Raw genomic sequence first — 144,179 nt, 5'->3', positions numbered from 1 at the left:
AGGAAATGTTATGTGTTTACAGAAGCCATGCTTAGCTGACACAAATCCATCATCAAATTCTTGAGAAGGCAACTAGAAGATGCCATGGGGAAGAAGCAAGACAAAGCAATTGAAAAATCCATGAAAGAGCGGAAAGAGCTACATATGAAGAGATAATAGGCTAAGTTTAAAGAGTCATAAGCTAAAGCCTAAGAAGAAGCTGAAGTAGCCAAAAAGGAAGCCACACAAGTAAGGGAGAGAGCTTAGCTTCAAAATAAAAAGAGCTAAGAATCAAACAAATGAATTAGTAGTTATAACAAGGTGCTTACAAGATAACATTTACAACAATGAGGTGCTTACAACAAGTTGCTTACAAGATAACTATTACAACAAGGTGCTTTCCTTGAATTTTTCTTCTATTCCCACTAAATCTCATGTGGCCTTGTAAAGCATTAGGACTTAGATAGATTTGAAGGTGGGGGAAGGTGAATTCTATGCCTTTAGAGGAGATGCTATACGACCATAACAATAACCTCCATATGAAACTTCTACACCAAGTAGCTTAAAGCCCACTGTGAAGGTTTCCAAGGAGGAAACCTCCTTTGAGAAGGGGGCATATTAATGCCATTTTGTGTTCCCCAATTTTGTAATACTATCCATCATTATACAATTTTGATGTAATAAGCCATTAATAGTTATCAAGAGTTTATTGTGTTAGTCCATGGAGTCCATGTAAAGGCACATGATAAATCCATATGCTTTTTTAATTGTTTTTAGTGGATGTTCATGGAGTCCATGTAAAGGTAAATGTTATGAAACCATTTACTTTTTAAAGGTTTTTAGTGGATGTTCAGCCAAGTGTGAATACATTAGCATAGTACATATGTAACTTTTTACCACTTATCATACACTCTTACACATAATAGAGAAAGCCATTGGAAACCCATGTTAGAGAGAGGGAGCAAGCTTTAGAGAGCATTCCATTATGTGATATGTCTTTTGTTATCTTTCATATATGTGTAGAGAGCATTCCACTGTGTGTTGTGTCTTTTGTTATCTTACATATGTGTGTGAAAGAGTGAGAGTGAGAGTGAGATAGTGAGCCATTTTTCTCCGCATAGTTTTTGAACATTTTAACTATACACATAGTTTGGAGTTATTGAGCAAAGTAAGCTGGCTATTTAGCCACACTTAGGCACACTTAGGCCTAACTTAGGAAACAAATAGTGACAAATTGTCTCAAATTCAAATCGTATGTATTCTTAATAACTTGTGCTTTGTGCATCTTTGAGACCTAAATTGGATTGGCTAAACATCTACACTTCACTTAAGAGGCTATTTGCATGTAAATTAGTCTCTCTTATTTTACTGAATCCAACACCCAAAAATAAAGAACCTCCAAAAATCCAAACACATTAAAAAACCCCAAAAATCCAAACAAATTACACAATTCCAAGCAAATAAAAAAATATAGAACCCAAAAATATTGTCTACTTGAGAATTGTGTACCAGCTCAGGAGCATTCTTAATGTAACCATGGCCAACTCTAGGGTATTAAATGTGCCACTGATAGCATTGAATTGTATCCATCATATCACTTTAAGATTGTCACTAAGATTTGCACCTTTGGTGACTTCTATTCCCCCAACCATAAATAACGAGTCCCAATGTCTTGTAGATTCTTGCAGCCCGCTAGATGCCCAAACTTTAGCAATACTAAACAATCTAGGAAGGGGGTTTACACAAGGAGTGAACAATGCCCTAACCTCATGAGGCGTTTCACATGACCCAAGTGAGTCATCAAGAATTGTGGCCATAGAGATTAAGGAGTGAATAATGCTCTAAACTTAAGAGGAGTTACACACAACCCAACCGAGTCATTGAGCATTATGTCCACAAAAATTTCTAAGCTCATGGGAAAATATAATGGATCTACCGATTATGTTCAATTCATGCAATTGTTTGAGAAGCAATGTGAAGCTTTTGGAAATCCAAATCACCCCACCGAGGAACATACATGACCTATGTGGTAGTGAGAAAGGTGAAGTGATGGTTCATCACTTTGATACCTTGTGTATCTTTAATTCTTTTGGGTTTGGGAGCATGTGAGTCATTTTAAGGTTTTCCATTTTAGTGCATTCTCCTCCATCCCATTTATGTAGAGTCATTTATTGTAGGCTTTTTGGCCTTTTCTCACACCTTAGTTTGCAAGTAGGTGAGTGGAGAATGTGAATGGAGACACTGTGATATAGTATGACCAAAAAATTTATAATAATTGTAGTATAGATATACTATCTTAAGGTATGGACACTATGAGTTGTTGGGGTGTACTGCTACCAATGTACACATCACATTTGGTCCACAAGTGAAAGAGGTTTCAAGGATTATGTTGCTCACCCCCTTTTTAGAGTTTCTTACCAAAGTCTTCAATCAAGGTGGCATATAATTCTATGATGGACATTTTAGAGATTAATTTCTCTTTATAGAATTTTATGATGGACATTTCAGAGATCGATTTCTCTTTATAGAATTTTATAATGGGCATTTCAAAGATCAATTTCTCTTTATACCTTGCCTCTATTGGTTTGGATTGCACAATATCCTCCATCATGTTGTCATCTAAATGGATTACGTCTTTGCAACATTGATCAAAAGAATCTAGATTTAAGACTATGATCATGTTATAAAAAGTGTTTATATTTAATCCCATGAGGATGAAACATCACTTCATTAGTGTGTCGCCTAGTTCTAACATTATGAGTTCAGGGTTTTCATGTGCAAGATGTAATTTCTTATGGTTTCCTTAGGGTTTTGGCTCTACCATGTAGAGCTTTGTGGGCTAAACTCCACCTAGGGCACTACCTAGAGAATCCTTAGATGAAGGATGTCTTCAAAGTTCTAACCTTTACCTTTATCATAAACTAACAAGGTTGAGGCACCTCATGGTGAGATAAGGGAAAGAGGCATGTAAAAGACCTAGCTCCAAAAGAGGTAAAGGCTACATAAAGGTACGACCTAACAAGGTTGAGGCACCTCATGGTGAGATAAGGGAAAGAGGCATGTAAAAGACCTAGCTCCAAAAGAGGTAAAGGCTACATAAAGGTACGACCTAGATCCAAAAAGAGGTAAAGTCATGTAAAAGACCTAGGTAAAGTCAAGTAAAAGAACTAGCTCTAAAAGTTTGTTCAAAAGAAAGTTTGTTCTCGTCACATGGGTAAGAACAATGAGAACTTGGTGATCCAAGTAGAACAATGTTCAACACCTTACTTTAGTGCCCCTAAAAATCTAATCTAGGCATTAAAACCAAACCCATCACCCCAAGTTGAGAACACATTCTTACAACACGTGAGGAACACAATAAGAAAGCTCAAGAAAGCATGATTATAATTTTTGAATGTCTGATTAGATCACTTGTTGTAATTGAACCACATAATGTCAAATCCAAAAAAGTAATCTAAACATAAAAATGAGGAGTACGAATTTCTCTTTCAAGATGAAGAGGTACTATTTACCGACCCCAATCCATAAAAAGAAGAGGAGTACCAATTTCCCTTTCAAGATGAAGAGGTACTATTTACCGACCCCAATCCATAAAAAGAAGAGGAGTACCAATTTCCCTTTCAAGATGAAGAGGTACTATTTACCAAAACCAATCCTTTAAGACATGAAAAAGAGTTAGAGAGGAAGAATCTACATATGATATTATAGGCCAATCCTCAAGTAAGAGGTAAAGATGAGGATTTCTATAGATCCATTGAAGATCTAGAAAGTTGGTGACTAAAGGTGTTGTTACACCTCATTATAGAGCCACATTAGGAGCAACACCCTTACAAGATAAGGGTGTTTCTACACCTCATTATAGAGAGTCACATTAGAAGCAGCACCCTTATCTTGTAAAGATGATGATGTAGCTTCCATCTTTGCATCCCTACACTTCTCAGAATTTATGTAGGCCTAAAAGACTGTATGGAAGGGCATTCTAATGCCTAAGGTTATTTTTAAGCAATTTACTAGCGTTTACACAAATCTTAGTAAGGATGGTTAGAGGACCTATGATACCATTGTACACATTGAAAAATCTTGACAATGTTGAGAGTCATGAATGAAGAACGTAACACAATGGACTAATTCCTTGGAAATGCACATGAAACTCCAAATTCAATACTTCCTCTTGAAACACCTCTCAAGGTATGGCTAGACATTCTAGTGAGTAAGAATTTAAATGGAGAAGAGCTTTGGTTAGCCTTGACACTAGTCATAGTATCATATCCTATGAAACTTGGACATCCTTGGGCCAACCAACAATCATCCCTAGAGATACTGTGCTATGCTATATACTAGTGGAGAACCTATTAAACTATTGGGCCATTTTAAACAAAACATATTCACAATGATTAGTACCATGGTACACGAGTTCTATGTAACTGCTCCATTGCAAACAAAACATACTCATAGTGATTGAAACCATGGCACATAAGTTCTATGTGACCACGAGTATGTTTTCTTTGAAATGGAGTAGTCACAGAGAATTGACATAACTTTGACACTACAATTGACATGACCTTGACACTGTAATTGACAAAGGTAAATCCATTGACATGACTTGACATAGGAAACCTAGCCTCATCATTAATGATATGCCCAAACCTCTCTATTTTTTAAGACCCTAGCCTCATCATTAATGATATGCCTAAACCCACAAATAGCAATGCTTCCTTGTAAGGTACCAAACCTTCATCACTCATAATTAATGATAGGCCCAAACCCACAAATAGAAATGCTTCCTTGTAAGTTACCAAACCTTCATCACTTCTAAAGAAAATAAATCCACCACATCAATCAATTTTAAGGTTCAAAAAATGTGCCTACTCTGTGCTCAAGGGTATCATGAAGGTAAATCTTTCATATGGTGCCTAAAGAAATAATAATAATAAAAAAACCTCACCACCACCATAGTGACAAGTGCACCGAAGTGGAGGCTAAAGCAACAAAAATAAGTAGTCCACAGAAATGGAGGAGCCACAAGAACCTACTTGGAAACCAATAGGTAAACATGCCTACTCCCCATAACTCCAAGCTTTAATGTCCTCACCTATTCCATTCCCCCATAATGGAGTTGACCGAGCATATAATGTACATCAATCCACTTTTAAAGAGGACACCATTATGTTGTAGAAGCTTAGCAACAACAGAAACAAGAAACCCTTCTCTAAAAAATGAGGGTAGCCACAAGAACCCCTTCTCTAAAACAATGAGGGTAGCCATAAGAACACAAGACCCCTTCTCTAAAACAATGAGGGTAGCCATAAGAACACAAGAACCCTTCTCTAAAAAAATGAGCGTAGCCATAAGAAGACATCAAAGTGTCTATGGTACTTTGATACATTGGATGGAAGAGGACTTGAAATGTACAAAGTTTGAATTATTGGATAATCTACACCAATATCTTTTCTTCAATTTAAGAAGGACATTTAGTTATCATTGTGTATATCCATCAAAGGTAGATCCAACTCTTAAGGTCAACATTTTCACCACTGTGAAAATATTCATGGCTATGAAAATCATCATAAGGGGGAGATAAAGCTGATGGACATCTGCAAATCATACTTACCTCTCTCGAGCCTCATCATCAACTTAAATCTACCTAAAGTGACCTTCATGCGATTTTCATGCCCTGAAAAACTAAACTGGTCTTTCATGCCAAAAAAACACAAAAATGGTGATTAACAAAAATTGATGTGTTAGGGGGTAATTACAAATCTCATTAACCATTTCCCTAAGAATTTAGCACCATGAAAAACTCTAGTTTTTCATGTCAACCAAATTGGTTTTCATGTCAACACGCCATGGAAGAAACACCAAAAACATTGATCTTCGACTTTTATGAATTACTAATAAATATTAAAACCAATCAAAAATCAAAAGCCTAGTTTTTAATGTTGTACTTAAGCTTGATATTTATCATCTACACACAGATCTATAATCACTAATGTGTCATACTAACATGGGATCATGAAAAGTGTTTCATGCACTCACTTACTTCTTTCGCTATGTTGGGGGGATTATCCATTGGTTGAGCTTGAGCGGTGCTCAAAGAGCTCCACCTCATGCCTAGTGTGGGTAGTCACTTACATCGCTCTTCTCTTGCGTCCATTGTCACACTGTCACGTTCTCCTATGCATATTCTTCCCTAGTTTTACCTCACACACTCTATCTCACTCTCACACTCGAGTCTACATGCAAAACCTGCGGGCTAGTTAGTGATGTAACAATGATTCATGCCTGAACCTAGAAGGAAAAGCGCATCAATGGTTCCGAACCCTCAACAAACCCGAGGATAAGGCTAATTTCACACGGCTCAAGAATGTGTTTGTGCCCAGCTTTGCCAAAAGTGGCGACAGATGGAGTCCTGTGGCCTAGCTGCACAACATCAAACAAAAAGAAATGGATTCGATACGAGACTATGTGTCTCGGCTAAAGCACTTAAATTCAAGGTGCAAACTATGGGAAAGGCTAACTAATGAGAATCAGTTAATTACCTTGCTTCCGAAGAGACCACAAGATGCATGATTATCTGGTATTAACCCGCTTGGCTACTCTGGATGCACGTTGTAAACTAGAAATTGAGTATGAAGATAATATGTTGGAATTGCCACAACCTGAAGATGTCAGAATATCTTCGGCAACAACGACGTCGCGTGTTTCGAGTCACCAAGAGATTGGAACTTGGAGAAACCAAGTCAGAAACATGATTGTGGATGCATTCAGTAATGCAACACTAGAAAAATTAAAGTTAAAGAAGGGAAGATAAACATCTAGGCATGGGCATACCCATCTTTACCCCTGTAGAGAATTGGTGTGGTGCTCTATGTGTAGATTGAATCACACCACCACCGAATGCCCACAGTTAAGATCAAGGCCACTACTCTATTGTGTACACTGTGTAAAATTAGGGAATCATGACACCTCCATGTGCAGATATCCAAGGTTCCAAATAGTAGCACAACTGCTGGCACCTAGAGCTCCATTGACCTTATGAGCACCACCTGTGTAAATCACTGCAGCCTGCAAGATAGCCAAACTCTTCCTATTTACCTAGGGGGATATTTCGGGTACATGACACTTCACCTCTACCGCCACATGTTCTACCACCACAATTGCCACATGCTAAAATCAACTAAGTATTGATTGAAGATCCATCAGAAGATATGGATATGGTGCGTGAAGTAGAACTCAGTGGAGAGTACTATGAGAAAGCTGCATAGATTACACCAGAATAACACGCCGGTACTTGTGTTTTAAACCATGGTACAGTGAAGGGTAAGGACATAAACTCAAACATGAGGAGAGGACCGCTACAATGTTTTGGTTGTGGTGGACCGCATTAAATCGTTGAATGTGCAGACAAGAATGTGGTTCATACGCACCAACCCCAACAATTGACTGCTCCACCCAATGACATGCTAGTACTTACTTGTACTAAATGTGGGATTGATCATTTGATTAAGGATTGTCCATACCGCATAAGTGGTTCGACTTCCACGTCTAACCAGACCACTGTCCGAACCATTAGTGTGCCGCCTACTACGGGCTAGTCTCAGTGATGTAACAATGATTCATGCTTTCTCACTGACCCTAGAAGGAAAAGCGCATCAATGCTTCCAAACCGTCAAACCCGAGGATAAGGTTAATTTCACACGGCTCAAGAATGTGTTTGTGCCTAGCTTTGCCGCAAGTGGCGATAGATCCGGTCTTGTGGCATAGCTGCACAACATCAAACAAAAAGAAATGGATTCGATATGCGAGACTATGTGTCTCGGCTAAAGCACTTAAATTCAAGGTGCAAAATACGAGAAAGGCTAACTGATAATCAGTTATTGCCTTGCTTCCAGAGAGGAGTTAGAGACCACAAGATGCATGATTATCCGGTATTAGCCCGATCGGATACTCTGGATGCACGTTGTAAACTGGTAATTGAATATGAAGATAATATGCTAAAATTGCCACAACTGAAAGATGTCAGAATATCTTTGGCAGCAACAACTTCGCATGTTTCGAGTCACTAACAGATTGGAACTCGGAGCAAGCAAGTAAGAAACATGACTGTGGATGAACTCAGTAATGCAATACTAGAAAAACTGAAGCTAAAGGAGGGAAGAGAAACATCTGGGCATGGGCATACCCATCTTTACCCCCATAGAGAATTGGTGTGGTGCTCTATGTGTAGATTGAGTCACACTACCACCACCGAATGCCCATAGTTAAGATCAAGGCCACTACTCTCTATTGTGTACACTTGGTAAAATTCGAGAATCATGACACCTCCACGTGCAGATATCTAAGGTTCCAAACAGTAGCACAACTGCTGGCATCTAGAGCTCCATTGGCCTTATGAGCATCGCCTGTGCTGCAAATCACTGCCAGCTCTGCAGGACAACCAAACTCTTCCTATTTACCTAGGGGGATATTTCGGGTACACGACACTTCACCTGTGCAAATCACTGCTAGCTGCAAGACAACCAAACTCTTCCTATTTACCTAGGGGGATATTTCGGGTACACGACACTTCACCTGTGCAAATCACTGCCAGCTTCTGTAGGACAACCAAACTCTTCCTATTTACCTAGGGGGATATTTCGGGTACACGACACTTCACCTTTGCCGCCACATGTTCTACCACCACAACTGCCACCACAGGCTAAAATCAACCAAGTATTGATTGAAGATCCATCAGAAGATATGGATATGGTGCGTAAAGTAGAACTCAGTGGAGAGTACTATGAGGAAGCTATGGAGATTACACCAGAATTCTATGTCCTCCTACAGAATAACACGCCAGTACTTGTGCTTCAAACCACGGTACAATGGAAGGGTAAGGACATAAACTCAAACATGAGGAGAGGACCGCTACAATGTTTTGGTTGCGGTGGACCGCATTGAATCGTTGAATGTCCAGACAAGAATGTGGTTCATACGCACCAACCCCAACAATTGACTGCTCCACCCAATGACATGCTGGTACTTACTTGTACCAAATGTGGGATTGATCATTTGATCAAGGCTTGTCCATAGCGCGTAAGTGGTTTGACTTCCACTTCTAACCAGGCCACCATCCAGACCATTAGTGTGCAACCTGGTAATATCACACCACTCAATGTCTTGAAACGAGCCTAGGGCCAATTGGGGGACAAAGGGAAGAACTGAGGAGATGCACTTCCAAAACTGGCTGGAAGAGGAGAGTGAAAAAAGTGAGTAAGGGTGACACCAGGGTCACAATTTAAGATGGATCTGAAGAAGATATGATCGACACCAGATCCACCCAATCAAGAGAAGAAGGGGATCAAGCAGTCAAACAAAAAGAGCCTGACCTAGAGATGCAAGGGGAAAGACCATCAACCCCTAAAAAAGTCGGTGAATACCCAAATGCCATAAGGAAGCTCGAAGAAGCCAAGGCCCTAGTAGAAGAGTGCCAATCACTTTATGAAGTCAAGTTAAGGGCTAACTGGGTCAGGGATATAATGTATCCAAGAAACAAACCAACAAGGGAAAGAGAATTGGGCGTACCTACTCCAATTCCAAAAGAGACGGAAGAGGGATCTCAAGGAAACACGATGTCAAGAATGTTTGAGGAAGATGCACAGAATGACTCCATCCATTCATTCCCTAGGGATGGATACAAGAGACACACATGGAAGGAACCCTCAATTTCCAGAGAACCCAAAGACATAGGCAGCCTTGCGGCTGTACTGTCCACTTCTGTGCAAATGCCATTGGGACAATTGCTACATAGTTCACAAACATTATGGGCAGACATAAAGGAATGGGTAGAAGGCAGACTAAGGCCAACCGACACTACATAGGATGTTCTATCACCTCTGGCAAAAAGAACCTTAAAACACACAAGGGAAAGAACAACTAGAGTCATCAAGATATTGATTAATCAATTGGGGCGTTATTACAAAAGTGACGACACTAATGCTACAATCCCAATTCATCATAATAGGTAACAAAACTTGGCTATCCTAGATGGTGGGGTGGGAGTTAGCATCACAAAACGGTGTTGGAAAAACTGGGGAAAACCCGATCTAAAAAGAGCAAATCTTATCGTTAAAATGGCAGATGGAACATTTTCAAGGCCCATTAGGCTTTTAGAGAATGTGAGACTCAAACTTTATATGTTTTGCTACCATCATACATTTGTAGTAATGGACTTTCTACGCCGCCAACCAGACTGATATGACATAATATTGGGGAGACCTTTCATGAGGGAATCCAAATTGGTGTATGATTGGGTAATAGATCATGTGTATGTGCGTAGGGATTCACAAATTTTAAAGATAGATCTGAGAATGTGGAGAGAAAATCCCATGGAAGGGAAATTGTTCTCAGTAATGATTCGGTAAACAACTAAGCGGACCACATCCGTACAAATATGCCATCCCATGGTGGAAAATTTCAAAGAGGAAGAGAAAACGGAAATGTATGCATCACTTCCTCCTTCGGATTTCAGTGAGAATTGGATGCATGTGCTAGCTAGTATAGATGTGATGCAACCTCGAGGAACCCAATATGTGGAATCTAGAACTGTTCCCACTACCTCTGTCTGTATGGTCAATTGGCAAACCATTGATGAGGAATCAGAAGAGGATGTCTCTAGCATAGAAGGGACTGGATCACAAGGCCGTACCAACACCCAAAACCTTAGTAGATGGCGAAAGAAGAAACGATATATTGCTCGACAAAATGCCCTACTATGAAGAAAACCCACGGATGCCCAGTGCTGAGATACCTTGAAGCCACTAAGGTAAACAACAAGTTTTCTAAGGATTGGGGTGAGGAATTGAGTAAGATATCACTTGCAGGGAAACATAAGGAGGAAGTCATCTTTCAAGAACCAGAAACGCCTAAGCTTATGAAAGCTAGGCATCGAAACTTAACAATGCTTTGGCAGAAGCTGAGCGAGAGGTCAGGAAAGTTATGGCTAAAACAAAAAGTAAGAATGAGGATAAACCAAACTTGCTTTTAGTACCATACCATTTCAAAACCTACACAGTTGACCAACAAAAGTGGTCCGACTGATGCAATTGAAGTCAAGGAAGTTGATATTATGAGACCAAGGGAGTAAGCCAAACGTGTTTATATCACTAAGGACTTGACTTCGGTTGAAGAAAATGAACTCGTTACGCTCCTTAAGGAGTTTAAGGATTGTTTTTCTTGGAACTACAAGGAGATGAAGGGTGTACCACTTGAGGTGGTGCAACATATGATCCCAATCATGAAGGATCAAGAACAACCAGGCAAAAACCATACTAGATGAATCCTAAATATGCAACAATTGTAAAGGAGGAAATCGATAAACTCATTACTACAGATTTCATCTATGAGATAGAACATACAGATTGGTTGTCCCCAATCTTAATAGTGCCAAAAAATAATGGGAAACTTAGGGTATGTGTCGATCTTAAAAAGGTCAATGCAGCTACTAGGAAAGACCATTATCCATTGCCCTACACAGAACGCATTTTGGAGAGAGTAGTTGCTGGGTGAAGAAGCTTATAGCTTCTTGGATGCATTTTCAGGCTACAATCAGGTGTTTATAGCACCAGAAGACCAACATAAAACAACTTTCAATACAATGTGGGGGATGTTTGCTTACAAAGTCATGCCTTTTGGTCTCATCAATGCCCCAGCAACATTCCAACAGTCTTCAAAGACTACTTGCAGAAGTGGTTGGAGGTATTCATTGATGATCTCTGTGCACACTCTCGATGGACAAACCATCTGGCTTGCTTAAGGAAGGTGTTTGAGCGATATCGATTATATCGTATATCCCTAAACCCTTTAAAGTGTCAATTTTGGGTCAAACACGGTGTGATATTGAGACACATTGTCTCTAAGAACAGTATATCCACAGATGACAACAAGGTCAAGTTGATCTTGGAATTGCCACCACCCACTAATTACAAAGATGTGCAAAGATTTATGGACCACGTTGGGTATTACCGCCGCTTCATAATCTTCTATCCTGAAATCGCCAGGCCATTATACAAGCTACTCATTGTCTTTGAATGGACTGAGGAATGCTAGGAAGTGTATAATTGATTGAAGCAGGCATTGGCTAGCACGCCAATTCTAAAACCACCTACTTGGGACCTTATATTTCATGTGCATGTTAATGCATTTAACTTTGCTATTAGATACGTATTAGCATAGCCTGGTGAGTTCAAATTGGACTACCCAGTCTGCTTCGCTAGTCATTAATTGAATGATGCAGAGGTGAATTACACTACCACAGAGCAAGAAGGGTTGGCCATGGTTTATGCAGTCAAGAAGTATCGACATTACCTATTGGCCAATAAATTCATGTTCTTCATGGACCATCAGGCCCTATTATATTTGGTGAACAAGCCTTGCACCATGGGGAGAATCACACGTTGGTTGCTATTACTATTGGAATTTGACTTTACAGTTACGGTGAGAAAGGGGACACAACATGTGTTGCAAATAACCTCTCAACTTGAATCTAAACTACTTCTAGCATGCATTAGAAGTTAAAAACATAACAAAACATAATCTAGAAGCGAATATTACGAGAAAACAAGAAAAAATTACACTCTTTTTGCACATAAAACAGAGAGTAAAAAACCATTAAATTTACACAAATGTCATACCATTCTCCTTCAAATCCAACTCTCAATCATGGGTGACAAACCACAATTAGAGAGTGGGTGATGAATATTTGCATAGAAAATAGAGAAAGGCTAAGAAGAAGCCAAGGTATTGATCCCCAATAGTAATGCCAACCTAGAAAGTGATTCGTGCACTTACTCACCTCTTTTTCTATGTCATGGGGATTATCCGTTGGGGCTGAGCTTGAGCAATGCTCCGAGAGCTCCACCTCTTGGTGTGGGAAGCTACTTCTATAGCTCTTCTCTCGCGTATGTTGTCAAACTGTCGCGTTCTCCTCCTCGTGCTCTTTCCTCCTCTTGCCTCACACACACTCTCTCTCACTCTCATACTCCCTAAAATGCAATTAAGAAGAGATTAGAAAAAGAGTTAACACAAGTGCAAAACTTAATTGTGCTATTGGGAGAGTGTCATATTATGAGAGGATATTGATTTATATACAAATTTGGTGTGTCCACACTTAGAGTAAGTGTGTCTACCCTAGAGTTCCCAAAATAAAGATTCAAGCTCTACACTCTAGTAACTCTCCTCCTTGAATAATGAAGCACATAGTGGATAACTTTATAAATTTGGCTCAACTTACAAATAATAAGAGATGGAAAAAATTACAAAGTAGCTGTTAAACAGTGCCCATCTATTATTCGAGCAGAAGACAACCAATATATTCATATTACATTTATGGGTGGTGTTAGGGCTAAAATGAGTCAAAATTGTATTGAGAAAAGCCCTTAGAATTTATGTTAACTGTCGAATGGTTAACAGATGATGAAAATATCACCAAAATAAGGAAGTTGGTTCACTAAAAAAATTGGTTTTCTATGTCGTGAAAAACTATACCCTGGTTCTTTATGTCATAGGTCGGTACTACACATTAAGCATCAAAGTGAAAAACTATACCCTAGTTCTTCATATCATACGTTGATATACACATTAAGCATGAAAGTGTAGCTACATGGCCATCTACCTTCATCATGTGCTAAGAAGCCTAAAATGGTTTTTCATGCCATAGAGAGTTATCCAAAAAAATAACCATGCTATAAGGAGGCCATCTAACTTCATCATGTGTGTGCCAAGAAGCCCAAATAAGCTTTACCTCAACATTGTGAAAATATTTGGTTTTTTATGCCATGAAAAACTAGACTAGTTTTTCATGCCACAGTGTCATGCAAAAAAATCACCTTACTATCCCAGGGGAGTAAGAAACCTCCATAAGTCATGCGCTCAAAGAAATCAATATTTAACCACATGATCTCACCTGTGAAAATTCTTCTATTTTCATATCCATGAAAGTGTCTAGATTTTTATGCCTCTGAATAAGTGAGTTAAAGCATAAGTAAACAAACATGAGTAGATCAAATACTCATTAGCATCAAATAATCTACCAAGATCATAAATCATCCATAGCAAGCTATATCATTGGGAGATCTAATTAGCTTACTATTCTTCATTTCAAAGGGCTAACTAGCTCTCTATGAGTAAACACAAGTATTTACTCACCCACTGGCAGAATAACTACAAAGTTCATAAGCACCATAGCCTCACCATTGACATCCTTTCCACATAGATCTTTGGATGGGGGGGGCACATTGGAAGCCTAATTCATGTATGGCATGTTGCTTGGATTTTCCTTGAAAGGTACAAGACCAATAAATTATCCTCTAAAGCATAACTAAGCCATACTTGTTCGCCAACCCAAACCTCTCCACAACAAATGGATAACAATCTCTTCACCATAGAGAATAATGAAGAAATTCTCCATCAACCTCACAACTTGATTAAATTCTTTCATTAGTCTTTCCAATGGTTTTAACCTCACCTCAATCAAAGGGTCTAAATGACCCATTTTTATGCACTTGAATGCACTTAAAAACTAAAAAAGCACATGGGATGAAGAATGTAGGGAAAACATCGACTAAGAAGCTACTATCTTACATTCCTTCATCACTATATCAGATGAGGAATTGAGGTTCACACTTGTTTTGATGATTGTGATGTGGTTGTGCCTACGTTCCTTCAGACCCCCCATCTCTTCTCCTCCATTTCTATAATAAGAATTTAAGCTCAAAGTTAAGACATTGTAACCATGCTTGTGATTACCATAGAAAATATATTTATTAAATGTACATGAAAGTACTCAAAATTTCTATTATATGTGCTGACATATATTTGTCTACGCACTTGTATCTAGATCTAGCTAGGGAAATTTATGGAAATAAAGTCACCATAAATTTTCCTAGGTAGAGCTAGAGGTAGCTAGAGGAGGGTTATGAAGACAAAATTGCCAAAAATACACTATATATCAAATATACGATAGAAATTTGGAAATATTTATGTACTTTTATATACATTTAATAAATATATTTGCCAACTTATCTCTATTATGCCTAAATAGACTATCTCTAGCTAGAACTACTTGATCAGCTAAGTGCAAAATAAAGTGCACTTAGATACTTAAAGTACTAGATGTGAAATGCTTCTCAAAAAGACATACACTTCAATGGAGTCAATATTTTATTTCTTGAAGTAATCTTGCATATTCTCCTTCAAGAAATCCTTGTCCATTGGGATATTTTATTGGATCAAAATTGTCATATATAGTACCAATTTATAAATCATGTGTAAAGAAGGATTATTTAATAGTAAGAATGAGAAGATATTCATTGGTGTAAATAAGGATTGCTTTTAATAATAAGAATGAGAAGATGTTCATTGGTGTAAATAAGGATTTCTTTTAATAATAAGAATGAGAAAATGTTCATTGGTGTAAATAAGGATTTCTTTTAATAATAAGAATGATTAGATATTCTTACCTTACCAAAACACTCATCTTATAGGTAGCATCTCTAACTTCCTTGGTTAAGAAACTCTTTATCAATCTTGATAGCACATACTATATATGTTATGATCATTGAAGAAAGGACTAAGTGTAAGAAACAAATCTCACATTATGCAAAGCAACATGTAGCTTTGTACACTAAGTCCATATTAGGGAATTTGGAAAAATCCATGCATTTTGGAAAAAAAGAAATTGACATCTTTAAATTAATTTTGGTAATTTCGATGACTTTAGTAATTTCACTAAATTTGAAAGAGAACGTGGTTGCTACTCAAGGTTGGTAATAACACATATGGGGTGCTTACAAACACCATTTAAGCTACAATATTGCCAAGGAAAGATTCATAAATTTTGAAAGAAAATTATTTAAAAAATAATCAATTCTAAATATTAGGGGACTAACATGCACTAACTTATAAACAAAAGTGACTAACATAAATCTAACTAGTAATCCAATAATCCAAACTCACTCACCTTCACAATAGTCCTCAAATGTTTCAAACTCTCCTTTGCCTTAGCACACATATTTGTTGGAATCTTAATCTTTGTAGCACACTAACATTTCTCTTTTGCAGGTTCCCAATATTGTATTAAAATACTCTTTTAGTTTTCAAATGATCTATTCACATCTATGTTACTATGAGCTACACTCAACCACATAGGATATATTGGTTTAGACAGTCGAATAGGAACAAACTTTATGTTTCTAACATCAACCATGGGATAAAAAGCTTGCTTTGGCCTTTAACTTTGTGGTCCGTAATAGTGATCAACAAATTCCTCTAATCCCAATAATTCATCATCAATATCAACAATTATATCATCCACATGTGTGCCTAGAGTTCTTGCCCAAAAGTTCTGATAGAAGCCTCTATCCTAGATACTTGGTCTCTCTAGTTCTTGAGCCACGGTCTCCCAATACTCAATCATTGGGTGGATGTACAAATTGAAATTTTCATCATATCTTTGAAAATTAGCCCATATTTTCCAATATTGTATGTAATCCTTAATTATTTTTACAACCTCTAAGTGGTCTTTAATGTACTCAAACATTGGAACAACACATGGAACCCCCTGTTTTACAGTAGTATTGTGTTACCATCACTATTCTTCTTTTATAATTCAATACCACCATCTTTTGGCAACCATTCAATGGATTTAGGATGAACTTTATATTGCATAACTGGAACATTTTCCTACATGAAAAATCTGAATTGTAATGGCCTTGAGTTCCCCACTAGCACATCTTGTCCATTACACGTACCCATCAATGAATCCCTTGAAGTCTGGGATATTTATCATCAAGAATGGGGTTGGAGTAGAGATACTTGGCTATCCTTGAATATTTTCATTAAATGTGGGAAGATGAATGCTTGGCTATTCCTGAGTTTCTTAAAAAACCTACTAAACATTGCATCAATATCCTCATGTGTATGACCAACTATCAAAAATCCTAATTAGGCCATCTTAAATATCCCTTTGGTAAACCAATAACAATAAATAGGTGAAAAAATACTGATTCTTGTTCTCTAAGACAGCCTAATTATCCGATTGTAGCATCAAATTCTTTAGTAACTTCTTGAATTATGAACTAGGATTTGTGTCAACACTCTTATTACTATCTCAACATCATTAAATGTGGTTGAACAAGCATCCATATATTCATCATATAGGTAATGGTGAGATCAAGAGCCTTTCTAGAGTTTAAATCATTCAAAAATGTGCTAGTAGATCTAGGTATACCATCATTGGCAAGATCTCCATATGTATGTCTATCACACCTCTCAAGGTTTCATAGACATAAGACAAGAGAACATGTTGTGAAATTTGGATTAGACGGCCATAAGCTAAAAGAAAAATGTTAATAGTGCCCTTGTCCATGTCCGTGTCCATGTGTTATCATTCCCATTATAGTGACACTGGCAATTGTGTTGACTTGTCAATCTCTTGGAATGCACCTTCAATCTCAGGATCGTTGTTTTTTTCTAGTCCATCTTATCATGTATTATGCATAAGTAATTATTAGGATTTAATTTTATGAGTTCAATCATCAAGCGTAGTAGAGGTTCCTATAACTAAGTTGTTACAACATGTGGTTTTTTCTTTGATGCATCAATTTATTACATTCATCTTGGCACTTTGTGGCTCTCTCCCAACATTGATCCTTTTTATACCACTGTATATAGTGTACTTTTAAAACTCACTTGTTGTGGTAAGGCTAACATGCTCAAATTTGGTATTCCAGATCCTACCAAATGTTGATGTTGACATTCCTTTTTGATTGAGATACTTCAACGTCATATTAAACTCATTCGAAATTTCCACCTACTTGTAGTAGACATCTGGGATAACTAGTTGGGTTTCCCTAGTCTTGCTCCTCTAAGGCATCCCTTCAGAATTGTTCTATATAAATTCTTAAATTATTTCCCTTCCTATTTCAATGTGATGTGTTGCCTTCTTATAAGCCCCTTGTTTTTGTGCATTGGCCTTCCTACCATTCTCACATTGATCCCCCTGTACCTGTAAAATGTTTTAGTTGGAATACCATGCATCTTATACCATGCCCTCCTTAAACATAATTTCACACCATTGAATGTGAAGCTATATTGTCTTAATGATAGATTATTATATATATTCTACTAACTAAATTTGGACACTTGATCAAATTTGGAGTACTACATCATATGGCCTATTAAAAGACTCACATTTGAGAATGATTTAGTGCTCCTTATTGAAGAGGATTCCAATGATATGGATGACTAGTTCATCGATGAATGTGTTAATGCTCCAACTAAGAACAGGAGATACTACATGGTGAAAAGGAAACCCATAAAAGGGAATTCAGAGAGGACAACACTAGATGTTTTTTCCCATGTATCTACAAATTGATTATTATAGGAGAAGATATTGTCAAGTTGTTGACCATGATGCAATGATAGAATTATGCAAAGATTTTTTGGGGCGTTACTTACAATCTCACACTGATTATGTGTATGATTCCATGGAAATAGCATGCCATGTGGATGGAGTGGGGTCCTAGTTCTGGCCAAGTGTCCAAATCAACCTCTAACATGGATATATAACAAGGCCCTAGTTTTGGCCAATTTTTGTAATTGTACCTTTAGCTATATCTACATGTATATATAAAGTAAGACAATTGGCCCTAGTTGTGGTCAATTTCTCTAATTGTACCTTTAGCTATATATATATATATATATATATATATATATATATATATATATATATACGTACGTACATATGTACCTATATACACACACACATGCACACACACACACGCACACATATACATAGATATGTGTGTGTGTGTGTGTGTATAAATATATATGAATACATACATACATACCTAAAATATTATATATCTGTATGCATATATGTGTGTATGTGCATATATACATATATATATATGTATACATACATACATACATACATACATACACACATATATATAACTAAAATATTCTATATATGTATGCATATATGTGTGTATATGCATATATACATATATATATATGTATACATAAATACATACATACATACATACATACATACACACATATATATATATATGTATACATACATACATACATACATACATACACACATATATATAACTAAAATATTATATATCTATATGCATATATATATATGTGTATATATATATGATGTATGTATGTATATATATGTGTGTGTATATATATATATATATATATATGTATGTATGTATGTATATATATATATATATGTATATATATATATATATGTATATGTATATGTATATATATGTATGTGTGTGTGTGTGTGTGTGTGTGTGTGTGTGTGTGTATATGTATATGTATATATATGTATGTGTGTGTGTGTGTGTGTGTATATATGTATGTATGTATGTATAAATAAAATTTTATATATCTATATGCATATGTGTGTGTGTATTTAATATATATGTATACACACACACACACAAAAATAAAGGAGGATAATGGTAAAAAATAAGGAAGGGGGGAAAACAACATAAAAGAAGGGGGGGTTTAGTCAAAAATCAAGAGTGGGGGTATGTGTTTAGGTGGGAAAATAATGTGAGAAGGGAAATGTAGGTGGGGCCAAGGGTGGGGGGTTTTGAATTTTGAAATTTGAAATTTCCAAAAGGGCGAGTTTGCACGTGCCTTCTTCTTCACTTTGCCACCAAACTCTGAACTCTGAGATGACGACGAAATCTACTTGGATGATAGCTACCCAACTTTGCACTGATGTCCACCACAACTAGCATTTTGCTATGGCTTGCTCAGATTCTCTCTTATAACCCCAACAACTGAAGCTCTATGCTTGGTAGTGCTTGATACCCGCCATGATGCTCTTGCTACTACCATGGTGGCTTCCATACTATGAACTGCTTTGCCTACCATGGTGGCTTCCATACTACCTTGCACAGCCTCCAAGTGCACAAGAAGTCTTGGTCAATAAGGGCTTTTTACCATAAAAGATAACCTTGATAAGCCACCCAACTCCATGGTGTTGACAATAGAATGTTTAAGAAAACAATGAGAAATGATGCTCATAACCTACGCTTTGTGCCATGGTGTGTTGACAAACACACACACAATAGTTTCTTGACTTTATTGTTGCCTACCATGGCATGCTACCTCCCAATCATTGTGATCACCAAACCTTGGATACCATCATGGCATGCCAAGGTGTGAGAGCCCACACCCGTTCTCCTTAGGTATCTAGTTAACCAAACCCCTAAACAATGTTCTGGCTTGATACACACGGGAGTTGGACGAAGATATGGACATTCTTTCAATTTATCCAAATCCCACCAACATAAATTTGGCCAAGTGTCTAAATCTACATAAAATAGGAATTGCATAATGACCATCACATGTGACCTAATCATTTTGAAATCGTCTAATGCTAACTCCAATTGGGGACTTGCCTCCTAATACTCATCTCACTAGATTTGGCCAACCATTCAATATAGATTTGGACAATTGTCCAAATCTAACTCCATTAAATATTGGAAACTTGTCTAAGGCTAAACTTAATTGGGGATTTGTCTAATACTCATATTAATAGGTTTGGACATCCATTCAATATGGATTTGGACAATTGTCAAAATCTAACTACAATTCATAGCTTGTTACTATTGGTGGGACTTCTATCATTCTTCTCTTACTAGATCTCACCCTTGTTGAAGAATTGCCTAATGGAGACTTGTCTAATTCTCCTCTCGCTGGATTAAGCCAACCATTTATTTATAAATATTTGGACAATTGTCCAAATCTATATACAATTCATAGCTCACTTTTACTCGAGATTTATCTAATGCTCTTGGCATCTCACTAGATTTGACTAACCATTCAATATAGATTTGGACAATCATCTAAATCTATATATAATTCAGAGCTCCCTCATATTAGGAACTCGCCTAATGCTCTTACAAGATTTTGCCAACCATTCAATAAAGATTTTCTCACCCCAATTGGGGACTTGCCTAATGATCATCTCACTAGATTCAGCCAACCATTTAGTATAGATTTGGATAATTATCTAAATCTATCTACAATTTATACCTCACTTCTATTGGGGACTTCCATAATTCTCGTCTCATTAGACCTCACCCCTAACTTTAATTCTTATTAGGGACTTGTCTACTAATGCTCGTCTCGCTCGATTTAGCCAATCATCATTCATTAAAGATTTGGATGTCTACCTACAATTCGAGTCACTCCTACTCTCGAGGGGTTCACCTCTAAGAAATTTTGTGTATCACGTGCATTCAAGAGGTATTAAAAAAACCCCTTACATTTACATACTTTTATGAATAAAATGACCCCTTTTTCTTCATAAACTTGTGGTTTTTTTCTTTAAAATTAGTTAAAAAACCCCTCATGTAAATGTAATTCTGTAACTTTTTTGAATTAATATACCCCTCCTGGGGATGAACTCACATCCTACACTTACATATTTTTAGGTGAACCCCCCGAGCTCATACTAGGGACTCACCCAAATGCTCCTCTCACTAGATTTGACCAACCATTCAATATAGAATTGTCCAAATTTATATACAATTCATAGCTCACTCCTATTAGAGACTTGCCTGATGCTCTTCTCACAAGATTTGGCCAACCATTGAACTAACTTGAGTCACAAAATCCATTGAGAGACTTTCTTGTAGCATAGGTGATGACATACTCCTTAGTACCTTGGATGTATTTTAACACCCACATACTTTCCATTGATTATCCTAGGGCTTCTTGGAGAAATTACTTAAAATGCCAACAAAAAAAATTCATTTCTATCCCAATACTGCATAAGAAAATAAGAATGCTAACAACTAGATTCTGTATGAGGTTTCATCCATATACTTTGAAGTTTCTTAAATGAATAGCTTCATATGCCTTGAGTATCCCACTTGCATATTTTTCTTAGATATAAAAATGTTATCTCATCTATGAGATCTCAATCCCCAAAAAAGTAATATATAATCCCAAGATCAACTATCTCAAACTTATTCCAAACTTTGCAATAGGCATCTGTCTTATTTGTGAGATGTTTTTGTGATCATCCCATTTCAAGATGAGGTCATCTATATAGAGATAGAACAATGACCATATACATCATGCCATGCTTATAAGACATACAAGTTTGCATTTTATGGGCTACAAAAGAGACCAATTCTCATAAAATCAGCATCAGACATTTGATATCATGCTCATGAGCCTATTCCAACCCATAGAGTGCCTTTCACAACTTGCAAATTTTGCTTTTAGATTCACAAACCTTGGTGGCTACTCCACATATACATCCTCCTCAAGGTTCCCATTAAGGAAATCACTTTTTACATCCATTTGGTAGACACTCCTTGGTGGCTACTCCACATATATACATCCTCCTCAAGGTTTCCATTGAGAAAAGCACATTTTACATCTATTTGATATAGACAATCCACCCTCTTTCCCTCCCCCTCCTCCCCCTTTTTCACACTATTAATGCAAGGACAATGTAGATTGTGGTTAATAGGGTGTGGAAGAAAAAGTCTTCTGAAAGTTAAATCTTCGACCTATGTAAAACCTTTGTTGGCAACTAGCTGTGCCTTGTACTTTTTTAAAGTTACCATCAAACATGTATTTTTCTTTTTAAATCCACATAGTGCCAATTATGTTGTGTTTTGGAAGGCCATCCACAGGATCCCAAGTGTGATTTTTATGGGATGGAGTCATATTATGCTTACAGATACCATAAAATTTAGATAACTTATGCTTAAGGACAAGGAAGGTGGGCTTCTAAATGAGTTTTACTTTTAAAAAAATGAAATTCAAAAAAATACAATTGAGAAAAAAACCCACCCCTCCCCCATCCCAAGTGGGGAGCTAAACCCATCCCTCTCCCATCCTAAGTGGCGAGCTCGCCACTTGGGGTGGGGAAGTGGTGGGGTTTTTCTTAATTTCCCTAAATTTCTTTTTTTTAGAGAGAGAGAGAGAGAGAGAGAGAGAGAGAGAGAGAGAGAGAGAGAGAGAGAGAGAGAGAGAGAGAGAGAGAGAGAGAGAGAGAGAGAGAGAGAGGCAAGTTTTAATATTTAAAAGGTAAAAAATTTTAAAATTGGAAAAAAACCCAACCCCTTCGCTATCCCAAGTGGCAAGCTTGGGATTGCAGAGGGTGGGTGTTTTTTTGGAATTGTTTTCCTAAATTTTTATTGAGAAAGATAGATAGAGAGAGAGAGAGAGAGAGAGAGAGAGAGAGAGAGAGAGAGAGAGAGAGCGTAGAAGAGAGATTTGAAAAAAATTGGGAAAAAAACTCACCCTTCCCCATCCCAAGTGGCGAGCTCGCCACTTGGGATAGCAAAGGGTGGGTTTTTTTAATTTAGAATTCGGAATTTCTATTTTTTATTATAACTTACCTCTCTCTCCTCTCTCTCCTCTCTCTCTCTCTCTCTCCTCTCTCTCTCTCTCTCTCTCTCACATGAGTATCCCTCTCTCTTCCTCACCCTCTCTCTTTTGCCCTCCCTCTTTCGCCCTCCATCGCTCTCTCTTTAACATAGAGAGAGTGATGGCCCCCTCCCTTTTTCCCGCTACACATAAGAGAGCTAAATATCTAGTTTCTAGGACACATTTTTCAGCTTTACCGTACTTCATAGAGTGCACTAATTCAAAAGTCTCACTAGTCTCCCTCTCTCTCCCTCCCTCTTTCCCACTACACATAAGAGAGCTAAATATCTAGTTTCTAGGACATGTTTTTCAGCTTTACCATACTTCATAGAGTGCACTAATTCAAAATGTGAGGCATCAATTCAAATGAAGATGATTGAAGCATTATGATTTGGAACTAAGAGAAAATGAAAAGTCAATAAAGCAAAGAGCCCAACTTTGCCTTTAGAAATTCTTCTCTGAAGTCACCACCGCATAGTTCTCCTAGAAAATACAAAAAGTAGGGATTAGAGATGTTTCCCTTCACCCATATAGTTTTCATAGAAGATACCAAGAAAAAGGCATTATTTCAAAGAGTGGAAATGTTTCCCTTTTATAGTTTTCATAGAAGATACAAAGAAAAAAGGCATTATTTCAAAGAGTGGTGGTGATATGATGAGGAAAAATGTTGCCAAGACCAAAGGAAAATGTAAGGGGGGAAGGTATCTCTTCCTTTCACGACCATTGAAAAAAGGGAGGGTGAGAGTTGCCTTTGTGGACTTTGAAAGCGTATAAAGAAGAGCGTATGAAGAGCAAGGCTATAAAGAAGAGCGTATGAAGAGCAAGGCTAGCGACGAGCAAATGGCAGCTGTTGATTGTAGTGAGGAAGAAGCATGGCTGGCTGCCCGATGCATGACCCGCATTGTGTGCGTGCCCATGGCTTTGATGACAATCATGGACCTCAAGGTGCTGGACATTCTGGCCCAGGCCGGCGCAGACATGTCCGCCGACGAAATAGTGCAAGAGATGGTGCAGACCAAGGGCCTGCTGGTGCCCAACCCCCAGGCCGCCCACTCTCTTGATCGTCTGCTGCGCGTTCTTGCATGCCACTCCATTCTCACGTCCTCCTGCGCACCGCCGTCCCAGCCGCTCCCCGACACAGCCCCGGCGCCCCACACAGCTATAAAATACGGCCTCACGCCCATGTGCAAGTACCTCCTCACGGATGGCGCCGCCGGTCTCTCTCTTGCCCACTACGTCCTCTTGCAGCGACAGAAGGCTTTCACGGACTGCTGGCCGCACCTGACGGACGCCATCTTGACCGGATCCATGCCCTTCGCCAGCGCCCACGGCGGCTGCACCCCCTTCGAGTACTTCCAGACGGACAGCAGCCTTGCCACGGCCTTCAACCTTGCCATGTCCAGCCACACCCAGCTTTTCATGGGCCCTCTACTGGAAACCTACGCGGGCTTCGGCGCTGTGAAAACACTCGTGGACGTGGGCGGGGGGGTGGGCTCCTGCATCGCCAGGATCGTGGCCGAGCATCCTCACATACACGGCGTTAATTTCGACTTGCCTCACGTAGTGCGAGCAGCCCCAGCACACCCAGGTACACAGCTCCTGCGTTTGCATAGTTTCTGCATTGCATTACGCCGGTAACTCTGGCGCTAACTGATGTGTATATTGCACGCAGGAGTGGAGCACGTTGGAGGAGATATGTTCCAGAGCTTGCCATCCGGCGACGCCATTTTCATGAAGGTGATTATTTACGCAACAAGCTTAAACCTGCATGATTATCTCAATATCTTACGATTAATTCATACTGTGGCATATGGCAGAACATCTTGCATGACTGGGAAGACGCGCAGTGCCGCAAAATACTTGAGAACTGCTGGCGCGCACTTCCGGCGGAGGGGAAGGTTATCGTGGCGGAGCTTCTGGTTCCGCCGCCAACGTCGCCCGTTGGCACCGGACGGGTCGAGCAGCTGGCTTACCTTTTGGACCTGTGCATGCTCACCTTCATGCCTCGCGGCAAGGAGAGAACCTTCGCCGAATACCAGAGCCTAGCTCTCGGTGCTGGCTTCTCTCGCATCAACACCGTCTGCTACATCAGAGGGTTTCACATTCTAGAGCTTTACAAGTAATAATAATCAGGCATTAAATAATGCCACGGCGTTAAATAATCACAAGAAATTACGGTATTTGTGAGTGAGTGAGATATTACACGTTGATTGTGAGTGAGATATTACATGCTCCTTAACCTTTAATCTCTAATAAATCCACTTTATTTATGTCTTACTCTCTCTTCAATGTGTCTCTATTTATTCAAATGAATGTGTCACTATGACTCTTTTTTCCTCTCTTTGTTGGGAGAATTGCCACTCTTTTTTCCCCTCTTTGTTGGGAGGATTTTTGGTACTGATGAATGGCATACACCTTGATCGTGTATTAACGTAGGGTTTGAACTTGTGCCCCTTGTAACGACTCTTTTTTCCTCTTTGTTGGGAGAATTGCCACTCTTTTTTCCTCTCTTTGTTGGGAGGATTTTTGGTACTGATGACTGGCATACACCTTGATCGTGTATTAACGTAGGGTTTGAACTTGTGCCCCTTGTAAGTGAGTCAACCCATTTTGCCTCTGCACTAGTACTATTTTAAATCTTGAAAGACATGATGAAAATATTTATCCCTAAAGGTGACTTTGATAAATGAAAGGGAATCAACAAGAATCTCCATCCGCAAACGAAAGGGAATCAACAAGAATCTCCATTAGCAAATGGAAGAGAATCATTAAGAATATCCTCCATTAGCATGTTTTCAAAATCATTGAAGTTGAAATTTTGTATGTTTTTTATTAGATACTTTTTTTTAATGCTTGACTCACTCATCACTCATTCCACTTGTATGTTTGAGCTTTCACTCTTACATTCCCAACAATAATTCCACACCTGAAATCCTTTAACGTTACTTTCGGCCTAGTGACCTTGTCTAGTCATGTGCAAACCTTAAACGTAACTTCCTAGAGTATTATGTCACACAATTTCCCATGTATGGCTATATCACCAAAGCGAGAGCTTATCCATATCACCCATTCACATCACAAAATTTTAGCTTCAAGTTTTAAGAGGTTGTTTTTCCTCCATCTCACTACCATAGTCTCGCTTAGCCTAGTGGCATGGCATTGAGTACCATAGTCTCGCTTAGCCTAGTGGCATGGCATTGAGTAAAATTTTATATAGGTGGTAGTATGAGTGTAATGAAATTATCTAGATTGAAATCCATGTTAACAAGATCACCCCAAAAGAAAGGCAATAAAGTTTAAAAATCACTTGCTCATTTTCTTCATAAACTATAACATATGTACAACCTTTAATAAGAAGTCATCTAGATCCAGAACATTCTGCTAAAATGTCTCCCTAGGCTTATCACTAATATATCCAATCATCCTTAGCAAAAAAGAGATCAAGTACATGATTTACTAAGATCTTATAAGGCTTTTGACATGGATTCACTAATGTCTTTGATCTATCAAACGAATCAAATTGAGGATTCCCGAAGCACGATGAGTAGAATGTTGTGGGAATGGGGAGTGATGTTGCCTACCCATTTGAGAGGGCTGATAGACATCCTTTGTCAGTTTGAGGCTGGGTATGCCTTTAACTGGTCTCGAGATAGCTTGTAGAGTGTGGCATAGGGTAGATGACCATAAAGAAAGTGCCATAGTCATTCAATGTAGGATGGAGCTTGGGTCACATAGGCACGAACCCGATGAAAATCTGAACCAACAGAAGATGGCTCAGTTAAAAAAGTAGACATCCGGTACAAACCATCCTTCTGAGCTTGACCTCTGGCAACAACAAGACCGATAGTCTCATTAATTACCTCGACAACTTGATTGTTGAAGTAAACTCCATGATCAAGTTGGATCAATTAGGATACAGAAAGTAAGTTGAGGCCTAAATTAGGGACAAGATATACATTGTCCAAGGTAGCCTGGTTGGGGCCAGTGTTGGTGTCAAATAAGATGGTGCCAATAGATTTGATGGGTATCATTGTGTTGTTGCCACATCGAACTTCTCCCTTAGTGGGACACCCCTTAGCGGGACACTGAGAGATGAAAATATCAGCATTGCGTGCCATATGGTGAGTGGCTCCACTGTCAACTACCCAAGTGACTCGAGATGACCACAGGGAAGAGTTGGATGGGCCTCAATGATGGGCACATAAGGATTGTCAGGTAACTGACAGATCTGAATGAAGGCAGAGGCTTTCCCCTGCGGATAGCCTCGTCTAGGCCTTTGTTTCTTCTTCTTTCTGGAGGAATGACCTTAAATGTGACCTGAGCAAGATTGGTCGAGGGGCCGGGATGAGGTGCAAGGGAAGACCAATAAGACATCTCTTCAGGGATGGTGAAAGAAATTGACTGGGAGGATGGGGCTTGAGGAACCTGACTAGTGGATTGCCACTGAGAGGAATGCAGCCAAGTTGAACCATTGCCTGATTGCTGGGTCCTTGGCAAGGAGCCCGACAGAGTAGGTATTCGAGTACTACCCCCTCTTGATCTCCAATTTGGGGCATTCATCTGCCGCTTGGTTGTTTTGGTGGGTGGAGGTAGTGGGGTTGGAGGTGTTGCCTTTATTTTCCTTAGCTTTAAAAACACACTCATCATCAAAATCTCTAGGCATTTGGCAATAAGAGCAAAATCTATTCTTTTTGGGGATATTTTGCCAGTGGAGAATGGGCGTTGAGGCAGGGTTTTTGGAATTAGTATTGTTGCCGGGAGGTTTGCCTTGATTTCCTGAGTTGCTGTTCCCTTTCCCTTGCTATCCTTTTTGTGTAGAGGTGGTATTGGACACAAGGGCCCCCTCTTGAGTGGAGGAGGAAGAGGATGACTTCTTGGGACAAAATTGGTCATGCAACCAAGCAAAGCGCAAGAGTTGGCACTCACACTCATATAGGTTAGGCATAGGTTCTAAACTAATGGTTTGTGTGATAAAAGTAAAGAAACTAGGTGGTAACTTTTTAGTAAAGTGATAACCTAGTCTTCCTGTGACTTGGTAGAACTAGTGGTGGCATACTCGACATTAAGGCGCCGATATTCAGCAACTTTGATGGTCAGGTCATCCCCTTCTTTGATAGAGAAAATTTGAATTTGATGCTCGAGATTAATGTTACTTTATGGCCTTACCAAGCTGCTTAGGCTCTACAAAAGCCTCATAGCCTCATGAATCCACATAAAGTTTAGAATTCATCAATTTTTTTTAAATTTCAACACAATCTCACGCAGTGATAGTTGGAGATGCACTATCTAAGGGAGATGCCATGCATTCAACATTTATCCCAATCACATCAAGACCTCTATAACTCATTTATCCCAATCACATCAAGACCTCTATAACTCATTCACACAAGCAAATGTTTTTCCCAAACATCGTTTTGAACTTTACCCAAGTACTCAAAAATCTAGCGCTCTCGACCAAACTCATCCACCATTTGTACGCCTTACCTGTCACACAATGACAGGTTGGCCTCTACTAGCCTCAATTGCTCTGGTGTCTGCTTAAGGTTGTGTGTATCCGACCGCTTCTACAGAAAGATGTTTACCAAGTCCTTGTTGCATTCTTTCTCCTCTCCCCCAAATCTTGGTGGCTTGAGGTCCTCGAGGAGATCAACAGTCGCACTGCAAAGTGCTTTGCACAAGCACTCTATCCCATGATCCTACTCGAGGCACCACATCCTCAGTAGGAGGCAAATGCACCCTCCTTTATGCCAATCTTGGCACAACAGCACTACCTATGGGAGTAGTAGGAATAGCATCCAAACGGGCATGAATACTCCTAAGCATGGTCAAAATCTCAGTCTGATTTCTCACCAATGCGCTAGTCCTTGTAAACAACTGGGCTATTGACCCCCTCAAGAGATTTGTCTCAGCCTCTAACCCCATATCTGTGGGTTGAGTATCATCTCCATAGGCATCCTCATCATCGAGAGAAGATCATCCTTAAAGTAATTCTCGTTAGTGTCATCAGCTTGAAGGGCTACTTGTCCACTAATTCCACACTATCCATCGCTGCCGTGGGGACGGACGGGGATAGCCATTTCACGAGCGAGTGCGAACGAATGAGACACTAAAACTGAGCAATTGCAAAAAGCTTGATCAACATAACACTATTCATCTCGCAATATAAGTAGGCTAATTTCACTATTTTCAAACCTTCTCTCTCCTTCCACCGCCATCTACGTATGGTAGACGAGCTCACCACTTTCGTATCTCACTCCAAGGTCGACTATGAGATCATTCCTCGACGAGCCCACCACTTTCGTATCTCACTCCAAGGTCGAGCTGTCCACTAACGGATTGTTCCTCTGCACAATGTTGGGAATCATGTGTTACTTCCACTATGTTCAAACTTTCTCTCTCCTAATTCCACCACCCATCTACATATGGTAGACGAGCCCACCACTTTGTATCTCACTCCTCCAAGGTCCAACAGATCGTTCCTCTGCATTGTGCATGCAGGTGTGTCTCCGATGGAAGTAGCCCGCGCCGCCAGCAGCCACCTCCTTCTCTCCTAATTCCGTCGCCATCTACGTATGGTAGACAAGCCCATCGCTTTGTATCTCACTCCAAGGTCGACGAGCTACCCACTCCTTTGGGAGCACGTGTAACACAACGAGACGAGCCTTGCTCTTGATTGCTTGGAACCTCTTGTTGGTCGACAAGAAAGCTGCCATTTGCATTGCTACTGGTCTCCTTCTCACAGAGCCCCCCTCTCCACTAGAGATTGGGTATGTTTGGATTGTCACAGATTTAGTAGCTGAGTTGATGAGGCCTAATCTTGACCCCCACTAGTCATGACTTTCGTTTCAAGGTTTGCTTGGAACACACATATACACTTCTCCTTCTTAGCCGTTTAGCCCACGGGAAGGGATAGGAGAAGGAACTCTACAAACATGCAAAGCTTAAACTCAAGCCATCTTAATGCGTATGGGTTATATTCTTATGATGCCGTATATACAATTGCTCATGCGATTTCTCTACATTTAGCACAAGGACAGAACTTAACCTTTAGAAAAGCTTCCAAATTGCCTATCAATACTCGATCTTGAACACTTGAAGATAGTAAGGTGAGTGTTAACCACATATTGGTTAACACATTCCTATGACAACTATGTCTGCACACTTATGTAATAGACGCCCGTGCTATATTGTAAATCCCATAATTTGATGAGGGAAACACCCTAAAGACGCTCCCAAGTATTGAGCTTCAAAGGACAGACAAGAGGATCTTGGTCAGTTGGCCAAACCATAGAGAAAAGCTTTGTAACTATGTTTTGGGCGCCCCAGGTCACTTACTCCCAGGCAGCCTAGTGGGAAAAAAAGGCTTGGAACTATAAAAGCCAATTTCTCTTGTTTCTAACTCATTCTCCCATTTGTACAATAGAAGTGGAGTATTCTTTCTCTACTTCTCTCTTTCAACTCTAATCTAGCATGTGTGGTGTGCTTAGGATTAGGGTTTGGGAGTGATTATAGTGCTAATCACTTGTTTCCTCTTGCTTCCTCTCTCTCTCTCTCTCTCTCTCTCTCTCTCTCTCTCTCTCTCTCTCTCTCTCTCTCGTGATTAGGCTAACCATAAACTATCTCTTAATTTTCACTAACCTACTAGTGGTTAATGTGATTATTAGTGGACTTAAAGAGAGTAAAAAACTAAAAAAGATGAGTCTAATTGCTTGTAATAAGACTAATTGGAGTGGCATTAGTATTCTAAACTCTTTCCTTGACTCAAATCCATGCCTAGTTCACTCCAATTAGGCCCTAATTAGTAAGAATTAGCACTAATTTAATCTCTTTTATCTAATTTTCTCTCTCTTTTGAGTGGATTAATTAGTGAAATTATTTTGGGCTAATCATATCTTTGGATTAGCATAAACATTGCTAATCCACCTATCAAATCTCCATGCTTAAACTCCTCACCAATTAGGAGTAATTTGAGAGCAAAGAAGAGGGTTAAGGAATGATTAACAATGAGATTAAGATAATTAATATTTAGTTAAGCTAGAGGACCTCTAAATTAGTCGAAATCCACTAATTTAGAGGTAGCCTCCAAATTTAGCCCTAACCCACCCACCTAGCATTAAAGAGGGGATCTTAGTTGTCTCCCACTCACTAAATTTAGAGGTAGCCTCTAAATTTAGTCCTATCCCACCTAGCATTAAAGAGGGGGTCTTAGTTGTCTCCCACTCACTTCCCTCCAATTTGAAATTCAAATCTCAAATTCAAATTTCAAAAGTGTCGTGGACATTCCTTCCCAAGTGCCGCCGGGGTGGACATTCCTTCCTGGCCGTTCCTTCCCAAGTGCCACAGACGTTCCTTCCCGGCTGTTGCTTTCCAACTGCCATGGACGTTCCGTCCTGGTCGTTCCTTTCCCAAGTGTCGTTGGACGTTCCTTCTCCAAGTGTCATGGATGTTCCTTCTTAGCCGTTCCTTTCCAAGTGCCGTGGCCGTTCCTTCCAAGTGCCATGGACGTTCCTTTCCAACATAAAAATAAAAATTTTAAAAAAATCAAAATTTCTAAATCTTTTGAGATGCTTTTGGTCTACCTTCCCGCCTCACTTGGGTCATTTTTACATGCATAAAACGCCTTAAAAGACCACTTTTAACCTTAAGGGTGTGTTCACGCATAAGGCAAAAGTGAGCTAAAACTCCTATTTTGGGCTTGTGCGCCCCCTGTTGAAGCTTCTTTAAGCTTCCCCGCACACCATGGACACCTTTCAGTTATGGTTGCATGCTCCCACTGCCTCCATTCCATTTGGTGGCACCCCGGCCTCAATTTCTCATTCACATATGGTCACCATGCCACACATGCTTGGCTGAGAGGGTGAAACGATCTGGGTGAAACGATCTTTGAAGAGCCTTCATCTAGGGGACCCCCTCGATACATGCACCCCAGTGTGGATAGACACCCCGAGCACATTCACATACCCTCTTCTCTATCCACGGATCTATTTCCACCCCGAGCACATTCACATACCCTCTTCTCTATCCACGGATCTATTTCCACCCCCACCGTTGCAACATCTCCCCTTATGCCACAACTTGACATTCTAAGCTTAGCACAAGCTCTAGAAAGGGGAGTGTCACAACACTTGTACCCACAAACATCACATACAAAACCTATGTGGGTAAAAAAATTTAAACTTTTGAAAAAATTCCATGGAGTTGGACATCTCATATTCCACATCGAGGTCTTTAACAAAATCTGTCAAGCATTTGAAATTTTTTACGATGCAACCAGAGTCCATCTACTTGGACTCAATCTTGAAGGCAAGGCCGTGCAATGGTTCTAATCCTTAGACCATCGGACAAAAGTGCTTTCAACACAGTGAGGGAGGCCTTCATTCTCGGATTATCACCCTACGGCCCCAAGTGGAGCCTCGTCATCTGACTGTTTCAATTGGAACGAAAACCAGAGGAAATATTATTCAACTATATCGCACACATCAAGTACCTTGATTCGTGTTGCGAACGAAGAGAGGGAAAAATGAGGGATAAGCAATTAATGGACCGTTTCCTCTTGGGCTTGCACAATCCAAGGCTTCATGACCACATGTTGGTCAAGGACCCCTCCACCTTTGATCAAGCTCCCAAATGGGCGATCTTTCTGGATGACAACATGTGAGAAACCTATTCCACGCAATTGGCCACCACGCCGATGCCACCCCACAGCTCATTTGTAACATTACCTTCCTCTCCTCTTGAGCCCCAAGCCTTGCTAGTGGCACCGCCCCCCCAAACCAACTACTCACATAACGCGCCACCACGTCCCTCTCCCCACGAGTACCAATCTTTCCATCCCAACCGTTGCCTCTCAGGCAAACCCCATTTTTTATAGAAAGTTCCCAACAAGATCCATTGCTAAACCTATGAAGCCCATGCACTCAACCCTCCCTGAGGCACCCCTAACACCTCATCTCCCTTTTCCGATGCCTCACGTGGAACTTAAACCACTTGTGCACATATAGGTGCCCCTGCATGGAAACCACCTCTTCTGTGTTTCCTCTTCCATGAACCCCATAGAGTGGTGGACTTCCCTCACTCAAAAGAAACTTTTGCTAATGCAACCACAATGTCATAGCTATGGAATTGACCATTACTATAAGGATTGCCCTTTGCAATCAATTTCTCATTCCATAGTTAAAGGCATGCCGTCCCTCAACGTGTTGAGTGTTCAACATGGGAAGATATCCATTGTCCCATTGAATGTTGTCACACGGTTGTAGGCCAAGCTAAACAAGGCCACATCCCAAAAGAAACAACGCTCTAAGCACGTTGGCCATGGTGATGATCAGGTTAGCATCTGTGTATGGACTCAACAAAGACCACATCCTCCTCCTCTGCATGAGCGTTGATCATGCAAAACTTCCCCTCCCCCATGCAGCCCACCAAAAACTCACGAAACGGGAAAAGTGGTTGGCCACATATCCCAATGCCATCCTTGAGAAGCAATGCCTTTAGGAGGCCCAAGCACTAGTAGAGCAATACTAGGCTCAACTTGAACCGCTACCCGTTTTTGTAACCTTTGACCCCGTACCGGAGTGCGTGTTGTCCTCCATTGAACCTGAACTTCTGCAAGCACTGGGTCAGGTAGGAGCCCCTGCAACCGCTCCAAGGCTGAGGAAGATCCATTCACCACCAACATGATGTTGACAAATGACGATTTTCCCCCTCATGCACCTCCTCATCCTCCTATTCCTATTCCTATTCCACAAACAGCCATGTCTGAATCCCTCGTTCACATCGAACAACTGGATGCGAACACTCACACAGAGTCCGATAAAGACTCACGACGAGGTCCGCACACCAAATTTGCTGAGGTATTTTATCCTCCTACTGCAACTACCTCTTGACCTCCACACTTGTCAAATATTGACAAAATTGAACTTCCATATACTATTGCTAGTCCACCCTATGATCAAGGCCCTGCTCCTCAAGAAGCCCCTACTCATCAACGCGACCTGGCGGGTCTCTCTGCCTTCCTTTCCTCCCAAATCCAAATGCCCATTGGAACCTTGTTAAAAGGTAGTCCAAATTCATGAAATGACCTTCAGGATTGGATGGAACACAAACTACAGGCTTATGTGGAGGAGGAAGCCCCAGATTCCTTAGATGAATCTAAGTCCCATCATCCAGACTTACTCGATCACCACCGCCCACAACACAAAGGTGCACCAGCCATTCGCGTCAATGCACTGGGACAATACTTTGAAGGTGATGACACAAACACAACATTGCCCATTTCCTATAACGGACATGTGGTCAAGGCATCGTGGATGGAGGTGCTTGAGTAAGTGGATATCCTTACACAAACATGTTGGGAAAACTAGGGCATCCCACCACATTGGTGATCAAACTTGCGGATGGAAACTCTGCAAAACCCCTAGGCCTAGTGCATGACCTCAAGGTAAAAGTTTGTGGCATGACATTCCACCTCACATTTGTGGTCATGAACTTTTGTAATGCCTCCTATGATGCCATCTTGGGTCGGCCCTTCATGAGACAAACTCGACTGCTCCATGACTGGGACCTGCATTATGTCTACCTTTGCAAAGCGTCTCAAACGCTTAAGTTCAACTTATATACATGGCACTCACATCCCATGGCCAAATCTCCATGTGACTACCACCAGGAGCAATGATCTCTTGGTTTGTGATGCTTGTCATCAAGCCCTTGATGATGCGCAGGTGCCATGCACAGCCGCTTCTGTCCATATAGTGACAAAGTCGACCACAAAAACTCCTTGCTACACTTGACACCCTCCCAGATCGCAAACTCGGCACACAATTTGTGCTCCCAAGTGGCTAGACCATTCATGAACCCTATAAGGCCATTGCCTTGCTTAACACCCTGAGTGTAAGCATAGCTCCACAACCTGAAACAACCACCCTTTGGGTTTGGATAAATTTCCCCTTTGGTAGAAACATGTAAAGGAAGCGTGCCCTGCTGTCTCCCACATCTAGCCACAATCTTTTTCCAAGGAAAACATGGGTCTCTCTAGGCAAACCATCTCTAAAAATTGCCCATGCCAAAGTTCAATTGCCGGGTTGCCAATGCATACAAAGCCTTGGGCCCTTTACCCAAATTGTACATACTCTATCTAACCCATTGGGTTGTAAGTTCTATGTGGTTCCCATAGGTGAAACAAAAGAAGCAGTCATCCTTGGCGGAAGCTGGGTCCAAAATGATACAAGTAAAATTAACTGAGCTGACAACACAACTACCCTCAAGCTTCCCCAGGGCAAGGTAACAATGATCCTCTAGCATGAGGAGTGCATCGACTCTGATCCTCTACCCCCACAAACTGCTTCCACAAACTGCTTCCACAAAGGGTATTCTCACATCCTCCCCAACAACTGGTAAGTCTTTCACTACCCCTGAACTACCACCAAAACTCAACCTACCAAGAATATGGATTGGACTCCCGACCGAGAATGGTCTACAACGGTGGCAAGCCCACATATATCCTATGGTCCACACCAATCTCATATTCTTGGAGGTGTGGAAAGCTATTGGAAAACCCACACTAACAAAAGAAAACACCTATATTCAAATTTCACATGAAATGCGTTTAATGAGTGTCAGGTATTTCACTCAAATTTCTATTTGGAAATAACCAATTGGAGTGCAGATTTCACGTCATAGATGCAAGTGCACTCCAAGGCCGAATAATAATTAGAAAAGAGTGGATTGATGCCACTCATTGCCAAATCAATTGGTGTGAACAAACAGCCACCATGGAAATCAATGGCCAAAACCCCGTGTCCCTAAGAGGAAATCATCCACGCACCCTCACCCTCGACTGCCCTACCCCCTCACGCCCCCTCCTCATCACCGATAGTCTCCCCTATTCCCCCACCCCATGCCTCACCTACGCCGATTGATTGGCCACTATCGACACCACCCCACCAATGATAAACAAGCCTCGTCCGTCGACATTTCCCCTCAACTCTACATCCTTGACCACCCACACTGCAAGCACCTCGACCTATTCTTGCCATTCAAGGATTCTACGATGACTACACAAAATTATGGATTCCCAGACAACCATCTCTAAAACCCAAGTGGAAAAATCCAACTAAGCTAACACACATCAACCCTAAGACAAAGTTTTAACGTTGGCTAATCCTCAACCACTTGTTAGCGGTCTCCTTCACAGATTTAGTAGCTGAGTTGATGAGGCCTAATATTGACCCACTAGTCAGACTTTCGTTTCAAGGTTCACTTGGAACACACATATACACTTCTCCTTCTTAGCCGTTTAGCCCAGGGGAAGGGAAACGAGAAGGACTCTACAAACATGCAAAGCTTACACTCAAGCCATCTTAATACGTATGTGTTATATTCTTATGATGCCGTATATACAATTGCTCATGCGATTTCTCTACATTTAGCACAAGGACAGAACTTGACCTTTATGAAAGCCTCCAAATTGCCTATCAATTCTCGATCTTGAACACTTGAAGATTCTGTAAGGTGAGTGTTAAAACCACATATTGGTTAACACATTCTTATGACAACTATGTCTACACACTTATGTAATGGACGCGTGTGCTATATTGTAAATCCGATAATTTGATGAGGGAAACACCCTAAAGACGCTCCCAAGTATTGAGCTTTAAAGGACAGACAAGAGGATCTTGGTCAATTGGCCAAACCATAGAGAAAAGATTTGTAACTATGTTTTGGGCGCCCCGGGTCACTTACTCCCGGGCGGCGACCTAGTGGGAAAAAAAGGCTTGGAACTATAAAAGCCAATTTCTCTTGTTTGTAACTCATTCTCCCATTTGTACAATATAAGTGGAGTATTCTCTCTCTCCTTCTCTCTTTCAACTCTAATCTAGCATGTGTGGTGTGCTTAGGATTAGGGTTTGGGAGTACTAATCACTTATTCCCTCTCTCTCTCTCTCTCTCTCTCTCTCTCTCTCTCTCTCTCTCTCTCTCTCTCTCTCTCTCTCTCTCTCTCTCTCTCTCTCTCTCGTGTGACGATGGAGATCTCACATGATCTTCGCAAGAGAGCTTGCATCACCCATTGGATTAGAGCGACCCCCCTCAGTGTGACAACGAGTGCAGGAGGACGGCGATGACGAGCAGCTACGGTGGAGCTCTTGAGCCATGCTCGAGCTCAACGGATAGGCAACTTTTCACAGCACGATTAGGGTAGGCTTTCCTTAACATTTTTGGCGGGCCGCTGCTGGGGAGTGCCATCCGTTACTTGTCTACGCCATCTTTGATTCTCGTCTGAGAATCCGACGGAGCCCTCATAGCCCAATGCCTGGTAGGCTCTTTGGCATGCACTTTTTTTATTTTTTGTTGTAGTTTGATATTTTGTTTGGTTGCTCCGATGTTTTTGTTAAGATTCGTGTATAGCTTTGTGTTTAGAGTAATATCATCACTTGTTTGAGTAAAAAAACTTGTGATTTGGGTGATTAGAGAGCCTAATCTAGAGGGTTTTTGCTGAAACCTAGACTCTTTTTGCTAATTTGTAGCTTAATTTTATTTTTTTTTGGTTAATTCTTTTACATAGGTAGGTTAGCATTATTAGATAGAACACTAATCAAACAAACAAAACCATAAACTATCTCTTAATTTTCACTAACCTACTGATTAGTGTGATTAGTGGACTTAAAGAGAGCAAAAAACTAAAAAATTGAGCCTAATTGCTTGCAATTAGACTAATTAGAGTGGCATTAGTATTCTAAACACTTGCCTTGACTCAAATCTATTCTTAGTTCATTGCAATTAGGCTCTAATTAGTAAGAATTAGCACTAATTTAGTCTCTTTTATCTAATTTTTTCTCTTTTGAGTGTATTAATTAGTGACCTAATTAGTGAAATTATTTTAGGGTAATCATATCTTTGGATTAGCATAAACATTGCTAATCCACCTATCAAATCTCCATGCTTAAACTCCTCACCAATTAGGAGTAATTTGAGAAGCAAAGAAGAGGGTTAAGGAGTGATTAATAATAGCATTAAGAGAAAATATTTAGTTAAGCTAGAGGACCTCTAAATTAGTCGAAATCTACCAATTTAGAGGTAGGCTCTAAATTTAGCCCTATCCTACCCACCTAGCATTAAAGAGGGGGTCTTAGTTGTCTCCCACCCACCTAGCATTAAAGAGGGGGTCTTAGTTATCTCCCACCCACCTAGTTGTCTCCCACCCACCTAGCATTAAAGAGGGGGTCCTAGTTGTCTCCCACTCACTTCCCTCCAATTTGAAATTCAAATCTCAAATTCAAATTTCAAAAGTGCCGTAGACATTCCTTCCTGGCCGTTCCTTCCCAAGTGCCACGGCCATTCCTTCCCAGCCATTCCTTTCCAAGTGCCATGGACGTTCCTTCTATGTGCTGCGGACATTCCTTCCCAGCTGTTCCTTCCAAGTACCGTGGATGTTCCTTCCCGACCATTCCTTCCCAAGTGCCGTGGTGGACGTTCCTTCCAAGTGTCGTGGATGTTTCTTCTTAGCCGTTCCTTTCCAAGTGCTGTGGACGTTCCTTCCCAAGTGTAGTGGACGTTCCTTTCCAAAATAAAAATAAAAAATTTTAAAAAAATAAAAAAATTCTAAATCTTTTGAGGTACTTTTGGTCTACCTCCCCGCCTCACTTGGGTTGTTTTTACATGCATAAAACGCCTCAAAAGACCACTTTTAATCTTAAGGGTGCATTCACGTGCAAGGCAAAAGTGAGCTAAAACTCCTATTCTGGGCCTTCGTGCCCCCCATTAAAGCTTCTTTAAGCTTCCCCGCACACCATGGACACCTTTTGGTCATGGGGGCATGGCACCCCGGCCTCAATTTCTCATTCACATGTGGTTGCCATGCCACACATGCTTGGATGAGAGAGCGAAAACGATCTTTGAAGAGCCTTCATCTAGTGGGGCCCCTCCATACCTACACCCCAGCGTGGATAGACACCCCGAGCACATTCATATACCCTGTTCTCTATCCACCACAAATCTATTCCCACCCCTCACCCTTGCAACACCTCCCCTTACACCATAACTTGACATTCCAAGCTTAGCGCACAAGCTCTAGGAAGGGGAGCGTCACAACACTTGCACCCACAAACATCACATACAAAACCTATGTGGGTAAAAACTTTCAAACTTCTGCCAAAATTCCATGGAGTTAGAGACCCCGTATTCCACATCAAGGTCTTTAACCAAATCTGTCTCAGGCATTTGAAATTTTTGACAATGCAACCAAAGTCTATCTACTTGGACTCAACCTTGAAGGCAAGGCGGTGCAGTGGTTCCAATCCTTGGATCCTCACCACAAAAGTGATTTCAACACAGTGAGGGAAGCCTTCATTCTTGGATTATCACCCTACGGGCCCAAATGGAGCCCCGTCATCCGAGTGTTCCAATTGGAACAAAAACCATAGGAATCATTATATGCGACTACATCGCACATATCAAGTACTTTGATTCGTGTTGCAAAGAGAGGGAAAAATTGAGGGATAAGAATTTAATGGACCATTTTCTCTTGGGCTTACAGAATCCAAGGCTTCATGACCACATGTTCGTCAAGGACCCCTTCACCTTTGATCAAGCCAGCAAATGGGCAATCTTTCTCGATGACAACATGTAAGAAAGCTATTCCATGCAATTTGCCACCGTGCCAATGCCACCCCACAGCTCATTTGTAACATTACCTTCCTCTCCTCTCGAGCCCCAAGCCTTGCTGGTGGCACCGCCCAAACCAACTACTCACATAATGCACCACCGCACCCCTCTCAAAGTACCAATCTTTCCATCCCAACTGTTGCCTCTCCAGGCAAACCCCATTGCTTATGGAAAGTTCCCAACAAGGTCCATTGCTAAACCTACGGAGCCCATGCACTCGGCTCTCCTTGAGGCACCCCTAACACCTCATCTCTCTTTGTCGGTGCCTCACAAGGACCTTAAACCACTTGTACACATATAGGTGCCCTTGCAGGGAAACCACCTCTTCTGTGTTTCCTCTTCCATGAACCCATAGAGTGGTGGACTTCCCTCAAAAGAAACGTTTGCCAATGCAACCACAATGTCATGGGGCTGTGGAATTGACCATTACTATAAGGATTGCCCTTTGCAATCAGTTTCTCATTCCACAGTCAAAGGCATGCCATCCCTCAACGTGTTGAGTGTTCAACATGGGAAGATATCCATTGTCCCATTGAATGTCGTCACATGGTTGCATGCCAAGCTAAACAAGCCCACATCCAAAAAGAAACAACGCTCTAAGCATGTTGGCCATGGTAATGGTCAGGTTAGCATCTGCACGGGCTCAACAAAGACCACATCATCCTCCTCCGCGAGCGTTGATCATGCAAAACTTCCCCTCCCCGATGCAGCCCACCAAAAACTCACCAAACAGGAAAAACGGTTGGCCACATATCCCAATGCCATCCTTGAGAAGCAACGTCTTTAGGAGGCCCAAGCACTGGTAGAGCTATACCAGGCTCAATTTGAACCGCTACCCGTTTTTGTAACCTTTGACCCCGTATCGGAGTGCGGATCGTCCTCAATTGAACCTGAACTTCTGCACCGGGGTCAGGGAAGAGCCCTTTTGCAACCGCTCTAGGCTTGAAAGATCCCTGCCCCCTCCGCACAATGGATTCGAGGGTGCTAGCAGTGGAAGTAGCACTTCTTGCGCGGGGCAGGATCCCTTACTCGGGGCCTCGCCCACACGGATATCTGGATAAGAGACTAATCCCTTGGTTCTTAAAAACGAAGCCGGAAAAACTTCCCCCTACCGGAAAGCACGTGCGATTCCTCTAGGATATTTGTACTCTAATGTAGCCAGGGTCATTATTGACTAGACTAATCTAACCGAACCTGTGAGTCACTTGGTCAGAACAAGGAAGAAACTTGCACTTGGATAATAGAAACCAACGCTTTTTTCCCCATCAAGAGGCACAGCCGTTGATTCTTTTTCCATAGAACAATTACTTCATCTATCGTACTATAACAGAATTGAGTCTCATTTTATGGATCCATCCAGTCCCATGGATTAGCCAACCGCCCAACCACTGTAGTGATGGGGGATCCAATTAGGAATTTGGTTAGGTTTTGTCCCGGGTACCAGGGAAAAGAGTTCCCAGGCCCCCTAGTCGGATATTCATGTAAATTTAACGCCAGTCACACCACTTACACACCCAATATGAAATTCCCTTTTTCACAAATTCAACTATCTTTAAAATAATCATTTAATGAAACCATAGTGTCACTGTTCATAATCCTCCAAAATATCCAGTTGAATCCTAATTTCCAAGCATTCCTTCATCGGTATACCTATGGCATCATTGGCAACCAGAACGCTCACCACCTGAATGCTCTCTCAGGGGCCTTTTCGATAGTTCCCAGCTCATAGTACCCGACAATATATTCCCAGCTCATAGTACCCGACAATATATTCACTTATAAAAATCAAGATGGAATCTCCGTTGAAGATCAGCAAGATCAACCAACAGATCCATATAAAAGAGGCATGGACTCATCCGTTGAGGACCGGCAAGGTCAATCAACTAGATCCATGCCCGGTTTCAGAAAACAACTCTTACTCCTTGTTCCAATATCTTCCCCGCCGCACGTGTGGGTATCTTCGGCGACCCAGAGCCCGAGCACCGTACCGAGGCTGGTTAGGACAAAATACTTCCTTGGGGGGGAGAGAGAGACATGCTTTAAAAAAACATTTAATTTAAGCATAAATGGAAATTTATGTGTTTTATCACTATAATTCATTAAAGAACTTCAATTGTATTAAAAAGCCATTCAATTGAATACTTCTCAAGCTTGAGAGGGGTTGAGAAGAGAGAACATAGAGGGGTTGAGAAGAGAGAACATTTGGAGATTTAAAAAAAGACCATAAACCACACTTTACCTCCTAAATTGCTTGATTCTTTAATCAATGTAGAGGCCCCCAACCAATCAATTGGTTTGGTATGTTGATGAAGACTCCAAGGAAGATTGAAGAGAGAGAGAAACTCCAATCTCTCCAATTTGTAGAGGATTTTAGAGGAGGATAATAGAAAATATCATTATTTCAGTAAAATACTTGCATGCTATAGTTCTCATATTTTTTTACAAAGGGCTAAGGTTCTTTTTATAGGTGAGGGAGGCCTCTAACCAAGTCCAACTAGTTTCTAGAATTTTCCAAGTTCAGTTTGGTTCAGTTTGACTGAATTTGGACAAGATTTGGATCTAGTTTGGCTCCCTTTTGATTTGGTTTGATCTAGGAGAGAGGAGAGATAAAAATATCACAATATTTTTTAGTTTAAAATGCCACCACACATGTGAAATAGGCGCCTCCTTTAAGAGCCCCCTTCTCCTTACCAAGGTGTCAAAATTGAATCATTATACCCAAAATATCTCTTTTTTTTAGTAATATACATAGTTTTTTACTAATAAACCTTGTACTTAGTCAACTCTTCATCTTAAGTGGGCATTTACTCATTTTTGGGTATTTTTCTTTTGTAAATTGGATTCATCTCCTCCCCACACTTGGATTAATCCTATTGGCCCATAGGAATCTTAATTGGACCATAATCCAAAAATTTTTGAAAATCTAGACCCTTAGGCTAAGGTCCTTTGTACTTTTTCTCAATTAATTCCAAATACACATTGGAAAGTTCTTTTTGAATTTCTTTTTCAGAGGAAACCATTTTTGACACTAGGAGGATTTTTATATCCAAAAATATCTCAAATTTGGATTATCTCTCTCTAGATATTTTCTCTCTCTAGGTCAAAACAGGGTAAAACAGAATCTTTCTTTTATTTCAAAGAGGGGAATAATTACAAGATCAGAAGGGGAGGTTCTTACACATGTACACCTTAAAAGCTAGAGGGAGGAATCTTACATCCTACCCCACTTAAAAAACGCGAGATGTCCTCATCTCGTAGGTGGAGTATGATCTCTTTCATCTGCTTCTTCTTCTTCAATCACTTCCAGTGTTACTGCCTTGGAAGTGGACGATCGATTTGGGAACATCTCTCTTGACTTCCCCTATTCTGAGAGGCGGAGATCTTGCATTACTTTGGATTAAAATTGCGGGTTGGTTAGAGGGTCTACCTCTGGGATTTCTCTGATTTTGGCAGAAAGAAACCTAATTACTCTGGAAGGAAAGAGCTGAAGTCTGGAATCTTGATCCTTGATTTTCCCACCCTGAAAACCTTGTTCTAAAAGGAGTTGGGCAATCCATACTGCAATGTCCAAGTCCTTGATAGTTATAGCATTTCACTCCCTTGTTCAAGGGTGGAACTTTTGAAGTTGAATTCCAAGGGATTGAGTTCCGAGAAAAGGACATTTCTTCCATTGTGGAACTTCCCATATCCTGGGCTTGACCCTTATATCTCTTAGATGGTGGAAGGTTGTGGAGCTAGAAACCTTTTAAAAGGTGATGGTGCTGGCTTCGGCGGGACCTTGACATCAAAGGCCTTGGCGAAATCCTTCGCCATCCGCACTGCTTCGGCCATGGAAACTGGCTTGGCATTCTTCACACTAGGATATTCAAAGATTCGTTCAGTCCTCGAATGAACCTGGCTATCAGTTGTTCTTCATCCAGCGGTGGCGAGTATTTGAGGAGGAGAGCAAACGCTTGGTGATATACTTCAATAGTTTTGCTCCCTTGGGTTAACTCTAAGAATTCGTTCATCTTTGTTTCCAAAAAGTCGGGAGGACAGAATCTCTTCCTTAGGTAAGTTTTGAGATCATTCCATGTTTGAGTGTTTCGATCCACACGGTTTGTCTCGCAGTGGTTTCTCCATGCTACTCTGGCTGTTTCTACTATCTTCAGCCTTGCAAGAGCCATTTTGCTCTTCTCATTGTACCCGGTGACATCGAAGTACTCTTCCATTGCTTCGATCCACTTCTCCACAGTTTCGCCCAAGTTTTCCCCTTCACCCTTGAAAGGTCGAGGCTGTGATCTATGAAGAGTTTTACGAACATCCAAGTCGAGCTCTTCCTCATCGAGTTGGGGGTTATCATTCCTACCATGAAGACCTCGATCCATGATCCTATCAATACGAAAATTCTTGTTAAGTCCTTTTATTTACAATTCAAATCCGACTTTAGATCCAACTGATTCTGGGGTTCTTTAGATTGGAAAGCTCTCCACAGAATCATGGAATAAAGATCCCTTATATAGAACTCACTATCAGATAACAATTCATTCAGAACATATCATTCATATTCTTAACACAATAATGGTCCATCAGACCGAAAATTCCATCTGAACATTCCTCCATGGAAGTTTCAGTTATGCAGGTTTTTAATTTGTCATCCCTTAACTAGATCCATTAGGTCAAGTGTTAACAGTAGCAATCTGTTAGCACAATCCAGTAATCTCGTAGTGATTTGTTGAAGTCATTATCGTCATTCCAATTACGAACATCATCACAGGGACTCGTCCCATTCATCCTCATTGTGGCTTTGTTCAACTGATCGCTTTTCAACCAAAATTCAGGAATCATCTTTTTCAATCAGAATCCAAATCAACTCATCAATTCTCAACCAAAATTTTAAAATCATATCAACCTCAAGCAAGTCAGGGATTTCCATACAATTGCGGTACTTCATCTGAAGACCCACTTTCAATTTTATGAATCTTCACTATGAATATCAATTTGTATGAATTTCATCACACAATTACAACCTTTTACTGTTACGTCACAAATTTTTGACATTTTTGGCTTTTCAGTTGATCCACTTTAGTCAATTCGCTCTGATACCAGGTTGAAAGATCCCTACCCCCTCTGTATAATAGATTCGGGGGGCCAGACAGGGGATGAGATGGTGGGGGTTGTCCCCGCTGGGAGGGGTGGAAGATGAGCTAGGTGGTGGCAGGGGAGGTGGGGGAGAAGAGGGTCGTGGGGGAGAAGAAGGTCGTGGGGGTGGGGGTGGGGGTGGCAGACTGCCCTGGCCATCATCTCCTCCAACATTGTCATCCAGGGTTGGTCCTGCATCAGTGGCATCCACGGGGCCATGTGCACAGAAGAAGGCCTCTATGGCATTAGCTTCGTCTCAGCGGTGAACTCCAATGGGAAGGCGATGTGGGTGTCGTCAAACTGGTAGATGCGAGTTGCAGCCATAACTTCTAACTACTCAAAACATCTGTGGTATAAAATAAGCAGGCCTTTGGCAGAGTAAGGGGGAGAGCGTCCACCCGGAGGGATAGATAGGCACCATTAACCACATGCCAGCCAACATCTTGCAAATAATGCAGAGCCCCTATGGAGATTTGAGAGGGGTAGGGATAAGGGCATAGGCCTTCCGGGACGAAGAGGTTGATGAGCTCAGGGGGGTCAGAGGGAAAGCCAAATCGGAGTAGTTGGCACCAACCTGTCAATGTAGCTTGGAGAGGGTGTTGAGGGAGCTCATAAAATCCATAGGGGCGGTGGAAAGAAAAAAGGCCCTGGAAAAATAAGTTGGGGATGAGGATGATGCTCGAGATGGGGAGCTTAGTGAGAGGAGGTAAGTAAAGCTGTGGGACGGGAGAGGGGCTCGTCGAGGTAAAGGTTATGCTGGAGAAGGTTCAATCGGACACTCCAGAAATGAAGGTCAATGAGCTGGAAGGGTGTTTGTGGGGGGAGTGCAAGGATCAGGAGCTCCGTGGTTGTGTCCATGAAAGCCTCCACTTTGTGGTCGAGGGTGCTGGAAGAGGGAGTAGAGGGTGTAGAAGGAGGCTGCATGGCTTGAGTCTAGACTGTAGCTTTTGAAATCCCTTTATGTCTGAGAAAATCTCTCTGGATTCGGGCAAGGGTGTCCTTAGCTGCCTGGGCTCGATTATGGGCATCTTGGTGTAAGCTCTCGAAGACGAGCTCATGGTGTGCCGCTGAGTAGCTTCATGGGCCTGAGTAAGTTGCTACTGGAGGTCGGTGATGTGGGCGAGGGCATGCCCCAGCTACTATGTCTGCTCGTCAAATTTTGTTTGGAGCTGCATGGAGAGTAAGTTTGTCTGGTACAAATCCTCAAACACTTGACGCTCTTTAGCCTTGGCTACTAGCAGCATTTCTCTTTGTGAGACTTGCGCCACCTCTTGTTAACGGTAGATGCAATCTATTATCTGCTTTATAAGTTCTCGGGCCATATGTGAACACTTTCTACATACGCCGCGTGACTGGAGTGAAAAATTCTAGAGCACGCCCAACGAAGAGTGTTGACTATATTTTGTGCTACATGGGTGGAAGAAGGGCTTGCCTCTACGTTTGAAGGAATGTCGGGCAAAGCTCAGGAGGTGGGGTCTCAAATAAATTCATGTTAAAGAAATCTTTCTTTTGGTGCTCCTCCTCCTCCGCGGCCTTCTTGGTTGCTTCAGCAACTACCAGGTCCTCCTGTGTTGGGCCTGGACTGTGAGGCTGAGGGCCAGTTCAATGACTTCAGACTCTTGGTGTTGCCTCTTTGTTGGTGGGGGGTTGGGAGAAGTAGATGGAGCGGTGATTACAATGTCGAGACTGCTAAGCTAGATCACACAGGGCAACTCCTCCATCCCAGCCGCATAATAAAGTACCCTTGTCAACAAAGTGGCAGCTGCCATCTTCCCCTGTGAGTTAGAACAGACTACATGCAACTCCCAAAAAGTTAATTTGCCCAATTGACCATTTGGCCTTGGTGCACCCGTGTGCTAAGGTGATCATGCTGCACTGGCTAAAGTGATCGATCCATCTAGTAGGGTGAGCAAAAACTACAAGGCCCTAGTCAAGGCCCTGGTCAACATTATAAGGTCCTGCTGAGTGATGTTAGCCCACTCCATGCCATCCTTTTTTGGGGTTGCCCCTATATAGTCCCCTGGTCAATTTAGGTGAGTTGGTAGGCCTTACATAAGGCTGGCTCATGTGGGGGAGGGCTAAGGCATCTCTTATCAGTTCGACACATGAGCTAAACCCTATGTCTCTGGGCCTCATTATCCAAAACTTCACCCGTATGTTGATTGGCATCATAGGTTTGTGTGAAGTACAAGCCATTATAGAGGTCCGGGCCCCCATGGCTCCAAAGTTGGTAGTCTGCCCCCCCCAGGCCAAGCTGCTCCAGCTTCTGTACAATAGCAAGATCAGAGGCAAAGGCCCTATAACATGGCCCAATGAAATACTGGAGCTTGTGCTCCACCTGGTGGTTGTTCTCCATGAGGGAATGGACCATATGGCCATTGACTAGCTTCATGAGAGCCTCCCCCAGATGAGAGAGCTGAGTGGGGTGCTTGGCATCCTCCTCAAAGAGGCCACCTACAAGTCACTTTCTCCTCATGGACGTATGACGAAGAACCTCCCTGGAGGAGTCAGAAGTGTCAAACATAGTGCTGGCTGGTGGATGGCTGTGAGAGCTCAAGAGAAAAATTGGCAAGAGTTTGGCTAGGGTAAGAGCTGAAAGTGAGGAAATGAGGGGGTGGGGTCCTTATTTATAGGTTTGGCAGAAGGGTATGGCCGTGGCATAGCCAGGGAACAGCCATGGCATTTCTAGGAAACGATCGTGGTAGCAGATGAAGCGAATGGGTGTGGCAAATGGACTATGAAAGAGAACACCGCGTCAACACCACCGAGTGGCCATGGCAACACTAGCGAATGACCACGGCATCTACAAATTAAGAGAGAATGGGCACGGGCTTCCAAATTGGAGAAGGGAATGGGCATTCGCTCATAAAAGCAGAAAGGAACGACCGCGGCGGCAAACCTCAAATGGGCAGGGGCTTTGAGTTAGATTTGGAATGGCCATAGTAAACTTCGAACAGGCGTGGCAGTTGAGTAGAGAAAATAATGGTCAGGGCATACTTGGAACGCCCCGTGCACCTGTAAAGCGTACAGCCGTGGGACAAATTTGGAACGCCTGTGGCTTCTTCTTTTTTGTGGGTGCAGGTTTTGTTTCCAAAGTCTATGCTGCCAGCACCCCATTGCGGGTTTTGTACTGACTGCGTGCCCAATTTGCCAAAACAAGGAGTCGATTCCAATTGGGCGATGGCGAGGTGGTGGGTATCACTTCCTTGAGGGATTCTAAGGTGGTTGGTAAGGAAATACCTGAGAATAAAGGAGTTGATGATGGCATTGTAGTACTCTGGTATTGCAACCTCACAACAATGATAGGTGGAGGGGTTGCTTACATTGAAGGTATATTAGTAATTAGCTCTGTTGTTGTGGTAGCATGGGGGTTGTAGTGTCACTGTAGAGCTTTTGCTTTCCTTTTGTCTGGGCAGTCCTTATTACAGCGGATGTTGCCTTAGGTTTCCATTGAAGGGTTGTCGATTATTGAGTGACACGAGGTGGATGTTGAGGTTGGGGAGATTTGGGGATCCAAATATGATGATTACCCTCGTAGAAGTGTTGGGCTCGTAGGAGAGGTTTGGGGATCCATCGGGGAGTTGGTTTTGGGTACAGATGAGGGTTTAATTGAGGTTCGGAACTCCATGAAGGGCACTTGGGCTTGCGTTTGTCCTGTACCCTGTGGGCTTGTGGTTAGCAAATTTGTTGCCGACGTGCAGGATAAAGAGCTTTGGTTGCCTGTGGACGAAAGGGATGGTTGGATCTTTTGTTAATCCATAATTTAGATTCACCCTCATAATAACCTTGTGCTACGAGCAGCTTTTTAGGTACCCAAAGGCGAGATGGTAAGCCCTGCAGAGTTTATCATATTGTTAGGAGTGTTAGTTTGGTTAGCCCTGCAGAGTTTATTATAGTGTTAAGAGTGTTAGTTTGGTTTGGTGGGGTAGCAGTTGGTGAGGTGGCAATGTGAGAGTGGATTGCTACTGAGCGTGTTGGTGGGGAGGGTGTGAGAGGCATTGATGTGGTTGGAATGAGAAGTGGCCTCTTTTTTGGGGCGATGGATTGATAGGGATGAGGTGATGGAATGATGGTGGGTGGTGAAATGGGAAGTGCTTAGCATGGGAAAGTTGCAGGTACGGGCTCTTCGTCATTTGGCCAAAAGCCAGCTATATGGTTGTCATCCGTGCATCTGAGTCAATGTTGCACCAGTTATGTCCCATCCAACCCCTTCCTAGGAGTATCTCTTCATGCATGGTTCCTACATGCATCACGTAGAACTTCCCTTCCAAGGGATTGTTTTCTATGTGGAACAAAAGCGTGACTATGCCTGCGTAATGGACATGTTGTGATGCCACAGTTGTAATGATGGTATGGGTCTCTTTGAGTGAGGGTTCCCCAAGGGAACGCTAAGTTTCATAAGACATCAAATTGTAACTAGTCCCTGTATCAATAGGAGCTAATTTTTGGACAAAGCTTGTTGGGGAGGTCATTCCTAATGACAACCGAGCAGGCTTCACCTCCTAGTCTTCTTCTTCAAGGTCGACCACACGGGCTATGTTAACCATGATATGTCTCAACCGAAGCTTAGCTTGCCTTGCTTTGGCTTCTTGTTGTGCAACTCATTTCATATCCTCATGGTCTTTCTTTCACTGTTTTTTATCATGGATGGCTTTTAAGTTAGCCTCGGTGTGAGAGGGTCATAGTAGCATTTTAGTTTGCTCTACCGTTTTGAAATAACCACGCCATCCAATGTTTTGATACGCACTGCGCCTTGTGGTGTTATCTCAGAGACTAGGAATGGTCCTAGGCCCTTGAGCTTGAACTTCTTTTTATGTGTCTTGGTACTGAATAAGAGAACCATATCGCCCTCTTCCATTTGTTTGTCCTTAAGCTGGTCGTTGAACCATTTTTTATGCCTTTGCTTCTCAACAATCATACTATATACTGCTAAGAGGCATGTTCCATCGAGCTTTTCAAGCTCATATAGGCAACAACCCAAGACATTTCCAGTGATCTTTTCTTACACTGCGACACATAAGCTAGAGACTAAGAACTCCATGGGCATGATTGCTTCAATACCATAGGTTAAACTCAAAGAGGTGGCATTGGTTAAACTCAAAGAGGTGGCATTGGTTGCTGCCTTGTAAGAAGTTTTATAAGCCCAAAGTGCAGCCGACAACTCTTGTTCCCAATCATTGGCTAGCCTCAACAGGTTTAGTCAGAATGGTACACGGGATTTTGTTTGTGCTTTTCACTTGGCCATTCACTTATGGGTGATAGGGGAAGGACTTCCGATGAGTGACAAGGAACTCTTGCAAGAGGAATTGGATTACCTCATTAATGAAGCATGTCCCAGTGTTGTTGACGAGCTCGAGGAGGTAGCCAAAGCAAGTAATGACTGATTCATAGAGAAATTTAGCAGCAGTTCGATAGAGCATCGGCCTTGCGGGTTGCACGAGCTTCTACCTACTTGGTGCAATAGTCCGTAGGAGCAACTATTATGTATCGATCTTGAGTGTGTTTGGTTGCCAAACTGATGGGTCCAATGAAATCTATGCCCCATTTCTCAAATGGTTGTAAGGACATGATGGGATTCAGGGGGCATGTGGTCCTTGAAGAGCGGGGAATTGCTGTACACTCCTGGCACTCATCACACCATTTGATGTATTCTATCACGTCATCAGCCCCATTAGAGTGGGCCACCATAACCCAGCAGTGAGGACCTTATGAGCATTGATATCTGCTGCAAAGTGCCCCTCAGATCATGTTCAAGGAGGAATATATACTCATCTTCCAAGACACACAACGTCGTAGAATTTTATATGTCCCCTACTTATAAAGTTGGCCTGCGATGAGCTAGTAGGGAGCCGCTTGTTTGATTAAGTGAGGGGCACAGTCTTTGTTGAGGGAGGGATCAACAGGTAAGCCATTGGCTAAGAAATGTGCCACCTCCTCGCCCCATTTTGGAATTAAACATAGTTAGAATAGGGCGGCATTTTGTAAATCATCATCTACTCCCACCGACTGTTCCCCGTTAGGGATCCTTGACTTGTGGTCTACGAGGACATGCTGAGGGCCTTTCCTCACACCACCATAACGGTAAAGTCAAACTTGAGCAAGATAAGCAACCACTTGGTGATTCTTCCTGTCATACAAGGCTTGTTTACCAGGTACAAAAGGGCTTGGTGGTCTACAAAGAAAACAAATTTAGTCTCACCAATGGTGGAACTTCTTGATGGTGTAGACCATGGCTAATCCCTCTCTCTCGGTCATGGTGTAATTCCTCTCACCTTCATTGAGTTGGCAGGGCTAGCAAAACTGATGGGGAAATCCATCTTGTGTTCTCCTGGTTAGGCCAATGCGCAGCCAACAGCAAAAGCTGAGACATCGATGTGGATGTGGAAAATGATGTCCCGGTTTGGGGACCTGAGAATTGGAGCGCTTGCTAAGGCTTTTTTGAGCATAGTGTAAGCCCGTTGGCATTCATCAGTCCACTTGAAGAAAATGAGGAGTTCGTAAAGAGGTCAAGCAATATCAGCATACATAAAAAATGAATCGCTGATAATAGCCGACATGCCTCATGAAGCACTGGACTCCTTTGAAGTTAGTAGGCGGGGGCACTTCTAGGATGAGTCGCACTTTACTATCATCAGTAGAGATTCCCTGCCTAGAGACAATGTATCCCAAGATTACTCCATGTTGAACCCAAAATTGGCATTTTAGTGGGTTCAATGAGATATAAAGATTGCATTCTTGAATGGAGATTTGCATGAGGAGGTTGAAAAAGGCTTTGTATGGTTTAAAGCAAGCTCCACGAGCTTGGTATGAAAAGATACATTCATATTTGACTGCACATGGTTTTCAGAATAGTCCAACAGAAAGCACTTTGTATGTTAAACGTGTGGATGATGTACATCTAATCATTGCTCTCTATGTTGATGACATGCTGCTCACAGGACCAAATGAGAGTCATATTGCTGATTTTAAGGTTGATTTGAATGCCTCTTTTGAGATGTCAGATTTGGGACATTTGCATCATTATTTGGGGATACAATTTAAGCAATGTGATTTCCAAAGAGAGATCTTATATGGTGCCCTGTCTATCAAGCTAACCATATTGGCATAGAGTGTCCACATCTGAGACCCCATCCTAGCCTCTACTATGCATATTGCATAAAATGGGGAAATCACGAAGTCTCCAACTGCTATCATCAGAAAGCTGCATTAGCTCGTGCTTTACCTCAGGCCTTGCTAGCCAACCCCAGGCAATCGCTGGCCTTGCCAGCACCTGTGCTTCATAACACACCTCAACCAGGCCAAGAAGTGGCCCAAAGAGGAATCCTCAGGGTACCTGAAATGCCCTTACCAGCCCCAGTTCTTTCACCTTAACTCCCACTGCCAAGAGTTGCACGAGTTTGTCAATTAACCTTGAAGGAAATCTTTGAAGATGGGAATAAGGGGGAAATTCCGGAAGTCTCTATCTATGAAACCCAAGAGCCTACAAGCCCACCCTCTCAAACCTTAAGTCACTACGTTATGGAGAGAGACCAAATGTATTCGGTGTACTTAGCAGCCCCCGATGCCGCGGGCTAGAGACATGAATAGGATGGTTAAATGACCACCAATACAATGCTATGATTACACGGGACCTCACCAAGTGGCCGAGTGTCCCAATAGGAAAGGGATGGCGAGTATCTCTACAAGTTCTCCTGCCCTGACTCCCATGTGTGTTGGGTGTGGTATTGATCACATGTATAAGGATTGTCTACTAAGACCTAGAACAACATGAAGGGCCCACGAAGCAAATCCGAGCACCAGCCTTAACTTGCTGAGCATTAGAGATGGTTTCATTAGAGCAGCCCCACTTAATGTTGTAACTAGACCGCAAAACAGGCAGAGAGCCGCACCTCACGTTGTAGCACAGGCATCAACTTCATGAGATTAGGGCCAAGATAGTGCCCCTGAACAAGTATGAGCAACTAGGCGATCAAGAAAGAAAACCACAAAGATCAGCAAGGGTGAGAGCCGAGTGGTTTTATTAGAATTAGTTCAAAAGACGGCAAGGCAACTCATGTGTCAACTTCTTCATCTGAAGAAGAATACTTGCTACTCTCTGCCGCCCGAGCCAAAGAACCTATCGACACACATCGATTACTAAATAAGCTCACTGAATATCCTAACCCTATAGAGGAAAAAGAGAGACTCTTGGCAGCCCAAGAGTTGGTCAGGGAATGCCAAGCGCAAATGGAAGATGAGCCTCCTACAGCCTATCTTGAACCATTCCCATCGGTCTCAAGTCTGAGACCTATGGAAGAAGCTCAAGTATATCATGGAGAGCTCCCAGACCATTCACCCCCACAAAGGCTAGTAGAAGCTACAGCTCCCAAGCTCCCACTGCAGCAGCCACCCCTAGGGAGACAGGGTGGCTGAATATCTTAGAAACCTAGGGGATGACCATCTCAGGAGAACGAGCACAGAAATCCCTGTTCCCATCCCTTACATTTAGAAGAGCTTAAGACTAAGCCAAAGCAACCTTTCTCGCAAAACAACCCCCTTTCCAAGAGACATTCTAGGTCTCTCCTCCTTCCTCTCTTCCCAGATCCAAATCCCTATCGGTACCTTGCTCCAAGGTAGCCCAAGTTTATGGAATGACCTGAAAGACTGGATGGAAGGATGCCTCAGGCAGACATGCACAAAACTATGGAGCCTAATAGCTCTAATGAATCCAAGGAAGAAAAAATTTGCATACCCCATAAGGTAACTGGGACCCCTATGGTTCGAGTGAATAAGCTTGGATAGTATGTCAAAGGTGATGAACTCAATGCAGCCTTGCCAATAACCTTCAATGATCTCTAAGTTATAGCAATCTTGGATGGAGGAGCAAGAGTGGGCATTGTTACAAAAAATTCTAGGAAAAATGAGCACCCGCCTTGGATGACACCACTTTGTTGGTTAAACTTGTTGATGGAGCCACCGCTAGACCCATTGGTCTACTAAGGGATCTTAAGATTAGGATCATGGGAACTACTTACCGCCACACCTTCGTGGTGATGAATTTTGGACATTAGCCACTTTATTATTACGATTGCATTCTCAGGAGACCATTCATGCGAGAGTAAAAAATGATTCATGATTGGGATACCGACTACATATACATTCGGAGAAAAGATCTTACATTCAAGATCAATCTACGCACGTGGAAGGTACACCCCATGAGCAACACACCATTCGTAGAGGACTCTGTCATGCGACAACGTGATCCACTACAGTCCATATGTGTCAGACTTGCCATAAGACACTTGAAGATGAAAAGGAGAGTGAGGGGTGTGTACCTCTCCCAGAACCAGAAGACTCTTAAGAACTGGATGCATATACTTACTACCCTAGACATTTTGCCTAGACACAATGTTTTCTAAAATGATACGTCTCCCTAGACGATTCAGATACCCATTGGTTGAAGTATGTGGGGGCACTGGAAGCACATGACCAATTCAATGAAATGTGGCAAAAGAAGTTTGCCAATAGTTCTCTTTTGGTCCACTCTACCATTCCACAGCTAGCAGAACCCATTGAATCCAAACCAAACTTAGAAAAGCTTTGCCGCTCAGCGCGTAAGGCATGCAACAAGAAGCCAGTACAAGCTGAAAAAGAAGCCATAAGGCTAGTCGATGAAGAAAGTGCTAAAGCAGAAGAGACCAGACAAGTTCCTAAACATTTCAAGACCTTCCAGATGGCTGACTGAATTGTCCAATATGATTCAAGACCTTCCAGATGGCTAACTGAATTGTCCAATATGATTCAGCTCAAAGGTCTGACAGTGGGCAACATGGGACCTTTTATGATGGTCTAGCTAAGGTCAAGAAGATAAACCTGGCAGGCCCGAGTGAAGACCCGAGACCGGTATTTATTGGAGTGAAGACCTCTCTACAGAAGAAGAGACCGAGCTTATCGCTCTACTGCTGAATTTTATGATTGCTTTGCTTGGAAGTACACAGACAGGAAAGGTGTACCTCCATAAGTGGTCCAGCATACCATTCCAATGGTTGATAGAGCCAGGCTGGTTAAACAACGGGCATATCTGATGAATCCTAAATACTCCAAGATGGTCCATGAAGAGATCGAGAGACTTATTGATGCCAGATTCATCTACGAAATTGAGCATACGGAGTGGGTATCACCTATTGTGATAGTGCCCAAGAACAACGAAAAAGTCAGAGTGCTTCGACCTCAAAAAGGTCAATGCTGCCACACCACCATGAGGGACCAGTATCCCTTACCTTTCCCGGAACATATGCTAGAACAAGTAGCAGAAAAGGAAGCCTATAACTTCCTCGATGGATTCTCTGGATATAATTAGGTGCCGATTGATCCCAAAAAGGACCAACACAAAATAGCCTTTGCCACCGAATGGGGCACATATGCATATCGAGTCATGCCCTTCGGGCTGACCAACGCCCCCAAGACCTTCTAATGTCTCATGTGTATAGCTTACAAAAGGAATATCTTCAGAAATTCCTTGAAGTCTTCATGGATGACCTTTGTGTTAATTCTTTCTGGAAGCAACACCTTGCATGTTTGCGTAAAGTGTTAGAAAAGTGCAAGATATACCATGTCCAACTGATGTACATTCCAACCATTATGAGCTACCATGCACAAATGCTACGAATGGTAGTCATACGACAAGTGGGAGCAAAGGTCTCATCAAAATCAATGCCCTTTTCTTGAGCATAACCCTTTGCAACAAGTCTAGCCTTATAGCGATCAACACTGCCATCTGGCTTTCGTTTCAACTTAAAAACCCACTTACATCCCATGACCTTTTTACCAATAGGCAAATCACACAAAGACCATGTACCATTCTTCATTATAGCATCATATTCACTTTGCATTGCAGCCAACCAATTTTCTGATTTTTGTGCCTCATCAAATGAAAGAGGTTCTTCCTCTTCACACATACTAGACACAGCCAAAGCATAACAATCTGATGCATAAGAGGCATGCTGAAAACGTAAATGAGTACGACTAGAAATAGGTGCATCAATTTTACTATCACGCAAGGTTTGCACCAGCCATTTAGGCATACCTCTAGCCTGCTCATTTTCAATCCTATCCTCATAAATTACATCCTGTAAATCTACATCAGAAATAGGCTGATCTATGATGTCGTTTGAAATCTGCATAGGCTGAATATTTGCCTCATTAGGACTTACATTTGAATTCCCACCTGTAAACAGAGGCAACAACGTATCAAATACATCCCATGAGCTCACACCTGTCTCTTTGGTACATGATAACAAAGGCTGCACAGCATCTTCTACAAAAACAACATCTCGACTAATCAAGATACGCTTTGATTGCGGATGATACAATCTGTAACCCTTGCTCTCAGCACTGTAACCAACAAAAATGCATTTGACAGCCTTATCATCCAATTTTCTATGTTATTGCACAGGCACTAAAGCATAGGCCAAGCAACCAAAGACACGCAAGTGACCAATAGAAGGCTTCCTGCCATGCCAAGCTTCGTATGGAGTAACAAACTACAAGGTCTTAGTGGGACACCTGTTGTTGTGAGTACATATGCAGCACACATGACAGCCTGAAGCCAAAACGCATGTGGCAAAGCTTGGCTCTTGACCATACATCATGCCATCTCCATAAGTGACCTGTTTTTCCTCTCCTCAGCAACACCATTTTGCTGAGGGGTATACAGCACTGTACATTGGTGTTTTATCCCACGACTAGCCAGAAATGCATCAAACTCTTTAGACATGTACTCCCCCCCTCGATCAGAACGGAGGGTGCCCACAGTATAATTGGATACATTTTCAACCGTAAAGCAAAAACTATTTGAAGCACAAAAACACTTCGGACTTTGCCTTCAGTGGATATACCCATGCATGCCTTGAGTAATCATCAATGAAAGTCATGAAGTACAAGTGTTCACCAAATGACAGAGTTTGCATAGGCCCACATACATCACTATGTACAAGTTGCAATTTGCGAGTGGCCCGCACAGAATCATCCTTTGGAAACGCAGAACGCTGCATTTTGCCCAAAATACAGCCATTACAAACATGTTTTAATGGTGCCTCAAGAGGGGGCAATGAAGCAACCATATCAAATTTCTGCAAACGCAGCAAACTAGCAAAGTTTAGATGACCAAAACGAGCATGCCATAGTTTTGCATCTGAAACTGCCTTTTCATCAGAAACTGCATTTGCTGAATCTTCCACACACTTGTCTCATAAGAATTGAGCCTATACAGCCCATGAAACAAGGTGCCAGATGCATTAATCGTATCACCAGAAGTCAATCATGAATAGTACATCTGTCATCCACAAATTTGACTACAAGTCCAAGTCTAGCAAGCGCAGAGACAGACAATAGATTCTTCTTTATCCCTGGCACATACAAAGCATCTGAAAGTGTGAAAGCGCTGCCATTTGCAGCAGTAAGCATAATTTTACCAACGCCCTTCACTGGGTAAGAAGCATTATTGGTACATGTGACAGTATTCCCATTAGGGACAGCCTCAAGACAAGTGAACATATCACGATGCGAGGTAATGTGCTTTGTAGCACCACTGTCAAAATACCATACATCAGAGTCAACAGAAACTGCCAAACATGCATCATGTATAGATGGGTCAAATTGACAATACACGCTAAACGCCCCCATTCTGTATCGTGCACAACATTTATAGAATCTGCATTTGTAGAAGCATCCGCTATTGTGGCTGCATTTGACTCTTTCTTCTTTGCCTCTTTAGCCTTTAGCTTAGGGAAATTCTTAATGACATGATCAGTTGCCTTACAATAGTTGCACCTGATTTTTTTCTTGCCTTTATCAAGAGCCTTCTCAGACCTATTGTTGCTACCTGTGGAAGGAGAAGAAGTTGCAGACCTACTAATAGGAGAAGAAACAGTGGAAGGGGGCTGCCTTACCACTTCTTCTCTGCTGGGCAGCAACAAATGCCTGATCAACTGCACGTTGCCTAGCCCTGTTTTGCCTGGACTGCACTTCTTGCAAGAGCTTGTTGACTAAAGTATCATACTTGACAACATCAGGTCTTTCCTCAGTAACAAGTCTCCACATGGAAGCAAAAGCATGATATGACTCAGGTAAAGCATCAAGAACAGTCTGCACAAGAGAATGATTAGGAATAATCTCACCTGCAAAAATCAACTGTTCCTTGAGATCTTTAATCTCAACAAGAAAAACATTCATGTCATCATCTTCCTGCATAATCTTCGATTCTATCTCTTTACGCAGGTAAGAGATTTTTACCTCGTTACGACCTGCATACAAACTAGCTAGAATATCCCAAGCCTGTTTTGCTGTTTTAGCTGAACGAATATGTGGAGTGATGTTACGTTTGACAGAAAGTGCAATCAAGGCATGAGCCTGCACATCACAACAGATCCTACATCCACAGAACTTGGACGTACATCCATACCCTGCACAATGTTCCACACTCCTTTTACAACCAAAACATGCTGTATCATGTATGCCCAAAGTGGGTAGTTGCTGTCTCCATCCAATTTGTCTCATTAGCACAGACAACATGCGAAATACATCATTGTTGTTATCAGCCATGGCCACACTGACTGAAACTGATGCAAAAGCTACCTATAATGAAGCAAAGATTAAACAGAAAACAACTCGTGCTATGTAGCACGGTCCACAATAGAATACGTATGCCTGTTTTTTTGTAAAAAATTGCACTGTCAAAATTTCTGCACAAAATGACACACCTGTACAGAACTTGTAATGCAAAAACAGAGCCCGAAACGACCTCAGATGCAATTTCTGAGAACGCCAAGCCCTATGGGCTTAATCTGCAAAGTATAGGGACATGCAAGCGCTCGTGAAAGCTCACCTCAATCGAACAACGTGAGTCGGAGGGTGCTAGCGGCGTAGCCCTGGGAGTCGATGCCTACTCTGATACTAATTGTTGGAATTAGGGTTACAGGAAAGCACACAAAGCTTGGAGAAGAAGAAGCAAGAATGCACACAACACACAGTGTATTAGATTGTGTCAATGTACAAAGATAAGTTAGCCCTAGAAGGATGGGCGTATATACAAGCCGGGGAAAAAAACCTCCTAAGGAGGAAAAAAGTGCCCCGGCGGTCCTAAGTGTATTCATACACATCACTATATATATGGCAACAAAAAAAAATGAAGAAATTACACTCAAAGCCCACATTGAAGAGTTGGATGGCCTAGTGCAAGAATTTAAAGAGCACACATGCAAGACAAAATGATAATAAAAGCCCGTGAGAAGCATGTGAGCATGAATATGCCCAGGAGCTAAGGAACATGACTCTCTAGATGAGCTTAATGAATCCCTCACCTCCTCCAAGGCTTATATGGCAAGGATGTAGGAAGATATCTAGGCTAAATTTAAGAAGCATGTAAAAAGGACCTAGAAGCCAAGGGTTTCATGCTCCTAGAATTCCAAAGCAGATAACAAAGCCAAAAAAGCTCTATCACAAGATAAAGTTTGGATATTGAGTGACCTCTATAAGACCATGGGAGACTCAGAAACTAAAATGAAGAAGGCATGCTAGTTTCTAAGGGATCTGGTGGATCATGCCATGCACAACGGGATGGGACCCCTCTTTACTAGGTGGAGATCTAAAAGTTCATGGAGCAGTAGATCACCATAGCATCATGCCATGCACAACATGACACGTCCTCTTGGCAATTGGATGGAGATCTGGAAGTTCTTGGAGCAGTCAAACACCGTAGCCTCAAGCAAAAACTAAAATAGAATTAGGACTCAAATATACCATGCCCACGGAAACCCAAGCAACTAGTTCAAGATCTGTTATAGGAAGTGGAATTGTGTCCTGTGATTAGTTGCGTTGGGTGAGGGGATAGAAGCTCCTGTAAAGAGCGATGACACCAATACCACGCACCAACAAACAAGGTTGGTCGAAAAGGACAAAAGAGAAATGATGAGGAGCCCCTCCCAAGAAGATTCCGAAAGGCCTCCATACAGATGGGCTTGGAGCATTAGGTGAAGAAGAAGAGCTAGAAAGTCAAATTTGTTATATGATGCTATTGCTCTTGAGTATTCAGAACCTCACGCTTTTTGTTACCAAGATGGCCATTTTAGCCATGCATAGAGTATAGTTCTGATTTCCAAGAGCCAAAGTAATAGTAGTAGAGCATAAGAGAAGATAGGCCTTGGACCATAAGAGAAGATAGGCCTTGGACATGCCACAAAATAAGCAGTCATAGAAGAGAGTATGAGCCTAGATACAATACAAGAAAAAAGATAGAGTTTGTACAAGAAGAAATAATTATAAACCTGCAGTAGTTTCAAAAAAAAATTCTTGTAGTTTCAAGGTCCAGAAGAAGGGTTTCAACTGATGGCACAATGTCCACCAAGCATGCCAGAAGGTGAATAGGCCCCAATGTTCACCACCAACAAATGTTGAATGTTCTTGACCGGTAACTAAAGAATCACGAGCCAAAACTGAGAGTCTTGGTTGTAACAACTTTTACAATGGGTAGTATGGGGATAAAAGAGGGAATGCTAGGGAGAGGACAATTGAGAGTACTAGGGGAGTCTTGTAAGATTGGCACCTAAGGATTGCTTTATATATTTATGTTACTCCCATTTGAGCCATACGTGTAGTAAAAGAGGGAATGATAGGTAGGGAATGGGAGAGGACAATTGAGAGTACCAGGAGTCTTGTAAGATTGGCACCTTAATGTATTTATCCTAGTCCCATTTGAGCCATATGTGTAATATCTAGAATGCAATGTGATGGTCTATTATGGTGTATATTGTGTTGTGTCCAAGACGTGTTGTTAAGTTCACTTAGCTAAGTCTGTATGTTTGTTTCTATTGATAATAGGCTTTTTGGATGACTATATGCACTATGTCTTGTCTAGAATAACTTTCAAAAGTTCTTCAGCATGTTCTACCCTCTTATGGTATTGGGCAAGATAGCCTGACTAGGTGGTCTAGAACCATTGAAGTGTTGAGTCTTGACTGGACAATGACATGAGTAGCCCCCTCCAACTTGTAGATATGGTATTGGGCAAGATAGCCTGACTAGGTGGTCTAGAACCATTGAAGTGTTGAGTCTTGACTGGACAATGACATGAGTAGCCCCCTCCAACTTGTAGATATGGACAACATTGCTACATAGATTCTTCATATGTTTTGATGTGTCCACCTTTACACTTTCGTGTAGAATATTAGTGGCAACATCTATTAACCCTAAAAATGGGTTAACAATATGACTCCTTCCAATGTATACCCATTACATTGCACTTGCAACTATGAAACTTTCTCGTCAAAAATTACAATGGATTACATACCTTCTACTAGAAATGCATGTGATTCCTTGTCTTCTTTTGGACTTCTTCATGTCCTCTTTTGAGTTGCTACACCAATTATAGGAATTTTGAGGCAATATTCAGTCGTTTTTGAGTATAATATGAGGAAATGAGTTTTCAAATGTCGGGTTATCGTGCCTTTTTCTATTTTTGAAGCCTTCTTCTTGGTTGTCTCTGATTTTGGTTCTTTCACTGAAGTGATTCTTGGCTCATCATTCTTTAGCTCTTTTCTTGGTTTATTTGATTTCCTTCCTCTTCTGTTCTTTCTTTTCTTTATCCAAATGTTTGGTTGTTTTCTCCCATCTTTGAACTTGTCGCCCCCCCCTAATCATGATATTTGAGAGGATCATCCTGATCCTTCTCCATTGTGGACTTGGAGTGCTTACTGCTACTTTTTGTTGCTATATTGGACTTTTTTGACTAATTGGGCTTAGTTTCTCTCTTGATCTTATTGATTTTGCTATCTTCAATTGCAATCTCTTTTCTAGTAATATAACCTTCCTCTTCTAAGTACTCTCTAGGATGGTTTCCCTTTGACTAGTTTCTTGGTTACCCTTTCTTCTTGGATCATTTTTTCTAGTCCATTTGGCTTTAGTTCATTTAGTACTCTTACTTGTTATTGGTATTGCCAATGATTTCTTGGTTAGCTCCACAATATTTTTTTTGTATGTATTATATTTTCTTAATTTTATTGTTTCTTTGGGGTCCTCTTCTAGTACAAGACCTTAGACCTCATAATAACGACATTCACTCCTGCTTCTTATCTTGGTAACCCCATGTCTTTGTCAAAACCTTCATGAATTTTCTAGTTTATTGCATGTATTTTTTGCTAGTTTATCTTGTTTTTGGCTAATTGTTTCTTACAAACATGTCTTTTCTTTAGAGTTTGCTACCAATCGCTTACCAATGGCTCTTTGTGCTTCATTCCAATTGATTTTATCAGTTTTCTTACATCATTTCCTAATTTATTGTCAAGTACTTGTTTTCCCCCCCCGGATATCTCCTTTGAGTTTCTCTATCTTTGCAAAAGGGCACTCTACCTTCACATGTCCCCAATCAATCTATGTAAATTTTCTTTGTTTGTTCCTACTCTTATTGGATCATATTAGACTTAATCAAGAGTGGGCTTTCTCTTGGCTTGTCTTACCCTTTGCAAATACTCTCATTGGTTCTCAATGGTACGTCGTTCCTTAGTGCGTACTTTTTAAACCGTTTTTCTCACTTCTCTACATAGCCTCTACTCCCTTCGACCTCTTGGATTGGTTTCTTTGGCTTTTTAAACTCCTTTTGGAGTTTTCTTTCTCCTTCACTTGCTTTGGTCTTTCCGAGCATTCTTCTCCTACTTTGTTCTTGCTAGATAGTTCTTTATTGTCCCGTAAACCTTCTAGATAAAGGGCATGCTCCTCCAACTCTTTAAATGTTCTTGTGCATTTAATGCACTCATCATATTTCCAAATTCTTTGATTCTTTAGCCCATTTGTTAACCATGACCTTCTTTCTATTTCTAAGGGAAGAAATGTCATCTTGGCACATAGAGCTTTGATCTTGCCTACAAACTCTCTTACATCTTCTTCCTTTTACCTCAGTTGTCCTAGTCTCTCTCTCTCTCTCTCTCTCTCTCTCTCTCTCTCTCTCTCTCGCGCGCGCGCGCACGCACGCACACACACACACACACAAAATCTAATAATAGACATTTAACCACAATTCTTTGTAGATGCAAGTTCTCTATATTACCATAAAGCACAATACATAATATATGTTCTAAGAATACAATATATGAAATAACATATAATAGATTTTATCATACTAATGTATTACATCTATACTAGATAAAGTTTAGAACATCTACAGGGAAGTTCTGATGTGAAACACTTTGAATTATATAACTTATAAAGAGAACGTGGGGAAGAGGGAGAGCTTGAGTTCCTTGCAACCAAATACTCACACACAAGAGAGAGTAAGACACATAAGAGAGAGAGGGATGGCTAAATTTTCTTCTATCTTCTTCTCTTCTCTACAACCATAAAACTAAAGAGATAAGAGTACAAACTATAAGGGAAAGTACTCTCCTATTGTAACATACAATCATTGGTCCATAGTGTGAACTCGACTATGTGAGCTGGTACTATGTCATACTCTAGTAATCCAAATATGATTCACATAGCCTGTCGTGGCATATCAACCATAATTTCACTAAACCATGCTAGTGGCATAAGTACAAAAGCTATCACCAAGGGAGGCGGATCATCAATGTTCATAGCACTAGTTGAGCTCGATATCTCGACACTCCCCCTAGAGCCCGACTCCACACACTATACTCCAAGTAAGCTCCTCACAAACACCATACCATCATTACCTACTACTAGTAATTTAATAAAAGCATGGGCATTTGCAAGCCATTTAACCTTCACATAGTTATCATTTATACTCAGTTTTCCTAGTCACATTAAGTAACTCCTACTTTAGGTGCATCTTTCAAGCTTAGGTGTTTGTGTTGTACATCTTAACTAAGATGTCCCGAGCCTCCTTAAGTGTTTGTACATCTTGTATATACATAATCATGGAATATGTCAAGCTACAGATAACCAATTTAGCACCTTTCTAGCTCTTTCACGCTATGCTTTATATGCTTGCACTTGTTGAGTAGGATTTTATTCACCAATCTGTATTTTTTTTATCACCTGCCCAATATCCTTTTCCTACCAAAAGGAAATTGGTCATCTTGAACTTCCATGCTTAAAAGCTATTCTTATCCAGCTTCTCGCGCATAATCTAGGATAGATTGTCAGATATGATTACCTATAGCAACTTACATTGTAGTAAACCTGTAATCTCTAACACTGTGATATTGTAAACCTATTATGATGTCACTATATGTGAACCAGTCATATACACATACATTCGCCAACACCTGCAACACTTAGATTCTCTGTACAAACCTATTATAATGCCACTATATGCAAACCAATCACATACGCATACATCTGCCCAACACCTGCAACACTTAGATTCTTTGCACAAACCTATTATAATGCCACTATGTGAATTAGTCATATACACATACATCCAGATTCTTTGCACAAATTGTCCTGCAACCAAATATCCATTGTAACTTTGCACGTAGTTAACTGTACACAATATGGTCTTCTTTCTTCACCTAGGAGGATGCCTTAATCCGAGATAATGACTTCCTTATCTCTACTTGTAGCTCTCATAGGCTACTACTAAAGGTGTTACTCCAAAATCAAAGAGGGAAAGATATGGAAATACCCTTACCTATGTATCGTATCCTTGCTTACCTTGTTCTGCCTCTTACTTGCCTCCTTAGCTCTCACACAAACCGGAGCTCTAATACCATAAAGAGAATACGGGGGAGAGAGAGAGCTTCAGCTCCTTGCAAGTAAATATACACACACAAGAGAGAGTAAGACACAAGAGAGAGAGGATGCCTTAATCCGAGATAATGACTTCCTTATCTCTGCTTGTAGCTCTCGTAGGCTACTGCTAAAGGTGTTGCTCCAAAATCAAAGAGGGAAAGAGACGGAAAAACCCTTACCTATGTATCGCATCCTTGCTTACCTTGTTTTGCCTCTTGCTTGCCTCCTTAGCTCTCATATGAACCGGAGCTCTGATACCATAAAGAGAAAATGGGGGAGAGGGAGAGCTTCAGTTCCTTGCAAGTAAACATATACACACAAGAGAGAGTAAGATACAAGAGAGAGATTGATGGTTGAATTTTCTTATATCTTCTTCTCTTCTTTATGACCATAAAACTAAAGAGATAAGAGTACATACTATAAGGAAAAATACTCTCCTATAACATACAATGGTCAATCCATAGTGTGAACCCAACTATATGAGCTAGCACTATAACTCTAGTAATCTAAATATGGCTATCACACACACCTTGTTGTCCCCACTCGCAGTATATCAACCACAATCTCACCAACCATGCCAATGACATAAGTGCGGAAGCTATCACCTAGGTGGATTATCAATGTCCACAGCACTAGTTGAGCTCGATATCTCAACAACTTTTATCATTGTAATCATAATATATCATATGATCTTGGATGTACTAAAAAAAATTATGATTTTATGCATCCCTTTTTTATGATCAAGTTACTAATATAGTTTATAGAATATTATTATGGAAAGGAAATTGAGAGTCTCATCATTCATACTCATCACCATCCTTTTCCTTTTTTTAATTAAACTAAATTTTAAGAAGAGAAGAAACAAAAAGAGGGGAAAGCCATTTTTCTAAGTATAGTAACGTTGCTAGATGTTGATCCAAGATCATTGAATTCACCTTACTAGATGATGCATGATATGTTGAGATTGCTAGATGTTGATCCAAGATCATTGAGTTTACCTTACTAGATGATGCATGATAGGTTGAGATTGCTTTTTCCCTACCAAGGAGTGCGAAGACCCTTTTCAAATCCTTTTTTTTTTGCTAAGATCATAAAAGTATTGTGTGCGTGTGGAGATCACCTTGATAATGAGATTCATTAACATTGTTGAGATCAATGGATCAAATAAGTGGGATACTTTAATAATTTTGTTACACCATCTACTTCTTGAATAAGTGGGCTACGTTAAAAACTATGCAACACCATCTACTTTAATAAACATTCTTTTTAGCTTGAGTAGGAGGACTACTTTAATAGTCATGCAACACCACTTGCTTTTTATAAGACTGCATTGTTGGGGTGAGAAAAGTAAACCTAAGGTTCTCATACCCTATATTAATATAAACTAAGATTGTTTTTATTATTTCATTATACCACGTAAACATGTTATATATTATATTTTCAACATGCACAAGCGTTAATGGAAGATAGGATTGCACATCATGTAAGGTTGGGTTCATAGTGCTTCCCCATTAGAAGACTTGGAAATGATGGAGGGTAGTCTAATGGGAAAAAACATTGCTTGTTTCACTCCTTGCTTATATAAGGATACATTTTTCTCCTCATATATGAGTGAAACATTGGCTTGTTTCACTCCTTGCTTATACGACTTGTTTCACTCCTTGGTTATATGAGGGCCTCCTTGTTTCACTCCATGCATCTTGATGAAGGTGTATAATCAAGTAAATACACCTTCTTAGCCTACTATAGCTTGTGGCATCACACATAGCTTACAAGATGACATAGCATTGCATGTTGATGCCTAAGTTGATGTGGATGTCTTTGTCAATAGCACACTTGTGAGTTTGTAGGGTGGGAGCATTACGGAAGCATAAGTTGTGTTCTATGGATCACCTCAATGCAATGCAATCTCATGGCATGCCATGCTCTCTATGTATGTTTAAAAGAGGTGAAGAGAAAAGACATTTATACATGGAAATGCAAGCAGGACACACAAACCTTCACGATTGTGTTACAATCATACTGTATGCTTATTGAGATGGAAGAAGCCCTTGTTGTATGAAAGGGTAGTCAACCAAAGGTGGAAAGTATGTAGATTTGTTACCCTTTAATGGAATCCACATATAACCAAGCTATGAACTCAATTTGTTGAAACAAAATAACACTTACAGTTGAGATTACACAATAGTGAATCAATTCGTTGATCTTATATGCTCAAATCAAAGTTTCAAAAAAACAGATCAAATTTCATAGTACCAAAGTGCTCAGCCAAGTTTTCATTTTCAAAGAGGGCACATTCCTTGGCTTTTGTAATTTTTGGAGAGAAGTGGGCCAACTCTCCAACCACATCAAAATCACACTTTTGATACTTATACATTATTATGTACACATAAATATTATTCGTATAACGTTCCAGTTGTTGCTGAACTGGCCAAATTAGGCAGCAAAATAAGGCGTGTTGATTGATTGTGGGGCTAGGATGCCCCCTCCATTGAGTGAGTGAAGTAATATTTTTGGAGAACGATGATGGGCACCTGGTGTGAAGTGAGTCACAAAAAGACCAGGGAGAAGTTAGAACCCTAGGTGATGGGTAGAGAGTTGCTTTTCTCATGTCACAAGAGAGAGGAGAGATAATATAGAGACTTGTGTTAACGCCATAAATAGAGAGTAGAGAGAGAAACTGGCCGAGTCGTGCGAGTTACAGGCTAGAGAGAGAGAGAGAGATAGAGAGAGAGAATATGCTCTTCGTTTTCATTATTCAGCATTTACTGCGTTCATGATGACGGCATGTCGAGCGATCTGAGCAGGCGATGGCGATCTGCATGATATAAAATGGCGACATGCACATGCATACATGTATCGAGATGATCCGCATTGATTGAACTGTTCCATATGGATGCAGCCGTTAAAGCTCCCCGAGAGAGATTGAGAGAAAGAGATAGAGACAGAGAGAGAGAGAGGGATTTTAGGGTTCGAGCTCTGGCTATGGCAATGGAAACATAGGATTTTAGGATTTAAGCTCTGGCTATGATGTTAGGATTTGATCACTGGCTCAAACAGAGCTTTTTTAGGGTTTGATTTCTGGCTATGGCGATAGAAAAAGGAGGTTTGATCGGATCTAAATGAAGACAGGATGGCCAAACGTTCTATCAAGGCTTCAGCACCTGTTGCAAACTCGGAACTTTGCAGGTACCCCTTTTTTCCTGTCCCCTCAAAAATCAGCCTGCATCTACATCACAATGCCTGCTTCTAAGAGAAGATAATGAATGCAGGGATGTCTATGGATTCACCATACGCCCCCAACATTTTCAACGATACAAACAGTATGCTGCTATTTACAAGGTGTGTTGTGCCCCCCTCCCTCTTCCCCCCTTGATTTTTTATTTTGGTAGATCTTGCAGGTTTTACAATTTATTGTTTTGTCTTGATTTTAATTTAGATCTTGCAAAATTGCCTTGATTTCTTCAAAGATTTCTGCCAAATACAAAATGATATTTCTTTCTGATTTAGCATACAATTTTTGCAGTATATGCTAGGATTTTATTAATATCTTCCTCTCATCCAAAAAAAGCAAAGGCATTATTGTTGTAAATCAAATGCATCAATGGAACAATTTCTTTGCTTTTTGAACTGCATAGGAAGAAGAGGCAGAGAGGTCAGCCAGATGGGAGGTCTTTCTCGCTACATATGGTGAGTCAGAGGAGGCACAAAGAATTTCGAGAGAAGAGGAGGCACAATGGGAGGAGGAGGTAGCAAGTGACATCGCAAGAAATGGTGGAGACGGGGAAAGGAAATTGGAGATGTGGGGGCAGATACGCCCGAGTCTGTGGCCTGTTGAACAAGCGTTGCGTTCTCGCTTCAAGAAAATAAAGAAGATCCATGGGACAGGACCAAATAACCCCCCTGTAATAGCATCATTGGGGTCGGCACTTACCAAAACTGCCAGCAGCCCCACCAAGGACTCTACCATGGTGTCCGAGGATGAATCAGAGGAGGAGTTTTATGACATGGAGCGCTCTGATGTGGCAGCTCATGATGGGGTTCACAACTCCAATTTTGTCCATGATGGTGTTCATGATTCCCCTGACGGCGCTAAGGATGAAGATGGTGATCATGATGAAGAAGAACCGTGTCCTTGGAAGGAAGAGCTGGATGCCCTTGTGCAAGGAGGGGTCCCAATGGCTCTGAGGGGCGAGGTAGTAGATTCTGGCTCTACTTTTGAGCTTTCTTGATAAAAATCCTAACTCTTTGTGTAGCGTATCCTCTGATGCATTGGAGCTGGACTATCAAACAGCTATGGCAGGTGTTTGTAGGAACAAAGGTCCGAAGAACGTCGGGTCACTACCAAGCGCTTCTGACTTTATTGGCAGATGGTGGTGGAGATAGTGATGGTGTTGGGGGCCTTTACAAGGGAACCTCAAATAACTACAGTGTGTCAGAAGTTGGCATTTTGGAGAAGTGGACCAGCCAAATAGAAAAGGTGCTCAGAGATAGTTGGATTGACGTCTAGTGTGTTTGGTGTTTTCATATTACATGGTTCACTTGAGTTGATGGAATTTTCAAGTTTTATTTGGCCTTGCATTGTATAGGACTTGCCTAGGACCTTCCCAGGCCATCCAGCTCTAGATGAAGATGGTAGAAATGCTCTTCGTCGCTTGCTCACAGCATATGCTCGCCACAACCCTGACGTTGGGTACTGTCAGGTATAACTAGTGATGAAGATTTTGCGTAAAGGCTTTTCTAGTGTTTTCTTGCTTTGTGTTAGTTTGTAACCCTGATGTTGGGTACTGTCAGGTATAACTCATGATGATGATTTTGTGTAAAGCCTTTTGTAGTGTTTTCTTGCTTTGTGTTATTTTGTCAAAAAGTGTAATTATTCTCTCATTTTTAAGTTTGTGTATACTCCAATCTTATGAAGGCATATTTCTAGTGGTGGAGATTTGTGGCTTGTAAGTACCTGCAACGATTTAAAGAGTAAATATTGGCTCTCTGCTTGTAGGCAATGAACTTCTTTGCAGCTCTTCTTTTGTTGATGATGCCCGAAGAAAATGCATTTTGGTAATGCTTTTTTGATTGATTGTCCATGATTGTAAATGCAGTGTTTTACTATCTTTGTTCGATTGACAATCTGTGCTAAGATTTTTGGTAGCTCATTCACAGGACTTTGACTGGGTTCATAGATGATTATTTTGAGGGATATTATTCAGAGAAGATGTTGGAGTCTCAGGTTTGCAAGTACATAGATGCTTTCTTTGAGAATTTGTTTTACATTAAGAGATTTTTAAACTAGAAATTTGAGTGTCAATCAGTTAGTCTTGTCTCCATCTCTGAGAGAGAGAGAGAGAGAGAGAGAGAGAGAGAGAGAGAGAGAGAGAGAAGAAGAAGAAGAAGAAGAAGAAGAAGAAGATATATTAACGTCTTGCAAAAGACCCAATGGGTCTATGAGACAAGGTGTACAATGTGTCAATGGAATCTCATCATGGAATAAAAGACAACATAACAAAAAGAACTAACACTAATCCCTAGGTAAATGTAGATATGTATAGATCATCATTGTCATCCTCATCCTCATCATCGTTGATACAAAGTGGGTGTAGAGGATACGGGGGTGAGAGTGTGGAGAGGGAGCTATCCATCAATGTGTGGTAGGGGTCCATAACGGATGTTGAGCATTGGCGAGGGGGTGAGGAGGGCCCCTAGATCTGTAGGGCCGAGGGGAGCTGGGATGGGGTAGGAGCTATAGAGACTCAGTGGTGGGCGAGGATCTCCTCAATTTGGGGTTGGTGAGCCTGGGGTGTTTAGGGTCTAGGAGGCTGAGGCCGTCTGGCTCTCCGAAGTGCAGTGGCATGAGGCAGGGTAACTTCAGTTGAGGGCGAGATGGTGGGCCCCTCATCGGTAGTGTGGTGGCCTCATTTGTCTGAGTGTCCTCCTCCTGTGGGCAGAAAAAATTGGTGATGGTAGACTAAGATGGGTGCCCGGCCGAGGTTCTTTGAATAGCAACTCTATGTGTCGTTGGATCTCCGACGTGAAGAGTCCAAGATAGCGTTGATTTGGATACTCCATCGAGATAATGGCCCAAACCCCTCTCTAAATAGGTAGTGGAATCTCCCCCTAATCTCATAATACACCGAGCACTGACAAATATAATGCTCTTTAGACTTTACTCCTCCATGGCTCAATCTACAGAGTCTGCTCTCTCTAGAGATCCATGTTGCTCTACCAACCTCAATCTCGAGACTATGGATGAGATCCTGACTGACTAAGTGCTATGCTCATGGCATGTGACATGAAAACATCGAGGTACCTTGGCCTCTGTATGAATTCATTCTCTCTAAGCCTCAAAAAATGGTCACGGTAGTATTGCATCTTGGGTGGTAGGGGCTCCCTTGGGGTAATCCATGTATCTCAAACGTGTAACTGTAGCAAGTCATATCGAATTACCCAGTTCTTGTCCACATGTGTGAGCCTGGTGTAGGGGGAGTTTGGGTCATGCTGAAATGGGGGTAGTCGGCTCACCTTTAGTCTGTGTGTGGTGAACCATGTGAGGACAGAAGCATACCAGGATGGGTGCACCCCTCTCTCCGCTATCGCCCAAGAAGACTATAGTGCCAAGTATGGTAATCATGACGAATCCATGGCTAGTATCCTCTGTATGTACGTGAGTTTGGAATAAGGCCTCTACCATTATAGGTGTTGTAGCAAACTTTGCTCGAATTATACGGTGAGGGATAGAAGGTTTGCTGCGTATCAATTTGGATAGCATCAAAATCTATGGACGCTCTATGCGTTGCCAATCTGCCGCCGCTGATAAGCCTGGTGCCCAGAATGGGGATGCATACACCATCGGTGCCGGCATCACTAGTGTGTCATAAAGCTAGCCCTTCGTATCTTGGAATTCATAGTTGGGCAATCATTGTGGACAGATAGACAAGAAGCCTATTTATGAACAGTCGGGCGATCATTGCGACCAGATTGTATTGGATTTCATAGTCGGGCGGTCAATGCGACCAAATGGCCTAGATGAATAATGATGAACTCTCATGCGGTCCTAGTGACCAGACGTCCTTGAGGATTGACTGAGTGGTTTCCTTTGGGAGCCAGATAGCTCAACACTGGTTTTCGATGAGACTAGACAGGACAATTCATGAACATGAGGATCATTACTTATGCATTGCATACTGATGTATGTTTAAATTTCTTTGACTTTGTGTGCTATTCTTGATGTGAAATGTCATCTATCCTCGGAATAGGGAATCGATTCTTGATGGTATTCTTGTTTAGCGCCCTGTAATCTATGCACATGCGCCAAGAACCATCTTTCTTTTGCACTAAGAGCATAGGTGAGGAGCTTGGTTGAATCAGCCTCTTTTTCAACAACTCCTGTACCTGGCTCATGATTTCCTCTTGTTGGGCTGCACTAACGCGGTACGGTTGTCGATTTGGTGGGGTACTCCCTGGAATAAGATCAATAGCATGATCTTTTGGCCTTTCCGGAGGAAGCCTCTCCTAGCAATGACTCGGAAAAGAAATCTTGGTACTCACGTAGAAAATCGGTCCTATTTTTATCTAACATAGACAAATTAGATTGGGTTTCATCATCTTTTGCATCCTTAACAAAAACCAAGTACGTGGAAAGATGCTTTTTCATTATTGATGAAATGGCCGAAGCCGATACAATAGGAACACATTCCCCTTTAAGCTTTACATCCAAAATGTGCTCTTTTCCTCTGTGAGTCAAAGCAATCTTCTTGTTGTACGTATCCCACCACTGCATGTACCCTATGGCACCATGGCATACCCAACAAAACATCACCCCTCTCAAGTGGCATGATATAAAACTCCTCACTGTCGACATAATCTTGCACATGAAGCCTTAGCATCCCAATGATAGGGTAACGGGTTTTGCATACCCAGGACAAGCCATATTTGCCTCATACATAGGCTCCATCTTCTTTGCACGGATCCCTAATGTGCTAGCCAAATTTGGTGACATAAAGTTGGCTCTAGCACCTGTGTCAAAGGAAATCAAAGTAGTCGGATCTCTGACCTTGGCCCATGCTCTACACAACTCTGTCTCCTTACCACCTGGGTGTTCCCCAACAAGATCAAGACTAACCTTGCAGAAGGCTTCGGTTTCATAGGCTTGGGCTCCCGTGCAGTGTCAGAGTTCTTTTGCGCGATAAGAAGTAACTGGGAGGAGAGCTTCCCAAAACTTCTTCTTATAATCCTCCAGATTCCCACTTCGATGCATCCAACTTATGCCACGCTGTCATTACATCCACCTCAAATGTAGATGTGAGCCACACAGAAGAGAACACCTGTTTAAAGTGTACCCAAGTAGTTGGTGCTATGCCCTGCAAGAGAAGAGTGGACCACCACTGCAATGCATTACTCTTGAGAAAAGTCGCAGCTTTTCTCACTTTCAAGGACTTGGTGTAATTTCCGCTAGAAAAAGAAGCATCGAATTTACTGTAAAAAGGTAAGAGCCTTGAGCTTGTCTTTGGCCCCACTGAATGTGTCAAATTTCATTGCAGCTCCCCCTTATAATCCTTCGCCTTCCACAGGCATTAGATTATCGTAAGGAAGTGGCTTCACAAGATTGCTACCCCTTGCATTCATGCCCGTACTAGGGTCAACATTGCCAGTTCCCACACCTTGCATACCATGCAATCCTGCTGATCCTCCCATGTTTTCAAAAATGCCACTATGCATACCGGGCTGCATGCCCCCAGGGATACATGTTTCCTTGCATTCTGGGCTGCATGCCCCCATACATATTCCCTTGCATTCTGGGCTGCATACCACCATACATGTTGTCTTGCATACCGGGCTAAAAACTAGCTCCAAAATTCCCTTGCATTCCCATGCCTCCTTGAGGGTAACCCCCAGTCATAGATTGGAACACGGAACCACCGCCAAAATAGCCTGGATGCATCGACTGATGCGGAATAGGTGGTTGCCCGAAAAAGGAACTCTGTGGGTTTGCACCATAAGTGTTTTGCATGTTGGAAAACTGTCCATATGCAGGATCCTGTGGGATAGCACTATTGTTGACGTGATGTGGGTTCTTAGAACGTGCCTTCTTCTTCTTCTTCTTCTTCTTCTTAGGCTCAGAAGGGGCCCTTATAAATTTAGCAAACTTCTCACTCTGCGTGAGTTGCATGAGCACAACCACTGCACCTGCCAATCGGGCTTTAAATTGGGCATCCTCTTCCTCTTTACTTGGCATCTCTTCTGGCTGCGTTACATCCTCATAACGTGCATTTGCTGCAGCCTGTTCTTCTGCATCGGTATCCTCAAATTCAGTCCTCTCAGTAGTGGTTTCCTCCTCTTCCTCTTCATCGTAGTCATAGTCTTCCTCTTGATCAGACATCTTGCTGAAATTTACAGCAACAACTTTCCTTGAGACAACCACGAGCTCATCCCCTTGGGAAAGTTGGTGATGGTCCCGGCAACGGAACCTTGAAACCGGCCTTTAGTAGAAACCAAAGTGTGGTAGACCAACTGTCGCCCTAGCATAGCTGTAAATCAACAAAGAAAACATATAAAAGGGAGCTCCTACAATAAAACATCGTCACCTGTTGGCCCCAAAGCTTGGTGCCTCTTTCGGTATTTCTTTATTTGCATTCAAGGAAGAGTCCAACTGAGCACAACATGGCCAAAGATGGCTGAAAGTAATAGCATGCCCAATATGTTCACACCTCTGATCCTCTCAGCATAGAAGTCCCGCACAGTCTTGTGCTAATTCAAATACACAATCCTGCATCCCTTTATGCCAATAAAATACATTCAAGTGGTGTCACATGCACTCTGCACTGTAGTGCATGGTGACAAGATGGCTCATCATCATCAGTGCAACATTGTACATTATTAGTACCTTTTAGGATGATATTTGTCGTACTACGCCGTGACCCCATTGTAATCCACAGTCCAGGATAAGTCAAGCATGAGCTACATAGGTCATTCTCAGCCTTAGACAATCAGTCCGTTAGTCAGTCCAAGTCCCTTAACCCACTTGAAGAGATGCATTCATGCATGTAGCGTCAGTAGAAGCCTTAGGGTTTGCATTAGAAAGCATTCTGCATAATGCATAGCATTCATCCACTGCATTTAGACCATTGCAGAAGCCTTCAGATAACATCTAGCATTCATTAGAATTTATCCAGTATTATTCCCATAATTTACAGCATTTATTGGGCATTTTTTCGTCATTTATCTATTTTATACAGGACAGATGCAGTTGGCCAGCTCTGTAGCCAGCCAACTAGCATCATTTGTCCATATAAATAGCTGAGCATATAATTCATTCATTCATTAATATCATAATCAGCATTGAAGACCTCAACGCTTGGAGCCTTCAGCACAAGGAGCATAAGCGATTGCAGAATTTAGCACATCAGCCTTCAGCGTTTTCCTAATAAGCATATAGGAGCATCAACGCTTGAGCAATTCAGCCTTCCTTTAGTAAAACGCAGCATCTATAGCATTCAGCCTACAATACCCCTTGTGTTTTCAGCATTCATACAGTGCATCGTTTTGCTACAGCCACTTGGTGAAGGTAAAACTCAGAATTCATACTCATTTTCAGCATTCATACGTAGCCTAGAATAGTCCCAATCAGCCCCTTCTCTCAGCATTAGATTTGCAGCCTTCCTACATCCATTGGGAAGAGTGCATAGGCTCGAGATTGGCCATCATTGGTGCTTCTACAGCCGTGTACAGCTCAGCCCGACTCTTGGTCCTCAAAGATCTTGCGTTTGGCTATTCGTCAGTCCATCGTCAATCTCTTCAAAGTAATAAAGAAAATACTATTCCGGTAACGGGATAAAGGGGGCCCTTCAGTGGGTAATTCGGGACCCCATACGGTGTACAGTTTCTCTCTCTCTCTCTCTCTCTCTCTCTCTCTCTCTCTCTCTCTGAAATCTCTTAAAGTTTGAAGTCTTAAAGTCGATTGCTAAACTCGCGAAACTCAGGATACAGAAGATGGTGTGAGCATTTGTGTGACAGGATCCTCAAATTACGAATACTTCTGCTGCATGTTACAAGTGGCCCCGAACAATGTAGCCAATTTGCCCTTACTTGCAACCAAAAACACAGCCATACACAAGTCCACAAACTCGTCCAAAAACATCCCTCGGATTGCCTTGTTTCCACCCTCAAAACTGCCAAATTCCTCTCAGAAAGAGCCAGAGGAGTACCTCCGAGAGAGTCACGAGCTAGTGAAAAGAGAGACTCACGCCCTGTGCAGTCTTGTGTACTCCTACAGTTCTGCACCTCCAGCAGCCACCTTCAGCCTTGCACCGCCTTCCACGGGAGAGAGGGAGAGAAGAAAGCCCTGTTCGGTTGTGCGCCGCCTTCCACGAGAGAGAGAGAGAGAGAGAGAGAGAGAGAGAGAGAGAGAGAGAAACCTGTGTTGGTGCACGTCCAGCCTGCCAGCCTTCCCATGAGCCAAAAGCACACCCACGTGCAGCTGCAGCGGACTCCTCCAAAAAGAGAGTCCCCGCCAATAATAGTGTAACCCCTCCAAGGGCCACGATTTCAAAAAAAAAGGTAGGTAGGTTTTGAAACCTTTGTCCCCATGGGTTATGAAAAGGGACCTTTGTCCCCATGGGTTATGAAAAGGGACCTTATTAATGACCCCAAGTGAACATTTAACCAATGTCCTGCACACTGACCACCATGCCCAATGTTCGGATACGCTGTACAAATACACAAGGTCGTGACAGACCATAGAGTTCCATTGCAATTCCATACTCCCATCCTCAATGCATCTATGGTCTCATGGGCCCTGCACTGCCATGTGGGACGTTTATTTGTGATGATGATTCAGTCATCATGATAAACGGCCCATTTTCTTGCCTTGCGGGCTTCCATAACCTGAACCATCCCGGCTTTCCTGTGTTCCACCTGTAGGCATCTCCAAGGTATATTTTGGTGGTTTGGAGGGTGGCCCTCTTCTTCAAGAAAGCCAAACGGGACTCCGTATCTTTGAAGTTGAGGAGGAGAGGCCTCTCCCTTGTTAAGTCCTCGGCTCGCCAAGCATCTACAAAAGGGGTGTTAGTGAGGCCCATCTGTCTGCATAAAGTCTCATCGTCCTCTTTTGGTGAGTTGCCCGCTTGCAAGCTTGTTACTCGCACATGTAGAGCCCTAGATGCTCTAGATTGGCGATGCTTCTCTTTCTCAAGCGTGGCCGTCATGATGGATGTGGCATTGGAGGGGTGGACTGTTTTTTGCTTTTTCACAACCTCAACGCATTTGGAGGTTTCTCCAACCTCTTCTTTGGTTGCTTCCATGTCTTTTTGGAGGCCTGCATGCTCCTCCCGGAATCTTGATTTGGCCTCTTGAATCTCTGCTGTGATTGCTTTCTTAGTCTTCTCTAGTTTCGCCTCAAGTTTGGCATTGTTGTCTTGCAACTGGGCAATCTGTAGAGCAAGGGCTTCTTGTGTGGCTCTCCTTCCTCTTTGCCATGCTTGTGCATCTCTTCCTTGCATAATTCCATACATTTCTCCATGCATGCAGCCAGTCATGCGTCGTTCCAGGCTTCCATCTCTTGTCGCATCTCATATTAGAGCTGTTTGTACATTTCCTCTTTGCCCTGAATCTCAGTCTTGACAGCATGAATCTCCTTTTGATGTTGGTTCTTGTGTATCAGCTTCTTTTGGTCTGAAAGGGCCTTTTGAGCCTGTTGTGAGAGAGAGAGAGAGAGAGAAAGAAAGAAAGAAAGCTGTATTAACGTCTACTAGAGGTCGAACTTGACCTATGAGACAAATCAACATACAACTGTCAACGTCTTCTGGATGTCCAGAAAAAAAATGACAAAATGAACATGAAATAAAGTATGAAAGTACTGAGCTAGTGGGGGGGTGTGATGGATGGAGCACTACTGCTAGAGGCTGAGTAGGCAACCTATATGCGTAGGGTATACAAGAATGCAATGCAGATCTGTCTAGCTCCAACCAGTACCATAATGGGAGTGTAATATGTGATACATAGGCGATGGCGAGGCAAAATACCTCGGAGCATGATCTCCGAGAGAGAGAGAGAGAGAGAGAGAGAGAGAGAGAGAGAGAGAGAGAGAGATGATGAAATGAAATGATATATCAACGTCTTCAGAAGGCCAAAATGACCTATGAGACCAAAAAGGTTACAACAATTGGTGGATCTGATACAATGTCTGTGTAAGAAAAGCTAAAAACAACTAAACAACTAACTGAAACTGAAACAACTATGAGGAAAAGTATGGTACCAGGAGCTCCTAATGGATAACATCTGGGAGGAAAACTCCAGCAACAAAGGTAAGTATCATACACATCACTGTCCAAAGATGTCTCTCATCAGTCGATGGCGGATATCCTCAATGTCCTCCATGGTGAGTACTCTGACTGGACGTCTTTGAAAGGCCAAAATGACCTATGAGACCAAAAGTTACAATAATCTAGTTAGATAAAGTACAAATGTTAGTGGTGTGTAACAGAAAAAAGTGAGAAAAGATCTAAAGATCTATAGATCTAGAGATCAAGAGTAACATGGGAAAATGGGAAACCTGGGAAGCTGCTAAGAGGGGACGAAAGTGTCCACACAGAGACATCTCTGGGCATGTGAGGTTCATGAATGTGAGGGTATAGACGGGCCCTCAGTAAATGAATGTGTGAGGGTAGAGAGAGAGAGAGAGAGAGAGAGAGAGAGAGAGAGAGAGAGAGAGAGAGAGAGAGAGAGAGAATCTACTAAAGACCCAATGGGCCTATGAGACCAAAGTGATACAATAATGTCCATGGCATATCTCATCATGGAATGGAAAATAAAATACATAGCTATCTCATTGGGGTGATACAAAACTGTCCATGGAAACTCATTATATAATACAAGCAACATGGAACATGAGAGGAGCATCAATCCCCAATAGATGGTATGTAACTATTTGGTCCTCCTAGCTCTATTTCACATAATGAAATCCATGCCCGGACACCAGACAGGTGAAAGAGGACATGGGGACAGGGTCCATAAGGATTGATTAAGAAAAAGCACCATTCTTGGCCAAAAAGCAAGAAAAAGCAAAAAGTCAAACAGGGTTGACCACGAGCCACGAGCACCATTGGAAAGAGGAGACTAAGTTGGACCAAAAAGCTAAAAGCCGCTTTCTCAAAAAGTTGCTCTAGGGCCAAAAAGCAAGGCCCTGAAGTTGTAAAAGCACAAATTAAGAACTGTGGGTATTATTAATAATATTTAGTAAAAAGACAAAAGCGCAAAAGCATTACTGTTTGGCAAAAAGCAAGGCTTCCCCAAGTATAAAAGAAGCATGAGGCTCTCTTTGTCAGAATACGCAGCGGAGATGATGACCAGATCTGGGAACACAAAAGCAAAAGCAAAAACGCAAGCAGAAAAACAGCACAAGAGAGAGAGAGATGTAGGCGTGTAACTCTGCTCTATATACACAAGAAGATCCCGAGATATGATACAAATGAGGTATGGGGGCTGAGGACCTATATATACCCCCCTAGAGGGCAGTCGGCCAGCATAAAGGAAAAGCCCACGACTGATAAAAAGGTCCACGACTGATAAAAAGGTCCACGACTGCATAAATGCAGTCGGCCAGCAATCTGGTGCCCAAAACTGATCAAAACCAGTCGGCCAGCAGCAAGAGTGCCCACGACTGATAAACATCCAGTCGGCCAGCACTGTACTGCTCTTGGCACCCTCTGGCAGCCCTCCCAAGCCTCAGAAAAATGGGAAAAAATAGGGGAAAAATACGGAGAGCGGGGAAAAATGGGAAAACACCTCATAAGGGCGGGCACACCCACAACAAAGGCCCTGGTGTATAAATCTAGACAGGAGATGAATTCTAACACCCCCTCTCAGTTCCTGGCTGTGTAACCAACCACTAGGAGCTGGGGTGCCGCCTGAGCAAATCCTGAGAGCGACTTCGTGAAGAGGTCCACCGTACTGTCCTCCGTCGAACAGAACTCCAGCAAGATGTCATCAGCAACGATATGTTCACGAACAAAGTGCCTCTGGATGACCATGGCTTCCTCCAGTGGAAGCCCAAACCTGCCATGCAACCTCCTCCTGCTTCGTAAAATTGCTCCTGGGCCATAAGTAGATCCCCTCGTGTCTGAATCTCCTCCCCAAACCGAGTCACTCCAACCGCGGAGTCGGACTCCATCCAACAACCCCCCTCCTGTGTACAAGAGTCCATGATCCTTCGCATGCCGCAACAGGAAACGCAATCCTGCCTCCCAAAGAGACATTTGCAACCAAGAGCTCAATTTCCTCATCAGGAAGCTCCCGTCCAATCCGGTGTCCATCAACCAGATCCATGAACCATACAGCTTTTGAATCACAGAGACATCACACTGCTCACAAGGATCAACACCTGTTACGGTGCACATACAAGTCGTGGAAACCTTCTGAAGACCATGCAAGGCCTTGTGAAACCTGTCAACCACCCCCTCTGAATCCGGAACCACAAAGCCTGGAGAAACCACCTCCTTCTGCAAGTAAACACCTGCCACCTGCCTGGCTTTCCGAAAGGTCCCTGTGGAAAGAACATCCTCAACTACTGGAAGTTCTATGTCCCGAACACGACGAGACATCAGAGCATAAGTGACCTGTTCAGCTTTCTCTGACTCACGAACACAAGAACTACCAACCTCAATACTGGAAAGTTCCTGCCAACTGCTGCCATCTACTGGTAAGCTATCCACCATCTCGTCCCGGAAAGCCCGCACCTGCAGCGTATCCACACTTGAGTAGCTATTACCACACTGCCACTCATCACAATCTTGAGGACCTGGGGGAGAGAGTGCTGAAAGCTTGTAAACTCCATTCTCCACTCCACCTTCCCAAACCACTTGGCCTGTTGCTTTGTCCCGAAGAGCAACAAAATGCTCATCAAACTCCACCCGTACGCCAGTCTTGCAAACCTGATGCACTGACAACAGATGAAAACCAAGTGCCGGAACATACAACACCTGGGAGGAATGCTTCCCCCCTCTGCCATCGGGAACTATCTCCATCCTGCCCTCACTGTGAACTGGGATAGTGGATGTATCACCAGTAAGAATATGACCAGAAAGCTTGCAGAGATCCTGTAAACCGGAACGGGAAGGAGTCATGTGCCTGGAAGCACCACTATCGAGAATTCACTCCCGAGTATCCGTTGCGGAGAGTCCTCCAATCTCCTCCCTGCCTGAAGAAAATGAAGCATCGGTGTCCATCACCTCCAGGTGCACAAAAGCCGGAGTCTTCATGATTGCTGAGGAGTCTTCACCCTTCTCGGTCTTCCGCTTGTTGGGACACTGCCTCCAGTAGTGGCCTTTCTCGCCACAATCATTACAGGTCCTCTCTGCCTTTAGCTTCTTGCGGTCAGCGTCGGACATCTTCTCAGAAGACTTCTCTGATGAAGCCTTCCCTTTGCCCGAGTTACGGCCTTTCGACCGTTGGCCAGTAAAGGCCTCCGAACCTCCACCCTGAGGAGGGTTCGTAAATCGTTCCTCTTGGTCCAGGACCATGGGCACAAGCTCCTCCCACGTGATGGTGCTGAGCCTGCCACTGGTAATTAACGACGAGTAAAATGCTGAGTACGAAGAGGGCAAATGTGACAGCAACGTGATGGCCATGTCCTCTGACGATATCTCCTTCCTAGCCTGAAGAACCTCCTGCTGAAGAGCCTGCAGCTTGTTAATATGCTCCCGCATCGTCGACGACTTTGCAGGGCTCATAACCCGCATCTGTACTTCCAAGGAGCTCATTTGAACTCTAAGGCCTCAGATCTGGGCTCCTCGGATACGCTGTTTTCTGCACACAAAACAGAGGATTAATTTGCTAATCAATGATTAATCAGTGCTAATAACTGTATTTTGATACAATTGAGGGTTCATATTAACCATTAGGTATCTGATACAGATCCCTATAACTTCAGATTGCAATTCGGAGATGGTTTGATACTCCAACCATTTCGTATAAATTGGTTACCCTTGATTTAATGTAATTTCTGGTGATTTTATGCTAATAAATGAGTACAGCATAAGAGAGCCAAATTTAATGGGGAGCAGTATTACCGAAGAGCAGGAATGAAAAAGCATTGGGACTTATTGCACTCAGTTTAAATGATGAAATCATTCATCACATCACAAGGATACAATGGGCAAAAGATGCATGGGATGAACTCAATAAATTATTTGGCACACAAGCTAAAAATTCAAAGATAAATCTGTTAATGCAATTCAACAAATTGGATATGAAGGAAAGTGAACCTTTAATCACACACTTGAACAGATATAAAAGCATTAAGCAACAACTGGTAGCTATTGGCAAAAAGGTAGAAGATGATGAGGCACTAGCAGTGCTTCTGGAGAGTGTGGACAAAGGTGAATATAAAAACATTGTAGCAACACTAAAGAATGTACGTGAATTGAAGCTACACGAGATAGAAGGAGCTCTACTAGAGCAAGAGAGCAGAGGCAAAGAGAAGAAATGGCTCGACTCAACAGCAGGAGAAGAAAAAGCATTCTTCACCCGAGGAGGATTCTCTCAAGGACGAGGACGAGGAAAAGGCAGAGTAGGAGGAAGGATCTTCACTTGCCACAAGTGTGGAAAGCCAGGACACATGGCAAGAGACTGCTATAGCAAACCCAGTGGAGAAGGAACGACATCGGCAAACTTCATGGAGGCTCCTAAGGAAGAGGAGTCGGATCATCTTTTCTGAGAGAGAGAGAGAGAGAGAGAGAGAGAGAGAGAGAGAGAGAGAGAGAGACCCCAATGTAACCTTAAACCACCTTTGAGTCACTGATGATGTAGGCCATGTGGTAGATGTATGTGTAAGCACTTTAGTCAAGGTCACGGGCACTTATAGTAGCCTTGGACACATAGAGAGAGAGAGAGTGTCAAGAACTATGAGTTTAGGGACTTGAGGCATTGGTCGCGGACTATCAAGTAAGAGGGAAACTTGGTATAGGATCCAGGTGTGCTAGGAGTATTCACTTGAGGAGAGGTGTTGAAATATACAAGTGAATAGGGTGTGTGCGGGAACAAGCCGTTGGCTAGAGGCTGTAAAAGAGAATCTGTAAATGTGAGAGAACCTATGAAAAGGTGAGAAGAATCTACTGGGAGAGAATAAAGGGTAGCATGAGAAGATTTAGGAAGTGTGGAGATATTATGGGAAAAGTGAAGAGGTGGAGAGAATCAAGCAAAAGAGGTGGAGTGAATCAAGGAGAAATCAGTGGGATTAGATGCTTGGATGTAAACTCTATAAATTGAGGCATTGGCCTAATGAGAATTTGTTGGTTTTTGATTATCCATGTCTACATTAAGCTATTAGTTAATTGCTCACTAATTATGTCTTAATTATCGTCTAATCTCTTTGTCAATGATGTTGTTTCTAGCATTTGATCCACCGTAGCTCGTCACATTGCTATAATTTTAACACTTTCTTGACTTTATCTTTCAGAAGTCTGAAGGCTATATCCAAATCGTTATTCCAAGTGATAGGCTGATTTGACTTACGTCCACGACCTTTCAATAAGTCGGTCATCGGTAGTGTGAGCTGAGAGTACTCCCGCACAGATTTCCGAAGAAAAACAACAAAACCGAGAAAAGAACGAAGTTGTTTCACTGTTCGCGGTATAGGCCAGTCCAGAACCTTCTGAACTCGGTCATAGTCAATGCTCAATCCATCTCTAGTGATCTTGTGTTCCAAGTAAATGATTTCTGTCATAAAAAACTCACATTTACTTAATTTAGCATATAGTCGATTCTGTCTTAAAATAGATAAGATAATCGTGAGGTGTCTAACATAATCCTCAAGAGTACGACTATATATCAAAATATCATCCAGGAACACTACCACAAATTTTTCCAAATGTTCACGAAAAAGATCGTTCATCATTTGCTGGAAAGTGGCTGGAGCATTGGTTAACCCAAAAGGTAATATGAGAAACTCGTAATGGCCATACCTAGTCTGAAAGGCGGTTCTTTCGACATGCCTTTCATGAATACGTATCTGGTGATAGCCAGTACGTAAATCTATCTTCGTGAAATATTTCGCTCCTACTAACCGGTCAATCAGGTCATTTGATCTAGGGAGAGGATAACGGTTCTTAATTGTCAGCCTGTTCGATCTCTTGTAATCTATACACATTCTCCAGGTGTTGTCTTTCTTTCTCCTAAGCAACACAGGTGCATCCCAAGGTGATTTACTTGGACGGATCTGGCCCATCCTCAAATAATCTCCGAGTTGTTTAGCCAACTTATCTTCCTCAGCTTGGCTCATCGTGTAAGGTGGAATACTGACAGGATGGGCACCAGGGATCAAGTCAATACGATGATCTACTGCCCTTTCAGGTGGTAAATCCGATGGCAGTTTCTTAGGAAATACATCTTGAAACGAATCAAGTATCTTCTGTAATTCTTTGCTTTCAAACACACTTAATTCATTGACATCCAATTTCCAAAATCAACTGTATTTACAAGAGGTCCCTGAGAGGGATGTATACAATCACCTAAAATACCATTCTGGATGTTCCTATGCTGAAAAGAAAAAATATGACTAGACCAATCTATCTGGACTTGAAGAGTCTTAAACCACTTAATCCCTAATAACAAGTCTACATGTTCTAGGTGCATAATATAGCATTCTAGAGTATCTTTCTAGTCCTGAATCTAGATTGGTAGCATCTTCACCTTTCGATCGCATACTTGCCAACCCGCAGGTAGGCGTATCCTCCTAGGTACGATCGCTGTCAAGACTCAATTTCTGCACAAGTTTATAGTTAACAAAGTTGTGTGAGCTTCCAGGGTCTAGAAGAATGTGGATTCTATGGCCATTCACTTCTCCATAAACTCGGAGAAGATCATGCAAGCCAAAAACTTTAGAGTTGAACAGACAATCAGAACATGTACTAGGGCGAGAAAGTACAGTAACTGACGTATGTGTCAAAGACAACTGGTTAGTTGCCTTTGGCTTGGGTCCTGCGTTGGTCTTTGCACCCTTTTGCTTCGGGCACTCGTTACGCATGTGTCCTTTTTCTTCGCAGATAAAACAACGTCCCTCCTTCTTGAGCTTTAAAGCCTTAAGGAGTCGTTTCTTCTTCGTTGGTGTCGAACTTGAATTCTTCGAAGGTTGGTCCGAAGACTTTCCTTCAGTCGTGTTAGCCATAGGTGCGGAGAACTTTCTTTTGTGCTTGTTCCCCTGCTCGGTAACGGATTTAGACTTGGAAGAGACCATTGTATCGTTATAGATACGAGTTGAATGAATGGCTTCGTCCAATGTTTTGCATTTGTTATTTTTAACCCGTAAACGGTATGAGTCTGGTAAACCAGCTACGAAGAACCCCAAAAGAGTAGTGGGATCCATCTTTGTAGCTTTCATTTGCAAGTCCCTAAACTTCTGGAGGTAGACCTCATAAGTGAGGTGCTGCGAGGTCATGGTCAAAGCTGTAAACCGGGCAACATCATAATCATCCTCTTTCTTGAGGAATTCCTTCTTGAAGATGTCTTCAAATTGTGCCCAAGTTATTGGCTTAGGGTTGAGTTCCTTCCACCAAAGCAAAGCTTTGCCTGAGAGGAAACCTGTTGCTAACTGGATCTTTTTTCCATCATCATATGGATGAAATTGAAAATGGACCTGCCACTTATGTAGCCAAGTGTCCACGATCTCCTTGGTATGCTGCTTTTGCTCGCCTCCGAACGGTTCCGGAGTAATATTGGGGCCTAAAGCAGAGGCCAAGGTATCCATACCCGAAAGAGTAGATAGGGTAGTGGTCAAAAGAGAGATGGACTTCTGCAAAGCTTGCATCTGGGCGGCGATTTGTGCCTGACGTTCCGAAGAAGAAGCTTCGAGAGCTACTTTGAACTCTTGGAAATCAGATTTTGACACATAATCGTCAAAAAGATCGGCATTGATATCTTCCGTAGCCGGCAAGCCTTCGCGTTCGACAAGGGGCTCCAACTCCGATTCTTGGCTCGACATCTTGAAGAGGGCAAGTGGAGAAATTTCGATCTTTGCACAATAAAAGTGCGAGGGAACTTGAGAGCTTGAGAGCTTGAAAACTTGAGAGATGTGTGGCAAGAAGCCCACTTAAGGGGTTTATATAACCTTGCCCAAAAACAACTTGAGCTTTTGCTTTTGTGTTATATATATATATATATATATATATATATGGATATATATATTCTGCTTTCTTAAAAAAAACACACACCTTTAAACCTTAGATGGGTCTTGAAACTCTTTAAAAAAAAAGTTTAATCCATAAAAAAAAAACGAAAGCAAGCTTATGTTTTTTTTTTTTGGGTTTCTAAAAAAAAAACAAAAGCTCAATTCGGCACTTGAATGATTTTTTTGGGTTTTTTTTTTTGGAAATAGTGCCGCCGGCTTCGCCTTGATGCCATCACCTGCATTGCTACCGGGTGTCCATAGCCGCCTGCGCCAGCCTTCGCCTAGGCTTGGCTGCCTGCGCAGGCCTGGCAAAGCAAACATGCTTTTTTTTTTTCTGTTTTCTCACCTGACTTGTTCATGCGACTGCACAAGTATCTTCAGCCTTCCTTGCAAAACAAATCAACCCTACTAGACCACCTTCTCCATCACGGGTTCTTTGATGAAAAAGCACATACTATCTGAAAAAACAGCAGCATGCTTTGACAAAACAGCAAGCTTCTTGAACACATACCTTTCTTCGACCTCATCTTCTCTACCTACCGACTTGCTTGTTCACGAGGCACGCTTTGATACCACTTTGTTAAATCCCCACCGGATCTCCTTGTAGAACGCTCCTGGTACGAGACTCGAAACGTGCAAACAAACCAAACAAACAAGAAGGGGGTGCAGGCTTGACTCACCTCCCAACCATGACAGCCGTGGGGAGCCCACAGTCTTGGTTGTCCCCACCGAGCCACGAGCTGAGCTAACTAGGATGACGTACCGACCAATCTCCACCTCGCGATGTCACATACCGCCACGAAGCTACCCTCGCGGGCCTCGAGATTGCTGCCGGCCTCGACTGCGTAAAGCAGGTGCACGTCTGCACTAGATCCAGGCTCTAGACCATAGAGCTCTCACAAATCACGCGAGACTCTATATAATAATGACTAACCTTGGCCTCCCTTTTATAGGCTCTTGGCCGGTCATCGAGCGTCCACACTTGGGCGCCCGCCCGTTAGTCTATCCCTAACTCAGCTCGCCAATCAGCCTGCCTAGCTCCAAACTTCCCCAAACCTCGAAGCTAGTCTTGTGTGTGTGTAGCACACAGTAGATACACACTGTGCACATGACAATGCCCGCTTGTGAAATCCAAGATATCTGGCATCGTTGCCATCCAGTGGATCATCTGGCATCGTTGCCTCCCATATACACATCTTGCTCCTTGGGCTATTGGATATCGTTGCCACCCAAAACTAGAGCATGTCCAATTAACGATTATATAAGAAGGATAATGATCAATTCCATTTCAATATGAATATATACAATGAAGAGGGCTAGAGGTATAATCCCTGCCTCTTAAATGTGTCTTGTTCGCAAGACGTCTATGCTTGTACAAATACATCTGGACCAACCGCTTCCTCATAAGCTCGAAGTATTTTTGGATAGTCCTTGAAGTATTCTTTTGGCATCCATTTCACATCCAAAGGCGAGTAATTCTTAAACTTAAAGAGGAAGTTTTTGACCACTGTCTTTCCTCTTTTTCTCACGTTATGGAATACGATCTGTCGGTTGCAAAATTTCTTCTTGTTCTTTCACCTCTAGTGGATCCTCCAATACAAACTCCTCTGAGGGTAGTCTCGTATATGGTTTCGATAGGCTGACATGGAAGGCATTACGTATCCTTGCAGCGGAAGTCTTTGTATTGGTTGATCCTGTCACACAATATGCTCACACCGTCTTCTGTTTCGTGAGTTTCGTGAGTTTAGCAATCCATTTCATTTACTTCAAACTTTAAAGAGATGAGAGAGAGATATGAACACTGTACACCAGATTGGGTCCCGAATTACCCACTGAAGGGCCCCCTATCCCGATAACGAGATAGTATTTGCTTTATTACTTTAGAGAGAATGACTTTGGACTGTAGATAAGCCAAACGCAAGATCTCGGAGGATCGGAGTAAGGCTGATCTGTACACTGCTGTAGAAACACCTCGATGACTTGATCTTGAGCCTATGCACTCCTCCCTAGGGCATGAGGAAGGGCTGCACACCTGAGGCTCAAAGAAGAAGAAGGTGGACTGTTCTACACACTGTTAGAATGCTGAAAACACATATGAATGCTGAGTTACCTTCACCAGATGACTGCTGAATGTGCTGATGATGCAGAGAAGGCTGGACACTGATGCAAACAACTGTTTCAAGGCTGGAAACTGTTGTAAACTGTTGCTTCAAGGCTGGATTCTGCTGTAGACAGAAACGCAGGTGTCTAGGGGTGTTGATGGACTGAAACGCAGCAGCAACAGATGATTTCAGGGCTGGAACTGTACGGCTGGAGCAAACGCAGCACTGCTGCTGTGCTGGACCAGAAAACGCAGATCTGCAGGCTGAATGCTGCTGGTTTTCAGGCGTGGAACTATGATGAACTGTGGGCTGAATATGGGGGACTGTAAGGGACTGAATCAGGGCTGCTTTGGTGCTGAAAACAGGCTGATTGAGGGCTGAGGACAAACACCTAGGGCTGGACTGAAGCTATGGTTCTCAAGGGCTGGAGAAGAAAGCTTATGGGCACTAGGGCATGGATTAGTCTTATGCTGAGAGCAAGAGAGAGAGGAGAGCTCTTAGCACAATGAAGACTGAATGAGCAAAAGAGGCTCTAGGCAAGCCTATTTATACTAACTGGGGGGTTGGTCATTTAATAAAGTTAATATTTATAAATGCCCAATAATGCAAATAATGATAAATAAATACTAATAAATATGGGAAAAATACCAGATAAATCCCAGTAAATTCCCTAAGGCTTTGGGGATGTTCTAAATGATGCACATGCATATGTATGCATGTTATGCAAGATGCAGAGTGCTTTCTGATGCAAACCCTAAGGCTTCTACTGACTCTACATGCATGAATGATTCTCTCCAAGTGGGTTAAGGGACTTGACTGACTGACTCACCCGCTATGGCTGAGGAATGACCTACGTAGCTCGTGCCTGACTTATCCTGGACTGAGGATGTACAATGGGGTCACGGCGTACGACAAATATCATCCTACTGGGTTCTAAAACTGTACAAATGCTGCACTTCTGATGATGAGCCATCTTGTCACCATGCACTTAGTGCAGAGTGCATGTGACATTCCCTCCTGATTAGCTTGGCGGCAGGTTCATGGCTTCCAAGTAGTCCGCCAATAACTGGGGGTACTCCTGGAAGAACTCCTCGTCGAGCCATACGGCTTCGTGGGTGCCTCGTTCTCGGAACTTCGTATAGAACTGACGAATCCGTCGACCGGAACCATGCTTCCATCGATGAAGAAGGATCTGCTCAGGCTCAATAACTTCTGCCTCGTCTACCACGTCTGGCTGCTGTTCATCTGAAACATCAAACACTTCTGGACCAACATATGGTTTTAGCCAAGAAACATGGAAAACATCATGCATTGTCCAACTGGCAGGCAACTTTAACTTCATTGAGACATCACTTATCTTCTTAACTATTGGAAAAGGGCCAAAACTACGGAATGAAAGCTTGGGACAACGTTTGCCCACTTGTTTCAATCTCTGCTTCATGATACGCAAATAGACCCAATCCCCTTCCTTGAAGTGGACATCTCGTCTAGATTTATTTGCCTGTCTGCTATATGCTTCCTGAGCTTTGGTCAAGCGGTCTTTGACTGACTCAATAATCTCGGAAAATGCTTCCCTGGTTTTATTAGCCTCTAAAGATGGAGACACCATTCTCGTCAAAAGAGAAGAAAAACGGCGACCAAAGGCTGCTTCATATGGAGTCCGTCCGACACTGGATGAATGCGTGTCGTTCAAGATAGCTTGGACCAATGGAAGATAGTGCTCCCATTTGGACTGCTGGTCATGACAGTATGACTTGAGGACATCAAAGGCCAATTGATTATAAATTTCTGTCTGGCCATCTGTCTGGGGATGGAATGCACTAGACAACTGCAACTTAGTTCCAAAGTTTTCAAATAATGCCCTCCAGAAATGCGAGGTAAACTTGGAATCTCTATCTGATGTTATGGTGCTAGGCAAACCACAAATTGGATACCAATGCTTGAGAAACAGACGTGCTACGTCCTCGGCTGTGGCCGTATGCTTGCATGGGATGAGCATGCAGAACTTACTAAAGCGATCCACAATGGTAAAACACTGAGTGTTACGGGATCCAGTGGATGCTGGTAGAGGCCCTACAAAGTCCATAGATATGTCGATGAAAGGTCCGTCGGGGATAGGCAAAGGTTGAAGTAAACCTGCCTTCTTTGTATGGGGAACCTTAACTTTTTGACAAATCTTACAGGCTTGTACATGTGCATAGACATCACGCCTCATCTTTGGCCAATAAAAGGACCGTTCTAATTTCTCGAGGGTACTGTTGATACCCCTATGTCCTCCAACTAAGGAGTCATGGGCATCATGGAGAAGAGCGGAACGCTTTTCTCGAGTAACACAGAGACGGTTCTTGTAGAACAACCAACCGTTCTGTACTGAATAGTGGCCAGGCTCAGAAGTGAGGGCCAAACTATATTGAGTACCAAACTCAGGGGAGTCGACATATTGGTCTTTCATACTATCCAAGTCCTTCCCCGTGATTTCGAGAATGGTAGCTTCTTGGACTGCCTGGATGCTGGACTTTCGACTGAGAGCATCTGCTACTGGGTTATGCTTACCAGGGATGTATTCAATCATACCTCCAAACTGTTGGAAGATTTGACTCCACCTGGCCTGTCGATCACTCCACTGGGCACTTGGTATAGTCTGAAGCCACTTAAGTGCTTGGTGGTCTGTTTTCACTGTGAAAGCCTGTCCATAAAGAAAAGGCTTCCAATGTTTAAGCGCTGTGATCACACCCAAAAGCTCTTTGTCATATACCGAATAATTCTTTTCGGCGACATCCAACTTTCTGCTGTAATAAGCCACGGGTCTATTGTCCTGCTGGAGGACTGCACCTATGGCTACATTGCTGGCATCGGTGATGACCTCGAAAGGTTCGTCCCATGATGCTAACTTTAATACAGGTGCTTCTGAGGCAGCTTTCTGGAGTGCACGGAATGCATCAAGTGCCTTACCTGTAACTGAGACTTTCTGCTTGCGAGTCTTCACCCCCTTGAGCAAGTCGGTAAGAGGTGCTGCAAGGTTGGAAAACTGATGGACATGTGTGCTATAGGCCTGACAAAGACCTACGAATGAACGGATTTCTTGGGCGGTCTTAGGAATATCCCAATCTAAGATCTCTTGAACCTTTGAGGGGTCCAGTCTAATCCCATCGGAACCGATGATGTAGCCCAAATACTGAACTTCCTTAACACCAAAGATAGACTTTTTGGCATTTATGTAGAGCTGATTATCTCGCAAGAGTTGCAAGACTTTCTCCACATCTTTCTCATGCTGCTCCGCAGTGGCTGAGAAGACTAGTATGTCATCAAGGAATATGAAAACACACTTCCCAATGTGGACTGCGAAAATCCTAGACATCATCTTATTGAACGTTGCGGGTGCATTTGTAAGCCCGAAAGGCATGACTACGAACTCGTAGTGACCACGCTCTGTCCTGAAAGCTGTTTTTGGAATGTCAGCTTAAAAAATGCGGACCTGATGGTAACCACTCTTGAGGTCGATCTTAGTGAAAAACTTAGCACCGTCTAAACGCTCCAAAATGTACTCTATCCTGGGCATAGGAAACTTGTTCTTGATAGTGAGTTTGTTTAATGCCCTGTAGTCTACACAAAGGCGTGCAGACTTGTCCTTCTTTTGGACAAATAGGATAGGTGCAGCAAATGGGGAGGAAGAAGGCCGAATGAATCTGGCTCGGAGAAGCTCAGATAACTGATTTTCCAACTCGCCCTCTAAAGTCTTGGAAAAACGATAGGGAAACCTGCTAGGAGGGTCGGATCCAGGGACCAAATCAATGTGATGGTCCTCAAGGCGAGAGGGTGGGAGACTGGGTGGGAGATCGTCCCTAAGCATAATGTCCTGGTGTCTGGATAGGAGGTCTGCTAACTGAGGGACTGAAGATGTAATGGATGCTACTAATGAGGGAGGGTCTGCTTGAGCACGAATATAAAGGAGTGCTCCTTCTGCTCCCTTGCGGATAGCTCGTCGGGCCTGGAGATGCGAAATCAATGGGATGCCAAGAATGCTTCTATCCCCACGAATCATGACAGGCTCAGGAAAACCTTTACAAATAGTAAAAGTGTCCTGCCCCCAATCGGGAATAGGCTCATACTGACGGAACCACTGAATTCCTAAAATCATGTCACACCCTAACAGAGGGGAGACGATGAAATCTCGTTGAAATGAGGCCTTCTGAACTTCAAAGGCAAACTGCTGTGCCTTCTGGGAAATGTGGGTGCGAAGACCAGGTGTAAACCCGTCCACATCCAGATGATATGGGACTAAAGTGCAGTTCAATTTATTAGCCAACTGGGGAGAGATGGCGTCTTCAGAACTACCCATATCGAAAAGGACTACAAACTGTAGGCCCTGGGCAGAGCCATAAGCTCGGATAAGGCTCTTCTGAGCAGCATCGCTCTCACCCTCCTGCTTAGCATTGAATACCACGGATGGTATAGGATGCATGGAAGGTAAAAGTTGAACTGCATTTGAGGTAGTAGGCGGGGCTGGAGGAGCTGGGGAAGCTGTGGCAACTGTGGCAGAAGGAGCTTTGGCAGCTTGTGCCGCTTGCCATTTGTGGCAATCCTTCTTACCATGCCCTATAATATGACAGAAAAAACATCTATTTTCTGACTGGTACTTCTTTTGCTCCTCTGGAGGAAGATAACCTCCAGTAATGCCTGCTTTAGCCTTTTCATCAGGGGTTTTCTTAGGTTCTTTATCCTTCTTACCCCCTGAACTGGAGCTATTACTGCTGTCCTTCTTAGCATCTTTAGAAGATGCGTTACCTTTCCCTGACTGTGCAGCTGATTGCTGCTGCTGGGGTTTGGTACTGGACTGAGATGTCTGCTTGGGCTTGCCCCCGTTGAGCTTCATTTCTTCATTCTGAGCGAGAGTCAGAGCCCGGTCATATGTACTTGGTTCAAAGTTACGAACTGTGAACCGAATGTTGGAGTCCAATCCACGAATGAATTGCTCCATCTTGGCCTGCTCAGATAACCCTAACTGCTGTGCTAAAGTAATAACCTTACCGGAAAACTGAAGCACTGGGGAACCGTTCTGTCGGAGTCCATAGAACTCGTCTTTCAGACCGGTCATGTACTGGGGCGGGAGAAATCTAGTCTTCAGGTCATGGACAAAGATGTCCCAGTCAAAGGCTGTGACACCTGTGGCCTGGTCAGTATGAATACTAGACCAATGCTGCCACCAAGTGACTGCCTCACCAGTGAGATGGGGAGCCGCTAAGTGGACTTTGTCTTGTGGGTCTGTGATCCTAGCTAATGGAAAATGAGCATTAAATTGATGAACAAATTGATTAACTGAAGAATGATCACACTTACCATCATACTTGCTGAAATTCGGTTGACTGCGAATGATGGTGGTTGAAGCTGCTGCGGGATGCTGGCTGGTGACACCTATGACTGGGGAGACTGAGGAGAGCTGCTGATACCTCAAGTGTATGGCCTCCTTTTCCCGTTGGTGTTCGAGTAACATACGTTCTCGATCAAGCTCACGTTGGTGTTCCCGAGCGGCGAGTTCAGCCTGACGCCGGTCTTCGTCGATCCTGCGTTGGGCTTCCTCATAGTCCCGTCTTTCTTCTTTTTCTCTTCTCCTTCGGGCCTCGTCCTCTCTCCTTTGTTGTTCCATCTGAAAGAAGAGGTAGATGTAGTCGGGTGCTGCTGGAGGTGTAGAAGGACGTGCTGCTGCTGCCTCCAAGAGTTGGAGACGCTCCATGAGTAGCTGGTTCTGAGCTCTTAGAAGAGCTATGGTGTCTGCTGTAGGCGGAAGAGCAAGGTCTCCTTCGGGGGAGACGTCTTCCGGCTGATGAGTACTCTCTCGTGTAGACATGATGCTGAAGTCGGTGGTTGTGCCGGAACGCAATCTAACCATCCGAGGATGCCCCCACGCTAGGATACGGTGTGTGTGGACTATCTGAATCTGATACCAATGTGATATGCAGCGGAAGTCTTTGTATTGGTTGATCCTATCACACAATATGCTCACACCGTCTTCTGTTTCGTGAGTTTCGTGAGTTTAGCAATCCATTTCATTTACTTCAAACTTTAAAGAGATGAGAGAGAGATATGAACACTGTACACCAGATTGGGTCCCGAATTACCCACTGAAGGGCCCCCTATCCCGATAACGAGATAGTATTTGCTTTATTACTTTAGAGAGAATGACTTTGGACTGTAGATAAGCCAAACGCAAGATCTCGGAGGATCGGAGTAAGGCTGATCTGTACACTGCTGTAGAAACACCTCGATGACTTGATCTTGAGCCTATGCACTCCTCCCAAGGGCATGAGGAAGGGCTGCACACCTGAGGCTCAAAGAAGAAGAAGGTGGACTGTTCTACACACTGTTAGAATGCTGAAAACACATATGAATGCTGAGTTACCTTCACCAGATGACTGCTGAATGTGCTGATGATGCAGAGAAGGCTGGACACTGATGCAAACAACTGTTTCAAGGCTGGAAACTGTTGTAAACTGTTGCTTCAAGGCTGGATTCTGCTGTAGACAGAAACGCAGGTGTCTAGGGGTGTTGATGGACTGAAACGCAGCAGCAACAGATGATTTCAGGGCTGGAACTGTACGGCTGGAGCAAACGCAGCACTGCTGCTGTGCTGGACCAGAAAACGCAGATCTGCAGGCTGAATGCTGCTGGTTTTCAGGCGTGGAACTATGATGAACTGTGGGCTGAATATGGGGAACTGTAAGGGACTGATTCAGGGCTGCTTTGGTGCTGAAAACAGGCTGATTGAGGGCTGAGGACAAACACCTAGGGCTGGACTGAAGCTATGGTTCTCAAGGGCTGGAGAAGAAAGCTTATGGGCACTAGGGCATGGATTAGTCTTATGCTGAGAGCAAGAGAGAGAGGAGAGCTCTTAGCACAATGAAGACTGAATGAGCAAAAGAGGCTCTAGGCAAGCCTATTTATACTAACTGGGGGGTTGGTCATTTAATAAAGTTAATATTTATAAATGCCCAATAATGCAAATAATGATAAATAAATACTAATAAATATGGAAAAAATACCAGATAAATCCCAATAAATTCCCTAAGGCTTTGGGGATGTTCTAAATGATGCACAGGCATATGTATGCATGTTATGCAAGATGCAGAGTGCTTTCTGATGCAAACCCTAAGGCTTCTACTGACTCTACATGCATGAATGATTCTCTCCAAGTGGGTTAAGGGACTTGACTGACTGACTGACCCGCTATGGCTGAGGAATGACCTACGTAGCTCGTGCCTGACTTATCCTGGACTGAGGATGTACAATGGGGTCACGGCGTACGACAAATATCATCCTACTGGGTTCTAAAACTGTACAAATGCTGCACTTCTGATGATGAGCCATCTTGTCACCATGCACTTAGTGCAGAGTGCATGTGACACGTCGAGGAGTGAACGGTGTTGTTGTAAGCAAATTGAACCAAAGGTAAATATTTCTCCCATTGATCCTTTGCTTCGAGACCATAACACTTTAACATATCCAAAATAGCGAGGTTGGCTATCTCACTTTGTCTATCTGTTTGAGGATGATAAGCCAAAGAGAAATTCAGCTTTGTCCCCATATTGTCAAAAAGGGTTGTCCAAAAGAAACTAGTAGTCCGAGGATCTCTATCCTCCACAATGGGTTTGGGTAATCCATGGTGCTTGAAAATCTGTTGAATGAACAATCTTGACATATGCTCTGTGGAGATGGTCTTCTTTACGGAAACAAAGTGGGCTTGCTTACTGAATCTATCAATAATAGTCCACATTCCATCATTCCCAAATCCTGACTTTGGCAATCCGAAGATAAAATACATAGCAATACTCTCCCATGGAACATTGGGAATTGGCAAAGGTTGCAATAATCCTGCGGGTTTTTGTTGATCAAACTTGACCTTCTGACTTACCAAACATTCTCGAACATATTGCTCAATGTCCTTTCTCATGCTAGGCCAATAAAAATAACTCTCTAAAGCTTGAGTTATTGTCAAAATACCTCTATGCCCCATGTAAGGTGGAGCATGGCATTCCTCCATTACTTTTTTCCTCAAGTCTCTAGTCACACATAATCGAGTTTGCATCATAAGGAACCCTTCCTTGATGACATAAGAGGTCACCAAGTCTCCATTCTCCAATTTCTTCCAAGTATCCTTGAAATCCTCATCTGTATTATAAAGATCTTTCATCGTAGTAAAGTCCATGTGATATTACATAGAAACTTCACGAGTGGTTCTCCGAGATAAAGCATCTGCTACTTTGTTGTCTTTACCATGGGTATGCATAATTTGAAAATGAAATTGGGCCAAGTAACTAGCCCATCTTATATGCTTTTCGGATATCTTAGGTTGAGACATGAAATACCTAAGACTTTGATGATCCGTCTTGATAATAAACTCGACACCCATAAGATAGTGCTTCCAAATTTTTAAGGCATGAATGATAGCCTTTAATTTTTTCTCGTATGCAGGTGCGGTCTTTTCATCTCCTTGAAGTCTTCGACTCTCACAGGCCACAACATGGCCCTCTTGGTTTAAGATTGTTCCAATGCAATCTGCTGAGGCATCGCATTCTACCATAAAAGGCTTTGATAAATCCGGAATAATCAATAGTGGTCCTTTGCTAGCATAGAATTTTAATGCTTCGAAGGTTTCTTTTTCAGCTTTGGCTCATCGAAATCCCACGGCTTTTTTTGTCAAATCATGTAGTGGACTAGCTACCACGACGAACCACTTGATGAACTTTCTATAGTAAGAGCATAAACCAAGGAAACTTCGAACTGCATGCACACTCGTCAACTTTGGCGGTTCCATAATAGCCTTGACCTTGTTTGGATTCATCCTGACCCCTTCCTTGGACACTATATGGCCCAAGTAGTGAATTTCTGACAAAAAAGAACTCACTCTTCTTGCCGGTCACATATAACTTGTGCTTCTGCAATTCCTGAAATACCATATTCAAATGCTTTCGATGCTCTTCCTCCATCTTTGAATGCACAATGATGTCGTCAAAGAAAGTAGTTGCAAACTTTCTTTGTGGTCGAAATATTCGTTCCATCATTTTGTTGAAGGTAGCCGGGGCATTGGTAAGACTGAAAGGCATCACCAAATACTCATAAAGTCCAAAAGTAGTCCTGAATGCGGTCTTGTGAATGTCCTTTGAAACAATCCTTACTTGATGGTAACCACTCTTTAAGTCAATCCTGCGAAAGATGGTGGCTCCATCCAATCTATCGAGGATGTCATCAATCCTAGGAATAGGAAACATGTTCTTCATGGCGGTGATCTTGTTAAGAGCCGTGTAATCAATACACATACGCCAAGAACCATTCTTTTTCTAAACCAATGGAGAGCAAAAGGGTGATGAGCTAGGTCTAATCAAACCCTTTTCTAATAGCTCGTTCACTTGCTTCATAATATCCTCTTGTTGTGCTTGACTCACATGATATGGAGGTCTGTTAGGAGGTGAACTTCCTAGCATGATGTCAATCTGATGATCTTCTGGTATCTTTGGAGGTAGCTCTTCTGGAAGAGTATCTGCAAAACAATCTTCATATTTCTTTACGAAGTCTTTCCTTTCATGATCAAGAGTTGGGAGTGATTCATCACTCTGAGACTCCTTTGGATCTCTGACATATATCAGGTACGAGGAAATAGATTGCTTTATTGCTTTTGGAACCTATACATGGCTGATGAGTGGAATAGAATTTTCCTCAACTCCGACATCAAAAGTTATTTTCTTGCCCTTCAGGAAAACCTAACCTTGTTTCTAGTCTAATCAATGGCCGAATCTATCTTCTTGTGCTAGGGCATACCCAAAATTACATCACAATGTCCAACTTTTCCTACAACAAAGTTCTCATGGTCCACATAGTTCCAATCTGTAAGCGAAGCTTTCCCAAAATAGGGGTCACCTCTGTTGACATTTCCTCGAAGGCGGCACCTGCAGAAATAGGAGCTCCGAACCTATCCGGAGGGAGGTTCATAGCTTCAACCACTCGGGGATGAATATAGTGGGGGGTAGCTCCACTATCGATATGGTTAAGCACAGGTTGGTTAGCCACATTCTTACCGACTTTTTGCTTTACGTCATCCCATTCCTTTTGGACATCTGCTTCAAAGTTGTTAGAAGTCATCTCCTGTCTAGATTTATACACCAGGGCCTTTGTTGTGGGTGTGCCCGCCCTTATGAGGTGTTTTCCCATTTTTCCCCACACTCCGTATTTTTTCCCTATTTTTTCCCATTTTTTCTGAGGCTTGGGAGGGCTGCCAGGTGATGCCAGGAGCACTCTGTAGCTGGCCGACTGGATCTACATCAGTCGTGGGCTGTCAGAGTGCTAGCCGACTTGTTCTGTCTAGGCGGAGGCATCTGTAGCTGGCCGACTGCTATTTTCAGCAGTCGTGGACATATTCCTCAGTCGTGGGCTTTCTTGATGTTGGCCGACTGCCCTCTAGGGGAGTATATATAGGTCCTCAGCCCCCATGCCTTATTTGTATCATATCTCGGGATCTTCTTGTGTATATAGAGCAGAGTTACACGCCTACATCTGTCTCTCTCATGTGCTGTTTTTCTGCCTGCGTTTTTGTTTTTGCTCTTGTGTTCCCAGGCTTGGTCATCATCTCCGCTGCATATTCTGACATGGTATCAGAGCCCTAGGCTCTAGATAGGTCTTGGGATTTGTGTGAGCAAGAGGGGGCTGTTTTGTGGCTGATTGGTGGACTGTTTTGGACTGTTCGGGAAGAGGAGAAGCAAGAGGAAGGCGGGCTGATTTGTTGGACAGCCACTTGCAGGTATCAGTTCTTCTTTGTTCCCACCCACCCACCCTTTTCAGAGTACATCCCCGCTATGGCAGATCTGTTTGAGATGGCCGAGAGACATGTGAAGATCCCGACACTCCCCACGTTCCCGGTGGACCGTCAGTTGGACGGGAGCAACTACGGCATATGGAAGGTGATGATGGAATCCGTTCTGGAGTCCTACGATCTCGCCGATTTCGTCGTTGTTGGTGTTCCACGGCCGGAAGTAGAGGAAGGGGAGTTACCGTCAACCCGAAAGGACCGGGAGGCCCAGACGCAGATGTGGGATCGCGTCAACGCTAGGGTCCGTTCGTTTATTTTCCTCAACTGCACACCGCACGTAATCAATCATGTCAAGCACATGACGCTGGCCAGAGGTATATGGCAGCATTTGGCCTCACTTTATAACAGGGTATCGCCCATGAAGAGGATTTCCTTGGAAGTACAGATGCAGGTTATGAGCCCTGCAAAGTCGTCGACGATGCGGGAGCATATTAACAAGCTGCAGGCTCTTCAGCAGGAAGTTCTTCAGGCTGGGAAGGAGATATCGTCAGAGGACATGGCCATCACGTTGCTGTCACATTTGCCCTCTTCGTACTCGGCATTCTACTCGTCGTTGATTACCAGTGGCAGGCTCAGCACCATCACGTGGGAGGAGCTTGTGCCCATGGTCCTGGACCAGGAGGAACGATTCACGAACCCTCCTCAGGGTGGAGGTTCGGAGGCCTTTACTGGCCAACGGTCGAAAGGCCGTAACTCGGGCAAAGGGAAGGCTTCATCGGAGAAGTCTTCTGAGAAGAAGTCCGACGCTGACCGCGAGAAGCTGAAGGCAGAGAGGACCTGTAATGATTGTGGCGAGAAAGGCCACTACTGGAGGCAGTGTCCCAAGCGGAAGACCGAGAAGGGTGAAGACTCCTCAGCAATCATGAAGACTCCGGCTTTTGTGCACCTGGAGGTGATGGACACCGATGCTTCATTTTCTTCAGGCAGGGAGGAGATTGGAGGACTCTCCGCAACGGATACTCGGGAGTGGATTCTCGATAGTGGTGCTTCCAGGCACATGACTCCTTCCTGTTCCGGTTTACAGGATCTCTGCAGGCTTTCTGGTCATATTCTTACTGGGGATACGTCCACTATCCCAGTTCACAGTGAGGGCAGGATGGAGATAGTTCCCGATGGCAGAGGGGGGAAGCATTCCTCCCAGGTGTTGTATGTTCCGGCACTTGGTTTTCATCTGTTGTCAGTGCATCAGGTTTGCAAGACTGGCGTACGGGTGGAGTTTGATGAGCATTTTGTTGCTCTCCGGGACAAAGCAACAGGCCAAGTTGTTTGGGAAGGTGGAGTGGAGAATGGAGTTTACAGGCTTTCAGCACTCTCTCTCCCAGGTCCTCAAGATTGTGATGAGTGGCAGTATGGTAATAGCTACTCAGGTGTGGATACGCTGCAGGTGCGGGCTTTCCGAGACCAGGTGGTGGATAGCTTGCCAGTAGATGGCAGCAGTTGGCAGGAATTTTCCAGTACTGAGGTTGGTAGTTCTTGTGTTTGTGAGTCAGAGGAAGCTGAACAGGTCACTTATGCTCTGATGTCTCGTAGTGTTCGGGACATAGAACTTCCAGTAGTTGAGGATGTTCTTTCCACGGGAACCTTTCGGAAAGCCAGGCAGGTGATAGGTGATTACTTGCAGAAGGAGGTGGTTTCTCCAGGCTTTGTGGTTCCAGATTCAGAGGGGGTGGGTGACAGGTTTCATCAGGTTTCCAGGACTTGTTTGTGCACCGTAACAGGTGTTGATCCTTGTGAGCAGTGTGATGTCTCTGTGACTCAGAAGCTGGATGGTTCATTGATCTGGTTGATGGACACCGGATTGGACGGGAGCTTCCTGATGAGGCAGTTGAGCTCTTGGTTGCAGATGTCTCCTCGGGAGGCAGGATTGCGTTTCCTGTGGTTTCTGCGACATGCGAAGGATCATGGACTCTTGTACACAGGAGGGGGATTGTTGGATGGAGTCCGACTCCACGGTTGGAGTGACTTGGTTTGGGGAGGAGATCTGGACACGAGGGGATCTACTTATGGCCCAGGAGTAGTTTTACGGAGCAGGAGGAGGTTGCATGGCAGGTTTGGGCTTCCACTGGAGGAACCCTTGGTCATCCAGAGGCACTTTGTTCGTGAACAGATTGTTGCTGATGACATCTTGCTGGAGTTCTGTTCGACGGAGGACAGTACGGTGGACCTCTTCACGAAGTCGCTCTCAGGATTTGCTCAGGCGGCACCCCAGCTCCCAGTGGTTGGTTACACAGCCAGGAGCTGAGAGGGGGTGTTAGAAGTCATCTCCTGTCTAGATTTATACACCAGGGCCTTTGTTGTGGGTGTGCCCGCCCTTATGAGGTGTTTTCCCATTTTTCCCCACACTCCGTATTTTTTCCCTATTTTTTTCCATTTTTTCTGAGGCTTGGGAGGGCTGCCAGGTGATGCCAGGAGCACTCTGTAGCTGGCCGACTGGATCTACATCAGTCGTGGGCTGTCAGAGTGCTGGCCGACTTGTTCTGTCTAGGCGGAGGCATCTGTAGCTGGCCGACTGCTATTTTCAGCAGTCGTGGACATATTCCTCAGTCGTGGGCTTTCCTGATGCTGGCCGACTGCCCTCTAGGGGAGTATATATAGGTCCTCAGCCCCCATGCCTTATTTGTATCATATCTCGGGATCTTCTTGTGTATATAGAGCAGAGTTACACGCCTACATCTGTCTCTCTCTTGTGCTGTTTTTCTGCCTGCGTTTTTGTTTTTGCTCTTGTGTTCCCAGGCTTGGTCATCATCTCCGCTGCATATTCTGACAAGTTTGTGGGAAGGAACTTCTTGTTGAACATGGTCTTGAAGTCGGTCCAAGACTTTGGCTGGGGGTCCCATTTTGCCCCACTTTTAGCCACCAATTCAAGGCGGCATCTTTTAAATGCATATGAACCATGCGAAGTTTGGACTTTTAGGAGAAGTCCTCGCCTCTAAACGTGGCATCAAGCTGTTTGATGAAGGATAAGGCTTTTTGGGTGTCCCATTTTTCATAAAAGGTGTCGAACTTGACGCTCTTCTCTCCCGGTTTGAAGTCTACTTTGCAAGTTGAAGGCTCCTTTACCTTCCTTTTCCTTGCCTGGCCCGAAGAAGCTGCATCTGAGAGAGCGGGGCGCCGGGGCTAGGGGTAACCTCTCTATTTTCCCCATGGGTAGCGGATCGGGTAGCTTTGGATCCTTCTCCAATAATTACTCCTCGAAGATAGGCTCGAAGATAGGCTTTGGCAGCTTCCACTCCTTCGCCTTTAGTGGCTTGATCTTTGATGAAATCTTCGAACATCTAAGCCCTTAAAAAACCTGTTCCTTCTTGGCTCTCCAAGCTAAGAACTCTTCATCTTGGAGAAACTGTCTAAACTATTGAAAATCTCGATATTCTGCCAATGTCATGGCCGTGGTTTCATGGGAAACAGATTGTTGGCTTAGGTTCCCATCTTGAAGTTGTATTGGCCTCATAGTTGTTTCCTTCATTATGCCCTTGGTCTCCCTCTGCTCTTGATATGGCTCTGTTACCCCAAGAAAGATTTTTTCAAGAGAAATCTTTGCTCTAATACCACTGTAAGCCAAGTGGGCTGTGTAGTGACAGACTCAACCACGTGTCCAAGAGTTATAGAGAGAGAGAGAGAGAGAGAGAGAGAGAGAGAGAGAGAGAGAGAGAAAGATATATTAAGCGTCTACTAAAGACCCAATGGGCCTATGAGACCAAAGTGATACAATAATGTTCATGGCATATCTCATCATGGAATGGAAAATAAAACAGAAAGAAAACATAAACATAGCTATCTCACTGGAGTGATACAAAACTGTCCATGGAAACTCATCATGGAGTACTAAGAACATAGAAACATGAGAGCAACATCAGCTCCGAGTAGATGGTATACCACTCTCCAAAATATCAAGCATGGGGCTGAAGAGTATGGCCAAGAGGTCTCCCTCAGCTATGTCACGTGGAAAGGTAGCTCGATGGCGGTGGAGCATGTCCTGGATCTGGAGTTGATGAGGTGATCGTGGTGGCCGACGGGGGGGTCGAGGGTGTCGGGCATGTTGGAGTGCAGAGGCTTGGTTTGAGGTAACTCCTCTCGGGCGAGGTAGGTCGAGAGCAGCTCATGGAGGGTCCACAAGATCCACTGTCGGTATCCTCCACCTCTCGGGTCCGGAAGAAACTGTTGATGGTTGATTGGCGAGGGAGGGGGCAGGGTGGCTGGGGCCAAGGCTCTCTCAAGAAGGTGTCCTTGTGTCCGCGGAGCTCAAGCAGGAAGAGGCTCAGGCAACGTTGGTCCTGGAAGTCAATGATCCTGGAGAGTGGACCGAATCCCTCGTGAAATAGACAGTGAAACCTCTCGCGGATCTCATAGTATACTGGGTAGCGGCATATGTAATGCTCCTCCGTCTCAACCTCTGTGTGGCATAGTCGGCGGATCCTCTCTTCTTTGGGTTTCCGTATGAGCTTCCCGGCTCTGAAGATGTGCTCAGCTCTACCTGTCTCCACTCTGAGAGGGGGGGAGAGAAAAAAGGGCAAAGGGATCTTGCACAGTACACCACATTGAGTGGGGAACTGGCCCCACCCCCTTTAAGGAATTTATTCACGAACAATTTACGGGCTTTTCCAAGCCAGGACCAATACAACCAATGAATACAATATCAAACAAATATGTCGGTGTAGAAGTCCGGATTGAAGTTGGTGTCGAGGCACAAGATCTTTGATGCTGAGCACACCACAAGGATGACCCACAAGAGTATCTCACTGGGCTAGTACCAAATCCAAGTCCTGGTCCTAGATCCAAATCCAAAGATCTGTGTAATAAATGAAGTAATCGCTGTTTTCAGAAATCGGCCGACACACGGATGTTGGCGGCAATGCTATCTGCACAAGCAGCACTGCAAAATGGGAAGAGGGTAGGGCGGTGCAAAACAGAGTCATAGTCGTTAGGTATGAAAAGTTCGATTCGGTATGGTCCTTAATTCACTACGTGGTTTGTGTGAGCATGATCAGGGAGCTGCTTTTTGGAGAAGTGGCTTTTAGCGTTTTGGTTCAGCTCAGTCTCCTCTTTCCAATGGTGCCCTTAGCTCATGGTCAACTCAGTTTTGACTTTTTGCTTTTCCGTGCTTTTTGACCAAAATTGGTGCTTTTTCATGAGCCAAATTCAAGATCCCTGTTCCAATGCTTTCATCCATATGTCCATGTGTCCCGGCATGAGTTCCATCATGTGAAAAAGAGCTAAAAGGGCCAAATAGTTACATACGAACGTGACATGGTCTCCACTCAAGTTGATGACGATGGATCTCTGGACGACCATGTTGGTACCTGTCCTCCCCGAGAGAATGACCCAAACTTGTCAGGTAGATTGTGGAGCAGGGCTCTCCAGATAAGGCTGGATACCGGGGACTAGTACTGGCACACTGGCTGTAGGCATGTATCCCCCTCTGGAAGCGAATTCTAGTAAGCTCGGAGAGGAATGTCGTGATGTCAATGGTGTAGAAGGTGAGTAGGTGTTGACAGGCTGGTTGACTCCCAATGTTGGACCTTGAACGAGGCTCTCCAGTGAGTAAGAAGTCCCATCCTCCGTGTGGTCTTGATCTGAGTAAGGAGAATCAACTTCTGGTGACAAAGGCTGGTCCTCCGGAATTGTGGGTAGTCGATCCATGCTGTGTGCTCTCAAGGTCTTCGTTACCTTTGCTCACGATAGCTCTGATACCATGTGAGGACAAAAGGACGAAAGAACCTATGTGCGAGAGATCAGAGCAAATCAACAGAGCATGAAATTGATGAATGAATATATGTAAAATGGTGAATGTAATCTAGTACAAGAGGGCCTTTGTGTGCGGCACTGATGAAGTGACCCTGAGGAAGTAGACCGGCGATGAAGCAAGGACAAAGTCAGAGCAAGAGCATGGTCGAGGACGAAGGCTCGCATGGGGGACTGGTGGCACTCTGTGAGGATGTCGATGTCGAAGGCTGCGAACGCAGGGCTGCACAAGATCAGGGTGCTGAGAATGGCCTGCAAAAAGCAAATCTGCGTGCTGAATGGAGCAGGGCTGCACACAGGGCAGGGCTGACTGCTGTCGATGGTGGTGTCGGGCAGAGTGCTGCTCTGCAGGATACTGTGGGGGCAGGGCGCCGCATTGCATACTGGATGCGAAGTAGAAGAGTGCTGCTGCTGGATGCTGTTGGGGCAGAGCACTGCCGCTGGATGATCAATCTCGATGATGAATATGATTGGGTGAAAGGAGGGGCAGCACGCATGCTTCCCCCACCCGACCAGGTCGGCTGACCCTGTCGGCCAGCCTGGCCGACCTGATAAAAAGCCTTTTTAGGCCTTTTAATGAGGGCCTTCTTGGACCCTTATTGAGGGCCTTTTTGGACGTGATTGTCGCTCACTTAATTCAGGTAGTCCTGCATGTGACACTTTTTTTTTTTTTTTGGTGAAACCATTGTGTAATTAATCACTCAAGGTATGGTACAAGCAGAGCTGCCCATAAGAAAGGAATAGCTAGAAACAGTGGAAAAACACATCTAATTGCCTAGTAGTGATCTCCCTCAAGGCGTAAAGTCGTGGAGAGATCCACACAAAGAGCATCTGAAATAGGCATAGGTATCAACTGATCGGTGTGTAAAAACTCTCTGATTTCTATCATGCCAGAGAGTCCATAGTGCCCAGAATCTTGTCCACACAAGAAACTGTGAGTTGTCCGATATCACATGTGACACTCACTCACGTGCACACATGCACACATATGCTCAAATCGCATACGCTATATGTTTTTTAGATGGGGCTCAAAGTTCTTATTTATCAATGATTGGTTTCAGGTTGACCAGTTGGTTTTAGATGATCTGGTGCGCAGGCACTTTCCAAGACTAGGTGAACATTCTTTTGAGCATGATTTAAATGATGTGGCAAAATATAATATATTATATTGAGTTTGACACTTTTGTTTCTGGTTCCGTGCCAGTGTCTCATCTGGACACTCTTGGAGTGCAGGTAGCCTGGGTTACCGGTCCATGGTTTTTATCCATATTTGTCAACATTCTACCTTGGGAGAGTGGTGAATATTATTGCTCTTCTTGGTTATGTAATTGCATTTTATAACGTTTGAGGCATGTTATGTGATTGGAAGAGGGAATTTACCGTCGTAAGGCTGGTGATCAAGATTTGTTTGTCTACAGTCTGGCTAGTTTATATTATCTTATTGATCCCTGCTGAAATGCTTGATGAATAGCATGGCTTTATCTCTATTGCTTTTATGATGGCTAGCAAAGGTTATTGGCAGTTAAAAGATGTTTTCCAGTAAAAAAAGAGATTGTACTTTCTTTATCCCAGCTAGCCAAAGCTATGTAGATGGGTGACGGGTCATTAGTGAAGTTTGAACCCCCCCTGTGAGGGCGAGTATTCGCTGTTTAGATAAAACAGTTTATTTATTCTTCTCCTTATATAGGAGCAGCTATCACCAGATCACAGTCTATCCATTCCGTTGGCCGGAAGCGTGTAGAGGTAACCCAGATTTTTTAAGGCTATTATCATGAGAAGCAGCCACCAAGAAGGATGGATGATTTTAGCAAAAGTGGATAACTTAGATGCAAGTAAAATTTCATTGCTTATAGTTAATGATAATTTGTGCAATCTGTTTATAGTTAATGATAATTTGTGCAATCTGTTTAATTGGTTAGGTCAATCTTTTTTCAAGATTTTCATGTGCAGTGCTTGTGGATCGTGCAGTTTTACGAGTCTGGGATGTGCTTTTGTACGACGGAAATCGTAGTATGCTTTTTAGAACTGCCCTTGCCCTTTTGGAGCAACATGGTAAAGTATGCTAATATTACTTATCCTGTATATACCTAATTAGGGTTCTCTAGATGGACCACAAATAGGAAAAGCTCCTGGTTGCTGTTCCTCTTCGCATTGTTTCTTTGATTTTTTTTTTGCTTTTGATAGGGTCTTTGTAGACTGAAGATCTTGGATTCTTTTGTACAGGATCAGCAATAATGGCCACAAGAGATGCAGGGGATGCCGTGACAATGTTGCAGTCTCTAGCTGGCTCAACGTTTGATAGCAGTCAGTTAGTTCTGATTGCTTGTATGGGTTACCAGTCAGTAGACAATTCCCAGCTTCAGGAACTGCGTGCAAAAAATCGTCCACAAGTACTCGCAGCCCTCTCTGAGCGCTCATTGGAGCGTTCTGTATGGAGTAGTACAAAGGGGTCAGCTTCATCCAAGGTTTACACCCATCATGGAATATCAAATGGCACCGCGATGGTATTAGATGATGGTAATGCCGATATTGTCTCAGGCCAAGAATTATCCCTTTCTAGGGAGCTTGACAATGGTGATCCTCCCATCAGCTCCATGAATGGGGATGGAGACTGCCTACCGAATGGGCTTCAAAATGGTGTACTAGATGAAGAAGAAACCTGTGTTGCGGACCTTGTAGAGCAGGTGCTGGGCTTGTATTTCTCTTTTCCCTCTGCAATGTCTTGTGTTGAAGGAGAGTAATGATGGGAAAATTGTTTGTGTTGAAGGAGAGTATGAAACGAAAACATAATTATAAGTCAGTGTACTTGAAAGCTATGTCTCCACATCATGATTGGATTGCTTCAGTGATCACAGTAGAGGCAGATAAATCACACTTGGGGCATGCAGATGTTGTGTTGTCTTGCAATATCAAGGTCTCTTACGTACTAGATCCTTGGTAGCATGAGTAAATAAATCTTTTGGCAACAGAAGGCTGTCCAGAGATTCTTAAATACCACAAGATAACCTCAAGTCACCGAGGATAGATTTTCAGGATTGACTTCTACATCATGATGCATCATAGCATGTATGGATGTGTTTTGAGAAGACAGTTACTACATCAATACTCACTGTATGTTTGGCACTCAATTTGTTTGCAGTTCTTCCTACCCTTTGAAACATCATTATGAGTGTGTATATGTGAGATTGTGTGTGTGTGTGTGTGCATGTGCACCTGCATGTGTGCGCGCGCTTAGGAGAGGAGCTGCTTCAACATCGGAAATTTTTATGTGGGTTAGCTGACATCTTTGGCCAACAATGCATCATGTCACTGCTTGATCTCTATTTGATTCACCCCCAGTGAAGTCCACATGTTCTATGTTGCAAAATATGATGCTATCTTTCTCAAAATCAGGCATTCCTGCCTGTATGTCTATTGTCTTTGCTTCTGAAGTAGTAATAGTACCTCTTCTTTCAATAATACCTAGTTGTCTGCATACAAAGCTGCATGTGGTAATGCCCTCTTACCTTCACTGCAAATAAAGATTTCTCTAGAATGAGGTCACATGGTGCAATGTTCATCTATATGTACTGTGGAGTCTCATAATATGCACTCAATTAACCGAGTATAGTTTCAAAGACTGCTCTTGTTCGTAACCATATAACATAATTAGCCTGCCTTCTCTGCATAAAACAATTGGCTTCTATTCAAAGAGTGTTAGATTGCGATCCCACTGCTAGCTTAAATAAAGTACATGAAATTCATGAAATTGAGGACTTCTTTTCTTGTATCGTGATCATATCTCAGGTAATCCGCATGTCCATTTCTGCTCCATGCTGAGTTGCTAAGCGCCCTACATTTCCAACATTGACCACTAGCAGTGTCCAGCACCGGTCTTCATTGCCCTACTTGATCATTTCCATAGGGGCTCTGGGCATTGCTTGATCCCTCATCGTGGCATGCACCTAGTCTATCCCGTGCAACCCTAACCTAATCCCACATATACTCAATGAACCAGTCCCTGCAATCAAGGGCTCACAATGGTCTTTCTATCCTACCTTGTATTTGCTCTCATGAAGCCGTGGCAGTTGCATGTGTGACATTGTTAGTGAGCCTTGAGGACTGATGCTTGTGATGGTGTATTATGCCTACTCCCCTCAAGCACTCTCATGGGTGATTGAGGTCCTCAAGTATTCTATTTGCTATGGGTGGGTTTATTCCCATTTTGGTATATGGTGGTGACTTGTGGACTGATGCTTGTGATGGTGTATTATGCCTACTCCTCTCAAGCACTCTCATGGGTGAGTGAAGTCCTCAAGTATTCTATTTGCTATGGGTGGGTTTATTCCCATTTTGGTATATGGTGGTGCTGTCCTCACAGTATTATCAGTTTTGGACTTATCCCTTATTAGTTTTGGACTTATCCCCACTGCCAGTGAATGGCTTTTTATAAGATAAGTTACATGTTATCAGTGACCAGGGTTGAATGTTCTCCATATGCGATAGCTCCTTCACTGGTTGTTCTCTATATTACATTTTTTATTGCCAGAATGATCCAAGTTTTTCAATAATTGTATCATGCCATCATCGTACAAGACGTGGAGCTTGCTTCTTAAGCAGCTGAAATACGTGGTGTATTGTTGTACAGGTAAAATGGTTAAAGGTGGAGCTTTCTCGAGCCTTGCAGGATTGCAGGGCAGCTAATTTAAGGTGTTTAACTTACAGTCTGTTATCTTGAGCATGAATAAATAGCTGGTGTTACCTTGTTATAAGGACTGGTATTTTATTGCTTGTTTTCATGCATGAAATTGTCTGATTATCAATCAGGGCAGAGGAGTTGGAAACTGCCTTTATGGAGCTGGTAAAGGAAGATAACAGGCGCTTGCTGTGTGCGAAGGTCAGAATCTTTTTAGTAATTACTTGTTGTCTCAGTGTCCCTGCCTGTTCAATGTTTCTTGATGGTTTTTCAAACAGAGCATTTGCTGAAATACACATAACCCTGCCCTCTTTAGGTCCAAAATTTTTGGAAGCCTTTCTGTGTGTGTGCATTGTGCAGCTTTTCCAGACTGAAGTGTTATCTAGGTAGCCTGCACAATGGCGCATGGGTACCTTTCCCACTATACCTTGATTTAGGACAAGCAGTTCTTCCAGTACAATGAGGTGTGTCAACACTTGAAACATGCACAGAGGGATTAGGGTTGGCAGTGTTATCCTAACTGTGTATGCTTCTGCCAACACCGCTGCTTTGCCTTGACTTGGTCTTTGAAAAGTTACCAACTTGTTCTCCCAATACTTCTGAGAATTGTTATCCCACTTTTTTTTTTTCCAAGAAACGATCCTTCATTATTCATAAATTGCAGAAAGTGAGCTATAGAACAGCCCCAAAGATGTACATCCCTCCAAAGAGGTAGAGGGGGACTCCCTCTCTGGCTGGCCGCTCTCAGAGGGAGGCTACATTGGACGGGGAGGGGGAGGGGGAGGGGGAGGGAAAAGCCATATTCGAGGCCTATAGTGCCAAGTCTGTCCATCGCACATCCAATGCTCCCACAAGGTGTGGATGATGTCTAACCAAATGGATCGGATTGTCTCCATTTAGGGGGAGTGGAGGTGCCATCAATGACCTCTGTGCGGCTAGCCTGCCTGATATGCAAAGCAATACTGTTACCGATGATCTTCCAAACTCCACACCTAGGGGTCCACTGGGTAATCAGGACCTGCCGAGGTTGGAATGGCTGAGATCTGAAAGTCGGTGAGCTGCAGGGCAAGGCTAGTGCCGTCGTCCTTGCAAAGTAGAGCCACGCCCTACTAAGCAAAATGTCCACGTGGTGACACCCTAGTAGAGAAGGCGTGCATGTGACATCCCCTCCTGGCTATCTTGTTGACGGGGCCATCATTGCTTCTAGAGAAGGCATCGACAATGCTGGATCTTTCTCGTAGAACTTCTTGTCAACTCTTGGAGGGTCCTCTCCACTGGGATCTGGAAATGTTGCCTTCTTGAACTTGTCTTGATGTGTAGGCAAAGATCCCCTTGTCATTGGTATCCATTGGTCAGCGATGGAACTCTGCTTTGTGATCCGATGTGGAGGTGAACAAAGCTGTGTTGGAGTATCTAAAACTTGGACTTTCTAATGTTGCCTATGTCCTGGCTTCTTTCTAGCTCATCATCGTGCTTTCTTCCTTCTGCCTGTGACAAGCTTCAAAAGGTCATGAGAATACGCATTCCCATGGTTAGCTAAAGGAAAATGAGAACTAGTAGTAAGAACCACACTATGAAGGAAAGGATGGTGAAACCTAGCTCACGAGACTTGAGGTTTTTCTCCCTGTTGCATACTGGAAATGAGCGAAACTTGAGGGGTACCTCTGATCCCTTTGATGAGAACTGAGGCCTTAAATAGTCACTCGTATATACAGTAGGTGCTGACTCTAGCCATTGTTAGGTTGGTACCGACGAAAACTTTTCATGCCTAAAATCATGTATGCATGTGCCAACAGTGTGACTATGAAGTCACACACGAAAACCTCCATTCGGATCACTAACCTAGTACTACGTGCTACTGTCTCAACTCTACGATGCCTGCTTGTGCCAAAACCAGCTATGGCCCTGTCCATTGGAGTCAACTCTAAATGAGTTTGCTGGGCTACTCTGTTATGTACTTGGACACTAATCTACGGATTAGGGATCTAATCCAATGGGGTTAGGGGGCCCCGAGATTAGGGATTAGAAGGAAGATACTTGGCTAGGTTTCTTGGATTGATAAAACAAGCTTAATGGCCTTTTATGGCAAGTTAGCTATTTATGGCATAGCTATCACTGAATAAGTGAGAGCTTGTGTTATTATGAGATATAGTTTGGCATGTCAAAGGCCTATGCATAAGCTTCGATGGTATGGGATGCTGGAGTTAGACACAGGCCTATGGGATTGTGTAGGAAGCCCTAGCCTTGGCTTGGGGGAGCCAGTCGCGCGGTTGGGAGGTGAGCTAGCCTGCTACCTCATGATTTGGTTTAGGACTAACGTTGGCTTTCAATTAAGTTTCGGGCAGATTTTGGGAAGAACTTTACAGTTGGTATCAAAGCAACCCTAACGTAGAGGCTGAAGAGGTATGTGTATCTAGGCATCGTAGATGTCGGTGTTCCCAAGTATTCCTCTCATTGTTTTCTCTCTATCAAAGTGAATCGCATAAGTCGTGTGTCAGAGGGATGAGGAGAATATCGCTGATTGTATGTGTGTTTAGGGCTGTAGCGAATACCCAACAGAGGCCTGAAGGCTTGATGGCAAGAGGAGGGTGGCATGGCCAAGCCATAGGGCAGCCAGCCCTAGGTGGTGGTTGTGCTCTTAAAAAAAAAAAACTGAAAAGCACTTCAGTTTTTTTTTGAGAAAAAACCCAAAAGCAAGTAAACTCCTTGATATTTTGGTATAAAAGGGGGTTTTTCTTATGAGTTCTCCATATTCAAAAGTCTATGTCCTTGGTTAAGAGGGCTGAGAGTACATGGCCAGCTTCCAAGAGTGGGATTGGTACTTGTGTTCGTGGATGAGCGGGATTTTGGCGGCACTTCATCTCGACACGTTAGTTTTCCTTGAGTAGCAGCAAATTATCTTGGGTTTGACATGGTTGATGAAGTTCAGAACGATCATGGGCTGGATGATAATGTTCAATCTGACGACGATCATCAGGATGATGATGTGATGGTCGATGACTTGTCACTAAGGTTGACTTCGATGCAAGGATGACCTTGGTAGAACAACATATTGCAAACCTGACCAACACCATTGTTGTTATACATGTAAGTTTGGTGTTTTTGGTGACAAGAGAGCGAGCTGGGACAGCTTTAGTTGCACACTCTTTTATTCCAGAGCCATATAGGGGGGAGCGGGAACGGAAGACTTAGGAGATAGTTGACTCCTGGCTTCACAGATGGGGTACTCACTTTGAGTTCTATCTTTTCCCCGAGGATAAGAAGATACAGATGGTACATGAATTTCTGACAGGAAAAGCCCTTACTTGGTGGAAAGAGTTACCAGTGATGTCCACGATGTGGGTAGATTTTTAGAGGGTTTTCTAGGAAGAGTTCCTACAGGTCAAGGATGAGTACAACATTGTGGCCAAGTTTTAAAACTTGGAAATGAAGAATATGCCTTTCGACACATTTACAAAAGTTTAGAGAGTTGCAAGCTTGGGCAACTCACATGGATCCCATCACTATTTTGGGATTGTTTGTGGATGGATTGCTTGATGGATATCATCTCCAGATCAAGAATAGATATCCCCTTCCCAGAGCGGATCATTTAATTGATAGGTTGTAGGGAGCTTTGTATTTTATGAAGATTGACCTTCGTACTTACTATTGGTTATCACTAGATACAGATAGCTGAGGAAGACGTCTTTAAGATGGGATCTCGCCCGCGTTATTGTCATTATGAGTTTCTCGTGTTACCTTTTGGGCTCACAAATGCTCTTGCTACTTTTTGAGCAAATGATGAATACTCTCTTTAGAGATTATTTAGGAAATTCGTAGTTGTGTTTCTAGATGGAATCTTGATATATAGTCATACTCTGGAGGAGCATGTTTGAACATCTCTAGATTGTCTGGAGGGTTTTGAGATGGGAGAAGTTGTATGTGAGTTCTTCACAAGAGAACTCATGTCATGTGCATCACAGATGCCATGGACATTTCTAGGGCTAGATCCAGAAGAGGCAAGCAGATAAAGACTAGGAACCAGTAGAAGTTGGACATGGAGCAGAGCATGGATCAGAAGTGTGTCGGCTGCATGTAGGATGACATCAGCAACACCAGTGGGCTGTCGGCTGCAGGACAGAGGGGTGCTGGCTGAAGGCGCATCAAGAGACTCAAGTCGGCAGCATTTAATGGATTTAATGATTTATGAACTGGCCGACCAGCAGTCGGCCAGTTTCTCATGCACTCCAAGGGGCTATAAATAGCACCCTTGTTCTTTGTATTAGCCATTCCACCCACTAGGGGTGTGAGTCAGTAGGAGGGTCCCATAGGGGGCCAGAATTAGGGTTTATCACCTTTTCAAGTGGGCAGCCAAGTGCTGTACAGATTTGTACCTTTTTTGTACATAGTATATACTGAAATTCCAGCACTTCTCACTCTCTCTCTCTACTCTCTCTCTACCTGCGTTTTTGCATCAAGGTGCGTTTTTGCATCAGGAGGTCTTCAAGAGTGTTTAGGGCTGAAAGAAGACTACCCAGAGCTTCCGCGCGTTACATTGGTATCAGAGCATCAGGCCCAGCCAAGCTAAACACTGATTCAGTCCCATATGATGGTGTACAGGTCCAAGGTACAGGAAAGTACACGGATTCGAAGCCCAAGGCGGGAACACAGATCGGGAAGAACTCCCAGGAGGTTTGTTGGTGGTGTTCCACAGTGCCAGATGGGGATGTCAGTTCCGTGAGCCAGATGGGTTCTAAGGGAACGGTCCCAAGGGAGGTTGATCCTCCAAGGGTGATGTGAGAGTGCCAGACTCAGTTCCAGGAACGAAGACCAAGACGGTGTTCAGAGCCAGGGCAGGAATGGATTGTGGACTAGAGGAAGACCAGATGCATAGATCTTCATCAGAGACAGAGTGGTTTGGAGAACAGAACGGAGTTTCAGAGAAAAAGGTTTGCCAGGGATGGTTGATGACAGAGGGACTTCGGAACAGGATTGGGATGATGACAGTCATCCAAGAGCAGGTTGGATTCCCGTCATCAAGTTTAGCAGAGGGGGATGTCATGTGCATCACAGATGCCATGGACATTTCTAGGGCTAGATCCAGAAGAGGCAAGCAGATAAAGACTAGGAACCAGTAGAAGTTGGACATGGAGCAGAGCATGGATCAGAAGTGTGTCGGCTGCATGTAGGATGACATCAGCAACACCAGTGGGCTGTCGGCTGCAGGACAGAGGGGTGCTGGCTGAAGGCGCATCAAGAGACTCAAGTCGGCAGCATTTAATGGATTTAATGATTTATGAACTGGCCGACCAGCAGTCGGCCAGTTTCTCATGCACTCCAAGGGGCTATAAATAGCACCCTTGTTCTTTGTATTAGCCATTCCACCCACTAGGGGTGTGAGTCAGTAGGAGGGTCCCATAGGGGGCCAGAATTAGGGTTTATCACCTTTTCAAGTGGGCAGCCAAGTGCTGTACAGATTTGTACCTTTTTTGTACATAGTATATACTGAAATTCCAGCACTTCTCACTCTCTCTCTCTACTCTCTCTCTACCTGCGTTTTTGCATCAAGGTGCGTTTTTGCATCAGAAGGTCTTCAAGAGTGTTTAGCAGAGGGGGATGTCATGTGCATCACAGATGCCATGGACATTTCTAGGGCTAGATCCAGAAGAGGCAAGCAGATAAAGACTAGGAACCAGTAGAAGTTGGACATGGAGCAAGATTTGGCTAGGGGTGTGAGTCAGTAGGAGGGTCCCATAGGGGGCCAGAATTAGGGTTTATCACCTTTTCAAGTGGGCAGCCAAGTGCTGTACAGATTTGTACCTTTTTTGTACATAGTATATACTGAAATTCCAGCACTTCTCACTCTCTCTCTCTACTCTCTCTCTACCTGCGTTTTTGCATCAAGGTGCGTTTTTGCATCAGGAGGTCTTCAAGAGTGTTTAGGGCTGAAAGAAGACTACCCAGAGCTTCCGCGCGTTACAACTCATATATCTAAGACATTAGATTCTTGAGATGGGGTGAGCATAGATCTTGAGCAAATATGCAAAGTTTTGGATTGGCTGGTTCCCTAGGTTGCAAGGCAACTTCGGGCGTTTTTGGGATTCACCGTCTTTCTTAAGAAGTTAGTGAGGGATTACCAACCTAGATCCCCAGTAACAGTTAGTTGTCACGGTACGAAAATACGATACTGTACGGTATCAAAAGTTTTGGTACGATATGAAATTTTGAGATACAGTACGATAAAACACTTATAAACTTAGTGTAACTATTTGGCCCTCCTAGCTCATTTCACATGATGAAACCCTTGCCTGGACACCAGACAGGTGGAAAGACATGCTCATGCCGCGCACATGGCGAGTACGTAGGTTGGCATGTCGAAGGCCTACATGTAGGCTTTGGTGGTATGGACGCCGGAGTATGGGATTGTGGAGGAAGCCCTTGGCTCAGGGGAGATCGGATGCGAGTCTCGGTTGGGAGGTGAGCGAGCCTGCTACCTCATGATTTGGTAACCTTGGCTTTCAGCTGTGTTTCCGTCGCAATTTTATCTTGCAAAGATTTTGTGTCATTACAAGTTGGAGTTTCACTTTCTAACGTGTCTATAACACTAGGAACTTTTTGAATCCAACCTAAAAAGAGAGACTTACAAGATATTCTCAGCATTTGTGTAGCAATAATTAATGCATTCTTGGGTAGATTTGGCTCACCTTTTGTGTGATGCGTCCTCCCCTCATGCATAAATTGATAGACATGCGTTGTGAAGTCAATAAGAGGCTTCTTCTGTGCATGCCATTCTTTCCCTAGCACAACATCAAAATGTGCTAGTCGAGTAATATCAAAGTCGAGCTCCTCAAAGGAGGATTGAATGGTGAGAACAAGGCCTACAACCTATTGAACCCAAACCTCTGTTCCTATGCTATTTGCTAGCTCAACTGTATACTGATATGGTGAGGGTTGAGTTTTCAACTTTAACTTCTTGACAAGTTGAGAACTAACCACATTATGACTAGAGTTTGTATCGAAGAGTACCTTCACTGGTTTCCCTTCAACTGAATTCTTCATGACAATAAGTTCTGTAATCAGAAATTGGTAACCGTGACTAGCCTCTAAAGATAAGACTGTCCATGGGTACCCGTTTCTCAATTGACACTGAGAGTATTTTAGTAGAATGCTGTGGTGTGTGATTTGGAGTATCATCCAATAAATCTTCCTCGAGATTATCCCCGTGATTTGAATCTATAGGCTCAGTGGTCATATTTGCAGCTATGCGCTGCTTCTTTAATGGGCAATCACACCTATGATGCTTGCCCATACAAGCATAGCATAAGCCTTCATTCTTTGCTTTCTCAAACTGCTCGGGAGAGAGAAGATCTACGGTCATTTTTCATTGACACCTTTCGCTTAACTCCTGCAAGAGTTTTTGTAGACGATTGTACACTAGACATAGATGCCTTTTTCTTTTGTCCACTAGTGTACCTGGAAGCTTCATAAGTAGGTCGCATAAAATTCAACTTTTGATCTTGACCCATTGCCTTACTTTGACCCTTTCGACCATTTCATAAAATAAAGCCATTTCTATAGCTTTGGATAAGGTTGGACACTTCTCACGACGCACTAATGGTCGAAGTTTATCATTTAATACCAAGGCGAATTTATGAACGTGAAAGAAGTTTGGTAAAATTTGGGATATTTTCATAAGCATCTCTTGATACTTGTCTGCATACTCTTGAACTGTAAGATTCTTTTGAGAGATACAAAACCAAGTATCAAGTGCCCTACTCTGCTCATCTGGTGGTACAAAATTCTGAATAAACATATCCTTAAATTCTTCCCAAGTATTCGGGATTGCCTTGTCCTTTTGAATTCTTTCTCTCTCTCTCTCTCTCTCTCTCTCTCTCTCTCTCTCTCAACTTTCACTATATATCTATCTATCACTATATATATATATATATATATATATATATATATATATATATATATATATATATATATATATATATATATATATATATATATGAAACAGATGCCTCTAACATGCCTCTAACGTCTCTAAAAAATACGAGTCTTTAGAGGCGCGTACCATACCCGCCTCGTACCAAACGCCTCTGACGCCTCTAACAATCATGGCTCCCACAAATCATGCATTTGTTGGTGAAGAGGGACAGATTCTGGTGATGGTGGGGCAGAGTGGTTGGTATCCATTTTTAATGAATAATATGCAAGACGTACCAAATGACGGAAAATAAAAGAGAAGGTTTAAGTGAGCCCCCCTAGTCGTATGAATGTCGAAGCCAATGAAGTTTGAAGTTGTGTAGAGTTTTTGCTTCATAGATCGGGCCAAGTGCTACGAGAAACAATCCACTGGAAAGAGAGATTCTGTTTGCCGACATCACTGCGTAGGAACCTCCTCTAAGAAACCTTTGAGAGAAGACCTTTAGGGCTTTGATATTAAAAAAGAAAAGAAAAGAAATGTGGGCTCTTAAAAAAAAAAAAATCTCTACGCTATTGATAGGCGAAGGTGGCGATGGCATGGGCAGCGTCGACTGGAACAGTAGGGTCATGATGGAGACAAAGTAGGCTTGGCTGTTGTGTGGTTTAGCACCTTGTTAGGTGCTTAGGGCTTAGCCACAAGAGCTGCAGGTGACGGCCGATCGATGGCAGTTGACGGAAAGCAGCACGACAGATGGCAGCAACAAACCGATGGCACACGCTGATGGATTTCCGGCAGACGGACGGATGGACGCCACGGAAATCAAAATAAACGCACGGCTGCAACGAACAATTCTCTACGCTTCTCCTTGCTCAATAGTGCAGCAAAGCTTCCCTCATAGCCCAAATCAAAAGCCTCGGCTTTGATACCAAATGTCAGGCTTCCATGCAAGGCAACCTAGGTCTCTGTATCAAGCCTCATGCAAAAAACGTGAGAGAGAAGAAGATGAACTCAAGAACAGCAAAAACAAACCTAGCTTGGCATACCATGTTTAACCACCCAACCATTATATATACTAGTGACCTTGGGTGTACGGTGTATACCTTACCGGCCACACACCATACTCATGCGCCCCGTGTGTCCTCGCTGGCACCCCCATGCTACACATCACCGGGTCTTTGGCCTACAACCGTCACCTACGAACGTTATCCGTTCACACTTATCATTATAAGCAATGATGTGTAGTAGTATGCTGCCATTGGTTTCCCACGCAACATCAACGTGTCCCACGCATTACTGGCATGTAAATCCCATGTAACAGTGTGTATACGTCCCACGTGTTGCCACGTGTAAGGGTTGTAACAACTAGGACCCGCATCCTTGGTTTTAGGCTTGAGTAGGCATAGGCCTGCTCCAGATCATGACTTTCCATTAGTTTTCTCAACAAATGGAGTGACCATTAATGAGACCTCTACTCACTTATATATCTCATTAAGTGAGGTGTCCATATCTTAAACAGGTTTTTTAACTTATAAATTACTACTCAATTAGTGTTAGAACTCATAATCAGTGCCACTAATTACTTATAAATTACTACTCAATTAGGGTTAGAACTAATTAGCATTAGCTTAACCATCATTAAATCCGAACTATAATTTTTTTGGGAGGGGCATAACAACTCTGAATCTTCTATCTTCAGATAAATTTATGAATTTCTGTGCTCTTCTGTTTCTGTTAGTTACTTTGTTTAGTTAGCATGCATTGCAGTGTAGAGTATTTCCTGATTTTACAGGCTACATTGGTTATTCCTCTGTGTTTGTATCTTTTCAATCACATTGCAAGGAGTGCATATTTATGTACCCAACATATCTAATTGTTATGACTTATTTATCCATGCTATTGCAGCTGGAGACTTTAGAAGATGAAGCAGCTCATTTGAGACAAGCACTTGCTGACAAGGAAGAACAGGAGCAAGCTATGGTCAAGGTATATGCTAGTTGTAATAGTAAAATAACACACTCACTTTGATCCATGTTTGCATGTTTGTGGAGGCAGTATTGTGCCTCTGGTAATCTTTTGTGAATGAAAAATTTTGCAATGTGTGATTTCAAAATGCTGGGGTTTGTAGTTGTTAGTTTGGGTCCAACACTTTTGAGGTGACTGTTAGGGCTGTGCATTATGTCTTATAGAGGGGGATCTTTATCCTTCTTTGCTATATGTTAGTAGTAAGGACTGGCACAGGTCTTACATGGGTCCCCCACTTACATTAACCGGTTACTCTGCTTAGATGCATAGTCTCCTGATAGGCACACAATGAAGTAACTACGAACACAAATCTTCTGTGATACAAGGCAGAACCTTTGATTAGAACTTGCATCTATCTACTCCCTTGGCTTTGCACGCTTAGACAACTAACAGATACCAACTCACAGTTACTGGAAATGGCTATTTCCTAGCCCGGAAATGCCGAAACTCCATTTTCTGAGAGTCACGGTTTCCATTTCAGTTTCTCCGTTTCTTAATCTCCGATCACAATAAAATGACCGTTGATTTGTCTCATCTAGTGCTTGCTACAAATTTTGCTTACTATTTATTTCAAATTATGATGGTGTACTCAAACTTTTCCCAAGTTATTAATTTTTTTCATTATTTTTTTACTTTGAGGCTTATTACAAAGGAAGAAATTAATCTGAAAATTGTACATTAGGTGATGCTGCAAATGGAGCAGGAGCAACGATCAGCGGATGATGCTCGCCGATGTGCAGAGGAAGACGCAGCAGCACAGCGACATGTTGCAAATGTACTGCAGGTACTTGTTATCATTGTCTAACAAAAAACATTCCCTTTGACACTTCTTGCCCTTGTCCATGTTAAGATGCTCTCTCTTTCTCCTAGCAATGTTTTTGGACCAATTTAGTGCTAGCTCGTGTTAAGTGTTGGACACTAGAAGCAAAAATGTTTGTAAATGGTGAAGTGGTTATCTCTATTATGATGGTGGAATGGAAGCAAGACAACTCTGCGTGGTGAGTGGAAGCTTGGGCTCAAAATGGTCAATTCAAATTGAGGGATGCAATCAATCCTTGCCAGCACATTACAGTCATAACTGATGGAGTCTCAAATCTTTGCCAGTCCGCACGCTATCAGCATGGCCAGCCTGACTCCGAGGCATGAGCACTGGACATCACCAGCCACACCGCCCCCCCCCCCCCCCCTCCCCCCCCCCCCCCCCCCCCCCCACACACACACACACACACACACACACACACAAAAAAAAGAAGAAGAAGAAAAATTTACGGGCCTTGTTCTAGAACCCCCTCGAACCTTGCAAGAATTGTGCCCCCAACAGGAACACCCAATGCTGCCCAATATCACTCACTCAACGTATACCATATTGATATAGCTATATCATTCACCCCCTCCCCATGGTAGACAATCAGTCTATTTAATATTCTATTTTTGTGAATGTACACATCGTCCCATGTGAGTGTGCATACTTGTAAGATGAATATACAATTCCCCTGTTATTGTTTAGTCAAATATGTTGGAAGCTAATAAACAAGATACCTAATGCAGGTACTCGGCTCAAAAGTCAGGCGAGTAAAAAAATTATTCACACTGTTTTCACTCAAAGCATAAGAATGTGGTGTTTAATGAAATAACAATGAATTGTTGTGGCTCTCTTTGACATCCAGCACTGATCTCCATCACTAGTATAGTAAGTGCTAGCTATCAATAAAAACAGGTAATTGCATGGTGAAATCAACTTCTCCAATCTGTCAGCATCAGCTGCAAGTTGTGAAATTGGTGGTCAATGAAACTTTGATGGCAGGCTAAGTATGAGGATGCAGTCATCTCACTTGCAGAAATGGAGAAAAGAACTGTAATGGCAGAAAGCATGTTGGAAGCTACGATGCAATATCAGGCTCTTGATAATAATGCTCAGCTTGTGCCTCCCAAACGATGCATTGATGCTGCTGCAACACATGAAGCGCCATCTCGCTGGTCTTGGCCACGACTTTCACCAAAGTAATCATCTTGACTTGATGCTATTGTTATATGCCTCTTTGATCAAACTTTTAAAGGAGGACAACTGTCTTTCATTTGTGAATGGGATAGGAAATGCGCCAAATAAAAGTTTCACAAAGGACAATTTTAATGACCTCATGAAATATATTTGTTACACAGGGAATATGCAAAAAGAATCCGTAGGTACCAAAATTGGCCCTGAACCAAGGTTACCAAGTGTTTGAAATATGGAACCTTAGATGGTTGAAATATTTAGTCCTCTGTTTTATGAATGAAATATGTCTTATTGAGCCTTTCTTGGACCCATGCAAATTGGTTTCTTCACGAAATCCTTTTTGGCATACGGAGATACTTCTAGAAGAAGCCTCTTCAAAATCATCTACACATACTGACCCGAAATACAGATCTTCAACTACCCATGTCGACCCCTCTAGACAATGCTTTCCCAATTGCCCTCCTGTAAATATGCAGATGGATCCCTTTGGCCGACCTCAGCCTAAACTCAAGGCCTTAATTCAGCAGGCACTTACCTGAGTGGCTCAGCTCATCATGACTAAAAAAGCAACTGGCTCCTTGCAAACCTGGGTGCCTTTGGTTGCCCCCATCAAAGTTTATTTTTTCAAAAAAAGGCTATCAACCACACAGCCTTCCGATGCTTTTCAGCCCAGCTGTTTGTACAGTCGTCGTATTGCAGTTCGTCACAGTACAGCCTTATACGGCATCTGTATAACCCTGTACATCCACTATATGGTCCTATAGAGCACTTTACGACCCTGTACAACACCCCTAGGGCCCCACCTTTATAGCCCTATTCAGCAACTGTACGGCCTGATCAGGTAATCCATGGGATTCTCTCCATGCTGTGCTGACTGTACATCTCCAAACATGTATGGCCTGATCAGGTAATCCATGGGATTGTATCCACACTGCACTGGCTGTACATCCCTAAACATGCATGGCCTATTCTGCACAATATTTTCCTGTAGTAGATCCTTCTGTAGTAGCAAATTGAGCGCCCACCCTCAGGCACCTTGGTGTCCCACCCGAAGATGGTACAACTATGGCCACAAATGGCCTAGATGCCACCATTGGGAGCCTGCAGGGATTCAAACTTGGGACCTCCCCATTCCCGGTCACAAGCCCACACCCATTGGTACACAAGTCCTCACTTCTTGTCAGGAAAAGAATCATGTAATAAGGAGAGAATGTGACAAGAACACTCACTAGGAGGCATTTGTCTGGAACCACCCTCGAGCATGAGGTCCACAATATCGCGAGTCAGGCACGCCTAGACAGTACACCTTGGCATCCCATACCACCAAGATGTACGCCCACTTGGAGCTACTCGAGGTCCTAAGGTCCCACAAACCTGGCAAACGTCTTGCCCATGGATTCCTCCATAATCTCATAACTAAGTCCTAGTTACTCTTCTATACTCTAGCCCTGAAGATTCGTATCACTCAACCCTATAATTAGGCTTTTTGCCCTTTTTAGCTAAGAGTTTGCTTTTAATGTAACCCAAGGCCAATCCAAACCTCATCCTTACTAGCCCTAGCCTCCTGCCCAAGGTCCTATTAGCCTCTAATCCTGGCTAATCCTTTATTAGCTTTTAACTTTAACCTAAAGCTCAATCCGTCTCCTTAACCCTAATACTCATCTCAGCCCAATTTGGGATGTTACACTAACATTAATTTAAAAAAACATGAGAACAGGACCATGAGTTCCCTGTCCTCCCATAGTTTCCATTTTTCACTACCCATAGGTGCTTTTTATCCGCCTGTAGGCAATGCCACTGAGGGAGCACCTTTTGGGGTTTTGAACCTAGGACAACCTAGGGCCTCTTGGTTCTAGGCAAACATCTTCACCACTTGGGCTATCACCTCATTGGCAGCACACTGAGTTAAACAACATATTTTTTGGGCAAAATAAGAGAGCTATGCTATAAAAGTTTTATTTTCATACCCATAGATGCAATTGTATTGGTTCCACAGGGCAAGGGATGGTTCACTATTCAAAAATCCCATATATTATGTGCCACTTAACCCCTTACCTATGAAGCTTGATGATCCCTTTAAAACTTACAAACTGTTTTTTAATCACTTGAAAATTTCCCCTTGTGTAAATACATTTCCACAAATTTATCTTTAAAATGCATTCATTTGATGGGTTTAAGTAGCCTCTTTCTCTAACTTATATTAAAAGAAAAAATAACTTGGGTGAATCTATGCCTCGTAAAATGACCCCTTTTTCCTTATAAAAGTACAACCTTTCATTCAAAGATCACTTAAAAAGTACCCTTAATATAGATATTGCCCAAAAAAAAAACTCTTATTTTAGTTCAAGAAGGTTGTGCATCCAGGCATTATTAATATGTCATGACAGGTCTGTTGATTTGTCACCTGTATCGACTCGAACAAGGGTAGACGGTGGAGATATCACCAATGAGCTATTGAGGACTGAAAGCACAGAAACACAGCTTGCTGATGCTCAAAAGCAAGGTTTACTATCTCGGCGGTTGTCGCTGGGATGGCCTGAAAAATCTAAGGTGCTCTTTTATTCCGCTAACCCATTGTTTATGGTTTCATGTCTTGTTTGAATACTTTGAACGCTTCAACTTTTTTTTTTTTGACAGGCACAGAGTGGAACCCTTGAAACAGAAGTTTTATTATCTCCTTCTGGACATGGTCCAGACAATTAATCTGGCTTGTCTTCCCCATCTGTGAGTTCTACAGTGAGCTTGGACTGCTCACAGATTTCCTCTGTCAAGAGGAACCAGGTGTTGACATGAGCACATCTGCAGTCAAAGAATGATCAGACTCCCACTAAAGTTTTGCTTTAATGGGTGGAGGGTGCAGCAGGGGGATTACTATGTTACAGCACTAAACTCCACTTACTACAAAGAGCTGCTTTTACTTGCATTCTTTCAAAGAGAATTTTAAGGAGACCCAGGATTATAAATTGATGATGGGTCTTCCTCCTTCATTATCCCTCCAAGGAATATCCAGAAGGGATCTGTTAACCCAGGCAGCAGTTTTAGTGAATCCAAAATGCTGTGGATGCTCGACATTGGGCCAGCAGCAGACCTCTTTATTACTATGTGGTCTCTGTACAAAGATTAATTCATGATGTAGCAGGCTTTTCTGTCACCATCATTATTCAGAGCAATCCAGCAGTGAGAAAAGCAGCATTGTAAGGTGAATCGATGGGAAAAGGCAGCGGTCATCACCACGGGGATACTGGCATAGGAGTTCCTTCGGGAAAGGCCAGCAATGCTGCCAGAAGCCCTTCTGTGGACTGATCCTTGTATCTTCTTATGTCTATTCCACCTTGCCATGCTTTATTAGCCCAGTGTATCAATGCATCAAAAGTTGATGCTAAAGATCCATCATCTCAACTCGTGAAAGGGTGGAAAGTTGCTTGGCTGTATCCATGTTCCATAAAAATCTCGACACCATTATTTATAACTTGTGTGATGCAATAAATACAGTCTCTTTCTTTGTTTTTTGTGATTTCAAAACCTAGACAATCCGTTTGAAGATAGATTTAGGGGGGCTTCAGTCAAGGAGGTGGGGACAAACCACGCAAAAAGGTGAACCCTCAGCCCCCCATCTCCCTACCATCCAGAGACCTGTTCACAAAGTCCGGACAACATTCGTTCTATTTGTGGGCAGCCATTATATCATCAGAGGAACTTTCTTGTGGTTAGAAACCTCCTGGCCCACTTTCGTTTACGTCCTTGAGCAGTCCGACTTGGACATGCTGGATGAATTTCTGCCAGTGTTGTCGGTGTGCAGTCATCCTTTGATGGGCATCCTTTGCACGTGTCCCCATACAGTGCATAGTAGGTCGTGAGTGATCACTCTTTTTTGCCTAAATGACATGTTTCCATGTTAGCTTAGGATGTACTCCACTGCCGAACGTACCTGAAGCCACCCTCAAGTTTGGGCAAATGCAAACAGTCTTTGGTGTTGCAATTTTCCACCCAAGGAATGGATATTTACAACCACGAGTATTAAATCATGAGCCGATCATCATGATGGATGAAGTGTGTTGGTAGATGGGTCAATAGTGCATCGTCACCGTGCAATTTGCATCCATACCCCTCTTTCTTGGATTGTAAGCGCTCTCATTGTAAATATCCAAGGAATGGATATTTACAACCACAAGCATTAAATCATGAGCCGATTATCATCATGGATGAAGTGTGGGTCAATAGTGCACCGTCACCATGCAATTTGCATCCATACCCCTCTTTCTTGGATTGTAAATGCTCTCATTGTCAATATACACTACTAGGCAAAATTTAAAGCACCACCCCACGTACTCATCACTCGTCTACGTGTAGACGTGGTAGTAGTGGGGGTGGTGGGAGTGGTGGCACAGATGGATCTACTCCTACATATCAGCGTGCCCACCCATCTCCTCCACATCTAGTATACCACACACCTAGGAGTCCTTACACTACTCACACAACATCCATAGAGAAAGTTTATTGGAGCGGTGGTGCAGGTGAGGTAGGGAAGGAGATGAAAGCGTGTATCCGCCAATTGCTTAACATGTAGTTTGCGCACGAGGTGATAAGTTAGTGGGAAGCCTTTGAGAATGACAAAAAGAACTTCATCTCACAAATTAAGAGCGAAGTGAGGTAGTCTATAATGAATGGATCAACCATGTCATGGTTAAAACCGGCCTTGTTTAAACTTGGGGTAACCTTACACAATCTTTGTAACTCTTTCAAAGGATTACCATTCAAAACTTTTTCTAGAGGGTTCTCTATCCGTAGGTTATTGGTTGTGTAGCGTGTTATACTAAGACTCTTTGGAAAGTAGCTCATAGGCATTAACTGTGGGCAGATATGTGCCCAACTCTTTACCGTTTTCTTCATATGGGGGAGTTTCTTGGTGATTAGAGTTGTGGGGTATGTGATCTCTGGTTATCCAATAGGCAATGAAAGCCACATTTTCGATTTGTGGTCTTGTGAATTTGTGGTTTTCTAAAATAAAGTTTGTCACTCATGCTTGCTTACAGCAAAGGTTCACTTTAGGCCTCTTTGATACCTTCTTTTACCAAGATGTATGTATTGTCACATCATCAAGATGCCTATCATCTATTACATATTATCCATGGACAACTTTTTTGCGACGTGGCACAAGAAGAGAGAAGAGGAATCTTGGATTTCTCAAAAATAAGAAAAAAATCCCCCTATTGCCATGTGGCAATAGGGGATTTTTTCAACCTTGAGAGATCCGAATTTTGAATTTGAACACGCGGAGGAGAGGTGATGAGTGTCTTGGGGAGAGAGAGCAGTTAAAGCACCTCTTTTCAATCACAAGACCTTTTAATTTGAATTTTGAATTTGAGGAAGTGGAAAAACAGAATGCATTCAAACTCTTTGTTTGGGGAAGATGATTAGATTAGATGCCTAGATTTGGGCTAGAGGTAACTTATGTATTTATTTTACTTATATATATATATATATATATATATATATATATATATATATATATATATATATATATATATATATATATATATATATATATATATATATATAAATCATACATAATAGATATGCACACACTATACACACATACATGCGCACATATACATGTACACACACACACATATCAATCTTTGTCCTTGACATTCATGTAAATTTTGATTTTTTGTTCATCTTTCATTAAGTTTGCACCATAGCTTAACTATCAATATAATCTCCTTACTTGAGCTATATCCTTCGGTCTCCAACATGAGACCCACTTAAGGAGCTAAGGTATATACTCGACAGCTCCTAGACTCGTCACCCGCACATGGGCCCATACAAGCAGCAGCACCCACTGTAGCTACCCCCCCACCAGGGAAATCGAGTAGCCAAATATCTCAGAAATATGGGGGATGACCATCTTAAAAGAATGGACACAGAAATCCCCATTCACATACCGTATATACACATAAGAGCTTAAGATTAAGCCAAGGCAACCTCCCTCACACACAAAAACCTCCGCTCCTAGAGACATTGCTGGTCTCTCTTTTGTCCTTTCTTCTCAGATCCACATCCCCATTGGCACTTAGCTTCAAGGTAGCCCAAGCTTATGGAAAGATATGAAAGATTGGATGGAGGGACGCCTCGGGCAGGCATGCAAGAATCCATGGAGATATAGACAGCTCTAATCAGTTTGAGGAAGATGAACTTGTTGTACCCCATGAGATCACTAGCACCCCACAGTTCAGGTAAATAAACTTGGACAATACTTTGAAGGTGATGAACTCAATGTGGCATTGCCGCGCCGAAAACTTGCAATGGTCTCCAGGTCATAGCACTGTGGACGGGGGAGCAGGAGTGAGCATTGTTACCAAACAATGTTGGGAAAAATGGGGAGCACCCGCCACCATGGATAACATAACATTACTAGTCAAAATCGCTGATGGAGCTACATCTAGATCCATTGGTCTATTGAAGGATTTAAAAACAAATATCCTTGTAACTACCTACCGCCACACCTTTGTGGTGCTGAACTTTGGATGTCAGCCCATTTCATATGACTGCATCCTTGGGCGACCATTCATGAGGGAATCCAACATGATCCACGATTGGGATACCGACCATTTCTACATTCGAAGGAAAGATCAACCTACGCATGTGGAAGGAACATCCTATGAATTCTTCCCTTTGCTTCTGTAGAGGACTCAATAACAAATATCAGATCCACTGCAGTCCATCTATGTCAAATGTGCCACAAAACACTAGATGATGAAAAGGATAGTGAGGAGTGTGCATCTCTTTCGGAGCCATAAGACTTTGAGAATTGGATGCATATCCTCGCTACCTTGGACATACTTCCTAGACACACATTCCTAGACACACAGGAACGAGGTTTGCTACGGCAGATGGGAAGGAGATCACATCTCTATACATGCTTTTAGCATGGCATACGTGCCTAATGTCGACACTCAAGAACTTGAACATGCCATTAAAGAGGAGCCATCAAGGGAAACATGATCACATAGAAATTGCAAGCTTGATAGATTCCCAGGGCAGAACACTATGTCTTCTCTGACAATTCAGACACCAACTAGCTAAAATATGTCAGGGCGGTTAAAGTACATGACCAATTCAACCAAATATGGCAAAGGAGTTCGCAAATAGCTCCCTTCTGGTACACACAACCACCCCAGTGGAGCCCATTGATCCCAAACTTGAACTCGAAAAGCTTTGCCGCTCTATGCGCAGAGCACACAATAAAAAGCTAGTGTTGGCGAAAAAAGAAGCCAAAAGGCCAGTAGAAGAAGAAAGTGCTAGGGCAGAAGAGACCAGACAAGTGCCCAAACACTTCAAGAGCTTTTAGAAGGCCGACAGATTTGTGCAATATGACTTGGTCCAAAGGTCCCACAATGGACAACCAAGGACCTCATATGATGGTCCAACCAAGGTAAAAGAAATTAACCTGGCAGGACCGAGCGAAGACCGGAGGCCAGTATACATTGGAGATGACCTCTCTACAGAGGAAGAGAGCGAGCTCATTGCCCTACTCATAGAATTCCAGGATTGCTTCGCCTGGAAGTACATGGATATGAAAGGTGCACCTCCCGAAGTAGTCAAGCACACCATTCTGATGGTCAATGGAGCAAGACCGGTCAAACAAAGGGCTTATCCTATGAACTCGATATATTCCAAGATGGTCCAAAAATAAATCGATAGACTTATTGACGCTGGATTCATCTACGAAATGGAGCACACATAGTGGGTATCACCTATCGTGATAGTGCAAGGTAAGAGTGTGCGTGGATCTCAAAAAGGTCAATGCTGCCACCATAAGGGATCACTATCCCTTACCCTTCAATGAACGTGTGCTAGAACGAGTCGCAGAAAAGGAAGCCTACAACTTTCTTGATGGATTCTCTGGCCACAACTAGGTGTTGATTGACACTAAGGATCAGCACAAAACAACCTTTGCCATAGAATGGGAAACTTATGCATATCGCGTCATGCCATTTGGGTTGACCAATGCTCCCGACACCTTCCCGCGCCTCATGTGCATGGCCTATAAGGAGTATCTTCGAAAATTCCTTGAGGTCTTTATGGATGACCTTTGTGTGGACTCCTCATGGAAGGCACACCTTGCCTATTTACGTAAGGTGTTAGAAAGATGTAGGTTGTATTTCATTTCATTGAACCCACTCAAATGTCAATTTTGGGTTAGGCATGAAGTAATCTTGGGACATTGTCTCTAGATAGGGAATCTCCACGGATGATAGCAAAGTGCTTCTCATCCTTGAGCTACTCCCACCCACTAATTTTAAAGGAGTCCAGCGTTTCATGGGACATGTTGGGTATTACTCAACATCTTTACGGACTCTTGATCCTTTTTGAGCGGACGGAGGAATGCCAACAGGCTTATACGACCCTCAAGAAAGCCTTGGTTAGTGCTCCTATTCTTCTTAGGTCCCCCAACTGGGACATTATCTTTCATGTCCACATTGATGCCTCTGCTTTTAATGTTGGATGTGTGTGGTGGCCCAGCTTGGTAAACACAAGTTAGATTTTACCATCAGCTTTGCTAGCTGCCAACTAAACAAGGTCGAGAGAAATTATACCATGGCTGAAAGATAAGGGTTGGCCATTGGTTTACACTGTTAAAAAGTTTCGCCATTATCTTCTGGCAACCAAATTTGTTTTCTTTGTAAACCATTAGGCTCTTCTATACCTTGGTAAACAAGCCTTGTACAACACGAAGAATCATTGGGTGGTTGTTGATCTTACTTGAGTTCGACTTCAATGTCACACAGTGAGGAAGGGCTCACAGCATGTCTTGGAAGACCACATGTCAAGGTTCACTAACGGTGAGCCGTGTGTGGGATTGGACGATGATTTACTAGATTCCACCTTATTCCAATTATGCTTAATTCCTGAGTGGGGTGAGGAGGTAGCACACTTTCTAGATAATGGTTCACTCTACCTGTGCTGGAGATATCACTGTACGCAAAGTCCTCACAGCCTTATGGTGGCTCACCTTAATGGATGCAGTAGAATACGTCAAGCAGTGGTGCGATGAATGTCAACGTGTGGCAATTCCCCGCTTTAAGGATAATATGCCTCTAAACCCTTACGTGTCCCTGCAACCATTCGAAAAGTGGGGCATCGATTTCATTGGGTGTAAGATCCCTGTCCCCGCCGCGCAACAAATTCAGGGGTGCTAGCAGCGAAGGTAGCACTTCTTGCGCGAGGCAGGGTCCCACACACTCGGGGCCTCGCCCATTTCAATGAAAATAATACTTTCGAAATAAAAATAAATCTTTTATGCATCTTTCTATGCATAAAATCAAAATTGATAAGAATAACTCTTTTGGATTAAAAATAAAAATCTTTATGCATCTATTTATGCATAAAATCAAAATTGATGAAAATAACTCTTTTGAATTAAAAATAAAATTCTTTATGCATCTTTCTATGCATAAAATCAAAATTGATGAGAATAACACTTTTGGATTAAAATAAATTCTTTATGCATCTTTCCATGCATAAATCCAATTTAATAGGAATTACACTTTTAGAATAAAAGAATTTCTCTTATGCATCTAATTTATGCATAAAATCCATTTATGAATGAAAATCTCACTTTTAATATAAAAAAATCTTTTATGCATACAAATCATTTATCATGAAAATCACTCTTTTAATATAAAAGAATTTCTTTTATGCATCTAATTTATGCACAAAATCATTTATGATGAAAATCACACTTTTAATATAAAAAAATATATCTTTTATGCATATGTTTATGCATACAAATCATTTATGATGAAAATCACTCTTTTAATATAAAAGAATTTCTTTTATGCATCTAATTTTTGCATAAAATCATTTATGATAAAAATCACACTTTTAATATAAAAAAGTTATCTTTTATGCATACAAATCATTTATGATGAAAATCACTCTTTTAATATAAAAGAATTTCTTTTATGCATAAAATCATTTATGATGAAAATCACACTTTTAATGAGAATAACAATTTCAATATACTTCCTTCTATGCATAGAACTTAATTCTAAAGAAAGTAATACTTTTTTAATAAAATATTTTTAGTATGTATTTTCTTATACCTAGGATGAAAATTAACACTTTAAGAATACATATACGATGGGAATTACTCTTTTTGAATAAAAAAATAAAACTTATTTTACACAATTTTAGAAAATTTTGCCATAACCTCCTTTGTATGGCTGACCATTTTTAAATTTTTAACTCTCTAAAATCAACTAGAATTTCATCAAGAGTATTTAAATCATTCTAATGTAAACAATTTTCACTTATTTAAGAAAAACATTATGAAAAACTTGATTCTATCCATTAATCATTCATCTAGGATAAAGAATGGTTGGATTTACTAAAGAAGAGATGGGAATGCCTTTTTTCAATGAGGCATAACATCATAATCATTTTAGAGAAGATAAAAATCAGTAAAATCATTAAAATTAAGCATAAATAGAAATTTATGTATTTCCTTACTACCATTCATCAATTAACTTCAATAGCATTAAAAAGCCATTCCAATATTAAGCTTCTCAAGCTTGAGAGGGGTTGAGAAGAGAGAAACATTGAGAAATTATGAAAAAAGATCAAAATTCACACTTTACCTTACAAATTGCTTGATTCTTTGATCACGGTCGAGGTCCCCAACCAATCAATTGGTTTGGTATGTTGATGGAGCCACCAATGGAGATTGAAGAAGGAGTTAAACTCCAATTTCTTTAATTTGGAGAGAACTTTAGAGAATAGTAAAAATTATCATTATTTCAGCATAATTTTGGCATAGTATAATTCTCCTATTTTTTTTACAAAGGACTCAGGTTCTATTTATAGGAGAGGGAGGCTCTAATCAAGACCAACTGATTTCTAGAATTTTTGAGATTCAATTTGGTTGAATTTGGACTAGATTTGGACCTAGTTTGGTTCCTTTTTTATTAAGTTTTGATTCGGTTTGATCCAAGAGAGAAGAGAGATAAAAATATCACATTATTTTTGAGTTTAAAACTCATTCAAGCATGTGAAGTAGGCGCCTCCGTGAAGGGACTCCCCTATCTTACACATGTGTCAAAATGGAATCATTATACCTAAAATATGTCATTTTTTTAGTAATACTCATAGTTTTTTACTAATAATCTTTGTACATAGTCAACTCTTCATCTTATGTGAGCATTTACTCATTTTTGGGTATTTTTCTTTTACAAGTTGGATTTATCTCCTCTCCACACATGGATTAATCTTATTGTAATTTGAAATTTCAAAAAAATCTTGACCCTCAGGATAAGGCCTCTTGAACAGATTATACTTGATTTCTAATGCACCTTCTAAAAATCTTTTTGAACTTCTGTTTTGGGGGAACTTATTTTAATAAGAAGAGATATTTTTCCATCTAAAAATATTTTAAAACTGAGTTATCACTCTCTAGAAGATTTTCTCTCTCTAGGTCAAAACTGGTAGAAACAAGATCTTTTATATTTTTGAAGAGGGATTTGACTACAGGGGAAGATACTAGATATCCTGAGAGGCTGGGGAGGAATCTTACATTCTACCCCACTTAAAAAACGCAAGATGTCCTCATCTCGCAGGTGGAGTATGATCTCTTTCATCATCATCTTCTTCTTCTTCAATCACTTCCAGCGTTACTGCCTTGGAAGTGGACGGCCGATTTGGGAACAACTCTCTTTGACTTCCCCTATTCTGAGGTGGAGGTCTTGCATTACTTTGGATTGAAACTGCAGGTTGGATAGAGGGTGGATAGAGGGTCTACCTCTGGGATTTTCCTGATTTTGGCATATAGAATCCTGATTACCCTGGACGGAAGGGCGGGAGTCTGGAATCTTGATCCCTGATTTTCTTGCCCTGAAAACCTTGATCCAAAAGCAGTTGGGCAATCCATACTGCGATGGCCAAATCCTTGATAGTTATAGCATTTCACTCTCTTGTTCAAGGGTGGAACTTCTGAAGTTGAAATCCAGGGGATTAGGCAGGGTCCCACACTTGGGGCCTCGTCCATGGATATCCGGACAAGAGACTAATCCATCGGTTTTTCCAAAACCGAACCCGAAAAAACTTCCTTTACCCAGAAAGCACGGATGATTCCACCAAGATAACTTTTCCCTAACGTAGTCAAAAGCCTTAACTAATTGAGCTCATCTGACCGAACCCGTAAGTCCCAATCAGGGAAAAAGACTGTACTTGGATCATAGAGATCAACGCTTTTTTCCCATCGAGAGGCACAGCCGTTGATTCCTTTTTCCATGGTACAATTTTTGTCTGGGATTTACTTCATCTATCGAACTAAATAGAAATTGAGTCTCGATTTATGGATCCATCAGTCCAGTCTAACCCCATCCAGTCCCATGGGTTAGCCAACCGCCCAACCACTGTAGTGATAGGATCCAATTAGGAATTTGGTTAGGTTTTATCCTGGGTACCAGGGAAAAGAGTTCCCAGCCGAATGTTTATGCAAAAATAAAACTAGTCACACTACTTACACACCCAATATGAAATTACCTTTTTCTCAGCATCAGCTATCTTAAAACAATCCTTTAATGAAACCATTGTGTCACTGATCACAATCCTCAAAATCTCTGGTTGAATCCTTATTTCCAATCATTCCTTCATCGGTGTACTTATGGCATCATTGGCAACCAGAACGCTCACCACCTGTTCACTCAGGGGCCTTTTCAATAAGTCCTAGCTCCTCATAGTACCCGGCAATATAATCATTTATAAAAATCAAGATGGAGTCTCCGTTGAAGATCAGCAAGATCATACAACAGATCCATATAAAAGAGCCATGGACTCATCCGTTTTGAGAGGACCAGCAAGGTCAATCCACCAGATCCATGCCCGGTTTCAGAAAACAACTCTTACTCCTTATTCCAATATCTTCCACGACGCACGTGTGGGTATCTTCGGCAACCCAGAGCCCGAGCACCGTATGGTCAGCACCCTCTAGGATCCTTCGCAGGTCACCCAGCGCTTCACTCATAGGCCGCTTCCTTGGTCCCTCATCCACTGTACTGGAAGCTCACCATTTATATCGAACCACCGAGGCTCGTCTCACAAGACCTCGACCGACCTTGCTATGCGAGACGTCCTCCATTGACTCTCCGTCTCATCAGTAGTTGCAACTTTATCAGTTAGGTCTCCACGACCTTAAGCACAAGACGGTCAAAATGCTACCCTAGCATTCTTGACATAAAACAGTCATTTACAAACAAGTCACAATTACAGTTTCTATAATGAACTCTCGTCTTTCCACATTATCCCTTATCAGTCCACATTACTTATCCCACATTCAATTCATATGTGTACTCATTCTCATCCAATCACATCATTTTCCATCTCATCACATCAGATTCATTCACATCACATATCATTTATTCACATCCCGATTCACATGTCATCACATCTCATCCATTCACTCATATCGACGTCTCATCATTTCTCATACACATTCGCATTCATTATTCCCCATACACATCCACATTCGTACATCCACATCCATACATTCAATTCCACGTCCGCATTCATACATACACATCCATATCCACATCCATACATCCACATCCACATTCATACATCCACATCCACAATCATACATCCATATTCACATTCCACATTCATACATCCATATCCACATTCCACATTCATACATCCACATCCACATTCACATATCCACATCCACATCTACATTCACATATCCACATCCACATCTACATTCATACATCCACATCCACATCCACATCCATACATCCATATCCACATCCACATCTACATTCATACATCCACATCCACATCCACATTCCACATTCATACATCCACATCCACATCTACATTCATACATCCACATCCACATCCACATCCACATCCACATCCACATCCACATCCACATTCACATCCATACATCCATATCCACATTCACATCCATACATCCATATCCACATTCCACATTCATACATCCATATCCACATCCACATCTACATTCATACATCCACATCCACATCCACATTCATACATCCACATCCATATCCACATTCCACATTCATACATCCATATCCACATTCCACATTTCACATTCATACATCCACATCTACATTCATACATCCACATTCACATCCTCATTCATACATCTACACATCCATTTCCACGTCCACATTCATACATCCACATCCACATCCACATTCACATATCCACATCCACATCTACATTCATACATCCTTATCCACATCCACATCCTCATTCATACATCTACACATTCATTTTCACATCCACATCCACATCCACATTCATACATCCACATCCATATCCACATTCACATCCATACATCCATATCCACATTCCACATTCATACATCCATATCCACATTCCATTTACATCTATCTGATTCCTATCACATCTTATCACATCTATTTAGAATGTAAAAGAATTCTAATTTTTTGATATAAAGATTCTTTACACATCTAATTAGGCATAAAGACAACTTTAGTGGGAATAACACTTTTATAAAAATCCTTTTATGCATCTATTTAGGCATAAGTTCAATTTTAAAGAAAATAACTTAAAATCATTTATGATGAAAATCACACTTTTAATATAGAAAAAATATCTTTTATGCATACAAATCATTTATGATGAAAATCACTCTTTTAATATAAAAGAATTTCTTTTATGCATCTAATTTGCATAGAATCATTTATGATTAAAATCACACCTTTAATTTAAAAAAATATCTTTTATGCATATGTTTATGCATACAATCATTTATGATGAAAATCACTCTTTTAATATAAAAGAATTTCTTTTATGCATCTAATTTATGCATAAAATCATTTATGATGAAAATCACACTTTTATAATCAGAATAACAATGTCAATATACTTCCTTCTATGCATAGAACTTAATTCTAAAGAAAGTAACACTTTTTTAATAAAATATTTTTAGTATGTATTTTCTTATACCTAGGATGAAAATTAACACTTTAAGAATACATATACGATGGGAATTACTCTTTTTGAATAAAAAATAAAACTTATTTTACACAATTTTAGAAAATTTTGCCATAACCTCCTTTGTATGGCTGATCATTTTTCAATTTTTAACTCTCTAAAATCAACTAGAATTTCACCAAGAGTATTTAAATCATTCTAATGTAAACAATTTCTACTTATTTAAGAAAAACATTATGAAAAACTTGATTCTAACCATTAATCATCTAGGATAAAGAATGGTTGGATTTACTAAAGAAGAGATGGGAATGCCTTTTTTCAATGAGGCATAACATCATAATCATTTTAGAGAAGACAAAAATCATAAAAACCATTAAAATTATGCATAAATGGGAATTTATGTAGTTCCTTACTACCATTCATCAATTAACTTCAATAGCATTAAAACGCCATTCCAATTAAGCTTCTCAAGCTTGAGAGGGGTTGAGAAGAGAGAAACATTAGAAATTATGGAAAAAGATCAAAATTCACACTTTACCTTACAAATTGCTTGATTCTTTGATCACGGTCGAGGCCCCCAACTAATCAATTGGTTTGGTATGTTGATGGATCCACCAATGGAGATTGAAGAAAGAGGGAAGCTCCAATTTATTCAATTTGGAGAGAATTTTAGAGAATAGTAAAAATTATCATTATTTCAGCATAATTTTGGTATAGTATAATTCTCCTATTTTTTAACAAAGGACTCAGGTTCTATTTATAGGAGAGGGAGGCTATAATTATCATTATTTCAGCATAATTCTGGCATAGTATAATTCTCTTATTTTTTTTACAAAGGACTCCCTCTCCTATTTATAGGAGAGGGAGGCTCTAACCAAGACCAACTGATTTTTAGAAATTTTCAGATTCAATTTGGTTGAATTTGGACTAGATTGCTCTTCTCATTGTACCCGGTGACATCGAAATATTCTTCCATTGATTCGATCCACTTCTCCACAGCCTCGCCCAAGTTTTTCCCTTCACCCTTGAAAGGTCCAGGCTGCGAACTATGAAGAGTTTTACGAACATCTAGGTCGAGCTCTTCTTCATCGAGTTGGGGGTTAACATTTCTACCACGACGACCTCGATCCATGTTCTTATCAATACGAAAATTCTTGTTACGTCTCTTTATTTATGATTCAATCCGAATTTTGATTCAACTGATTGCGGGGTTCTCTAAATAGGTCGGCTCCCCATAGAATCAAGGGATAAAGATACTCTTATAGAACACATTATCAGTTAACAATTCATTCAGAATATCTCATTCATATCTTTAACACAATAATGGTCCATCAGACTGAATTTTTCCATCTAAACAGTCCTCCATGGGGATTTCAATTTTTCAGATTTTTAATTTATCATCCCTTAACTTGATCCAGTGTGGACAAAAGTTAAGAGTAGCAATCTGCAGCACAATCCACTTTGTGCAATTACCTTGGCATGTATGCCTATTTTTAGTACTCATTGTAATATCTTTTATCAAATTGAAGTGTCGACATAATATAGTGGGTCCGCAAATCTTATAGGGCCGGTCACATTTTATTTTGCTCTTATTGCATGTCACTACTTTAAAAGGTAGTATTCAGTTGTTGCTGAGTAATTTGGCATATTATACAAGAACCAAACACATAGAAGTTCATTATCATTTCATTAGAGAGAAGGTGTTGGATGTTGATAAGTTGATTTGGCATATGTGAAGACCGAAGAACATATTGCCAACATCTTCACAAAGTCACTTGGGAAAGAGAAGTTCGAGTACTATATAGATAGACTTGGAGTACTAGAGATGGATATGATAAACTTGAGGGGGAGTGTTGAGGAGGTGTTGAGATAGCAAGTTCATCCGGATAGTGTCGATGTGATACATGTGTGATGTGCATTAGTGTGTGGATAATAATTGGCCATTCCCAAAGGCCAAGTGTGTGGACATTTTGGTGTTACATTAGTATATAATTGTTTGTTCATGTATGTACATTTTGGTGTTGCATTAGTATGGTGTGAACTTATCATTATGTGTGTGAATTTTTGGAAGATGGAGTGTCAGTGAATTTTTGGAAGATGGAGTGTGTGTGAAGGAGAATTAAAGTTGAAGTCATTAACGTTATTCCAGTTAAGAACATTATCATAGGGACTCGTCCCATTCATCCTCATTTTGCGGTTTCGCTCAGCTTATTACATTTCAACCAAATTTTAGGGATCATCATTTTTCAATCAGAATCCAAATCAACTCATCAGTTCTCAACCAGAATTTAAAAATCATATCAACCACATTCGAATTCATCATCTAGATAGTAATAATACTTATAATTTCAAGTCTTAGATTTACTCGTATATACTGCCAGTAAAGAGCTGCAGTTATACCCTCATTATATACGGGTAGTCATGGTTCTTGGAACTATAAGGTAAATACCATCATGTCTAAGTCTCAAGTAAGTCAGGGATTCCGTACAATTGCGGTACTTCCATCTGAAGACCCAATTACTAATTTTTGAATCTCAGTTTGAATATTAAATTATATGAATTTTATCACACAATTACAACTTTTTGTGCTTCTTGATAAATTTTTGACATATTTGGCTTCTCGGTTGATCCTCATTAACCAACTGTAAGATCCTTGTCCCCATCGCGCAACAAATTCAGGGGTGCTAGCAGCAGAAGTAGCACTTCTTGCGCGGGGCAGGGTCCCACACTCGGGGCCTCGCCCACGGATATCCAGACAAGAGACTAATCCATCAATTTTTCCAAAACTGAACCCGAAAAAACTTCCTTTACCCGAAAAGCACGGATGATTCCACCAGGATAACTTTTCCCTGACGTAGTCAAAAGCCTTAACTAACTGAGCTCATCTGACCAAACCCGTAAGTCCCATCGTCAGATCAGGAAAAAAGACTGTACTTGGATCATAGAGATCAACACTTTTTTCCCCATCGAGAGGCACAGCCGTTGATTCCTTGTTCCATGGAACAATTTTTGTTTGGGATTTACTTCATCTATCGAACTAAACAGAAATTGAGTTTCGATTTACAGATCCATCAGTCCAGCCTAACCCCATCCAGTCCCATGGGTTAGCCAACCGCCCAACCACTGTAGTGATAGGATCCAATTAGGAATTTGGTTAGGTTTTGTCCCGGGTACCAGGGAAAAGAGTTCCCAGGCCCCCTAGCCTGATGTTCATGCAAACATAAAACTAGTCACACCACTTACACACCCAATATGAAATTGCCTTTTTCTCAGCATCAACTATCTTAAAATAATCCTTAAATGAAACCATTTTGTCACTGATCACAATCCTAAAAATCTCTGGTTGAATCCTTATTTCCAATCATTCCTTCATCGGTGTACTTATGGCATCATTGGCAACCAGAACGCTCACCACCTGTTCACTCAGGGGCCTTTTCAATAAATCCTAGCTCCTCATAGTACCCGACAATATAATCATTTATAAAAATCAAGATGGAGTCTCTGTTGAAGATCAACAAGATCATACAACAGATCCATATAAAAGAGCCATGGACTCATCCGTTTTGAGAGGACCAACAAGGTCAATCCACCAGATCCATGCTCGGTTTCAGAAAACAACTCTTACTCCTTATTTCAATATCTTCCACGACGCACGTGTGGGTATCTTCGGTGACCCAGAGCCCAAGCACCGTATGGTCAGCACCCTCTAGGATCCTTCGCAGGTCACTCATAGGTTGCTTCCTTGGTCCCTCATCCACCGTACCGGAAGCTCACCATTTATATCGAACCGAGGCTCGTCAAGACGTCGACCTTGCTATGCCAGACGTCCTCCATTGACTGTCCGTCAGTAGTTGCAACTTTATCAGTTAGGTCTCCATGACGTTAATCACAAGACGGTCAAAATGCTACCCCAACATTCTTGACATAAAACAATCATTTACAAACAAGTCACAATTACAGTTTCTATAATGAACTCTCGTCTTTCCACATTATTCCTTATCAATCCACATTACTTATCCCACATTCAATTCATATGTGTACTCATTCTCATCCAATCACATCATTTTCCATCTCATCACATCAGATTCATTCACATCACATATCATTTATTCACATCCCAATTCACATGTCATCACATCTCATCCATTCACTCATATCGACGTCTTATCATTTCTCATACTCATTCGCATTCATTATTCCCCATACACATCCACATTAGTACATCCACATCCATACATTCAATTCCACATCCGCATTCATACATACACATCCATATCCATATCCATACATCTACATCCACATTCCACATTCATACATCCATATCCACATTCCACATTCATACATCCACATCCACATTCACATATCCACATCCACATCCACATTCACATCCATACATCCATATCCACATTCCACATTCACACATCCATATCCACATTCCACATTCATACATCCACATCCACATCTACATTCATACATCCACATCCACATCCACATTCACATCCATACATCCATATCCACATTCACATCCATACATCCATATCCACATTCCACATTCATACATCCATATCCACATTCCACATTCATACATCCACATCCACATCCACATCCACATCCACATCCACATCCACATCTACATTCATACATCTACACATCCATTTTCACGTCCACATTCATACATCCACATCCACATCCACATCCACATCCACATTTACATATCCACATCCACATCTACATTCATGCATCCACATCCACATCCACATCCTCATTCATACATCTACACATTCATTTTCACATCCACATCCACATCCACATTCATACATCCACATCCATATCCACATTCACATCCATACATCCATATCCACATTCCACATTCATACATCCATATCCACATTCCATTTACATCTATCTGATTCCTATCACATCTTATCACATCTATTTAGAATGTACACATGCTTCGGTTGCCCCCTAGAGCTTGTGGAACACCTTTCATTAACGAGGCAATCCAATCCTCTACAAGAATTCCTTTTCACTTATAGAAAGCCCTCACCATATTACCCACAAGCTAATGGCCAAGCTGAAAGCACTAACAAAGTTTTGTGTGCCATTATAACCAAAATTGTTGAGGCCAGCCTGCAATGATTGGAAACAAAAGTTATCTGCAGCACTCTGGGCCTATAGAAACTTCTATAAGACAGCTACCAATGCTACACACTTCAGTTTGGCCTATGGTATGGAAGTGCTTATGCCTATGGAGTTCTTGGTCCCAAGCTTACGCATCATTGTACAAGAGAAACTCATAGGAAATGTCTTAGGCTATCCCCTTTCAACCTTGAAAAGCTTGACGAAACATGCCTTCTAGCGGTATATAGCATGATTATCGAGAAGCTCAGGCATAAACAATGGTTCGACGACCAGCTTAGAGATAAGAAAATGAACGAGGGCAACATGGTCGTCCTATTCAACACAAAAACACACAATTCAAGATCAGAGGCTTAGGACCCTTCCTAGTAGTCATTGAGATAACCTCACAACGTGCTGTGCACATAGAGACACTTAATGGTGTTAAAATGGTGGGATATTTCAATGGTAGCAAGTTAAAATGCTACTATGGCCCACTAACAGAAACTACCCTAAGGGCCATTCACGACAAGAAACAAAGAAAAAAGGACCATGAAGAAATGAAACAAGCCTCCTAACAAGAGGCTAAAGCGAGGCAAGCCACAATTAAACATAAATATATTGCAGTTAATATGGCCCAAGTGGTAGACCTCAAAGAGGAAGAATGGGAGGTGAAGCTTGCTCGATTGTGGTTAGGAATGCACACCCCGATGAGCTTCACTTAAACATTAGCTCTTGTAGACATAGGGGCTAATTACACTTTGATGTCTCACAAAACATCGCGTTCCCTAGGGGAACCTTCACTAAAAGATACTCTTTCCACAGTCACAACAGTGGTATCTCAAGCAGTTCACTACTTAGGCACAGTCACACTTTTGTTCCACATTGGAAAAAAACCCTTGGAAGAGAAGTTCTATGTGATGCCTACAGGAACAATGCACAAAGAGATACTCCTTGTTGTTGGAAGGGGTTAGATGGGACACAACATCGATTGGGATGCAAGGACGACTACCCTATAGCTCGCCTCCAGCCAAGTTACTCTCCTCATGATGGACGAAGAGCTTATACACTCGCTGCTTCCCCATGCCAAGAAGTCATGCCTCCACTCACCACCATCATCCTATCCTCACATCCCCACAAATCCATTGCACTTAAGAAGAGGCCGCTCATCACCCCGAACACCCCACTACCTCTCACATCCTCTCCACCACCCCACTCGGCAAGCCCACTCCCACATCTTAAAAACCACACAAGCTACTGACCCACCACAGAAAACTAACCACACTAACACTTCTAACGTCACTAACCACAGAAATGATGGGGGGCCAGAGTGTTTTTGTGAGGCTTTTTCTTCCCTTTCTCTTGGGCAGTCTTTGTGGAAACCTAAAGTGGGCTCATTTCCTCACTTTCAGCTTTCAGCCTAATAGAAATCTTGTAATTTTTTTTCTCAAGATTATCCTTTCTTCCATCCTCTCACCCATGGCCAATATACCTCGGATTCCTCCATGGAGGTACTCCACCACCCCACCCTCAGGAAGAAGTGCCCGGCGGGGGATGCTTCGAGGAATACGGGCGCCACCTAACTCAGCTTTTAGATTTGGGGGAGTCGTTGATGAAGTAGGTCAATGGCCATATAGTGCACTCCCTAATGAAGGACAATCATAAAGTGGAGCACAAACTACTTTATTTCGCCAGGCCACGCTATAGGGCGTTTCAGCTAAACTTGCAGCAGCAACAACAGTCGTAACATGCCTAGAGTAGCTGGGGCTCGGAGGACCATGGAGCCGTGGGGGCCAGACATTTACAACTTATATTTCATAGAGACTTATGATGCCAACCAACAAATAGGAGAGGTGCTGGGAAATGAGGGGAAGAGGCAAACAATGTATCTCAGTGTGGACCTCATAAGAGATGCCCTCCAGCTCTCCCGACTCAACCAACCTTATGTGAGGCTTTTCAATGCCCTGAAGGTTACAAAAGGCACTTACAGAGAAACCACCACAAAAGATGACGTGGAATGGGCTAACATCACCTAGGAGGAGCTGGTGATGAGGGCACTTGCATTTCTTTTGATCACTAGGTGGACCAATAGGTTTAGCCGCCTGCAGCCTCTGTCCACATTAGCCACCTACAACTTATATTTCATAGAGACTTATGATGCCAACCAACAAATAGGAGAGGTGCTGGGAAATGAGGGGAAGAGGCAAACAATGTATCTCAGTGTGGACCTCATAAGAGATGCCCTCCAGCTCTCCCGACTCAACCAACCTTATGTGAGGCTTTTCAATGCCCTGAAGGTTACAAAAGGCACTTACAGAGAAACCACCACAAAAGATGACATGGAATGGGCTAACATCACCTAGGAGAAGCTGGTGATGAGGGCACTTGCATTTCTTTTGATCACCAGGTGGACCAATAGGTTTAGCCGCCTGCAGCCTCTGTCCACATTAGCCCGAGTACACCAAGTGTCACGTAGGCTGTAATGCCTGTGACCGACGGCAGACCGGATGGCTATATCCGGGGTTCAGTGGGAGAGGACGCCCATGCGGAGTCATGGGCGGCCAGGCTAGTGTGGACGGCAGGCCACACACTATATAGCCTGGGGGATGAGGGGAAATCCTCATTCTTCCTCTATGGCTGGGTGGTGAGCCAGAGGCCGTCCCCTCTTGTGGTAATGCCC

At 42.4% G+C, this 144,179-nt stretch overlaps 2 protein-coding genes across 2 annotated transcripts; both read left to right on the top strand.

The window, feature by feature from the left end:
* Positions 1-24,238: 24,238 nt before the first annotated feature.
* Positions 24,239-25,722, top strand: LOC147626272 (desmethyl-yatein O-methyltransferase-like). Its single transcript, XM_086816909.1, has 3 exons — positions 24,239-25,033; positions 25,118-25,182; positions 25,263-25,722. The coding sequence occupies exons 1-3, from the start codon at positions 24,259-24,261 to the stop codon at positions 25,566-25,568; spliced, it is 1,146 nt and encodes a 381-aa protein (XP_086673035.1). The 5' UTR covers positions 24,239-24,258; the 3' UTR covers positions 25,569-25,722.
* Positions 25,723-67,607: 41,885 nt separating this feature from the next.
* Positions 67,608-124,859, top strand: LOC147626271 (uncharacterized). The gene is made up of 18 exons (XM_086816410.1): positions 67,608-68,133; positions 68,217-68,286; positions 68,583-69,140; positions 69,239-69,424; positions 69,534-69,647; positions 69,944-70,002; positions 70,105-70,171; positions 105,853-105,904; positions 105,996-106,088; positions 106,760-106,843; positions 107,015-107,475; positions 109,419-109,480; positions 109,598-109,667; positions 119,278-119,358; positions 120,080-120,181; positions 121,202-121,398; positions 123,781-123,943; positions 124,031-124,859. Exons 1-18 carry the CDS (start codon positions 68,078-68,080, stop codon positions 124,094-124,096), a joined length of 2,541 nt encoding a protein of 846 aa, XP_086672536.1. The 5' UTR covers positions 67,608-68,077; the 3' UTR covers positions 124,097-124,859.
* The last annotated feature ends 19,320 nt before the right edge of the window (positions 124,860-144,179 follow it).

The sequence above is a fragment of the Cibotium barometz genome, chromosome 22 (assembly GCF_041138505.1).
Source record: "Cibotium barometz isolate CiBa-2024 chromosome 22, ASM4113850v1, whole genome shotgun sequence".
NCBI lineage: Eukaryota > Viridiplantae > Streptophyta > Polypodiopsida > Cyatheales > Cibotiaceae > Cibotium > Cibotium barometz.
Note: the sequence above shows the minus strand (reverse complement) of the source record. Positions and strands in the feature narration are given on the sequence as shown.

Excerpts from the sequence above, each read along its gene's own strand:
- LOC147626272 (XM_086816909.1), top strand. The coding sequence starts at position 24,259 with ATGAAGAGCAAGGCTAGCGACGAGCAAATGGCAGCTGTTGATTGTAGT. Across the intron at positions 25,034-25,117 it reads AGCAGCCCCAGCACACCCAG|GAGTGGAGCACGTTGGAGGA; the intron begins GTACACAGCTCC and ends TATTGCACGCAG. Across the intron at positions 25,183-25,262 it reads GCGACGCCATTTTCATGAAG|AACATCTTGCATGACTGGGA; the intron begins GTGATTATTTAC and ends GGCATATGGCAG.
- LOC147626271 (XM_086816410.1), top strand. The coding sequence starts at position 68,078 with ATGGCCAAACGTTCTATCAAGGCTTCAGCACCTGTTGCAAACTCGGAA. Across the intron at positions 109,668-119,277 it reads GGCGCTTGCTGTGTGCGAAG|CTGGAGACTTTAGAAGATGA; the intron begins GTCAGAATCTTT and ends ATGCTATTGCAG. Across the intron at positions 123,944-124,030 it reads GATGGCCTGAAAAATCTAAG|GCACAGAGTGGAACCCTTGA; the intron begins GTGCTCTTTTAT and ends TTTTTTTGACAG.